At 44.3% G+C, this 144,179-nt stretch overlaps 2 protein-coding genes and 1 non-coding gene across 3 annotated transcripts in view; 1 reads left to right on the top strand and 2 right to left on the bottom strand.

Annotated features, from left to right (window-relative positions):
* Positions 1-24,438, bottom strand: part of SACM1L (SAC1 like phosphatidylinositide phosphatase) — a 48,269-nt gene extending 23,831 nt beyond the window's left edge. Inside the window, 6 exon segments of the mRNA XM_047771883.1 lie at positions 3,799-3,832; positions 4,708-4,767; positions 13,772-13,921; positions 19,673-19,799; positions 21,282-21,356; positions 24,415-24,438. Coding sequence (XP_047627839.1) covers positions 3,799-3,832; positions 4,708-4,767; positions 13,772-13,921; positions 19,673-19,696 — 268 coding nt within the window. The 5' untranslated portion in view covers positions 19,697-19,799; positions 21,282-21,356; positions 24,415-24,438.
* Positions 24,439-55,008: 30,570 nt separating this feature from the next.
* On the top strand, positions 55,009-55,081 carry TRNAR-ACG (transfer RNA arginine (anticodon ACG)). The gene has a single exon. It is a non-coding gene; the product is annotated as a tRNA-Arg (tRNA).
* An 8,791-nt stretch (positions 55,082-63,872) lies between these two features.
* On the bottom strand, positions 63,873-143,573 carry LIMD1 (LIM domain containing 1). The gene is given in 9 exon segments (XM_047771870.1): positions 63,873-65,008; positions 66,234-66,302; positions 67,331-67,382; positions 68,151-68,281; positions 73,301-73,363; positions 75,357-75,424; positions 105,827-105,928; positions 141,424-142,657; positions 142,659-143,573. Coding segments are annotated over 9 exon segments (2,016 nt in total). The 5' UTR covers positions 142,818-143,573; the 3' UTR covers positions 63,873-64,870.
* Between the last annotated feature and the right edge of the window lie 606 nt (positions 143,574-144,179).

Genomic DNA, 144,179 nt, shown 5'->3' with positions numbered 1-144,179 from the left:
TTTAAAAAACATTGAAATATACGCAAATTAGAAATAACAGTTGGTAAGCATATAAAGATTTCACAAACTGTAAATTAAAGATTATCCAGACACAAAACTTCTCTCTCTCATTTGTTTCTCATAGGGTTTGCCCTATGGTTATTTTCTATATGTAACATTTTTCTCAATATAATTTGATTCATCCATCATAAAGCATAACAGCAAAATAAATATCTATAAACCAACTATCTAACTTCAGAACAATATCAAAACCCTGAATCTAATTATCCATTCCTTCTTCATCCCATCCAACTGCCTTCTTGCCCAGAAACCTTGTGAAGACCATTCTCCTCACTTTTTAGTTTCATTATATGCCACCCTGACTTAAAATCACACAGCTTGCTTTTGGTTTTATAAAAATGGCACTATATAACTTAACATAAATGTCAAGTCCTTGTTTATGCCCCCAGTAAGTACCTAGGAGTCATCCTTGTACTGCATGAAGCAGTAGTTCGTTCCTCTTCAGTGTTGTGTGCAATCTATAAGGACCATATCACAAGAGCCCTAATTCTTCTGTTGATGGAACTTGTGGTTAGAGTTTGCTCTAACAGTGGTGCTGTGAATGTTCTTGAAAAACCTCCGGATAGAATGTACCAGAGGGAAATGCCAACTAATTTTCAAAATAGTGCTACTGAATGACACTAACAACATGACTTAATGATTCATCCCTCTCTATTACCTGTTATCATCAGGCATAATAATGACTCATCTTGACCTCCCAACTCATAATCTTTTAAAATCCACCATGCTAGAAAAGACCTCAAAGCTGTATTTATTCATTTATTCACCCGAATTATCTATTTAGAGCCAGGGCACAAAGATGAATCAGACATGAGCCTACCCTGAGAGAACTGAGTATGGCATGAATACGTCTGCTTTATGAATCATTCCCCTCTGACTACAAGATGAGTATCTATCCAGAAAGCATGGAAAGATCAAGAGGAAAATAAAAAATCATGCAGAATCTCGACACCATGGCACAACTTTTAAAATGTCATTGTATTTACATCCAGTCGTTTAGTTACTCCCAGGGCCATTGCACTCCCACTTGGGATGCCCATTCCACACTGTCTCCTCAACTTCCAACTACTACTCACAGCTAGGCACTGCTCCCAATTTTATTGTGCATGAAAATAAAGCCAGCCTCATGCTCCCACCACATCTACCTACCTACCAGCCTCCATGGGCACATACCTGCTTCCCTTCTACCACAGTGGATGAGCTGGACGGTGCATGAGCTGTTTGTGCCAGGCCTTTGACCTGTGCACTAGGTCCCACCCCCTCACACACTCAAGGACGTTGCTGCAGCATGTGACAGCACCCACCTTCAAAATCTTTCTTCCCAGCACCTGGTAACAGCCCCTATTTGGGGAGGAGGGTGGGGGAGCAGGAACAAAACCTCCCTCTGTAATGGTCATTATGTAACCAACTAGCCGCATATAGGCTGATCAGACTCTCTGCTTGGAACCTTATTTTCATTTGCTTCTGGAACATTGCCCTCACTTGATTGGTTCTCCTCGTCCTCACTGGCCTTTGTGGGTCATCTTATTTCTCCAACTTTAAATCTCAGAGTAACTCTATATGATGCATTCTTTCAGTTCACTTACTTTGGTTCCCCCACTTCAGAAGTCCTTTGCCCTCAGTGACGCCAGTGGCTCTAGCACTTACTCTCTGGAGCCCCCTTTAGGTGGTCTTCTCTTTCTCCACACTTTTTCTTCTCTATATACCTCCCCTCCTTTGATGACCCCATCCCACTTCATGGCTTTATTTATTTTATTTTATTTGTTATTTCCCCAATACAATTTTTTCCCCTACTACACAGCAAATTTCATGGCTTTTAAATGGGACCTCAAATTTATGTCTCAATTGTGGGACTTCTCTTAACTCCAGTCCCATTAATCCATTTTCTTGACATCTCTACTTGGATATTTATAGAAATCTCAAGCTTAACATGTCCAAATGGAAGTCTGGGTACCTGGCCTCCTCCCACCTTGATTCTTCCCCACTTCAGCAGATGGCTTCCCTTCCACTTATTCTGGACAAAAATGTTCGGATTCATACTAACCTCTTTTTCATTCCTCATTACAAGTTATGAGGGAAATCCTTCTAGAGGATTTAAAAACCTATCTAGAGCCTGACCATCACCTCCCACCCATATTCCTGAAACTGCTCCTAATTATTCTTTGTATCCTCCCCTGCTCACCTCCGGCTATTCTCCACATTCCTGTCAGTGATCCTGTCCTTACCATGCCAATCCTCTACTCAAATCCCAATGATTTCTCATAACAGTAAAAGACAAAGCTTCTAAGGCCCTGCATGAGGTGGGCCCTGCTTCCACTCTGAACACAGCTCCCACTTCCCCTGTCCACTCTGCTCTATTTCCATTCTCTATTCTTGCTGATCTCTCCGTAAGTATGTGAAACATCTGACAATAGTTCTAGTCAAAAAGATGAACTAGGGAGTTCTTGGAGTGGCTCAGCAGTAACAAACCTGACTAGAGCTGCGGTGTAGTTCGAAGACATGGCTTGGATCCTGTGTTGCTGTGTCTGTAGAGTAGGCTGGCAGCTGCCACTCCAATTGGATCCCTAGCCTGGAATTTCCATATGCCACAGGTACAGCCCAAAAAAGCAAAACAAAAACAAAAAACAACAACAAAAAAAAACCCCACTAGACTAAACGAAAGCCAATGTAAACCCTTAGATTTAAAGCTAAATGGATAAACTGTTTTTAAAATCACCTAGAAAAAGTGTTCTGTAATCTCATGTAATATTATCTGCCCATTCACAATCTCATTTTGGAATTACACACACACACACACACACACACACACAAATTGGCCCAACCCCTTAAGGCACTACCTAAATAGTACATTTGTTATTATTTTATCCTTAGGAGAGTTCCAGAGAGGGGAGGGAAAAACAAAAACTAGAAAAAAAAAGAGCTTTTATCCTGACATCTTCTGATTTTTATTCCCCCACGACTGCGGAAAATATTTCCTGCCTGCTCTCCTCTTCTGCTTTTAAGTATAACAAGCATAATAATTTAAGGAAATCATATTAATATAATGAACATAAATCCCAGACTGTTGTGTTAGTTAATAAAATTCTTTGGGGGTACTGGATAGAAAGACCCCTCAGTTTCTGCACGGCAGAGTCTTGATTACAGGCACTCAGCAGCCCATGATGCTTACCCTTTAACAGCCAGCTCACTTTGTGTCCCTATTTTTATTATGATAGCTAGGATAAAGATAAGTTTTTAAATGAACTAACAATTAGATAACCATTACTCATTTTGCATTTGTACTAATCTCCCCCACCCAACATTATTCTTTGTACATCATCTACTTTCATTTTTATGGGGCTATTTCAAATGGTAACTAATTTTTAATTGTAATTCTTCTCTTCAAGATGCTGGTCACCCTAGCTCCTGAGTCTACAGTCAACAGTCATACTCAAACTACTCTTCTTTATTGATACAAAGTCTAATAAAGCCAAGACATAGTAAATATATTTCTTTTTTTAAACCACAGCTGCAGAACTCATGAACAAAAAGCGTGCGCATTATTCAGTCTAAAGAAACAATGGTCATTTACAACCAGCATTCTAAGATTTTACGTTAATGGGTTTGATATTATTATCAAAAGGAACTTCTACTAATTCTAAAATACTCTCCTCATGTAGTATTTGATTCTGTCTTTAGCCTTATAATAATATTTAAATAAAGAATGCTAGAAAACTAAAAAGTAATATGTAAGGATACAGCCATGTAATACTGGAAGAGCAAACCGATGGACCTGGAATGAAGATATATGTTACATTTAGGAATAATTATACTGTAAAAATAAACAAAAAGAAGCACTATATAAAAATATTTACAGATGGGAATATACAAATACAACAAAGTAGCTTATGGTTAACTTTCAATTTTAAAGAAACTTCTCTAATGCAACATTATCTTTTCAATTAAAAAAAATAAGATGTACTATAATCATGTGGGCTTGAACATTTGCAGACTTTGGAACACTAACAAAACTACGTGAAGTTGCAGAATGTTTCTCTCCCTCTTTTCAGTGTTTGCCTACAACAACTTCACTCCTCCAGGAAAAGATATCCCCATGCTAAGTGTCTGCAGTTCAAACTACTTTTCCCCAAAAAGCAAACTGAATGTCAAGAAATAAAGCCATCAGGCCAATCTACCTAGATTCAATACATGATGTTTCGCAGCTGGGCCTCCTTGTTTACAACTCATTTGTATAACTAGGGACAGAGAAAAGTGACATCTATGCGTGTCTCTCCTGGGTGACTGAAGGGAGTCACATCCCCATAGAAAAACAAATGCAGAGCTTTCCACTTGTCTGGGCAATGAGCTCTGGCCGCTAATTTCTACACTATTCATCCATCAAGACCCATCCTCTCTCTCTTACAGAAAGCAATGTATATTTACTTAGGAATTTTTTTCTTTATTTTAGGATTCTATAGAAGATCAGGGTAAAATAATTAGGCTTCTTCAACCTAGAATGATGTGAGATCAAAGTGCATAAGTTATAAACTGAGTTAGATTAGAAATCTTCACCAAAATCCTTGGTGATTAGGTAGCCATTGTATAACATGTACTCAAATTAAAACTTGGATTGTTAACTAATAAGCTGGTTTATTTAGTGTACATTACCTCTGGCTGAGCAGAAAGTTCTCTTAGAAGATGACCATTCCATACAAACCGTTGGTCTGCCTAAGAGAGAGAATTTAAAATTAATAAAGTATCTCCTGCCAAGTCGAGCCTCTGCAGAAAGAAAACAATCAACGTCTCCACGTGGTGGCTAAAAGCAGGGGTCTTTGACATGCTCCAGAGAGAACTCCACTTCCCTTCCAATGTGTCCCTCCTTCAGGTATTTTTGTCTCGTTGCCTCAAGCCAAAGATGCTGGCCCAGACAGAAACCTGGGAGTCCTCAAAGGCTCCTCTTATGTCTGGTCCGTCATCAAGTCCTCAATTTCCTTCCAGATTCATCTCTTCTACATCTCCATTTCCACCATCCTTGGCCAATACTTGACTTCAACTACTGAAACAGCCTCCCTCTCAAGTCCTGGTCTGGCCCTTCACACCCTTCCTCACATGCTTCAGGCAGTTCTCTAACATGACACATCTCCTGTCTTCTAGAAATTCTTCACTGGTTCGCCATCACCAAAGAACCAAACCTTTACATGGCCTGACCAGGCGTGGAATCTGTGGTAGCCCTGCTTAACTCTCTGATCTCATCTCTGGCCTCCGAGTTTCAAATTATGAATACAGAAGCTCTCTCAATAACTCAGAAGATTAACCAACTCTCTCCATTCTATTCATAAAACAGACCAACAGCTACTCCCTTGACTCCCATCCGCAGCTGAGAGTCACAGGGAATGGCATGTGACTCAGGCATAAGTTGAATGGTACACCTCCCAAGAGATCCAGATGTGTATTTTCAATTGGGTTTGTGTCAGTTGCACCTGTCATTCATTATAACATAATTTAACTAAATACTCTATAAACCAATGAAATATGATTGAAACTGCTATTTCAATAAAGTTGAATGATTTAGAATATAATTTGATAAAAGGCAAGTTGTTAAAAACAAAACTTCTCTTTTTTTAATAGGCAAGAAATAGATTTATTAAGATAAGACACTTGTGAAAGATGCAAGCAGGCAGGCAAGGAGGCTCTCAAAACTTCTCTTGAATTAAAATAAAAATGGCAACAATGAAAGATAGAGAAACAGTATGGAGTTCCCTGGTGACTCAGTGGGTTAAGGATATGGCATTGTGACTGCTGCGGCTCAGTTACTGCTGTGGTGCAGCTTTGATTCCTGGCCCAGGAACTTCCACATGCTGCCAGCACAACCAAAAAATTCAAAAAAAAATTTTAAACAGAAGATATAACAATTGTAAATATATATGCACCCAACATAGAAGCACCACAATATATAAGGCAAATGTTAACAGTCATAAAAGGAGAAACCAACAGTAACATAATAATGTGGGGGACTTTAACACCCCACTGAACATTCCATCTGAGAGCAGCAGAATATACACTCTTCTCAAGTGCACATCGAACATTCTTCAGCATAGGGAATATCTTGGGCCACAGTTCAAGCCTCAGTAAAGTTAAGAAAACTGGAATTATCAAGCATCTTTTCCAACCAAACACTATGAGACTAGAAATCAACTCTAAGAAAAAAGCAGCTAAAAAAACACAACACCTGGAAACTGAAAAATATGCTATTAAACTACTAATGGACCACTGAGGAAATTAAAGAGGAAATCAAAAAATAACTAGAGATAAATGACAACGAAAGCATGATGATCCAAAACCTACGGAACACAGCAAAAGCATTTCTAAGATGGAATTTTATAGCAATACAATCTCACCTCAGGAAACAAACAAAAAAAATCTCAAATAAACAACCTAACCCTACACCTAAAGCAACTAATCCAGAAGAACAAACAAAACCACAAGTTAGTAGGAGGAAAGAAATCATACAGACAAGAGCAGAGGTAAATGAAAAGGAGACAAAATAGAGAAGATCAATGAGACCAAAAGTTGATTCTTTGAAAAGATCAACATAATTGATAAACCTTAAGCCAGACTCATCAAGAAAAAAAGGGAGAGGATTCATTCACATCAATAAAATTAGAAATGAAAAAGGAGAAGTTATAACAGAAAGCATAAAAATACAAATGATCATAAGAACCTACTATAAGCAACTATATGCCAATAAAATGAATAACTTAGAAGAAATAAACAAATTCTTACAAAAGTATAACCTTCTAAGACTGAACCAAGAAGAAATAGAAAAGATGAATGGACCAATCACAAGTACTGAAATTGAAACTGTGATTTAAAAACTTCCAACAAAAAAAAGTCCAGGACTGGATGGCTTCACAGGCAAATTCTATCAAACATTTAGAGAAGAGTTAACACCTAACTTCTCTTCTGAAATGCTTCCAAAAAATTGCAGGGGAAGGAATACTCCCAAGCTCATTTTATGAGGCCACCATCATCCTGATACCAAAACCAGACAAAGATACCACAAAAAGAGAAAATTACAGGCCAATATCACTGATGAACACAGATGAAAAAATCCTCAACAAAATACTAGCAAACCCAATCCAACAATATATTAAAAGGATCATACACCATGGAGAAGTGGGATTTATCGAAGGGTTCTTCAATATCCACAAGTTAATCGGTATAATACACATTAACAAACTGAGGAATAAAAAACATGATCATATCAATAGATGCAGACAAGGGGGAGGGGGAGGGAATGGGAAGGATTGGGAATTGGGGGTTAATAGATGCAAACTATTGCTTTGGAATGGATAAGCAATGAGATTCTGCTGTAGAGCACTGGGAACTATATCTAGTCACTTATGATGGAGTATGATAATGTGAGAAAAAAGAATGTATACATGTATGTGTAACTGGGTCACTTTGCTGTACAGTAGAAAATTGACAGAACATTGTAAACCAGCTATAATGGAAAAAATAAAAATCACTATAAAAATTTAAAAAATAGATGCAGAAAAAGCTTGTGACAAAATTCAACACCAACTTTTGATAAAAACTCTCCAGAAATTAGGCAAAGAAGGAACCTACTATAACATAATAAAAGATATATATGACAAACCCATAGCTGACATCATTTTCAATGGTGAAAACCTGGAAGCATTTCTGCTAAGATGAGGAAAAAGACAAGGATGTCCACTTTCACCACTGTTATTCAACATACTTTTAGAAGTCCTAGCCACGACAATTAGAGGAGAAAAAGAAAAGCATTCTAAATTGGAAAAGTAAAACTGTCACTGTTTGCAGAAGTCATGATATTACATACACAGAAAATCATAACAATGCTACAAGTAAACTATCAGAACTCATCAATGTATTCGGTAGAGTTGCAGGATACAAACTTAAAACACAGCAATCTCCTGCACTCCTACACACTAACAAAAAAAAAACATCAGAAAGAGAATTTATGGAAACATTCCCAATTACCACTGCATCAAAAAGAATGAAGTGGAGTTCCTGTTGTGACAAAGTAGGTTACGAACCCGACTGGTATCCATGAGGATACAGGTTTGATTCCTGGCCCTGCTCAGTGGGTTAAAGATCCAGTGTTGCTATAAGCTGTGGTGTAGGTCTCAGATGCGGTTTGTATCCCAAGTTGCTGTGGCTGTGGCTGGCAACCGCAGCTCTAAGTCAACCCCGAGCCTGGGAACTTACATGTGCTGCAGGTGTGGCCCTCAAAAAAGAGAATGCAATACCTAGGAATAAACCTACCTAAAGAGCCAAAAGACCTGTATGCTGAAAACTATAAGACACTGATGAAAGAAATCAAAGAAGACACAACAGACGGAAAGATACACACTATGCTTCTGGACTGGAAGAATCAATACTGTCAAAATGACTATACTACCAAAGGCAATCTACAGATTCAATGCAACCCCTATCAAATTACCAATGGCATTTTTCACAGAACTAGATCAAAATATTTTTGAATTTGTATGGAAACACACAAATAGTCAAAGAAATCTTAAAGAAAAATGGAACTGTAATAATCAGTCCAAACTGCACTACAAAGCCACAATCATCAAACAGTATGGTCCTGGCACAAAAGAGAAATACAGATCAGTGGAACAGGATAGAAAGGTCAGAGATAAACCCACCTAGCTATGGTCAACTAACCTATGACAAAAGAGGCAAGAATGTACAAATGGAGGAAAGATAGTCTCTTCAATAAGTGGTGCTGGGAAAACTGGACAGCTACATATAAAAGAATGAAATTAGAACATTCTCTAAAACCATACACAAAAATAAACTCAAAATGGATTAAAGGAGTTCTCTTGTGGTGCAGTGGATCTGGTATTGTCACTGCAGTGGCCCAGATCACTACTATGACACAGGTTTGAACCCTGGCCTGGGAATTACTACGTGCTGTGGGTGCAATCGAAAAAAAAAAAAAATGGATTAAGTACCTAAACATAAGACTGGATATTATAAAACTAGAGGAAAACATAGGGAGAACACTCTCTGACATAAATCACAGCAGTATCCTTTTAGATCCAAGTCCTAGAGTACTAAAAATAAAAACAAAAATAAAAAATAAACAAAGTAAATCTAAAAGCTTTTGCAAAGCAAGGAAACCATTAAAAAAAAAAAAAAAAGAAGACAACCCTCGGAATGGAAGAAAATCTCTGCAAATGAAGCAACTGACAAGGGATTAATCTCCAAAATACAGAAACATCTCACACAGATTTACATCAAAAAAATAAAAAACCCAATCAAAAAATGACCAGAGATCTAAATAGGCATTTCTCCAAAGACAGATGGCCAAAAAACACATGAAAAGAAGCTCAAAATAAAAACAAAAATAATCCAATGGGACCTAATCAAACTGACAAGCTTTTGCACAGCAAAGGAAACCATTACAAAACCCAAAAAAGACAACCTACTGAATAGGAGAAAATAGTTTCAAATGATGCAACAGACAAGGGCTTAATCTCCAAAATATACAAACAACTTATACAACTCAACAGCAAAAAAACCCAGATGAAAAATGGGCAAAGACTCGAACAGACATTTCTCCAAAGAAGATACACAGATGGCCAACAAGCACATGAAAAAATGCTCAGCATCACTAATCACTAGAGAAATGCAAATCAAAACTACAAGGAGCTACTACCTCACACCAATCAGGATGGCCATCATTAACAAGTCAACAAATAACAAATGCTAGAGAAGGTGTGGAGAAAAGGGTACCCTCCTAAACTGTTGGTAGGAATGTAAATTGGTATAACCCACCATGGAAAACAGTATGGAGGTACCTCAGAAAACTAAATACGGAACTACCATATGACCCAGTAATACCACTCCTGGGCATATAACCAGACAAAACTTTCACTGAAAAAGATACATGCACCCCTATGTTCACTGTAGCACTATTCACCATAGCCAATGCACGGAAACAACCTAAATGTCCATCGGCAGATGAATAGATTAAGAAGATGTGGTACTATACACAATGGAATACTACTCAGCCATAAAAAAAGAACAAGATAATGCCATTTGCAGCAACATGGATGGAACCAGAGACTCTGATACTAAATGAATTAAGCCAGAAAGAGAAAGACAAATACCATGATATCACTTATATCTGGATTCTAACAAAGGCACTAATGAACCTATCTACAGAAAAGAAACAAACTCATGGACTTGGAGAGCAGATTTGCGGTTGCCAAGGGGAAGGGAGAAAAAAGTAAGATAGAATGGGAGTTTTGGGTTAGTATATGAAAACTATTGCATTTGGAGTGGATAGCAATGAGATCCTGCTGTACAGCACAGAGAACTGTATCTAGTCACTTGTGATGACACATGATGGAGGATAATGTGAAAAAAAGAATGTGTATATGTATATGTATATGTATATGTATGACTGGGTCACTTTGCTGTACAGCAGAAAAATTGACAGAACATTGTAAATCAACTATAACAGAAAAAATAAAAATCTTACAAAAAATAAAGTAGCTCAGCATCACTAATTGTTAGAGAAATGCAATACAAAATTATAAATGAGGTATCACCTCACACCAGTCAGAATGGCCACCATCAAAAAGTCCTCAATAAATGCTGGAGAGGGTGTAGAGAAAAGGGAACCCTCTTACACTGCTGGTGGGAATGGAAACTGGTGCAACCATGATAGCGGACAGTAAGGAGATTCCTCAAAAAACCAAAAATAGAACTAACATATGACCCAGCAATCCCATGCCTGGGCATATATACAGAGAAAACATAACTAGAAAAGGTACATGCACCCCTATGTTTACTGCAGCAGTATTACAATGGCCAAGACATGGAAACATCCTAAATGTCCATCAATAGAGGAATGAATAAAGAAAATGTAGTACATATATACACAATAGAATATTACTCAGCCATAAAAAAGAATGAAATTAATGCCATTTGCTGCAGCATGGATGGACCTAGAGATTATCACAGCAAGTAAAGTTTATCAGACAGAGAAAGATGAATACCATATAATAACACTTACGTGTAGAATCTAAGAAAAAATGATACAAGGGAACGTCTTTATAGAACAGAAACAAACTCACAGATTTCAAAACCAATCTTACAGTTACCATGGGCTAAACTTATGGGGAGGGAGGAAATGGGAGGATGGGCGTTAGCATACAGACACTACTGTACAGAACAGATAATTAACAAGAACCTACTCCATGGCACGGGGAAATCTACTCAATGGTTTGTAATAACCTATATGAAAAAAGAACAGATATATACATTATGTACGTGTGTATACAAGTGATTAACTTTGCTATATGCCTGAAACTAATACAACATTATAAGTCAACTATACTCCAAAAAAAATTTTTTTACAAAAGTCAGTGGGTTGATAAAGACACTCTAAAATCTTTAAATTTTTTTTTTTTCTTTTTTAGGGCCACACTTGCAGCACATGAAAGTTCCCAGGCTAGGGGTCGAATTAGAGCTGCAGCTGCCAGCCTACGCCACAGCCTGCAGCAACACTAGATCCCTAACACACTGACTGAGGCCAGGGATCGAACCCACATCCTCATGTATACTAGCAGTTGGGTTCTCAACCTGCTGAACCACAATGGGAACTCTCTAAAATTTTTTTTAAAAAAAGATAGAGAAGCAGTAAAAACCTACAGGATTCTGCAAATTAATTGCTTTGTCAAGTCTTTAAAGAGAATCAAACTGGAAAGCATTTATGGATATACTTTATACAGGAAAGACAACTAGGAATCAAGGAACCGAAAACAAAGCAAAGCTTATGATCCTACATCAAAAAATTGACCAATGTAAAATTTTATGTTTTGAGATAAAATGTTTACATTTTTATTTAAAATGTAACCAAAGGAGTTCCCGTTGTGGTGCAGTGGTTCATGAATCTGACTAAGAACCATGAGGTTGCAGGTTCGATCCCTGGCCTTGCTCAGTGGGTTAAGGATCCGGCGTTGCTGTGAGCTGTGGTGTAGGTTGCAGACGCGGCTCGGATCCCACGTTGCTGTGGCTCTGGTGTAGGCTGGCAGCCGCAGCTCCGACTGGACCCCTAGCCTGGGAACCTCCATATGTCATGGGTGCAGCTCTAGAAAAGACAAAAAAAACAAAAAACAAAAAAAATGTACCCGAAAAATTCTCTCCCATCCCAATAGATGAGATGGCTTCTTCCTTTTACCCTATCACCGCCACTGCCTCGGTCTGGAACCCTCGCTCTCCCATTACCCCCCTGACCAATTCACTGTTAAGTCTCAGCTCAAAAATCACCTTCCTCTGTAAAGCTGTCCGTGACTCCCCCAGACAGAGTGAGTCCCACCTTCCTTCAGGATCCCCACCACACTTTGGTACATATCTCTGTGACAGCAAGTGTTCCTTGTTCTGTGGTTGCTTGAACTCCTACTTTCCTAGTAGACTAAATATCTCCACAAGGCCCCTAGGGGCATGTCTTTTCATTCTGTGTTTCTGTGGCTAATACAGTGCCTGGTACATAGGCATTTGAGAGACATTTCACAGCAAATAGAGACTGTAGCAACTGCTTTTAAAAGAGTCTCCAGGAGTTCCCGTTGTGGCGCAGTGGTTAACGAATCCGACTAGGAACCATGAGGTTGCGGGTTCGGTCCCTGCCCTTGCTCAGTGGGTTAACGATCCGGTGTTGCCGTGAGCTGTTGTGTAGGTTGCAGACGCGGCTCAGATCCCGCGTTGCTGTGGCTCTGGCATAGGCTGGTGGCTACAGCTCCGATTAGACCCCTAGCCTGGGAACCTCCATATGCCACGGAAGTGGCCCAAAGAAATAGCAAAAAAAAAAAAAAAAAAAAAAGAGTCTCCATAGTTAAAAGCCAAATTTCTTTGATTTACTTAGCTGACATCTAAACTTACATCTAAGCCTACATATAATTTTATAAAATTAGACTATAAAACCCTTTAAAAAAACCCGGTCAATTAAAATATTAATTTAGGTTGAATTATATGAAATTTTCACTTTTATGGTCAAATGGTCAATTAGTGGCAATTTCATATGGTCCAACCTAAAAGATAACCGACACCAACTTTTAAAATTCTGTCTGCTCCCTAAATATATCTACTTTTGTTAATAAAAAAAAAAAAAATCAAGGCAGCAATTATCTAGGTTCCTGAACAGCAATTTTAAACTGAAATCATTTGAGGTCTAGTTTTAAGGATACAATTACCTTAATTTAAAAAAGCAAAAAATAACCCAAACCCCCACCTTAAAAAAAGCATATTTTTCAAGTTCTTAATAAGCTGTTACTTTTCTAGTTGTAAAAACTATAAATACTACCACTGCATAAAGAATATTACACGTTAGAACATTAATTTTACAAGCATAATTATGTAGCTAATGCTAATAACTACAGAACACCAAGAGCTAGGAAATTACAAACGTGTGTTTAGGCCAGATTTCTAAAAATAGACACACAGCGTTCTTAATCCTGTTTGTGTAACATGCACAGATCCTAGGGTCCTGAATTTGGAATTGTGATGTATATTTGAAACATGATATGTTTTCAAAGCCCCATACATGATCCTAACAAAGCCAGGACTGAGAAAAATCAATATATATTTTCATAGATGAACAGAGACACGTTCCTTAAAATTAAACACACACACACAAAATCAGTAAGTAATAATAACCAAAGGTAAAGCTTACCCTTTCCAAGAGACTCATTTCCTGGAATTCTGGACTAGTGTTGGACAGCCGCTGCAAAGTATGGGTCAAATCATACGTCGTTGAAAAGTAAAACCCGTCCACACTCAAGACATGGTTTATCATTGCTAGGAAAGTTTTATTATCTTGTAACTGTAAACAAAGGAGAGAAAACAATCAGTCCACCTCATACTTGAAAAGGAATCTATCAGCATGACAAAAGAATGAAAAATAAAAACGTGTAACTGCAGCCCTGTTAAATGCCACTGGCACAAAGACTGGTAAAGAGGATGCTCACCATTTCCCCAGGTCCTAGGACAGTTCCTGGCACGTGGCCATTGCTAGACAGCATAGGGGATTATAATCATTGATTAGGTAGAACTCCTTCCTGTTGGTGTCCTTCATAATTTTTACTCTAAAGGGCAGAAGAGTGATTTTAACAAAACACCACCACCTTAGGTTATGACCTACTGTGTACCTCAAGTTGTAAAAACATGGGGGGGGGCATAATGTTGGTAAAGTCAAACTATTCCTTTACTTTGTCCAAAGCATCCAAACTCTATGTGTGTCTGTGTGTGTAGCTACAAAACTGTGCTAGTACTTCTCTACTAGAAACCTGAATATCCACAAGGCTTTACATAGATTCTTTTTCATCTTCACAGAAGCACTTTGCTGGTTTAGCATAATTATCCTCATTTGATGAAGGAAAAACATAAACTCCATGAGAGGCCCAGTAGTACAGATAGTCAATAACAAGAGATTAATACCATCTTCATTCCTAAGAAAGTTTACTGGCTTAGCCAAGTTGGGAAGTAAAATGGAATTCTTTATTTTTCTTTTCAAGCAAAGATTGAAAAGAAACATCGAGGAGAGAGAGAAGGGGCCAAGATGGTAAAAGAGGAAAACCGTGAGCTCACCTCTCACAGGCACACCAAATTTACAATTATTATAAGCTATCTATGAAAACAACCTGAAGACTAGTAGATGAGATTTTCTACAACTAAAGATATAAAGAAGGAACTACAATGAGATGGTTAGGAGGACTAGACCCACACTGCCAGGCAGACAACCCACAAATAAAAAATATAAACAGATTTATTACCAGTAATGAAATTGAATCAGTGATCAAAAAACTATCCACAAAAGTCCAGGACCAAATGGCTTCACAGGTGAGTTCTACCAAATATTTAAAGAAGTGTTAAAAATATAATAGAAATCAATAAGAATAATAAGTAGGAGTTCCTGTCGTGGCGCAGTGATTAACGAATCCGACTAGGAACCATGAGGTTGCGGGTTCGATCCCTGCCCTTGCTCAGTGGGTTAACGATCCGGCGTTGCCGTGAGCTGTGGTGTAGGTTGCAGACGCGGCTCGGATCCCACGTTGCTGTGGCTCTGGCATAGGCTGGCAGCTACAGCTCCGATTAGACCCCTAGCCTGGGAACCTCCACATGCCGTGGGAGCGGCCCAAGAAATGGCAAAAAAAAGACCAAAAAAAAAAGAATAATAAGTAAACCCCTACCCTCAAGCTATTCGAAAAAATTGAAGAGCAAGAAATATTTCCCAACTCCATGAGGCCAGCATCACCCTGATAGCAAAACCAGATAAAGTCACCACAAAGAAAGAAAACTGTAGGCCAATAACACTATCGAACACAGATGCAAAAATCTCCAACAAAGTATTAGCAAATCAAATTCAACAATATATTTAAAAGATAGTTCCCACTGTGGCTTATGGGTTAAGAACTCAACTAGTATCCATGAGGATGTAGGTTCAATCCCTGGCCTCACTCAGTGGGTTAAGGATCTGACATTGCTGCAAGCTGTGGCAGAGGTCACAGATGTGGCTCAGACCGGTGTTGCAGTGGCTGTGGTTCAGGCCAGCAGCTGCAGCTCCAATTCGACCCCTTGTCTGAGAACTTCCATATGCTGTAGGTGTGACCCAAAAGAGGAAAAAAAAAAAAGATCATACACCATGATCAAGTGTTACTGATTCCAGGGATGGAAGGATGGTTTACTATCCACAAATCCCAATCAATATGATATACTACATTAACAAACTGAAGAATAAAATCATATGATCATCTCAGCAGATGCAGAAAAAGCTTTTTACAAAATTCAATATCCATTTCTGATAAAAGCTCTCAGCAAAGTAGGTATGGGGGAACACACCTTAACGTAATAAAGACCATATATGACAACATCAAACTCAATAGCAAAAAGCTGAAAGCATTTCCTCTAAGATCAGGAATAAGTCAAGGATGCCCATTCTCAACATTTAGATGTCCTAGCCATAGCAATTAGGCATGAAAAAGAAATAAAAGGAATCCAAACTGAAAAGGAAGTAAAACTATCACTGTCTGGAGATGACATGACACTATGTATAGCAAATACTAATGATGCCACCGAAAACCTAGTAGAATAAATGAATTTAGTAAAATGGCAGCATATAAAAATAATATATAGAAATCTGTTGCATTTCTACAAACTAATGGTGAGCTAACAGTAAGAGAAAATATGAAGACAATCCCATTTACAACTGCATAAAAAAGAATACCTAAGACTAAATCTAACCAGGGTGGTAAAAGACCTGTACCTGTAAGAAACACATTGACAAAAGAAATTAAAAATGACAGAAAGAGACTCAGAGAGAACAAATTCAAGGTTGCCAGTGGGGTTAGGGGTAGGAAGGATAAATTAAATAGGCACGGGAGATTAAGAGATAGAAGCCTCCAGGAGTTGGGAGTTCCCATTGTGGCTCAGTGGGTTAAGAACCCAACTAGTACCGATGAAGATGCAGGTGCGATCTCTGGCCTTGCTCAGTGAGTTAAGGATCCAGTATTGCTGTGAGCTGTGGTGTAGGTTGCAGATATGGCTCGAATCTGGCATAGCTATAGCTTTGGCTGTGGCAATGTCCAACACTGCAGCTCCAATTCAACCCTTAGCCTGGGAACTTCCATTTGCCACAGATGCAGAGAAAAAAAGAAAAAAAAGATACAAACTTTCAGTTATAGAATAAATAAGTCATAGAAATATAATGTACAGTCTAGGGAATACTGTCAATAGCAGTATAGTAAATCTGTATGGTCACAAACTGTAACTAGATTTATCCTGGTGATCAAATTCTAATGTATATTAATACTGAATTACTATGTTGTACACCTGAAACTAATATAATACTGTAAGTTAATTATACTTCAATGAGAAAGGAAGATCCAACAAGAGTAATACTTATATTTATTTTTCTTTTTTTAAAAGATAAAATTTATTTATTTATTTATTATTTGGCCCCATGTGTATCTGCTTGATGTGGGATCTCAGCTCCGAGACCAGGAATTGAACCTGGGCTGCAGCAGTGAAAGCACCAAGTCCTAACTACTAGACTACCAGGGAACTCTTCGTATTTATTTTCTGATAATCATATTCTTTTTGCCTTTTTTTTTAAGGCCACACCTGCAGCCTGAAGTTCCTGGGCTAGGAGTTATATCAGAGCTACAGGCCTACTCCACAGCCACGACAACAATGGATCTGAGCCACATTTGCAATTTACACCACAGCTTGTGGCAATGCTGGACCCTTAACCCACCAAGCAAGGCCAGGCACTGAACCCGCATCCTCACAGACCCTATGTCAGGTTCTTGACCAGTTGACCCACAACAGGAACTCTTCTGATAATCATTTTAGCTGGCTTTCCCCAATGAACACTAAGATTGCTATTTGTTTTTATCCCTGTTTTTAAAAGTAATTTTTTTTTTTTTTGCTTTGTAGGGCTGCACCCATGGCATATGGAAGTTCCCAGGCTAGGGGTCAAATCGGAGCTCCAGCTGAGGCCTAAATATACATGTTACAAAATTTTTAATTTGGCCTCAGACATTAAAAAAAAAAAGTATAAGCAAAGCATATACAATGAGGAGTGCTAAAATTAGTTATGCACCCTGAAGACAAATTAAAGCAATCAAGAAGAAATTGTCCATGTAAATATTACTGGGCTAGTAAATGAATACAAACCATTTTTATTGCCTTAAATTACCATGTCTCATAGAGAATGAATATATTAATATATTGATATATAAAGTAAAAAAAGAAATTTTAAATTTAAACTGAAATATAAAAACCATAGCCTAGGAGTTCCCGTTGTGGCTCAGCAGAAGTGAATCTGACTAGTATCCATGAGGATGCAATTTCGATCCCTGGCCTCACTCAGTGGGTTAAGGATCTGACATTGCCCTGAGCTGTGGTATAGGTCGCAGACGCAGCTCGGATCTGGCATTGCTGTGGCTGTGGCATAGGACAGCAGCTACAGCTCCGATTCATAGATTGAGAACTTCCATGCACTGAGGGCGTGACCCTAAAAAAGACAAAAAATAAAAACCATAGCCTACAGTTTTACTTGGTCAATAAGACAACAGTGGTAAAACTAATTTTTTAAATATGTATCATAGGTTAAGTCACATGTTTTAAAATAAACTTTCTTTCAAAAACAAACTTTTTGTAATCTTGGGAGTAAAAATACAACTTAAAATTTTTAGAAAGCAAACCCTATAAATAAAATTACATTTAAGTACAAATACTCAATAAGTATAAATCTCTAAACATAATGCTGATTTAGAAAAGGTAATTTCTGGAGTTTCTGCTGTGCTGCAGTGGACTAAGGATCTGGTGTTGTCACAGTGGTGGCATTAAGTCCCAGCTTAGGCTCAGATTCCATCCCTGGTCCAGGAACTTCTGCATTCCATGGGCACAGCCAAAAAAAAAAAAAAAGTACATATATGTATATGTGTGAGTGTGTGTATTATTTCTTGTCAAAAATTTATCAAAAGTAGCCTGAACAGTGCTTGCATTCTTTTCATTATGTAACTTATGATACCATCTTTCTACACCCTGGTGAACTATCATACATCTAAGCTTGAACCAGCTTCTAACACTTTATTCTTTGCGCTGTTAGAGTCATAATACTTCTGTGAGTTACTTTAATGTGAAGTTTGTTGCCAACATCACTTTCTCCCAGGACACCTTCAGCCTCTTCACGATTACTGAGAACCACTGCGCCATTATTGTCAATGAAGTCACCCTCACTGGGACCTCTGGCTGCATATCTAGAGCCTCATGAACAGTAGCAGTGTCGGCATTCCCACCACCAGCTATTTCTTCTACACTCCATTCATGTTCACTTTGAATTTCACTTTTAGTGTCGTCACTTTTTGGGTTTTTTTTTTTGCACCCTGAGCTAATTCTATAGTCAATATACTATGGTAATTGAAATTTAAACTATGTTGTTGGGGACTGGTGTGAACTAAACTGTGGTAACTGAAATCTGTGCATAGAGAAACTGTGAAAAAGGAATACTGTTTGAACATGTGCACATGCGCACAGACTCATATTCACACATGGCAAAAGAAAAATGTATTTTTCCCCTGGGGAAAGAGGGAATGAAATGGGATGAGCAGAACTTCAAAGACATTTTATTTCTTTAAAAAAAGGATATAAAGTTAAATCTGCATGTTGAGTATACATGAATTTTGTTTGTCCTTTTCCTCTGTATGAAATTTCATATTTTTTCAGACTTGAGCCAGTTTAAAAAAAAAAAAAACAATACCACCAAAACCAAGAGCATTAAGATACATGAAGGTCATTGTTAAAATTACATTTTTGGCCCAGGGAGGCAGCTGCAGCTCCGATTCAACCCCTAGCCTGGGACCTTCCACATGCCACAGGTGGGCCGCGCCCCCCCAAAAAAAGAAAAATTGCATTTTATAGCTAGGTATGTAGTGTGACTTTGTTCTTCATGTTGCTTAAGTAATTAGGCTTAAAAGAAATCCATCAAATATCCTGTGTTCTACCTCCCTTTCCCACCCACTCCATGGTACTTCTTTGGGTTGTGCAATTAGTAAGTGCTTCTAGTTCTTACCTGAATATCAGTTAAATGCAACATTGTCTTCTTATAAGAAAGGACATCAAAATCTGTCGCTTTCCAGATTACATGATTGAAAAATTCACCTATTTTTTCTTTTTGGTAATGACAATCAGATAATTACCTGCAAAAGCAAAGCCAAAACCACATAAATAAAAATAAGGCAACTGTAAAGACAAAAGCAGCAGTCTTTATTGTTTAAACACTTAAGGCTAGCAGAATTATGTTACATAGATGAAAGACCTATACTTATTTTTTAAGCAATCTCACAATTTATGAACAGAAGGACCAGCACAGGGTATTCCCTGATGGTGCAGCAGGTTAAGGATCTGGCATTGTCACTGCAGCAGTTCGGGTCAAACTTCCACATGCCAAGGGGGTGGGGAAAGGGAGGGAGGGAGGAAGGAAGGAAAGACCAGAGAATCACTTAGAAAAATTTTTACTCAAAGGTCAAACTATAGCATGCTCTTGATCTCTTTCCCTCCCTCCTTCCCCTTCTCTCTCTATCCCCAAAGCATATGAACTTCTGCTAAATTTATTTCCCAATGTGTGGCTTAAAGTATCAAAGGTCATGAGATTTGGCCACTGCAGGACAATGCCCCATCTATACCTCTCATGTCCTTAGTGTCATTCTAAATTGTAGAGAAATGTGCTGAGGCAGTATAACCAACCGGTTATTGCAGCGTTACAAAGATGAGTGGTCAGGAATCAAGAAGCCATCACAACACCATGCATAACACACTAACCTTGATCCTGGCCATTTATTCCTCCCACCAATAAAGCAGGGTAAGCCTTTACCACTAGATGAATTCTTCAGATCTGTTCAGGGCTCTCACCACAAGTGACCTACCTTAAAGTTTTCCTATGTACATCTCTCTCCTAGAACTTGTCACACTGTACTGCAGTAACTTACTACTTAAATGCTTCTCACTGGACTGTAAAATGCAGGACAAAAAGGACTCGCATCTTTTATAAACAACATCCATCACAATACCTGATATAAGAGAAACTTTATTTTAAAGTTCAATGAAATAAAAAGTAAACAAAATCACTTTCCTAATAACTCAGAACCAGGTAACATTCTCTAACATGCTCTGCCATATTCAACCCCAGTATCAAAACTTTTTAAAAAAAAAAAAATTTAGGTGTTAGAGTTCCCTTCATGGCTCAGTGGTTAACGAATCCGACTAGGAACCATGAGGTTGCAGGTTCAATCCCTGGCCTCGCTCAGTGTGTTAAGGATCCAGCATTGCCGTGAGCTGTGGTGTAGGTTGAAGATGCGGCTCGGATTCCCTGTTGCTGTGGCTCTGGCGTAGGCCGGCGGCTACAGCTCCAATTAGATCCCTAGCCTGGGAACCTCCATATGCCACAGGAGCGGCCCTAGAAAAGGCAAAAAGACAAAAAAATTTAAATAAAGTAAAATAAAATTTAGGTGTTATAAATTTAACCACTTGCTATTTGGAGTACATTACTTTTAGAAATTAATGCCCAATACCTACCCTACAGATTCACTGCCTAAAGCAAGATGTAAAGTGTGCCTTTATCTTATACTCTAATAGTGTCAATTTAGTTACCTTCTTTGTCCACCTTAGCTCATTTTTCTTACCTGCCACCAGATGGATTGTGCCCAGTATACCAAATATTGGTCTTGTGACGGCCGAAGGAGGAATATCTTTCTTGACTTTAAAGAAAAAAAGAAAAATCCTTAGAAAAGGCTCACCAACAGGAAGAGAAATTTAGTTTCACTTCAGTGGTTATTTTGACTAAATCAGTGAGCAAGCTTTGTTCTAAGAAAGCAATATTCTGTCATTACTGTTAGACCTCCATGTTGGCAGAATATAAAATAAAGATGTTCATGTACATACAAAGGTCTCTGCCTATCCAGAATATGGTGCCAAAAGTAACATGCTTCAGCAACCTCACTAGGTAAATTAAGGGTTATTTTTAATGCCAATTCTCAACCAAATTTATTTAACCTCTTGTCAGAAACCAAGTACCCATCCCTCTAATAAAATAAGAAAGTAAGTGGAAGTTGAGACATGAATTTTGATTTCAACATGCAACAAATGAAATACAAAAAAGGACTTGCCTATTCCATCTAAAAGTGTGGGAAATGGAGGTAAAGATCCAAGAGTGGAAGGAGGAAGGAAAAGCCGCCTGCTCATGTTTAACAAATTTATGTGGTACGCAGAGAGGCTTCATTATTAATTGTCGTTTTATCAATAATAAAGGCTCTTATTAATAAGAGTGCCTCGGATTATAAGGTTCATTTCACAATTGTTAAACTTTAAGCCAATATGTTTCACAAAACATTTTGTAGACTTCTAGTTTAGGGAATACGCCAAAAAAGCAGGGAACGAAGGTTTCCCAGTCAAAGCAGCTTATTTTGCCACATCCATACTAACTCTGCTTCCTCTCTGCATCATAATGCATCATAGGAGATTAAAGGCTCTGAGAAGGCCTACAGTATAAGCAAGCTATTTCACTGTTTAATTCAAAGTTTTCCAAACTTATGTGGCCATAAAGTATTTCTTTCGGTCATAGTTTAATTATCTTCCTAGAATCCATTTTGAAATACTGCTGTAAACTCAAGTCCTGTCTCTTAAGGCAGACTTGTTATTCTGAATAAATAATTCTAAATAAGGTATAAAATTCACTTGTTTCTCTCAATAATTCAATTTACTTAGTAATGTTATGCCACAATTAACCACTATGAAAAATGGAAATAAGAGTGCAGTGAAAAGCTGAGAGAAAATTCTGAATATATTGAGATCACTGATAAACATAAATGTATTATTGGTAGAGCTGTAAGTTACATTAAGTGGAGTGTAACAGCAACAAAACTATGATTCCTAAGACTATGTTAGTTTTTCATGGAAGAAAAAAAAAATCCTCTTTCAGTGGTAATGGTCTGCTTGCTCAATGGTAAAAGGAAACTGGCAGAGAAACTGTGAGCCCTTCATCATCACTGACTTCAGGTCAAAGTATCTCTTCACGTGTCTGATGACTATCTGGGACCATTTCTGCAGCCAAATTATTCATGACCTTTAGTTCTGTCCACTCAACATGGGTCTGCAATCTCTACTTACAAATATAATTGTCACTGAAAGGTCAACAATCACTGAAAATACATCCACACCAATGTTTTTATAAAACACTACATTATATCGACATGATATATGTGATTAAAGTTTAGGAGAAGTACATTAACAGTGGTTAAAACCAGTCAGCTATTCTGAGACACCAGCCACCAAGCAACAGTCACAGGAAATGCAAAACTATCAAACTAAAACAGGAGTTACCGACGTGGCTCAGCGGTTAATGAACCCGACTAGTATCCATGAGGATGCGGGTTCGACCCCAGCCTTGCTCAGTGGGTTAAGGATCTGATGTTGCCGTGAGCTGTGGTATAGGTCACCGACAAGGCTCACATCTGGCATTGCTGTGGCTGAAGCAGAGGCCAGCAGCTACGGCTCCGACTGGACCCTAGCCTGGGAACTTCCATATGCCAAGGTATGCCCCCCCCCCCCAAAAAAAAAAAAAAAACCACAAAAAAACCCAAAAGTAAAACAGCTCTCACTACATTTCATCAAAGAAAAAGCTATATAGGGTACTTACCAGAATAAGCAAATAATCAAGGAAATGTGGATTTATAGTCCTACCTTTCTTATACTTCAGTATCCTAGGCAAAATATTTTCATGTTTCATTTTATCCCTTCACAGGATATTTACTATTTACTGAATGTCTACTCTATGGTTACTCCAATACTGTACTTAAGAAAATAATAGTATAGAACTTTGTCTAAAGGTGAATTTTAAACAAATGAAATATGAAATTCAAATGTGATAACATGGTACAGTAATTTGTCACCAAAATTATTCCATATTAATCTAGTCAGAAATCAGTGTTTCACATAACTGAAAAACAAGTTGTTTTTCACAACCCAGAGAAGCAAAACCAAAATGTAATTGGAAGGCAGCTATGCTCACCACTATACCACCAACGCTGCTTAAAATATAATTGGACAGAAAAATAAGATAGAGCTTAGGAAAACTAATCTGTCTAAAATACAAGTTTTAGTCAGTGATGTCTATATTATTTTTCATTTATTATTTTCATAGTCATGAGTATTTTCAAAGGCAAAGCTGCTGTTAAAATTCCACACACTTAATGCTAAAACAACTCTCTCACACTCAAATACTTTAAATCTCACAGCTAGAAAGGACCTTACACATCAACAAAACCAATCCTGTTATAGTACCAATAAGGGAACAAAGAAAAAATAATTGTTTTAAAATCCTGATGAACAGTAAAATGCTACCTAAAATTTTCTAGATCATTTCTCCTGTTCACGAAAAGAAGCACACAAAGTATAAAAATCAAATGAGGGTAGCAAGAATTAAAATTTTCTGGAGTTCCTATCATGGCGAAGCGGAAACAAATCCGACTAAGAACCATGAGGTTGTGGGTTTGATCCCTGGCCTCACTCAGTGGGCTAATGATCCTGCATTGCTGTGGCGTAGGCCAGCAGCTGTAGCTCTGATTGTACCCCTAGCCTAGGAACCTCCACGTGTCGTGAGCGTGGCCCTAAAAAAAAAAAAAAAAAAAAAAAAGAGGAATTAAAATTTTCTAAGAAGACACTCAGAGATCCACACACTGACATGGCTTTCATTAATTTAACTATTGCAACTCAAGTGTAAAGTCTTTTTAGACACTGCTAAATTTGGCTATGAAATACCTGACAGGGTAACTTCTGTGGACACACGGTCGATGATAAGTACATCATCTGCTCCATCATCGCAAGCTTCCACATAAAATTTTTCAGGTGTGGTATGCCTAAGAAGAAATTTAAAACCATAAATACCTAAACCAAATGAAATGAAGACTTCCAAAAAAACTATTACAACAACTTTAGCAGTGTTTAAATTTGACATTATTTTCCCAGCTTCTGAATAAATAAAGCTGTTATGCTTGCCTGATGTGTTACTGTAACTCTTTTCACTTAATTTAATGCTTATAGGGTTTTAATTTGCTGTAAAACCACCAATTTGACTCATACAAGAAAATCATACTAAAACCTAATTTATATTCGATATGGTGTGGAAGGCAATGAAGCACAACAAGCAGAATCACAGTCTATGAAACCAGACTACCTGTGCTGTATCATCTTGGGCATGTTGCTCATCCTCTCTGTTCTTCAGTTCCCTTATCCATAAAATAAGGATAATACCAGACTCATTAAATAGCGCTGCTATGAGGATAAAATGAGCTAATCTTGACAAGCACTTAGAACATCTGACACATAGTAACCAAGATTTAAGTATTAGCTAAAAATATTAAGAAACACATTTCCAGGAAATTGTTTAAAATAAACTACTTTGATGTTTCAGGCTTTTTGTTGTTAGACAGCTGCATGTGTTCTTGAAAAAAAAAAAACATTTCATTCTGCAAAATAAAAAATAAAGGAGGTAAAATTAGGGTTGGAACAGAGTGCTCAAAATGTATGCAATTTTGTAACCTGGGTCCAACAAAATTAAAAGCTGGAACTCAGGAGATAACTTGGGTAACACCAGCAAGCAATTCAACACAGTTGGAGACTGCCTAAGGAAATAACAATGAACAAAAACAATAATATAAAAAAATGATTGGCAGGCACTAAAACAATGGAGATTGAGGCTGTTGGTAAGGTGTGAGCATGGGTAAATACAGGTATCCCTCTGGGATTGGTTCTGGATACCAAAGTTCATGAATACCCAAGTCCCTCAGATAAAATGGTGTGGTACATGGGAGTTCCCTGGTAGCCTAGTGATTAAGGATCTGGTGTTGTCAATACTGTGGCCTGGATTGGATCCCTGGCCCGGGAACTTTGGTATGCCTCAGGAACAGACCGAAAAAAAAAAAAAAAATTACATTTACAATGGATAGACAACAAGGCCCTGCTGTATAGCACAGAAAACTACGTCCAATTACTGTGATGGAACATGATGAAAGATAATGTAAGAAAGAGAGTGTATAGAGATGTATGACTGGGTCACTCTGCTGTACAGCAGAAATTGACAGAACAATGTAAATCAGCTATAAAAAAAATTTTTTTTTAAAGGTGCAGTACAGATGGCAACCCACAGGTGTGGAGAACCTACAGGAGCCGACCAGAGTTGGGGTAGGAACTAGCATGTCTATTTTTCTGGGGACTAACCTGTTATTCTTATACCTCATCTGAAAGAACTGTCTGTGCAGCAGTCAATCTCAGGGCCTTTGTCTTTCCTTTTTAATTCTACTCCCTCTATTCCACTCCTCTTGCCTATGAAAAATCTTAATTAAACCCGCACACCATCACTGACATAATTTCTTACTGTCCATGTATAAGCTATATGGTATTACAGAAACAAGTCCTGTAGCAGACAAACTATACTGACCATTTATGACTTTAAGTTTTTGAAGAATAATCAACCCTTAATTATCTAAATATAACTTATATCCTTTTATAGTTCATCTATAACTAAGTTCTTAATACTGGGCTAGTTTCCTCTGGGGCGGGTGTATGCTAAAGGCAATGAAAGTCAATTTTAATACAAATCAAGAAATGCAACAGGTGTTCAGGCTCTGACTCAATGGGATCAATGGAATCTCAGGAGCCCTGGGACGAAGATCTATCCCCAGCACAGGGCAGTGGGTTAAGGATCTGGTGCTGCTGCAGCTCCAGTTTGGGTCGCAACTGCTGCTTAGATCAATCCCTGGCCCAAGAATGCCATATGCCACAGGACAGCCAAAAAAAAGAGGGGTGGGGGTAGGCGAAGAAATGAAATAAAGAAAACAAGTCTACCTCAAATATTGCAGCCTTCAATTCAAACTAAGTATATATTCCTTTTTATTGCTAAATAGTATTCCACGGTATGGATATATCACAATTTGTTTATTCATTCACTTGCTCACAGACATCTGTGCAATTTCCAGTTAGGATACTATGAATAAAGCTTCTATGAACATTCTAATACAGGTCTTAAGGCAGATATATGCATCCCTTTCTCTTGGGTGACTACTTGGAAGCAGAGTGGCTGGATCATATGGTAGTTCTATGTTTAACTCACACAGAGAAAGAAAAAAGGAAGAGATTACAGGCACAAGGAAACTTTTGGGGGTGATGAATGCATTCATTATCTTGATTCTGGTGATGGTTTCACAGGTGTAAAACATGTCTCAAAGTAAACATTTTAAATACACGCAATTTATTGCATGTCAACTATGCATCAATAAAACTATAAAAAGAAAAAGTGAGTCGTCTTGAAACAAACCAAAGAAAATATGAAAAATTCTAGACAATCTAGTCATAGAATAGTTACCTCTAGTCTCGAATCCTTAAAAAAAAAAAAAAAAAACACATTAGTCTGCATCTACAGAAGATGTTTTGAGCAAGGGTAAGTTGCACACTAAGAGTAAGTAAGTCAATAAATTTACTGAAAAGCTACCACGTGGTAAGCATTACACAGCACTAGGGACAATGAGGTAGGTAATAAACAATAAACAAGTAAAAAATAGAGGAGTTCCTGCCTTGGCTCAGAGGTAATGAACTCAACTAGGATCCATCTGGATGTGAGTTCAATCGCCAGCCCTGCTCAGTGGGTTAAGGATCCAGCATGGCCATGAGCTGTGGTGTAGGCTGCAGATGTGGCTCGGATCTTGCATAGCTATGGCTTTGGTATAGGCCAGCAGCAATAGCTCTGATTCAACCCCTACCCTGGGAACTTCCATATGATGTACCTGCGGCCCTAAAAAGCCAAAAAAAAAAAGAAATACAGAAATACAAAAAAACTTTTTGATGAAAAGTAGACATGAAAAAACAAGACTTTAAAAAGCTTTTGGGAGGACTGGAGCTCAACTTCTTGCCTGAAACCAACAAAATTACATATAACCAAATGCTAAGCAATCTTCAACCAAATGGATTGGAAACTTTCAAAAAGATATCCCACTCCAGAAGACAAGGAGGAGGCCACATCAAGAGGTAGAGGGGCGATTATGAGATATAAGCAAACCCCATACCTCCTGGGTGGAAAGCCCCACAGACTGGAAACTAACAGTATCACAGAGACTCACCTACAGGAGTAAGAGTTGTGAGCCCCAAGTCAAGTCCCCACACCTGGGGATCTGGCATTGGGAGAAAGAGGCCCCGGAGCATCTGGCATTGAAGGCCAGCGGGGCTTGTGCACAGGAGCTCCAAGGGATTGGGGGAAACGGAGACCCCATTCTTAAAAGGCACACACAGAATTTCACATGCACTGGGTCCCAGGGCAAAGCAAAATCTCCGTAGGAATCTGGGTCAGACCTGACTGCAGCTCTTGGAGGATCTCCTGGGATAACAAGGGGTGAATGTGGCTTGTTGTGGGGGAAGGGCATTGGAAGCAAAGCTCTTGAGAATATTCCTCAGCATGCATTTCTGTGGAGGTGGCCATTTTGGAAAAATCTGGCCCCAACCATCAGCGCTGAGAAGCCCCAGGGCAAACAACAATCCAGGTGGGATCACAGACCCACCCAGCAGTAACCAGGCTGCCTAAAGACCCCCCCCCAGGCACACAGCTGCCTCTAATCTCACCCAGAGACAAAGCCCCACCCACCAGAGGGATAGGAATCAGCTCCAGTTACTGTGGGTGGGAACCAGTCCCTCCCATCAGGAAGCCTAGAGCAAGCCCCCATACCGACTTCAGCCACGGGAGGGGGGGGGGGAGCCACCAGAAGTAAGAGAGGCTACAACTCCATTATCTGTAAAAAGGTCACCACACCAAAAACCTATAAAAATGAAAGACAGAGAACTATAACTCAGATGAGGGAGAAAGGAAAAACCCCAGAAAATCACCTAAGTGATGAGGAGATTATCAGCCTCCAGGAAAAAGACTTTAGACTGTTTATGCTGAAGATGATGCAAGACATTGGAAATAAACTGGAGGCAAAGATCGATAATTTACAGGAAACACTGAGCAAAGAGATACAAGATAAAAACTTAAGCAAGAAGAGATGCAAAATACAATAACTGAAATAAAAAATTCATTTGAAGCAGCCAACAGAAGAATACAGGAGGCAGAAGAACGAATAAGTGAGGTGGAGGACAGATTAGTGGAACTTAATGGATGAGGAACAGAAAAGAGAAAAAAAGATTGAAAACACATGAAGACAGTCTCAGAGAACTCTGGGACAATGTTAAATGCACCAACATCCGTATTATAGGGGTGCCAGAAGGAGAAGAAAGAAAGGGACAGAAAAAAATATTCAAAGAGATAATGGCTGAAAACTTCCCTAACATGGGAAAGGAACCACTCACTCAAATCCAGAAAGCACAAGTACCATATAAAATAAACCCAAGGAGGAACACCCTGAAACACATATTAATCAAACCAACCAAAATTAAAGACAAAATCTTGAAAGCAGCTAGGGAAAAGAAACAAATGACATACAAGGGCACCCTGATAAGGTTATCCCCGAATTTTTCAGGAGAAACTCTGCAGGCCAGAAGGGAGTGGCATGATATACTTAATGTGATGAAAGGAAAAACCTTTCAACCTAGATTACTTCACCAGCAAGACTCTCATTCAGATTTGAAGGAGAAATCAAAACCTTCTCAGATAAGCAAAAGCTAAGAGAATTCAGCAACATTAAACCACTTTACAACAAATACTAAACGAGATTCTCTAGGCAAAAAAGAAAAGGCCACAACCAGAAACAAAAACACCACAAATGACAAGGCTCACCAGTAAAGGCATATATACAGTAAAGATATGAAATCACCCACACACAATTATGCTACCAAAATCAGAAATTGAGAAGAGGAGGGTATAAATGCAGGACACTGGAGATGCACTTGCAATTAAGAGACCAAAAACTTAAAAGTCATATATATATATATATATATATACTCTCTTATACCAAAACTTCAGAATAACTGCAAACCAAAAATCTACAATTCATACACACAAATAAGAAAAATCAACTCAAATACAACACTAAAGATAGTTATCAAACCACAAGAGGAGAGAACAAGAGAAGAAGGAAAGAAAAAAGAGCAACAAAAACAAATCCAAAGCAAATAATAATATGGCAATAAGAACATACATATCCATTAAGTGTTAATGGACTAAACACCCCAACCAAAAGACATAGACTGGCTGAGTGGATACAAAAACAAGACCCATATATATGCTGTCTTCAAGAGACCCACTTCACTTCTAGGGACACATACAAATTGAAAGTGAGAGGACGGAAGAAAATATTCCATGCAAACAGGAACCAAAAGAACGCTGGAGTAGCAATATTCATATCAGATAAAACAGACTTTAAAATGAAGAATATTTTAAGAGACAAGGAAGGACACTACATAATGATCAAAGGATCAATCCAAGAAGAAGATATAACAATTTTAAATATCTACACACCCAACATAGGTTCACCACAATATATAAGGCAATTGCTAACAACCTTAAAAGGAGAAGTCAACAATAACAGAATAATAGCGGGGGGCTTTAACATCCCACTGACAGTATTGGACAGATGATCCAGACAGAAAATCAATAAGGAAACACAGGCCCCTGAATGAAGCATTAGACTAGATGGACTTAATAGATATTTATAGGACATTCCATCCAAAAGCAGCAGAATACACATTCTTCTCAAGTGCACATGGAACATTCTCTAAGACTGACCACATCCTGGGCTACAAATCAAGCCTCGGTATCTCCAAGAAAAGTGAAATCATATCAAGCATCTTTTCCGACCACAATGCTGTATGACTGGAAATCAACAACAAGATAAAAACTGCAAAAAACACAAACACGTGGAGACCAAACAACATGCTACTAAACAACCAATGGATCACTGAAGAAATCAAAGAGGAAATGAAAAAATATCTAGAAGCAAATGACAACAGAGATATGACACTCCAAAACCTATGAGATGCAGCAAAAGCTGTTCTGAGGAAAGTTTATAGCCATAGAAGCCCACCTAAGGAAACAAGAAAAAGCTCAAATAAACAAGCTAACTTTACATCTAAAGCAGCTTGAGAGAGAAGAACAGAAAAGATCTAATGTTAGTAGAAGGAAAGAAATCATAAAGATCAGAGCAGAAATCAACAAAACAGAGGAGTTCCTGTCATGGCTCAGTGGTTAACGAATCCAACTAGGAACCATGAGGTTTCGGGTTTGATCCCTGGCCTTGCTCAGTGGGTTAAGGATCTGGCATTGCCATGAGCTGTGGTGTAGGTTGCAGACGCAGCTCAGATCCCGAGTTGCTGTGGCTCTGGCATAGGCCGGTGGCTACAGCTCCAATTGGACCCCTAGCCTGGGAACCTCCACGTGCCGCGGGAACGGCCCAAGAAATGGCAAAAAAAAAAAAAAAAGAAAAAGAAATCAACAAAATAGAAATGAAGAAAACCATAGAAAAGATCAATGAAACGAAAAGCTGGTTCTTTGAAAAGATCAACAAAATTGATAAAACCTTAGCCAGCTTTCTCAAGAAAAAAAGAGAGAGGACTCAAATCAATAAAATTAGAAAAATGAAAAAGAAGTAACAACGGACATCACAGAAATACAAAGGATCATAAGAGACTACTATGCGCAACTATACGCCAATAAAACAGAAAACCTACAAGAAATTGACAAATTCTTAGAAAGGTACAATCTTTCAAGACTAAACCAGACAAAATAGAAAAGACGAACAGACCCATCGCAAGTACTGAAATTGAAACTGTGATTTAAAAACTTCCAACAAACAAAAGTCCAGGACCAGATGGCTTCACAGGCAAATTCCATCAAATAGGTGTTAGATCTTCTATCCTAATGAAACTATTCCAAAAAAATCACAGAGGAAGGGACATTCCCAAACTCATTCTATGAGGCCACAATCACCCTCATACAAAAGCAGACAAAGATACCACAAAAAAAGAAAATTACAAGCCAATTTCACTGATGAACACATGCAAAAATCCTCAACAAAATACCATCAAACTGAACCCAACAATACATTAAAAGGATTGTACATCATGATCAAGTGGGATTTATCCCAGGGATGCAAGGATTCTTCAATATCCACAAAACAATCAGTGTGATACACCACATTAACAAACTCAAGGAAAAAAAAAAAACATATGATCCTCTCAAAAGACACAGAAAAAGCCTTTGACAAAATCCAACACCGATTTCTGATAAAAACCCTTCAGAAAGTGGGCATAGAGGGAACCTACCTCAACATAATAAAGGCAATATATGACAAACCCACAGCTAACATCATTCTCCATGGTAAAAAGCTGAAAGTATTCTCGCTGAGATCAGGAACAAGACAAGGATTGTCTGCCCTCACCACTACTATTCAACACAGTTTTGGAAGTCCTAGCCATTGGCAATCAGAAGTAACAGAAATAAAAGGAATCCAAACTGGAAAGGAAGAAGTAAAACTATCGCTATTTGCAGATGACACAATACTATACCTAGAGGATCCTAAAGACTCTACCAGAAAACTGTTAGAGCTCATCAATGAATTTGACAAAGTCACAGGATACAAAATTAATACACAGAAATCGACGGCATTTCTATACACTAACAGTGAAAGAGCAGAAAGAGAAATTAGAGGAGCAATCCTGTTTACCATCACATCCAAAAGAATAAAATACCTAGGAATAAACCTACCTAAAGAGACAAAAGACCTGTACTCTGAAAACTCTAAGATACTGATAAAAAAAAATTAAAGATGACACAAATGGATGGGAAGACAACCACGCTCTTGGATTGAAAGAGTTAATATTATCAAAATGACTACACTCCCCAAGGCAATCTAGATTCAATGCAATCCCTATCAAATTACCAAGAACATTTTTCAAAGAATTCGAACAAAATATTTTAAAGTTTCTTTGGAAGCACAAAAGACCCAGAATAGCCAAAGACATCTTGAAAAAGAAAAACAGAGCTCAGGCTCCTTAACTTCAGACTATACTACAAAGCAAGAGTCATCAAAACTGTATGGTACTGGCACAAAGACAGAAATAGATATCAGTGGAACAGGATAGAAAGCCCAGAATTAAACCCACGCACCTACAGCCAACTAATCTATGACAAAGGAGGCAAGACTATACAATGGAGAAAAGACAGCTTCTTCAATAAGTGGGAAAACTGGACAGCCACATGTAAAAGAATGAAATTAGAATGCTCCCTAACACCATACACAAAAATAAACTCAAAATGGATTAAAGACCTAAATATTAAACCAGATACTATAAAACTCTTAGAGGAAAACATAGGCCAAACACTCTCTGACATAAACAACAGCAACATCTTCTCAGATTCACCTCTTAAGAGTAATGACAGTAAAAACAAAAATAAACAAATGGGACCTAATCAAACTGAAAAGTTTCTGTACAGCAAAGGAAACCCTAAAAAAAATGAAAAGACAACTCACAGAATGGGAGAAAATATTTGCAAATGAATCAACTGACAAGGGATTAATCTCCAAAATTTATAAACATCTCCTACTGCTCCATACCAAAAAAACAAACAACCCCATCAAAAAATGGGTAGAAGGTCTAAACAGACAATTCTCTGAAGAAGACATACAGATGGCCAAAAAACACATGAAAAGATGTTCAACATAATTCATTATTAAAGAAATGCAAATCAAAACCACTATGAGGTACCACCTTACACCAGCCAGAATGGACATCATCCAAAAGTCTACAAACAGTAAGTTCTGGAGAGGGCGTGAAGAAAAAGGAACCCTATTACACTGCTGGTGGGATTGTAAATTGGTGCAACCGCTATGGAAAACAGTATGGAGATGCCTCAGAAAACTAAACATAGAACTACCATTTGATCCAGCAATCCCACTCCTGGGCATTTCTATCCAGAGAAAACCATGACTCAAAAAGACACATGTACTCCAATGTTCACTGCAGCACTATTTGCAACAGCCAAGACATGGAAGCAACCTAAATGTCCGTCGACAGAGGAGTGCATCAAAAAGATGTGGTACATAGACACAATGGACTATTACTCAGCCATTAAAAGGAATGAAATACTGGCATTTTTAGCAACATGTATGGACCTAGAAATTATCATGCTCAGTGAAGTCAGTCAGACAATGAGACACCAGCATCAAATGCTATCACTTACATGTGGAATCTAAAAAAAGGACACAATGGACTTCTTTGCAGAACAGATACTGATTCACAGAAAACTTATGGTTTCCAAATGAGACAGGTTGGGGGGTGGGAGGATGTACTGAGGGTTTGAGATGGAGATGGTATAAAATTTGGTTGTGATGATTTCTATATGCCTATAAATGGAATAAAATTCAATAATAAAAAATTATGAAAATAAAATAAAATGAATGGAATAAAGGAATATTAAAAGGACTAATTTGAGTATGATTATATTATGTTTAACCATTTCATAAAGCAATCAATCATATTATACCTGAATTGCTTCAAGGTTTTCCTTCTTAATAAATTTTGTCCATGATTCCCTTAACCAAACCATATTTAAATTTCATATAACTATTTTCTTTCACTTTAGAGTTTTTGGTTCTGTTTTATATCATATCTGGCAGATTTTTGACTGACAGTTTTCTCAAAAGCCAGGAGCCTGCCTTCACCATGTTTATGTTTTTCATAGCAAGTTACATCACACATTACATGCAGTAAAGCATTCAGGAAATGATTCATAAGTGAATAAAAGAGAGTTTAAATAGCAGAATAATTATTTGACATTGCTTAAAAGTCTAAATTTTACTTTTATATACCTTCAAATTTTTAAAATTTGTGCATTGTGAATCTGAAGATTAAAAATATTAAAATTAAAAAGCTTTTGGAAGAGTTCCTTATGTAGTGCAGTGGGTTAGGGATCCAGCACTGTTGCAGCTGTGGCATAGATTGCAGCTATGCTTGGATTCAATCCCCGGCCTGGGAACTTCCACATGCTGCAGGTGTGGCCCTCCACACACACACACACAGTCTTTTGGAAACAGTGGTATCTCTAAATCAGATGGAATTTTATAAGCCTCACTCTAAAAGCCCTCCATACCCCCACACCCCTCAATCTTTCAGATGCTAGTTAAGTACCTGTGCATCAAGAGATGTTCCACTGCATTCCCAGGTCTTAAACAGGCTCAGGACCTGAGTCATGTGAAATGCTTTCTTACAATGCCTGGTGCTATCATGGAACAGCCTTTCTCACAAGTACTTTTTTTTTTTTTTTTGGCTGTACCTATGGCCTTCAAAAATTCCCCAGCCAGGGATCAAACCTGAGCCACCACAGTGACAACACTGAACCCTTAACTGCTAGGCCACTAGGGAACTCCCTTGAGTTTTATAAAGCTCAAATGAATAACAAAGTATTTCTCTTCTCTTATTCCTTAATGATGATGGCACTGACAAGAAACAGTCCATTACCAATACTATTTTGGTATAAAGTCAACTACTAACGATTTGTCCTAACCCCAGTAGTACCAAAGCAACCATTCAGAATCTTAGTCAATTAAAAAACACATGTAGGCCTTGTTTATCCAGGAAATCAAAATCCAACACTCACATAACTGATCATAAGCCTCTAATCAAAACATTACTTCACAAATTATTACAGTACTGCATTAGGAGGTTACACAGAAAAGGTTTCAATATTTGCAGTCAAAAACAGAGGTTCTAATCCTGACTTTGCTAATTACTAGCTACGTAATGCTGGAGAAGTTATGAGTATCTATCCCACACCAGGCCTTGTAAAGCACTAGTGGTGCGAAGTCCCTGGATCACAGAGCTTACATGCCAATGGGAAAGACAATACACAAAGAAGTGATTCAATGATTTCAGACAGTGGTCAACACTGTGAAGAAAATAAAGGTATGGTAGAGAGACTTGGGGATTGAGGGGAGGCAATTAAAAGAAAAATAAACAAATGGGAATTAAAAGTTTTTGCATAGCAAAGGAAACCATAAACAAAACAAAAAGACCACCTACAAACTGGGAGAAAATATTTTCAAATGATGTGACCAATGTGGGCTTAATTTCCAAAATTTACAAACAGCTCATATAACTCAGCAATAAAACAACAAACAACCCAATCAAAAAATGGGCAGAAGGGGAGTTCCCATCGTGGCGCAGTGGTTAACGAATCCATGAGGTTGAGGGTTCGATCCCTGGCCTTGCTCAGTGGGTTAACAATCCGGCGTTGCCGTGAGCTGTGGTGCAGGTCGCAGACGCGGCTAGGATCCTGCTTTGCTGTGGCTCTAGTGTAGGCTGGCAGCTACAGCTCCGATTAGACCCCTAGCCTGGGAATCTCCATGTGCCTCGGGAGCGGCCCAAGAAATGTCAAAAAGACAAAAAAAAAAAAAAAAAATGGACAGAAGACCTAAATAGACATTTCTGAAAAGAAGACACCCAGATGGCCAGAAAGCACATGAAAAGATATTCAACACCACTAATTTTTATAGAAATGCAAAATAAAACTACAACGAGCTATCACCTCACACCAATCACAATGGCCATCATCAAAAAACCTACAAATAATAAATGCTGGAGAGGGTGTGGAGAAAGGGGAACCCTCCTACATTGTTGGTAGGAATGTAAACTGGTACAGCCATAATGGAAAAACAGTATGGAGGTTCCTTAAAAAACTAAAAAGAGAGATACGATATGATCCAGCAATCCCACCCCTGGGCATATATCCAGAGAAAATTCTAATTCTAAAAGATATATACACCCTAATGTTCATTGCAGCACTATTTACAATAGCCAGGACATGAAAGCAACCTAAACGTCCATCAACAAAAGAAAGAAAATGTGGCATATATACACAATGGAATATTACTCGGCCATAAAGAGGAATGAAATGATGCCATTTTCGGCAGCATAGATGGACTTAGAGATTACCACAGTTAAGTGACATCAGAGAAAGACAAATATATGATATTGATTATATGTGGAATCTTTTAAAATGATGCAAATGAACTTAGTTACAAAACAGAAACTGACTCACAAACACAGAAAACAAACTTATGGTTATCAAAGGGGAAGAGGTGAGTGGATAAACCAGGAGTTTGAGATTAATATATACAAACCACTATATATAAAGCAGATAACCAAAAAGAGCCTACTATATAGCACAGGGAACTATAGCCAACATCTTGTAATAACATATAATGGAAAAGAATTGGAAAAAGAATATATATATTCTTTCATATGCATTAAATGAACTAATGTTTATATGTATTTATAATTTTATATATATAACTGAATCACTTTGTTACACACCTGAAATTAACATACTGTAAATCAACTCTAATTAAAAAAATTATACCTCGATTTAAATATATTCTATTTGAATATATATAACTAGAGTACATGAATAGCAGCGTTAGCTAGATAACTATGCTTTAATTCAACTGTATTAAGCTCAATTGTATTAAGCTAATAACTTATCATATGTCTAATTAGATATAATTATTCCAATAATGCTATTCTAAAAAGTAAAAATATCTACATTTCATATTTTGGCTGCAAATCATAGTGAAAAATCTGCATTTTTCATCATAATTCCAAGTTTCTTAACAAAGAACTAAAATAGGAGTTCCTCTTGTGGCGCAGCAGAAACGAATCCAACTAGGAACCATGAGGTTGTGGGTTTGATCCCTGGCCTTGCTCAGTGGGTTAAGGATCCGGCATTGCCGTGAGCTGTGGTGTAGGTCGAAGACACAGCTTGGATCTGGCATTGCTGTGGCTGTGGTGTAGGCCAGCAGCTGTAGCTCTGATTAGACCCTTAGCCTGGGAACATCCGTATATACTGCGGATGCGGCCCTAAAAAGAAGGGAAAAAAAAAAACAAAAAAACCTAAAATAATTATTTCCCAACATATCTCAATAGAATTCACACCAATGTAAATCTGCATGTTTACAAGAAACATATTCTTCAAACTAGAATAAAAGAAAAACAAATCTGAGAAAGTTACATTCAAAAATAATGAGAGTTGCATATTAGGGGTATATCCTCAATCCAAAATCTGAAGACTAGGGAAAAGAGAACTATGACTTACCAAAGACAAATGTCCCATAACATTAAAAATCTGAATAAGAATTACGAATGAATGTCTTTCTTGGTTTATTTGTAAAGTTTAAGAGTCTCCAACAAGAGAAAAAAAAAGCTTTTAGCACAAAAGACAATGTTAGCTTTTAAAAGACAGCATGAGATGTTGCTTACATCCTGCTGCTACTTTTCCAGAAATCATTTTTATTCTGCATAACTAAAAATCTGAACAATTAGGAGTTCCCATTGTGCCTCAGTGGGAACCCCACTGGTATCCATGAGGATGCAGGTTCAATCCCTGGCCTTGCTCAGTGGATTAAGGATCCTGCATTGCTGTGAGGTGTGGTGTAGATCACAGATGCAGTTTAGATCCTGCATTGCTAAGGCTGTAGTGCAGGCTGGCAGCTTCCAGATTGATTTGACCCTTAGCCTGGCAACTTCTACATGCCATGGATGTGATGATTTAAAAAAAAAAAAAGGAGAAAGAAAAAAATTTGAACAAAACACAGACAGAATGTGTTGGAAATTAAGTTTTATTGCAGAAGTGATAGTGGTAGGCATATTTCTAAAAATTAACCCTTACCCCAAAGATTACTATCTCCTGATTATTCCTTCAATGGAGGTAGTGCCGTGTGGATGAAACTAAGACTACTCATCAACGGAACTTAAAAATAGGGAGATTCTTTTGGATTGTTAGGGTGGGCCCTAATGTAATCACAAGAGCCCTTAAAAACAGACTACAGAAGAGTCTGCCAGAGAGCCATGGCAGAAGGGAGTAGAGGATTTCAATCAAGAGAAGATTTGACAAGCTGTTGATAGTTCCGGCAATGTTGAGGTCACATGCAGAGACAAGGAGAGTGGCTTCTAAAAGCTAAGGAAGGCCTCAGGCTGACAGTAAGAAAACAGGGACCTCAGTCTCAAAACCACAAGAAAGGGGATTTAGTCAACACCCTGAAAGAGCTTGTAAGTAGATTCTTCCCCAGAGCCTCCACTAGGAAACACTGTCCTGTTGACATCTTTATTTTGACCCAGTGAGACTAGTATTGGACTTCTGACCTACTGTAACGAATACATTTGTATTTTCACTTCTCTAAATTTATTTTTTTATTATTATTATTATTGTCTTTTTGTCCTTTGTAGGGCCGCATCTGAGGCATATGGAGGTTCCCAGGCTTGGGGTCTAATCAAAGCTGTAGCCACCGGCCTATGCCACAGCAATGCCAGATCAGAGACACATCTGCGACCTACATCACAGCTCACAACAATGCTGGATCCTTAACCCACTGAGCAAGGCCAGGGATCGAACCCGCAGCCTCATGGTTCCTAGTCGAATTTGTTTCCGCTGTGCCACAACAGGAACTCCAACTTCTCAAAATTTACAGTAATTTTGTACAACAGCAGTAGAAAATTCCTACAGTGATCAAATCCCTCCTAGAATGAAATAATCGCCACATTAACCCCTGGCCAAAACACTCAAAAACTGAAACAAGAGTTCCCGTCGTGGCTCAGTGTTAACGAATCTAATCAGGAACCATGAGGTTGTGGGTTTGATCCCTGGCTTCGCTCAGTGGGTTAAGGATCTGGTATTGCCGTGAGCTGTGGTGTACGTCGCAGACGCGGCTCAGATCCCGAGCTGCTGTGGCTCTGGCTCTAGCCTGGGAGCCTCCATATGCCTCCATATGCCACGGATGCTGCCCTAGAAAAGACAAAAAGACAAAAAACAACCCCCACAAAACAAAACAGAAACACTTTATCTTCCTGGCACTAAGCAAAAAGATGTTTCCTTCAACTGAATTTGATACTTGGTGTCTGAGTTTCTAAATGATAAAACTTTTTAAAAACCATTTTTAATGGAACATCTTTAACTTACATTAAACCAAAGATTTTCCTTATTTCTTAATCCAAGCAATGATGTTTATTGACTGACTAGGATCTTTTTTTTCTTTTTATGGCTGAACCCGAGGCATGTGGAAGTTCCAGGCCAGAGGTGGAATCAGAGCCACAGCTGGGGCCTACACCACAGCCACGGCAACACCAGATCCGAGCTGCATCTGCAACCTACCCCCATAGTTTGTGGTAACGCCAGATCATTAACCCAGTAAGCGAGGCCAGGGACTGAACCCGAATCTTCACAGAGACAACATCGGGTCCTTAACCTGCTGAGCCACAACGGGACTTTGTGACTAGGTTCTATTTTGAACACATCAATTTCTGTGCCATCCTACCAAAAGATGTTACCTTACAAATTCTAGTAAGAGGATGGCGAAAAAATAACCAGTTTTAAACTCTTACAAACTTGGTTTAAATTCCAACTCCATGCTTACTATTATGAGTCCCTAAGCAAACCACTGAAGTTCCTGGCCCAGCTTTCTCTCTGTGAAAAAGAGATAAATGAGGGTAAATGAGAAAATATGTATGACATATGTGACATGCCTGGCACTGAGACTCCACAAAATGTTTGCATTTTTTTTAAACTAAATGACCTCAGAGCACTGAGTTTGTGATTTGTTTACTCTTCTGCTATCTTAGTCTCTTGACAAAGTCATCACACCACTGCTCCTAGTCAGCTGCTTTAGTTTAACATCTGAAATGAAGGCTGAGAAACACAACACAATTTTGACCACAGAGTAAAGTCCATGGGTTTTACTACATGCATTCTCTTCAAACTGCTCAGGGGCCTAAGCTAGAGCTGTATTTGGGGGACAGAGAGCACAATTTACTCTACACACAAATGGTGTGTTACTTCTTTAATAACTAATGTTATTCTTAATTTTAAAAGACTGCCAAGGAGTTCCCGTCGTGGTGCAGTGGTTAACGAATCCGACTAGGAACCATGAGGTTGCAGGTTCAGTCCCTGCCCCTGCTCAGTGGGTTAACAATCCGGCGTTGCCGTGAGCTGTGGTGTAGGTTGCAGACGCGGCTCGGATCCCGCGTTGCTGTGGCTCTGGCGTAGGCCAGTGGCTACAGCTCCGATTCGACCCCTGGCCTGGGAACCTCCATATGCCGCGGGAGCGGCCCAAAGAAATAGCAAAAAGACAAAAAAAAAGTTAAAAAAAATTAAAAAATAAAAGACTGGCAACATACAATTTCAGAAATCAAATTCTTCCACTTTTTAATACAATAAACAAAAACACAAAGTTTGCATCTAAATAAACAGCTAATAAAGAAATGCATATAGCATTCCCTCAACAGCTCCACCCTTATACTTTGACTACTTTATCTATATACAGCTGACCCTCCGCATCTTCAGGTTCCACATCAGTGGAGTCAACCAACTGTGGATTGAAAATATTAAGAAAAAAAATTACAGAAAGTTCCAGAAAGCAAAATTAGAATTTGCCGAGCACCAGCAACTATTTACGTAACATTTACATTGTACTTATAACTATCTATATTTCATTTACACTGTATTAAATATTATAAGTAAACTAGAGATGACTTAAAGTATACAGGAGGATGTGCATAGGCTATGATATGCATAGGCACTGAGCATCTTTCAATCTTGGTATCCAAGGTGGGTCCTAAAACAAATTCCCTTTGGATACCTAGGGACAAATGCAAATGTATTTAAGCTTCTCATGTGCAAAACTGCTATAATAAAATTATCTGTATGAAGTCAATGAGTTGTTTCCATATGCAAGTTCTGGTGTGTTAACTAACAGATACCATTTAGCCACTGCTATTTATTGTAAAGTCAAATGCTTATAATAAGAGCAGAAAAGTCTATTAAATTTTTTATATATAAAATTATATAAATATATGATAAAATATATAAAAAATACACATATGGAATAATAAGTACCCCTAACATAAAAAATTAAAAAGTTTTTCCCAAACTGGGAGTTCCCGCTGTGGCTCAGTGGAAATGAACCCAACTAGTATCCATGAGGATGCGGGTTCAAACCCTGGCTCTGCTCAGTGGGTTAAAGATCCAGCATTGCTGTGAGCTGTGCTATAGGTCACAGATACGGCTCAGATCCTACACTGCTGTGGTTGTGGCACAGGCCAGCAGCTGCAGCTCCAATTCGACTCCCTAGCCTAGGAACTTCCATTTGCTGCAAATGCAGCCCTAAAAAGCAAAAAAAAAAAAAAAGAATCCAACTGCAGTGCTCGGATTTGATCTTCAGACTGATGCAGTGGGTTAAAGGATTTGGCATTGCCACAGCTGCAGCTCAGATTTAATCCCTAGTCCGGGCATTTCCATATGCCATGGGTGCAGCCATAAATAAATAAATAAATAAATAAATAAATAAAGTTTTCACCAAACTGGCATTTAAATTCAAAACTGATCTGGTAGAGAACACTAAAAAAAATATATACATCTTGGATTAAGACTTCTTTTTAGTGTTTTCCAGTTATACCTGGAATCCAAAACAGGAGAGAGGTAAAAGAAATTCTTGTGATGATGGTCATGGGAGGTTCTAAAACAATAGTATGCAACACGCCTAAAGAACAGCCAATCCAGATTAAAGCAGAGGGGACAGTCCCCAAACATAAGCTCAGAGAAGAAAATGAATTGATAGTTACCTGACAGGTATAAGAGGAATTTTATTGCTGTCACGGAGACTGAAGATTAGTTAGCAATAGGTAAATTCAAGTGAAGCAAATAAAAAGAAATAAATAAATTAAGAGGCTCTGTTTATTTATTTATTAACTTATTTAATTTTTTTCACTGTGGAATTTTTTTCACTTGTGGAAATTACCAGGCCAGGGATCTAACCCATGCCACTGCAGTGACAATGCCAGATCCTTAACCCACTGCACCACAAGAGAACTCTGAAAAGGCTCTTTTTAATTCAAGGAAAAACAAAGTGTTTTTATAAGGAGATGTAATCATAATATACCACTGACTTCCTTGGAGTCAAACCTACACAACTAAATAATGTGACCACTGTCTTACTATAACTATATTGAGAGAAGAGGAAAGGAAGAGAAGCATAAAAGCTCAATTCTCATCTTCTAAAATATGTCATCATTTAACTAAAATGGGGGAGGGGGGGGAAATCAGGAAACAGCAGTATATGCATGTTATTTGGAAATGTGGAGTAAAGTACCAGAAAAAAACTGCTTTAAAACATGAAAGTAGGAGTTCCCGTCGTGGCGCAGTGGTTAACGAATCCGACTAGGAACCATGAGGTTGCGGGTTCAGTCCCTGGCCTTGCTCAGTGGGTTAAGGATCCGGCGTTGCCATGAGCTGTGGTGTAGGTTACAGACGCGGCTCGGATCCCGAGTTGCTGTGGCTCTGGTGTAGGCCAGTGGCTACAGCTCCGATTCGACCCCTAGCCTGGGAACCTCCATATGCCAAAGGTGTGGCCCCAGAAAGACAAAAAAAAAAAAAAAAAGTAAATGTCTCTTTGGGGGTGGGGGATGGGCTGGGGGTTTGGGATGAAAATGCTATAAAATTGGGTTGTAATGATCACTGTACAACTATAAGTGTAATAAAATTCATTGAATAATTAAACAAACAAAACAAAGAAGCAATAAAAGAAAGTCCATGTCTCTGAGACAGTGGGAATTGCAAATTCAAGAGTCCTCTTTTTATTATAAGCTTTGTGTACGGTATGCTCCTAAACCATACACTCCTATTAGGTAATAATAAAAATTAAGCTTAAAAATGTGTTAAAAGAACAAAAACAAAATAGGAGTGGAGTTCCAATTGTGGCTCAGGGGTAACGAACCCGATTAGCATCCATGAAGACATGGGTTTGATCCCTGGCTTCACCCTGTGGGTTAAGGAGCCAGAGCTGCTGTGAACTGTGGTATAGGTTGCAGATGTGGCTCACATCTGTGTTGCTGTGGCATAGGCCAGCAGCTGCAACTCCAATTTAACCCCGAGCCTGGAAACTTCCACATGCCGCAGGTGTGGCCCTATAAAAAAAAACAAAAAAGCACAAAATAAAAAGTAAAAAATAAGAGTAGCTGGATCAATGTAGAAAGTTCTATCTAGCCCTTTGCCCCATCTTACCTCTCAGAGAATGTTGCCAGAATCTAAGCTGCTGGTGCTGCTCTAATAAATGCTATTGAAAGTGGCTTAGGACCTGGAGCAATGAAGATACTAAAAGTGACTGCCAGCTAATCAACATTTCTAAGAAGAGCAATCACCAGTAATGGCTCAGAATCCAATGGATCTTAAATAGCAGGTGATACCCAACTCAGCTGTCTATATATGCCTTTGCTGCCTTCCTCTTCTTTCCCTCCTTCCATTTCCCACCACACTTTACTTGGTCTTAATACTGATCTGAAGTGTATTTGTTTTATATAATAAATTTTATTCTTTAAGTTTTATGCTCCCAGTTTTCGTCTCAAAAGAGAGTGAAATTTAACTCTCTAGCACTGACAGTCACAAACACCTGAGTAAATAGTCAGGGTTTAATTTTTGCTGGGGTTATGGTTTTAGTTATTTTTGTCTTTAAATCTTCACCAAATAGTCTAGTCAGCCCTCTGCAGACAAGGACTCTGATATTTCTCACACAAGATAACATAGGCTCAATTTTCTTAGAGACTGGAACATAATCAGTCAGCAAACATCAATATTAAGTTGTTTTTTATACATGGCCCTTATGTTTTCTTTGGCTCAGTGACAGAATAAAATGAATTTTAAAAATTGTTTGCTGGAGTTCCCACTGTGGCACAATGGGGTCAGCAACTCTGCAGCTCCAGGACTCAGGGTCCATCCCAGGCCTGGCACAGTGGGTTAAAGGATTGGGTGTTACCACAGCCGAGGTGTAGGCCACAACTGTGGCTTGGATCTGATCCCTGGCCCAGGAACTCCATATATCCTGTAGCAGCAAAAACTGATTCCCTTCTCTTAGCTAAGGAAAGACCATGACAGATAAAATTTTACCAGGATTTGAAGTTATACTGTGACTTCTAAAAGGAGAAAGAGGAAGCAGATGTTCTCTGATTAGAAAGTGTATGAAGTATCACTAAAGCAAAAGTCTGCCTGAAGTTTTTCCAAAATTGAGGAGGCAACAGGCTATGCTAAATTCTCAGTTAATAAATACATGGAAACCAAGACAGAAGACTCAATGACAAACAAAAATCTAAGCAAAATTCTCTCCCTGTTGCAAAAAGAATGACCCTGAACTGGTGTGATGTTTCTCATTTCAGTAAAACTCTTTCACATCACTTATTTACAAGTTACAGAAATGCCCTCCAAAAAAAATAATGTGGTCATTAACCATTCTAATGTTATATTCAAAGTAATGCTGTATATTAAAATAAGCTGTCTGGTGAGGTTATCAGAACCCAATAGGTATCAATTACTAACTCTAGCTGAACAGGAATACTACCTAGACTCTTTTAAGACAGGGGATTTGATAACAACCCAGAGTTCTAGTTTCTGTTAAGATGATACATATTTTGGAAGTTATATCAAAATAGGCCTGAGCTTGCTCTCTCTTCTTGATCCCAGAGACCACGGGCTTCAAAGACTTTAAAGACCCAGGGAGATGTGTGGCCAAGACAGCAAGAGTAGGAAGACCCTGAGTTCACCTCCTTCCACGGGCACACCACATTACAACTATTTACAGAGCAATTATCGGTAAGGAAATCTGGAGGACTAGCAGAAGAGATCTTCTGGGACAACTAAAGGTATAAAGAAGGAACCACAATAAGATGGGGAGGAGGGGAGGAGATGTACTACAGCCAGGACCTATACCCCAAGGTGGGTGACCCACCAATGGGAGGATAATTACTATTGCTGAGCCTCTTCCCAAGGGGCAAGGGGCCTAAGCCCCATACTGGGCTCTCTAGTTCAAGGGTTCCTGAACTGGGAAGATGAGCCCCTGGAACGTTTGGCTTTGAAGGCCAGTAGCATTTATTTTCAGGAGAGCTAGAGGGCTGTGGGAACTAGAAACTCAACTCTTAAAAGGGCAAACACAAAATCTCACATGCTCTGGGACCCAGGATAGAAGTGGTAATTTGAAAAGAGCCTGGGTCAGACTCACCTGCTGATCCTGGAGAGCCTCCCAGAGAGGCAGGAGGCCACTGGAGCTCACCCTGTGGACACAGGTAGAGGTAGCCATCTTTGGGAGCTCATTCTACCGTGAGGATACTGGTGCTGGCAGGTACCCATTTTGGAATCCTCCTTCTTATTCACTGGTGCCACCCACTGTCTACAATGGCCCCATCAGCTCTGATACTGGGATGCTTCAGGCCAAGCAACTAGCCAGGTACAGGCATTGCTCTGACCACCAGCAGACATGCTGTCTTGAGACCTCCTGAACCACAGTAGCCCAAGGACCCAGCCCCAAATACCAGTATCCCACTATTAGCCCCAGAACCCTCAGGACCCTGCAGCTACAGACCCTCAGACCTGGCTCTGCTCACCAGTGGGGTGGCACTAGCCCCAGGACCAGCCTCAGCCACTAGTGGGGGAGACACCGGCCCTGGGATCCTCTAGGCCCCAGCCTCCCACACCAGAAGGCAGACAACAGTCCCAGGGCCACTGCAGTTCCAAAGCCTACCATATTAGGACCCAGCTTACCCCTGGGCCCCAACCCTGCCTGCCAGCAGGGAGACCATGGGCTCTACAGTCAGTGAGTAGAGCCAGTAAAATCATTTATATCCACAATAAGTAGTTAAGGGATATACAAAGCAAAATGATATTTAAGAAATGACATCAAAAAAGTAAACATGCCAGAGGATAGGAGTAAAAATGCATGGTTGTAAAATGCATTTGACGTAAGGGATCAGCAACTTAAAACAACCACAAACAGACAGACTGCTATATATAAACTTCATGGGGAGTTCCCGTCGTGGCGCAGTGGTTAACGAATCCGACTAGGAACCATGAGGTTGCGGGTTCGGTCCCTGCCCTTGCTCAGTGGGTTAACAATCCAGCGTTGCCGTGAGCTGTGGTGTAGGTCGCAGACGCGGCCCAGATCCCGCGTTGCTGTGGCTCTGGCGTAGGCTGGTGGCTACAGCTCCGATTCAACCCCTAGCCTGGGAACCTCCATATGCCGCCGGAGTGGCCCAAGAAATAGCAACAACAACAACAACAAAAAAGACAAAAGAGACAAAAAAAAAAAAAAACCTCATGGTAACCACAAACCAAAAATATATAATAGGAGTTCCAGTTACAGCTCAACAGATTAAGAACCAACATAGTGTCTATGAGGATACAGGTTTGATCTCTGGCCTTGCTCAGTAGGTTAAGGATCTGGCATTGCCACAAGCTGCAGCACAGGTTGCAGATGCAGCTTGGATTCACATTGCTGTGGCTGTGGTGTAGACCAACAGCTGTAGCTTCAATCTGACCCCTAGCCTGGGAACTTCTACATGCTGCAGATGCAGCAGGAAAAAGAACAACAAAAAGAAAGGAATCCAGATACAGCACTAAAGATAATCATCACATCACAAGGGCAGAGAAAAAGGAAGAAGAAAGGAACAAAAAAGAACTACAAAAACAATCCCAAAAGTCAACAAAATAACAATAAATACATACCCATCAATAATTACTTTAAACGTAAATGGACTAAATGTTCTAGTCAAAAGACATAGGATGGATAAAAACCAAGATCCATATATGCTGCCTACAAGAGACACACTTCAGATTTAGACACATAAACTGAAAATGAAGGAATAGATGGAAAAGGGTTATCCCATGAAAATGGAAAAGAAAAGAAAGCTGGGGTAGCACTATTTATATTATACAAAATAGACTTAAAAACAAAGACTGTAACAAGAGACAAAGAAGAACATTACAAAATGCTTAAGGGATCAATCAAGGAAGAAGAAATAAAAATTTTAAGTATACTGGAGTTCCCATTGTGGCTCAGTGTTAACAAACCTGACTAGTATCCATGAGGATGCTAGTTTGATCCCTGGCCCCACTCAATGGGTTAAGGATCCGGCATTGCCGTGAGCTGTGGTGTAAGTTGCAGAGGTGGCTCGGATCCCGAGTTGCTGTGGCTCTAGCGTAGGCCGGCAGCTACAGCTCCGATTGGACTCCCAGCCTGGGAACCTCCATATGCCAAAGGTGCAGCACTAAAAAGCAGTAAGTAAATAAATTAATTAAAAAATTTTAAGTATATACATACCCAGCAAAGGAGCACCTAAATACATAAAGAAAATATTAACAGACAAAAAGGGAGAAGTTGGAGTTCTTGCTGTGATGCAATGGGATCAGCAGTGTCTCTGCACCTCCAGGATGCAGGTTCTATCCCAACCTGGCATAGAGGGTTAAAGGATCCAGCATTGCCACAGCTGCAGCACCGTGGCTCAGATCTCAGCCCTGGCCTGGGAACTCTGTATGCCAGGGGGCAGCCAAAAAAGAGAAAAAAAAAAGTGAGGGTGGGGCAGGGAGAAGTTGATAGTAACACACCAACAGTAGGGGACTTTAGCACCCCACTTACATCTATGGATAGAGTATCCAGACAGAAAACTCAATAAGGAGACACCAGCCTTAAATGACACATTAAACCAAATGGACTTAATAGATATATATAAAACATTCCATCCAAAAGCAGCAGAATACACATTCTTTTCAAGTGCACATGGAACATTCTCCAGGACAGAGTGTGGGAAAACTGGACCACTACATGCAAAAGAATCAAACTGGACTACTCTCACACCCACATGCACAAAAGCAAATTCAAAATGGATTAAAGACTTAAATGTGGAGTTCCCGTTGTGGCACAGTGGTTAACGAATCCGACTAGGAACCATGAGGTTGAGGGTTCGATCCCTGCCCTTGCTCAGAGGGTTCCGGCGTTGCTGTGAGCTGTGGTATAGGTCGCAGACGCAGCTCGGATCCTACGTTGCTGTGGCTCTGGCGTAGGCTGGCAGCTACAGCTCCAATTCGACCCCTAGCCCGGGAACCTCCATATGCCTCGGGAGCGGCCCAAGAAATGGCAAAAAGACAAAAAAAAAAAGACTTAAATGTAAGACCTGAAACCATAAAACTTCTAGAGAAAGACACAGTCATCAGTCTTGGTAATATTTTTTTGGATATGTCTCCTCAGAAAAGGGAAACAAAAGCAAAAATAAACAAATGTAACTACATCAAACTAAAAAGCATTTGCACAGTGAAGGAAACTATCAACAAAACAAAAAGGCAGCCAACTAAATGGGAGAAGATATCTGCAAATGATATATCTGAGAAGGGGTTAATTATCCAAAATATACCCCAAAACTCAAACAACTCAAGATCAGAAAAATGAACAACCTGATTTTAAAAATGAGGAGTTCCCGTCGTGGCTCAGAGGTTAACGAATCTGACTAGGAACCATGAGGTTTCTGGTTCAATCCCTGGCCTCGCTCAGTGGGTTAAGGATCTGGCATTGCCGTGAGCTGTGGTGTAGGTTGCAGATGTGGCTCAGATCCTGTGTTGCTGTGGCTCTGGCGTAGGCTGGAGGCTACAGCTCCGATTAGACCCCTAGCCTGGGAACCTCCATATGCCGCAGGAGTGGCCCTGGAAAAGGCAAGAAGACAAAATAAAATAAAATAAAAAATAAAAAGATAAAAATGAGAGAGGATCTGAATATACATTTTTCCAAAGACATTCAGGTAGCCAATGAGCACATAAGAAGATGCTAAGCATTTCTAATAATGAGAGCAATTCAACACAAAACTGCAATGAAATACCACCTCTCATCTGTTAGAATGGCTGTCGTCATAAAGACAACAAATGACAAGTGTTGGCAAGGATATGAAGAAAAGGGAACCCTTGTGCCCTGTTGGTAAACTGGTGCAGCCACTATGGAAAACAGTATGGAAGTTCCTCCAAAAATTAAAACTAGAACTACCATATAGCCCAGCAATTCCATTACTGGGTATTTATCTGAAGAAAACAAAAGGACTAATTAGAAAAGATATATGTACCCATATGTTCAATGCAACATTATTATTTTTACAGCTGCACCTGTGGCATATCCAAGTTCCCAGGCTAGGGGTCGAACTGGAGCTGCAGCTGCAGACCCACACCACAGCCACACCAGATCTCAGCTACACCTGCAGTCAGCATCTGCATCTTGTGGCAATGCTGGATCCTTAACCCACTGAGCAAGGCCAGAGTGAACCTGCATCCTCATGGATATTAGTTGGGTCCTTAACCCACTGAGCCACAACGGGAACTCCTCAATGCAACAATATTTTAAAAAGCCAAGAAATGAAAGCAACCCAGTGCCCATCAATAGATGAATGACTAAAAAAGATTATTATATACATATCATATATATATAAATTTATATATATATATTTATTAACACACACAACAGAGTATTAATCACAACAAAAGAATGAATCTTGCCATTTGCAACAACCAATGGACTGAGAGGGTATTAATGCTAAATGAAGTAAGTCAGAGAAAGACAAATACTATATGATCTCACCTACAGGTGGAATATAAAAAACAAATGAACTAACACAACAAAACAGAAGCAGAGTTACAAATACAGAGAACAAACGGAGTTGCCAGAGGGGAGGTAGGTAGGGAAAAGAAACAGGTGAAGGAGATTAAAACCAGGATTTCAAAACTTCCAGTTATAAAATAAATAAGTCATGGGTAGGAAATGTATAGTGTGGCAAATACAGTCAACAACTATGTAAGATCTTCATATGATGACATACCATAACTAGACTTATCATGGTGACCATTTAGAAATAAGCAAAAATACCCAATCATTATGTTGTGTACCAGGAACTAACACAGTGCTGTAGGTTAATTATACTTTGAAAACAAATAAACTCATAGAAAAGATCAGATTTGTGGTTACCAAAGGCGGGGAAAGGGGGGTTGAAAGTGAGGGAACTGGATGAAGGCAGACAAGAAAGATGTGTGAATAATCTGAATGTTCACTGTACTGGATAGACTACACATAACTTCATCATAGAATAGCTTACTTTACATCTCTTCTCAGGGTTCCATCGCCTCTGCCCTGACTGATTTCACAGCTATGACAATCTTTTAAAATGAAAGGCCACTTAACTGAGGAAACCATGTTTCTTCGGATACAAGCTACAGACTGATTCACTTTGTAAAAGATGTCCTGCCTTACATTTATTTCACAGGTCCTTTTAAAAGAAAAAAAAATGCTGTAAATGTTTACAATAATGGATTTATGTCCCAGTTGTCTTATAATTTCACTTTTATTATTGTTTGACATTACCTAGGCTTAAACAAATGATTTTTAAAGAAAAAAGGAGTTGCAGAATATGATATTTAGAACAGCCTGGATGTCTTAAAAAGTATAAATTTTGAATTCTGAACAAATCAACATTGTTTTCTACATTAAAAATCCATACGAACATGTCGATTATTTTCAGCTGTAAGTGACTCAATTCTATACCAGACATGTTCAAGGACTAAAGTGAGAGCAACCTGATAAGAGAGGAAAAAAAAAAAACAAAAAACATAATTAGAACAATACAGTGTAATGGAAAGATCACTGGCCTCTGGGCCAGTTCTGCCATGGTATGGCTGGGTGACCTAACTGCAGGGCCAAGGGCAATTATCTCCCTGTTTTGAAAGTACAGTGTGGCAAATACAGTCAACAACTATGTAAGATATAAGTCAACCCAGATCTCAGAGTGGCACTGGAAAGATAATACATGAAATGACTTAAGTTGCTGCTACTTGAAAAGCATATGTTCCAAATTACTCCAGACTGTGTTCTTTTGAAGTGCTGGTGGGTGTTCTTCACTGGAAAGTTCTTTTCATTTACTTAGGTGATCCACTGAGGACCTTGCACTGGGCTTTGTGCTAGGTAATGAGGAGGACTAGAGAAGAAATTAATGTCAAGGTGTTTCTAATATGTTCTACATATTTGTAACCTTGGTAGAGAAACAAAGTATATATAGTAATATTATTTCTAGGTGGCAAAGTGAGTGGTTCAAACAGTGCTATGGATCAATCATTCTTTCAGTCCTCTTGCCCACTGGTCAGTAAGTACACTGCTAATGTATCCCAAGACACAGACTGTGCAAGCCCACGTGGACATATGCTGCCTAGTCCCTTGACAGTAGACTGTTATGGCAGCTCGGTGAAGGGAAGGCATGAGAAAAAAGACTTCTCAAAGAGGAGTATCTGTTAAGTATGCTGGTTTTGTCTGCCCTCTCTTTCAATCCTTATAATAATAATACTGTGAAGTAGGAATGTTCCTATTTTACAGATGAAAACCCGATTCAGAGAGATTAAGTAACATGGTCAGGATATAAAGCAAGCAGCAGGTTAGGATTTGGTTCTGATGTAAATAAAAAACCTGAGCTCTCTCAGCTCTACCATAGATGGGATCAGTGTGTAAAGAGGCAAGAGAGGAAGAAGACACACTGGATAGAAAGATCAAAATAAGCTTAGGCTGGAATCAAAGAGAGGGTGGCCAAGTCTTGTGGAAGCTTGGTGGGAGGGGGGACAAGGGGACAGGGAAGTTATGGGGAATAAAGGTAGGGAAAGACTGTGAAGCAGCTGGAATCCAGGTCGCTAAGAAACATGGCCTTAATCCTACAGGTTAATAAAACAGAACTGGAGACAACTAGAGCATTAGGAAGGTGAACATCACACACAGGACAGAGATGGACCAGAAAAAAATGTATGGCATAACAGAATAAATTTTTAAAATCCCAAGCACTGCACTATTTAAATAAACCTAGTAACAATACTTTCGTAATGAAATTAACTACCTCTTGTATGGCTCTTTCTTAAAACACATCTCCAGACATTTTTTAAAAATGGCCATTATATACAACTAATTCTTTTTTTTTTTTTTTTTTTTCAGGCTCATGGAAATTCCCAGGCCAGGGATCAAATAAGACCCAGAGTTGCAACCTATGCCACAAGTGCAGCAATGCCAGATCCTTAACCCCGCCACTCCAGGCCAGGGAAGGAACCAGCACCTTCACAGAGACAAGCGGGATCATTAACCCTCTGCACCACAGCGGGAACTCCCCTACTAATTCTTACATGGGTCAGAAACTACTTCCACCTCCAAATTCATATAAAAAAGAATACTGCTTAGGTAAGAGGTCACATTTTAAAATCATGCCTCAGAGCAGCAAAGATCAAAGAGAAGAAGTAAGAGCAGAAATTCCAACTCACGCACTCCTTGGCAAAGAAAATCAAATTGTTTAAAAAAAAAAAAAGTTGTATCTTCACTTACAGGAACACATAAAACTATTTCTTCAGGGGAAAAAAGAACTGTCAAATTAGAGAATGATTTTATGTTACCCCAGTTTGCCTTTTTCACCCAAACAACTTTATAGCTTCCACTTCTCAAAAAAGTCAATACAAAAGCATCAGCCTCACCACTTAAGTGCCAAATTTTCTCTTTTATGGTTTTTTTTTTTTTTAAGGTCTGGACTGGTGCACTTAGTGTCCTCCTTGGCAGCGTATAAACAACCAACATAATCCTCAAGTTCTCCATCCCATTCAATCCTTGCCACAGGAAAATTCAATTACATTTCGTAACCTAACTGCTGAACAGCAATCAAGCCAAGGCTCCATATTGCTTAAACACAACTGACACCTGGTGTAGGATCACATTAAACCCTTTAGTGACTATCAGATAAACAACAATAACCTAATTAGCCAGCAGAGCACGCATGACACTGGCCTGGCCAGTAGTTCAAAGACACTTTGCTAAACTCACTCACCAACAAGGTGATCCCATTGCAAAGGGGAACGGGGAGAGAATAAGTAAGCTTGGCAAGGAAAAGGTGGAGGGAAGTGCGCAGCTGGGCTTTCCAAAGGGAATTACAGTAAACAGAAGTGGCAAGGGGAGGGGGTGAGGATAAAGTTATCATCTTTTCTGCAAGACATCTGATGTGGAGATGACCTCACTTCCAATTCTGCACCCTTAACTTTTAACTGAACCTTCCAGAAAGCTAACTGAGCTTGAGGTTCTGGCGGGCATAGGAAGTGCCCAAACCACATCTTGATGTCCTCATATCCCTGCAAAGGATATGTGATACCTATGCCTAAGTCCCAAGACATTTTAACTTATTTAAGGATGGATATGCTTCTCAGAAAGTACATCTGCTTCTGCTGCCAAAGACATCCTCAGACTATGGCCACTGAATTTTCAGTCTAGAGGTCAAGCATTACATCCAAAGTGAGTAAAAGGAAGTTATTCAAACAAGACAAGTGTAGGGGCTAACAATAATGTTAAAGGAAACATGTTTTTGTTCTATTCTAACCAAGACAAGCCCCAAACCCTACAAATACCTAATTTACAACTCTAACAACCACAGCCTATTTCTCAAAGCCCAGAAGAGCTTATTAGATTTATGGAAAAGTTAATCTGCAGTGCCAAAATTCTGAAGAGTAGCCTCTGGTTGTCAACATAGACTTAAGAATTTGCTTTATGCTTGGGCGGTATAATATTTAAAGCCAAGTAAATCTTTTAGAACCTAACAGTACTGACTGTACTTTAAATTTTTCCGGCGTCCCACAGACTGGTCAGGAAAGCTTCAATGCCCAGAAAAAGGTCTGTCCATTCGTGTGTGGCCTCTAATGTGCTGTTATGGGTCCATGAAATAAAAAACTTCTCTTTTTCCCTCCTAAGCAGTAAGGATAAATTTAACCTCCACCTCACCAAGAAATTAAAAAATTATAATTAAAAATTGGGCTGCATCCAAAGGCCGAGCCCGGCTCGCAGGAAGCTGATCCGCAACTTCGCTCTCCCGCCGTGGGCGTTGAGGCCGAGTCGGGCTGAGGAAGGCTGGCTGGACTACCGCTCTCTAGACTGTGGCGACTCGGGAGGGGCCTGGAGACGGCCGCGCCCGGCAAGGAAGGCGGGGAGCGCGAGCGGCTCCGGAAGCCTCCCCGCGGCTGGCGGCCCACACCTGCCGCTCCACCCGCCTCCCCGCAGGCCCTCTCCCGCATCAACCTCCAGCCCGCGAGACTCACAGCTTCAGCCGCTCGTAGGTCGTTGCCGCCATCCTGCACCACTGCCTCCTTCCTTCTCTTTCCGTCCACCCCTCCCCGCGCCGCCACCTCGGCTACGGCGCTACCCGTCACCCTGGCACCGCGGCCGCAGAGCCCAGCCTCGGTCCCACCCTCTTCTCCCCGCCCCGGCCGGTCTGCGAGCCAACGGGAGTCGACCGTGGACAAACTTAGTGCGCGCCCTTAAGACCGCGAGAGGAACCCGGTCCCGCACGGCGTTTTGGAATGAGCCTCAGAGCGCCGTGACGTCGCCGCTTCAGATTGGCGGAGCGCGTTGGCAGGTTAAAGGCGGAGCCTTGGGAGCCTGGGGCCAGCGCCGAGGCGCCCGGGCGGAAAGGCAGCGCTCGTGTCACAGAGTCTGTTGAAGCTGCGTAAGGCGTGATCTGCGCTACAGCAGAAACTCGGTTAGTACGGGGCCAGTGGCGCAATGGATAACGCGTCTGACTACGGATCAGAAGATTCTAGGTTCGACTCCTGGCTGGCTCGTAGCGTACATTTTGCCCCATCTGGGCTTGATGTTAAAGGGTCTCCTTGGAAAGGACCCTGGTGTGGTTAAATGTCTTGAATTTTAACGCTACTCTGCCCGAATAATCATCTTTTAAGCTGTGTTTGGAACCCGGAGTTGTGTGAGATGGTTTGTAAATTGTAAAGCGCCCTATTCCTGATGCGGACTCTAAATGATTTAAGTTAGGAAAACACCTAAATGGTGCTAGTTTGGAGTAGGGGGCGTCCTGTGGCCTAAGGTTAGCTAACGGATGACACAAGAGCGCATTTAAAGCAGCAGTTCTGGCCCTTTTTCCCGTGGAGCAAAAACCCGCACACTGGTGTGAAAAGCGGCGCAGCCCCAATTTACTCGGAGAGTGGGCTCAAGCTCTAAGCCGCCGCGGAGACGGAAACGCTGCAGTGCGGCTGCGCGCGTTAGAGGGGGTCTGCCAAGCGCTCGGAATCTGCAGCCTTATCCTCTGAGAGCTCCTGGCTTCCAATCTATCGGAAAATGTCAGCACATAGGTGTTTTTATAGTATGAGGACCCCAGATTATCTAGCACAATACCCCTCATCTTACAGGTGCCTAGATGGAAGACCCGCTAAGGACTGAAACGTCTGCGGCGAAAAGGGGAGCCGAACCTGAAAAGTTATTGAAACATCTGACACTGTCCTTTATTCAATAGAGCAATTAATCTCTCCAGGATAACGTTTCTTCCTCCAGAAGACATTATAGGAAATTTGTAAAATACATAAAAGTATTGGGAATCAAAATGATGCGAATTCCTATTCCTAGATCATTACTATTAACATCACAATTCCCCCACTTCCGAAATCATACTATTAACGTCGTAAATTTTTCCTTATAGACTACCCCCCCCACTTTTAATGTAAATGTACTTATATACATAATTGTTCCAGATTGGGGTTGTATGAGAAATGTCTGTGTTCTTAGAGTTCTCGTCGTGGCTCAGTGGTTAACGAATCCGACTAGGAACCACGAGTTTGTAGGTTCGATCCCTGGCCTTGCTGAGCGGATTAAGGATCCGGCGTTGCTGTGAGCTGTGGTGTGGGTCGCAGATGCGGCTGCGATCCGCCTGGCATAGGCCGGCGGCTACAGCTCCGCTTTGACCCTTAGCCTGGGAACCTCCATGTGCCACAGGAACGACCCTAGAAAAGACTAAAAAAAAAAAACGGCTGTGTTCTTATTTTGTCCCCTTAGCTTTTTGACTGAGATTTAAGGTTATTAAATATTCTTTGAAGATAGCCCATCAGAGAACTAGATATTTTAAACATTACTCTTTGTTGGGAATTTGGGTTGTTATTAGTTTAACACTTTTCAAAAAATAATGCTGCGTTGAATTATTTCCGATATGTCTTGTAAATAAACACATAAATTGTTATTAAAGTGTAGTTGATTTACAATGTTGTGCACATATCAACTTTTGGGGTGGGGGGAGGGTGCCCTACAGCATATGGAGTTCCCAGGCCAGAGATCAGATCCAAGCTACAGTTACAACCTATGCCACAGCAGCAACAACTCCAGATCCTTTAACCCACTGTGCCTTCCTCGGGATCAAACCTGCATCCTGACACTGCAGAGACACGGCAGATCAAGTGCTGTTGCACAGTGGAACTCCACCTCTGTTCCATTCTGTCTGTTGTGGGGGCTGCCTTCCCATGGAGTCTATAAATTGAGTGTGTTCTCTTACTTCCCCTGTGTCATGGGCCTGCTTCGTGCCAGGTGCCATGGGCAATGCATGGCCCACAGCTGCCTGTCCCTGAGGACTTGAACTGGTTGGAGGGGTGTATGTAACCGTGCATCCACATAACCAGGGCCTCTCCTAAAAGTGTTGCACAGCTGGGCCCTTGCCCAGGACCCTTTCCAGACCTGACCTCGGGCTTCTTTTTCTTCCACAGAGCATGGCCTACTTTGATTTGTTTTACACCCAGAGTCCAAGATCCTGATCATTTTTATTTATGAAGCACTTCTGTTTTCAATCTAGGGACAATGCCAGCCACACTTTTAGCAAGGCTTAAAGAAAATGCACCTAGTATCCCAGAGATATTCTTTCATTCCCAACCCGCAAGTTTGTTGGACTCAGTAGTAGGCTGAATAGTGCCCCAACTGCTACCACCACCACTGAAGATGTCCACGTCCTAATCCCCAGATCCTGTGAATATCATATCCTACAAAGTAAGAGAGACTTAAGGGGCATGAGACAAGGGGATTGTTCTCAATTATATGGGCAGGCCCAATGTAATCATAAGGGTCCTTGTGAGAAAGATGCAGAAGGGTTAGAGAGGAGGCATGATGATGGAAGGGAAGGTCAGAGTGATGCAGCCTTAATAAGCCAAGGCATGTGGGCAGCCTCTAGAAGCTGAAAAAGGACAAAGAATAGACTCTCCCATAGCACTTCAAGAAAGAACAGGCCCTGCAGACACTGTGATTTTAGGCCACAAGGCCCAGTTCCTTGGAACTGTAGAATGATAAGTGTGTGATTTTAAGCCACTTATTTTGGTTGTTACAGAAGCGGTGGGAAGCCAATACAGACTCCGGCAGAGAGCAGTGACAATGACACTTTAAAAACTGCAAAACTCTTAAATTAAAACCTTTGAAGTATACCTGCCAAATATTGCGAATTTTTATACGAAGGTGAGCAATGTATGTCTCATTAGAATGAGCAAGGTATATATTTTCCCCAAATAAGCACCAGAGTCCTGAAAGACAGCTTCCTAGGCCCCAACACTTGAGCTTTTTAGGCAAAGTAGCTTTAATGAACAAATATACCGAAGAACAATGTATTGCTCCCAGCAGCCAGAGTCATGGCACAGCTGCCTCCGGGTGAGGCTGCCTTGGGTAGAATCTCAGCTCTATTTACTGGGTACTTAGTGTTTGGAGAGTTACTTCACCCTTTGTGTCATGGTTGCCTTGTCTATAAAGTAATGGATGACAAAGTATGTGGTCTTTAGAACAATATCTACTACAGTAAATGTCAGCTCTTACTGCTGCTCCTACTTTAATTATGAAACTTAACACCAAACCAGATTTCCCTACTGCTTCAGCCCCAAATGGCCCAAATGCCTCAGTCAGCTAGTACTGGCTCATGACTGTCCCGCATCTTCCCAACTCCAAGTAGTTCAGGATGTCATGTGGATAGCCTGAAATCGGCCACTGTGGAAGTATTTACTTTATTGAAGTCAGCAAACACTCCAAATCAGGGCTTTATCTTGGGGAACAGGGCATACCGGTGGCAAGTGGAAGTTCCTAGGCCCAGGGATTGAACTCCCACCACAGCAGTGGCAATGAGCTGGAGCAGTGACATGCTGGATCCATAACCCGCTGAGCCAGAAGGGAATTCCAAATCAGGGCTTTTAAAAAATTTCCCCTCAATCCAGGAGTTTCCATTGTGGCGCAGTGGTTAATGAATCCGACTAGGAACCATGAGGTTGTGGGTTCGATCCCTGGCCTCGCTCAGTGAGTTAAGGATCTAGCGTTGCCATGAGCCGTGGTGTAGGTCACAGACATGGCTCGGATCCCACATTGCTGTGGCTCTGGTGTAGGCCGGCGGCTATAGCTCCAATTAGACCCCTAGCCTGGGAACCTCCATATGTCCCTCAATCTGGTTTGCTAGCACATTCTGGCCCAGATGACATTTTCCCTGAACATCTATTGCGTCCCTCCTGTAGCATCAGAGTCAGAGGAAAACAGCAGCCTACATTTATAAAAACCAGAATAGTCACTCTCTCCTTGCTTAAAAAAACAAACAAACAAACAAAAAAAACTCTTTATTTGCAAGTAAGGCACCCCTGCAATCAGTGCCCTTGCTTTCAACATTCCCATGTCCTTAGCACATCAGAACCAGCGCCACAAGAACTAAACTGAGGCCTAAAACAAGCTCAGGGGAAGTGCATGAGAAACAGCCGGTACACCACTCGCGCCTCGAGGATTCTAGCCACACACTCTACCCCTTCCCTCCGCAAGCCCTGCCTTCCTGCATGTGGTTGCCTTAAATCTAGAGGGTCACTCTCCTCTGGGAACCTTTGGTCAGAACCTCATTAGAAAAAATAAGACAGTAACATAACAAAAGGGAAGGAGACAAAACTATCACCACTATAGCATGACCTAAAAAGTCTCAAAAATAAGATCCCAGCTGAAGAAACTTCTGATTCTTGGAAGACAATTTTCCAAGGGCCTCTCACATTTCTACACATCTTGAGAGGGAGGCACCGCCTTAGTTCCAGACTACTTTTTCAAGGATATCTGTGTAGGGATGGATAAATAAATAAATAAATAAATAGGATGTCTGTGTAGCAAACTGGCTTGAATGGAAGAGAGAGCAGAAGTCAGACAGGCTTACTTTTCATTATAAAAGATTATGATTCCCTAAGCTTGGCTTTCCTCTTGTAAGAAAAGGAAAGACATCCCACTGCTGTGCAAGTGTCACCTGGCCCTAGCCATGGGATTCTGGAAGAACTGGAGCTCAGAAAACCAGGGCATAGGCTGATAGGGTGAAATGCTACTGCTGTTGCTGTCAGTAATAAAGTGTCCTTTGTCTCGACGTAGGAATCGCAGAACTTCTGCCAGGATCCACAAAACCAAGGTATGCTAGCTTATTAGCCTGCAAGTAGGATAAAATCAGTCAGAGACCCTTCACATTTTTGACACTCATGTGTTCCTTTAAGAATCCAGAGTTCTGGAGTTCCCATCGTGGCACAGTGGTTACTGAATTTGACTAGGAACCATGAGGCTGAGGGTTCGATCTCTGGCCTTGCTCAGTGGGTTAAGGATCCAACGTTGCCATGAGCTGTGGTGTAGGTTGCAGACATGGCTTGGATCCCACATTGCTGTGGCTCTGGTGTAGGCCAGCGGCTACAGCTCTGATTAGACCCCTAGACTGGGTACCTCCATATACTGCAGGAGCAGCCCTAGAAAAGGCAAAAAGCCAAAAAAAAAAAAAAAAAAGAATCCAGAGTTCTAGTCAACTACACTGCAATAAATTTAAAAAAAAAAATTTTTTTAAATCCAAAGCTCTAAAAGGTAGCCAAATCCCATTAAGCAAAAAGTACCATCTACTTACTCCACACACACACATAAAAGAAGACCCAGGAAAGATCATTATGTTGGAGATCACTTTAATAGTCTACAAATTAAGGCAGTTTCATTGTCATGATATTTTGAATTTTATAGCAACAGTAAAATTTTGAATAATTTTATAGTAACAATATTTTGAATAATTTTATAGTAACATATTCTGAATAATTTTATAGTTAACAGTAAAATTTTGAATAATTTTACAGTAATGCTATTTTCAATCAATTAAGGTCAAAGAAGAGACACGGAGGAAAACAACTTCCCTGCAGAGTGAAATTTTTATACACTATATGGAAATTTCCCACATCTGCCCAGTTCTGGCTCAGAACAACTGACAACTAACATATCTTTCTCATTTTCTTTCCTATTGCTTTTAAATGTTACTTCAGGAGATCCCGTGGTGGCGCAGTGGTTAACGAATCCGACTAGGAACCATGAGGTTGCGGGTTTGGTCCCTGCCTTTGCTCAGTGGGTTAACGATCCGGCGTTGCCGTGAGCTGTGGTGTAGGTTGCAGATGCAGCAGCTCGGATCCCGCGTTGCTGTGGCTCTGGCGTAGGCCGGTGGCTACAGCTCCAATTCGACCCCTAGCCTAGGAACCTCCATATGCCGCTGGAGCGGCCCAAGAAATAACTAAAGAAAAAAAAAAAAAAAGAAAAAAATGTTACTTCAAACAGTAACTGGGAAATAAGGACCTATTCCTGGCACAAAGGAGGATACAAAGGATTTGGTTTCTGGCCGACAGTTTTAACAAGTGCCTTAGGCAACAAAGGCTTGGAGTCAAGTCTTGCACACGTTCTCTGCAAGGACACCAGCCACCAGCACAGCTCTCCTACTTTCACACACAGGAAATGGTACATGAAAACAGCCTGCGAAGGAGGGTGAATTCCAAATCACCTTCTCCAATTCTAACACTTCTCATTTTCATCTTGTGTGACAGAAGCCCACGGAAACAAAGTGATGGCAGTGCTTGAAAGTGATCAGAACACCAAGATTATACCACCAGCCACCCGGGACTCAGTGGCACAACCTCAGTGGACTCAGCCAAAATAAGTTTTCATTCAAGCACTAACCTCGGAGAAATGGAAAGTCCTGCTGCCACATGCAGGTAATGGCCCAACAGGACTCAATGCCCTTCTGTGTGAAAAATGAACGAATCACTCTTTCCTCAACCACAGATGGGGGGGATAGCATCGGAGAGAGAAGATCCTATTAAAACAGGCCAAACTGGATTACTGGCTTTTCTCAGATCACCCAGGCAGTTTTTGAATGACCCTAGCTGGGGGTAGAAATGACAAGAAAAAATAATAAAAGGACAAAGAGAGGCAAGGGAGAAGGGTGGAGGCTGGCTCTGGGGTCTGGAATCAGGCCATAATTCTCAATTATCTCAAGTCTAGGAGTTGTCCAGGGAACTCAAGATAGGGCTGTCTGCTCTTCCTTTTAAAACAAACTTAATCATCCTGGTCTATGAGGTGCTCGTGTGTTCTTTCTACATGCCCATAAATACAACCCCCTCACAGCTCTATTTGGCTAATAATTTACAGAGAGTTTAAAATACCAGGTAAGTGGACATCTATTCATGGCTTTGGTGCATGGGCCTGAGGAGGAGACAAAACCAATATGAAATTCCTACCTAGGACCCTCTCCAGGGACCCTGACAATAGAGAAGTTGCTGCTCGGATTGCTAGGGTGTCTATAAATTCCCTTACTGTTCTTCTTCAGTGGTTTAAAATATCCACTGAGATATTGGAATTGCCTCAGTCAAGGCCACTTTAAAATTTGCATTTAAAAAATGAATTACACCAGGGGAGGGGTAAGAGAGTGGGATGGACTGGGAGTTTGGGGTTAATAGATGCAAACTATTACATTTAGAATGGATAGACAGTAAGGTCCTACCATATAGCACACGAAACTATATTCAATCTCCTGGGATAGACCCTGATGGAAAATATTTCCAAAAGAATGTGTGTGTGTATATATATATACACACACATACATACATACATATATATATATGAATGATTTGGTCACTTTGCTGTACTGCAGAAATTGGCATAACATTGTAAATCAACTATACTTTAATAAAAAGAAAATTAGAGATGTTTAAACTACACCTGACCCTTGAACAACTTGAGGGTTAATCCTCATATAACCTATAGTCAGCTGTCTGGAACCATGGTTCCTTTGCATCGTGGATTCGACCACAGGGTAGGTCTGCTGTATTTACCATCGGAAAATATCTACATAGAAGTGGACCCATGCAGCTCAAACCTGTGTTGTTCAAGGGTCAGCTGTTACCCAATTTGCAAACAAATTCTTGCTACTTCTGACATGGCTCCAAGGCAGTTGGCTATGTTCTACTTGATTTGAAACTGGAGCAAAGGTGTGCCATTAAGGCCAGAAATGATGCTAGGTGGGCAGAGACAGGTTAAGACACACTGGCTGGCTCCACCTGCCCAGCAGCCTCACCAGGGCTGAGCTGGACAACTTGCTGGGAAGGTAGGGTGCGACCCCAGGGTTCACTTCGCCAGCCCCATGCACTCATGGGTTCCTAGGAGGCTCAGCCTGTGAAAAGGCATCAATGAAAGCACACAGTCTGGGCTGAAGTGACAGCTGGCCAAAGGATTCCAACAGAGTGACTTTAACAAAAGTGGAAAAAGACAATCCATGGTGCCAATTCTGTGCTTCGTACAGGCAATTGCTACCAAATGAGTCCAAACATGGCCTAGAAGTGGAGCTGGGTCCAGTGAAGAATCTGCAGCTTTTTTGTGCCTTTGGGGTCCACTGACCACCCTCCAAGGCCCCAAGCCTCTGAGAGTGAGGTCAGAAGGTGGGGAGCAGACACCAGCCACCACACTCTCAGCTTGGGTGGGGGTGGTGAGATGACCCCTGCCGTCCTGCAACAAGGCTTGGGGCCCCTCCCCCATGGGCTGAATGAAAGGGCAAAGGCCAGTCAGCCTTTTTTTTTATACTTTCTTCTCATTGAAATGCCGAGGGGCCTCAGGAATGTGACACACAGGGCAAATTCTCCCTCTTCAGTGCCAAGGTGGCCTTGAAATCTTGTCAGTGCGTGGCCCTCCCTTAGCCCTTGCCACTGTGGGACCTAGCCTGATGATACAGAAGGCAGTAGCACCCAATTTCAATGGGATCAATTCCCAGCTGACCTTTAGTTGAGATTATAGTGCCCAGACACACTGGTCTGACCTGGGTGAAGCCAGAGATTCCGAACGCACAATGGGTGAGTCCAACATGATGACCAAATTCCTCCCTAATCTGAAGCTCCTATCTGTGAGGTATTTTTTGTGTGTGTGGAAGACCGAAAGTAGAGGGAAACAATTTTTAAAAAAGGAAAGAGGGAGTTCCCAGTATGCTGCACAGGATTGGCAGCATCTCTGGAGTGCTGTGATGCAGGTTCGATCCCTGGCCCAGCACAGTGGGTTAAGGATCTGGCGTTGCCACAGTTGTGGCATAGGTTGGATGTGATCCCTGGCCTGGGAACTCCATATGCCACGGGGTGGCCAAAAGAGGAAAAAAAGAAAGAAAGGAAGAAAGAAAAGAGAGAAAAACAAAACAAAACAAAACGCAGTGTACCTTATACTGGTTTCTTCAGACTTAATGCCTGTGCCAAGAACTGGGCAAGACAGAAACCTGTGAAATGAACATAATAACTTACCCTGAGGCACACCCTCCCAGGCCACCTGTGAGATCTCACACACAAAAACTCTCCTCATTTATTAGGAGCTAGGTCTCAGTACATGGACAAGCTTCCCAAAAGCCCATCATTAAATAAGCAAAAACAGACACAAGAGGATCCGCACAGAAGATCCCAGACCCACTTTTGCAGGAGCAACTCCCAAGTCCCAGACTCACGAGAGCTCCAAAGGAAAAAAGCGCAAACAGATGGGCAAAGAGGCCTGGTGCCGGCACCAAGTTCTCGTCCCAGAGCACACTTTACTAGAAGAGGACCAACCTCTGTCAGGCCCCCAGCTGCCCTTTTAAGGCGTGAAGATTTGCAGGGGCACAGAGAACGTGGTCAGGGCACAAGGAGGAAACCCTATCTCACTTATTTCAAATCATGGCTCTGGTTTACCAAGTGAATTCCACCTAAGATCCAAAGCACATGTTAGAGCTTCCTTCTTGCAATGGTGCAGTTAAAATGTGCAGCCATTCTACAGAAGAACTGAAGCTCTGGAGTGGAAGTCTTAAATTACTGTGTGTGTGTATGTGTGTGTGTGCGTCTGGTGTGGTTGGGAGGGGGCATTTGGGTCCAAGTATTTTCCAAAGGGGAGGGAGAGGATTGAATGTACGGGCAGCTGAAATCTCTCTTCAGAGTAAGATCTGCTCAGTGCAAACCTTTCCCTCTGAAGCATGAACTATTCCCGGAGGGGACAGGAGGGTTCATTCGGTCACACTAATGAGATCTCCTGTCACATGCCACGCACTTGCTGGGGTGTTTTCCTGAGTAATCTAATAAGGGTGTGGCAGCAAAGAAAGGCACTTAGAAAATATACAATACCAGCCAGGCAGGGATCCTCTCCCTGGTTAAAGGAAAGGCACCCCTGACACACACTAAGGAAATGCCCCCCCCCACTGTCCCAACCCTAATTCCATTCCAGGGGCCACTGGAATTAACAGGTGGACTCCTCATGGTGCAATCTTGGCTCCTTGTCCCTGATGTGAGGTCTGCAGGAGGCTCTGGCTAGAAGTGGTGCTGGTGAAGGGCTGCGGAGGAGGGGCCCTTCTCCAGCCTCTTGACGTGGCAGGAGTGACAGAACAGGTGATCCTCCAGGGGGTAGCAGCGGTGACCATCTTCATCATTGAGCTCTAGACCGCAGTCCTGGAGTGAGGCAAAAATGTTCAGTGGTGGCAAAACAAAACAGACTGCAAGCCACACACACAGGCCCAAGCACCAGCAGAGGGCGCTGTGTGATTCTATTTGGGCAGAAAACGCAGTTGCCCAGACACGCAGCCCCCACCTGCCCTGGGAGGGTCTGGACCGCACTGTCCAACACCCCAACCACTGGCCACATGAAGCTCTGCAGCACTTGAAAAGGGGGCTGGTCAGAAATGAGATGTGATGTCAGTGTAAACACACATCAGATTTCCAAAACTTAGGACAGAAAAAGGATATACAATATCTCATGAAAATTTTTTTTTTGTCTCAACTAAATGTTGAAATGATAACATTCTGGATCTATTGGGTTGAATAAAATAGTATCACAAAAAATAATCCTGCCTGTTTCTTTTTACTTTTTTTAATGCAGCCACTGGAAAACAAAATTACACACATGACTTGAGTGTGTGACTCTCAAATTTCTATCGGGTGGCACTGGTCTGGAATGTGGAGAGAGCATGGTTGAACAAGTGTCTTTACCTTTTTCTCCAGCACCTGGTGTACCTCTTTCTTCAGTGCTAGCTGTGGGATCAAGCTATATGTCACCCACACCCACTGTTCTCCTCAGTGACAGCATCACAAAATAACTCCTTTCGTGGGTGGATCCACTTAAATCTGGCTCAGATTGTACGGGCACTTAAAGCATTTGCAGCCTCCACAAACCCTGGCTGTTCTGACAGACATGGGGCACCAGTGGCTCTTTCAGCCTGGGGTGTGACAGGGGCAGATGGGCTCACCAGTGACATGCCTGTTTCCGGGGGGTGGGGGGGAATTCTTCGTGATTTCCACGGCCCAGCTGAGAAAGGGGCCCCTGGCCGACAGAACAGCCCAGAAGCTGGAGGGGAGGGAGTCTATTCCCCAAATCCCTACCTGACAATCTGGGCCCCAAACAAGACCCGAAACTCATGCTCCCCGTGACCCTCCCACTCTGTAGCTTCAGGGAGGGCAGCTGCAACCGATTTGGGACTTGGGGGTTATAAATGCAGAGAAAATAGTAAAGACATATTTTTTATACCCAAACGTCTTCATCCTCTCCCACCTCCACCAACCCTACCACCAAACCGGGCTTCACCCCACATCCTCCATCATCTCTGGAGAGCAGCCTCTTGCCTGCACCCTGTCCCCCTCAACCTGGATGCCTTCCTCCTGGACTTGTACAGGGGCCTACCTCACAGTGGTAGCACTCCACGTGGTAATCTCTGTCCATAGACACGACACGGATAGTCTCATCTGAGCCCTGGACCAAAAGAAAGCGAGAACCAGAGGCTGGGGGTGGGGGGGGAGGGAAACTGCCGGGCGGGGGCGGGGAGCTGCTTTCTGAGGTAGCAAGTAGACAGCCTTCAGAGAAAAGCAGGAATCAGTAGTGGATACTAACACCAGCAGGGAAAAGGACCCATTTAGTGGGTGAGTGGGAGGGATGTAGTTCTACCTTCTGGAATGTCAGAGTCAACACTGAAAAGAACCACCTACTTGGTTGGTTTACATGCTCATCTTCTAATTGAGGAGTTGGTATCAAGTCAGAGAGTTTGACCTGATTACAAGGACAAGTAGGGAGTTCCCACTGTGGCTCAGCAGGTTAAGAACCTAACTAGTATCTGGAGTTCCTGTCGTGGCATAGTGGAAACGAATCCGACTGGGAATCATGAGGTTGTGGGTCTGATCCCTGGCCTCACTCAGTGGGTTAAGGATCCGGTGTTGCCGTGAGCTGTGGTGTAGGTCACAAATGCAGCTTGAATCTAGCATTGCTGTGGCTGTGGTGTAGGCCAGCAGCTGTAGCTCCAATTGGACGCCTAGCCTGGGAACCTCCATATGCCACAGGTGCAACCCTAAAATGCAAAAACAAAACAAAACAAAAAAACCCCAACTAGTATCCATGAGGATGTGGGGTCAATCCCTGGCCTCACTCGGGTGGGTTAAGAATCTGAAGGTGCGGCAAGCTGCCACACAGATTTGGTGTTGCCGTGGCTGTGGCATAGGCTTCAGTTGCAGCTCCAATTCGAACCCTGGCTGAAGAACTTCTATATGCCATGGTGTGGCTGTAAAAAGAAAAAAAGAAAGCAGGGACAAATAGGGTTCAAGAAGGGCCTTGGGGTGGGAAAGGCAGCTAATGAGAAGAGGCCTCTTGGCGAGGATGCACTTATCCCAGAGTTTAGATATTGGAAGGATTTCTTAAAAGGCAGAAGGGCAGTGCAGATCTGGCAAATGACCCAGGTAGATATTCACGTCTTGGAAAACCCTAGGAGCAGAGCTGAAAAAGTATCTTACCTCGGGTGGAAGAATGGGAAGGCCACAGGCTGCGCACTTGGGGGCCAGCACCCTGGGGGGAGAAGAAAGGAAGCAGGGATGCGCATTTGTGGTGTTTCTGGGAGATGAGCCTAGAGCCTTCCTTGCTGGCCCAACCTCACCCCCATCACTCTTCATGTGAATCCTTCTGCTGTGAAGATGGGCCTGGCTCACTCCTGGGAGTATTGCTTCTTGACTGTTCCCCAGAGGAAACAAGTGCATTGGGCTCCTCTGCCCCTACCAGGGACAGAGGCTGATCTGTGTGTTTACTGCCTCAGGGTGCCTCATACAGGCCCAGGCAAACCAAGGGTGGTGAAGACCAGCCCTGAATTGGTGCTTTTTGAAGTCTGGTAAAGTTGGAGCCACAGGGCTTGGGAGATTCCTCCAGAGGCCTAGCCAGATATCTGATTATAGGGTTTTTGGTCTGATTATAGGATTTTCCAGCAAACATAACTCATTTTTTTGCGGTGGGGCGAAGGGGAGGCAGAGTGCAGTGGCTTGATATGGCATCTCAGTTCCCAGACCAGGGGCTAAGCCCAGGCTGCAATGATGAAAGCACTGAGTCCTCACCACTAGACCACCAGAGAAATCCCAAGCAGAATTCTTTAACCAGTTCCTTTCTGCCTTGGCATCCGCTGACCCCCGAGGCCCCAGCTGCACCCCTCAAAACCACTGCACGCTCTCAAGCAGCCTGCAGACACGCCTCCGCAGACACCCCTTGGCAGGTTTCCATCCTTCCCTCTGCTGAGCTTCAGCTGTTATGGCCTATCCCTGTGGCTCCTCTCACTCCATTCTTCCTTACTTGTGATAATCCCGGACACAGTAGATCTTGTTCTCTGAGTCCACAGTGAAGGGCACCCCATCCAAGCACTCGTTACAGATGACACAGCGGAAACAACCGGGGTGGTATGACTTCCCTAGGGCCTGCAGGATCTGAGGGTGCAAAGGAAGAGGCCAGGGTTCAGCACAAATTACAGGGAAAAAGGGCCAGTGGGAGGGAGAGACATATCAGGCCAAAGGACCGTGTGAACGACGGCCTCCTGAAACACCCTCATCCCAGTTTACTTGGACCAAGAGATGATGGGGCAGGAAAGGCTAACCTAGTTACATGTATCAACAGGAGGAAACCTGGGAGTTTGGGGTTCGTAGATGCAAACGACTGCATTTGGAGTGGATAAGCAATGAGATCCTGCTGTATAGCACAGGGAACTATATCTAGTCACCTGTGATGGAACATGGTGGAGGATAATATGAGAAAAAGAAGGTGTATATATATATATATATATATATATGTGTGTGTGTGTGTGTGTGTGTGTGTGTGTGTGTGTGTGTGTGTATAAATAACTGGGTTACTTTGCTGTACAGCAGAAATTAAACAGAATGTTGTAAATCAACTATATTTTTTTAATCTGAAAAAAAAAAAAACCCAAAAACCTAAAACAGGAGGAAACCAAACAGGATCCTTCTCCTGTACTTCATAAACTTCTCGGAGGGAGGCTTCTCTATCAAAAAAACTTCCATCATTCTCTGCAGGAAATGCTGCAAAGCAGGGCCATGAAGGGATCCACCTCAGACTTGGGAAGTAGCAAAGACATGGAAAGATGAAATGAAACTCCACCAGGAAATGGCAAAGCTCAGAAAAAACCTCTTAACTTCTCCCTTCTGGGGGCCCTTCTAAGCAGCTTTTACTCCGAAGTGTGATAATCCGGCAGCTGTAACTCGGCCCCTGATTATCTCAAATCCAAGTGTAAGCAAGGCCTCTTTGTTGTTGCTGCTTTTAAACCCAGTGATGAGAAAGCCCTGTGCACCTTCTTCCTCTCAGTGTCATTTAATCTGGATGTGACTGATACCTGGAATTGTCCTGAAACCAGGACAGAGCCTAGATGCAGAGGGTGGGAGAGAGAGGAGATGGAAGAGAATGTCCTTGGTGGCGTCAGTGAGTTGGCAGATTAACTCCCTCCAAGCCTCTTAAGTGAAAAAAAGCCATTTTTCCTATTATGTGAGTGGTTCTGCAAGCATGGTCCCTGGACCTGCAGTATCTGCATCTGCTGGAAACTTGTTAAAAATGTATATTCTCAGGCTCTACCTCAGCAATGGGCTTTTTGTTTTGTTTTGTTTTTTTGTTTTTTTTTTTTTTGCCATTTCTTGGGCCGCTCCCGCGGCATATGGAGGTTCCCAGGCTAGGGGTCAAATTGGAGCTGTAGCTGCCAGCCTATGCCAGAGCCACAGCAATGGGAGATCCAAGCCGTGTCTGCAACCTACACCACAGCTCACGGCAACGCCGGATCCTTAACCCACTGAGCAAGGGGCAGGGATCAAACCCGCAATCTCATGGTTCCTAGTCGGATTCGTTAACCACTACACCACGACGGGAACTCCAAGCCTGGGCTTTCTATGATTTGCAGTTGAAAGCACTTTGATGTCTCAGTAGGAGACTCATTTATGTAATTACCTACGCTGTGAAACTTTGCCCAAACAGACCCACGGAATCAACTGCACCAGCAAGGTGGCACCAAAAGGCCCACCGTCAAGGAATGTACAGAATGGTGATCAGCATCTGGGTGGGGACATAAAAAGGCTTCCAGCAGGCAGGTGAAGGGGACCTGGAACCAAGGAGAACCTTTGGCAGAGAGTCGTGAGGCCCGTGGGAAAGCACGCTGTGTCCTGGCTCCTTCCTGCACCCACCTGCTGCCTGTAGAGGCCAATGCCACACCTCACACGCTGCTGCCCAGGGCACCGAGAGGACTTCTTGCTAGTCCAGTCCTCTGAAAGCCCAGCTTTCAAGCTTCCTCATTCCCTCTGGGATTTCACTAACCTCCCAGGCTCCCCAAGCTGCCAACGTGGGAAGAACAACCGGCCGGGCTTTAAAATCCACTTGGCCATCTGGACCTTGGGATGGACTTTACCCTCAGCTTAAGGCTGTCTTGGCAGAAAGAGACCCTTCAATTAATTTAACCCACACTGTGGGGCATTCTGACTAGCTGTCATCATCTGCTGTTGGGTTTTTTTTAATGTGGGAAAAGGCCAGTTCCCCCCTCCAAGCCCAGAGGATCCACCTCTATGTATAAAGAGGGGCAGAGACAATTTACACCAAGACTGGACAACTGGGGTTCTACTGGAGACCCAAGAAGGGGAGCTGAAGGACTCTTTCTCTGTATTATTCTCATTCTTGGTGGCAATTAAGGGTGCTATATATACATATATATATATATATATATATATATTTTTTTTTTTTTTTTTGGTCTTTTTAGGGCCACACTCCAGGCATATGGAGGTTCCCAGGCCAGGGGTTGAATCAGAGCTATAGCCGCTGGCCTACACCACAGCCACAGCAACGTGGGATCCGAGCCATGTCTGCAACCTATACCACAGCTCACAGCAATGCCAGATCTTTAACCCACTGAGTGAGGCTGGGGACTGAACCTGCGTCCTCATAGATACTAGTCAGGTTCAGTAACTGCTGAACCACTATGGGAACTCCAAGGGTTCTATTTTTAAAACTAAGTGTCACTAGCAGACAGACAGTCACTAAAAGTTTTCAAGTCCAAGAGCGGATCGGCAAGAATCCAGGGGCAACTTAGTGTTAGCCCATGGGGTAGAGATGGTCACCAAAACTCAGTTCCCTCTCGCCTGTGTGCCCAGGCTGACCCGCATCACGACAAGGTGACTCTGTCCCCCTGCCTCTGAATCGGGGACTGGCTTTGTGACTTTATGATCAACAGAATGAGGAAGAAAGGCTGTACTGGAAGTTTTAAGTCAAGGATGCAAGAAAACTAGCAGCTTCCACTTCTTCTCTCTTGCTGAAAGGACGTCTAAGCTAAACTACTGAATAAGATTAGCAGCCCCAGGGAGAGGGGCCTGGAGGGTGAGAGGTCATCTTGTGCCACCAGCTGAACACAGCTGAGTAAATGACCCCAGGCAATGCCATGTGGAGCAGAAGAATCACCCGGTGCAGCCTTGACCTAATTCCTGACCCATGGAATCATGGCAAATGATAAATCACCACTGTTTTAAACCACTAAGTTTTGGGTGGCTTGTCATGTAGCAATAGATAAATAAGATACCCCAAGGAACAAGAGGGCAGGATATCCAGAAATAAGAACAGGGTAGAGTCATGTTCCTAAACGGGGACACTGTTGGCCTCATATGTACTGGGTTTGTCAGAAGGGCTCTAAAATCAAGGACAAAATGTGCTAAAGAAATGGAGCCCATGGGAGTTCCCTGGTGGTTCAGTGGGTTAAGGATCTGGCATTGTCACTGCTGTGGCTTGGGTCACTGCTGTGGTACATGTTCAATCTCTGGCCTAGGAATTTCTGCATGCTGCAGGAGCAGCCAAAAAAATAAATATATATATAAAAGTAACAGAGCCCTGTGGACTCAAGCAAGCGCTTGGGGAAGGTAGGGATGAGGGTGTGTGGCTCCGTGGCTCCTGCCTGGCCCTCCAGCCATGTCCCTAGGAAGGCCTTCGTGGCCAATGGCATGCTCACAGGGCCAAGCTGTGCTGTGCTGTGTCAGAGCCTGGATGGTAGCAGGTTCTATTCACAAACAGAGATGGTTTTGGTTCACTGTTTTATACCTGTCAGCATAAAGCCAGCAGAAATGAGTGCCCATCAAAGACACACAGAAGGGAATTCTCTTACGGTGCAGTGGGTTAAGGATCCAGTGTTGTCGCTGCTGTGGCTCAGGTTGGATCCCTGGCCTAGGAACTTGGACATGCTACGGTCATGGCCAAAAAAAAAGAAAGAGAGAAGCATAAGAGTGTTCATGGCAGCTTATTCATAAATTGCCAAAAACTTCCAAACTGCCATCTGCAGGAGAACGGATTAAAAAAAGGGTGCTATATCCATAAATGGAATTCTACTTAGCAATGAGAATAAATGAGCTCCAACATGCCAACAACGTGGGTGAATCTCCAAAACACTTTTCTGAGTGAGAACAGGCAGGCGCAAAGGCATCTCTATAGGATCAGTCCCTCTGTATGAAGTTCCAGGACCAGTGAAACAAATCTGGGGCAATAGAGGTCAGCATGGTGGGTCTTTTTGTGGAAGTGGGTCTTTCTGGATGTGGGGAATGTTCTAGACCCTGATTTGCATGGTGTTCACACATCAGTTTATACATATATTAAAATTCATTCAGCTGTACACTTAAGAGGCGCACTCGCTGCAGGGTTTCTCAATCAAAAAGGTAAAAGAAAAAGAAATACCAATGACTAGCAACTCCTTTCTCCAGAGTGGAATTAATCAGCTTAGAGAGGGATTTAAGTCTTTCAGCTAAAAGAACATTATCTAATGCTTTTCTTGGACCAATATATTAGTGAAATTTGGTGAACCACTGGATCTCTGAGACAGACTGTGATCTCTGTCTTTATTAACCTCACAACCTCTCCCTATGAGGAGCCCAGGAAGGAAGAACTGTCCCCGCTAAAGAGATAAAGGCCCTGAGGCCCAGGACAAGCTCAGAACAGAGTGTCTAAAACCTGCTCCCTCTTCCACCATCTCAAAGCTAACGATGGGCCCCAAAACCTCACCTGAGGAAATGATTAAGCTGGAACGGACATGGGGATAAAACAACGGTGATGATCTGGTTTTCTGCATCTGATTCCGGTAGCTGCGATGTCTGCAGTTAAACCCCACCCATTTGGCATCTTGCCTGGGATGCCACAAGGACCCCAGAAAATCAGAGGGAGGCTGGTGTGATGTGAGCAGCCCAGAGGACAGTGTGTCACCAGAAACCCGACACTGTGTGGACCGGATGGCACAGGATGCTAATACGGAAAAAAGCCCAAGGTGGGCTCTACCAGGGCAGGCAAGCAAGCTGCCTAGGGTCTTCTTTGAATAAAACCAGCTGTAACCACAAACAAGGTAGGAAACAGTGTTCTCAATTATTCATTGTTTTCTGTGACTGCCTCCCCCTCCCACCATGCCATCACCTTGTTTGGCCGGCCCTACTCACCATGTCCATAATCAGATGTCCACAAAGAAAACACCTGTCAGCAGACTGCTGGAAACCAGAGTACTGCAGAGGAAAGAGAAAAGAAAGTTAACCACAGGCAGGGCAGAGGAATCTAGCTACTGCCCTGCCAGTCACGAGGACCCCAAAGTTCTCAGAAAGCGGTGTCGCCTTACACAGGAACCTGTCATTTTCCCGTGGACAATCGGGTGATGAGTCACGAATATCCCCTGCCACAAAAGTCATTACATAAGCTAATGCTGCTGCCCTCTTACCAGCTGAGTGCTGGCAGCCATGACATGCCAGGCTCCCCGTCAGAGGCTGTGCAGAGAGCATCGTTAGTTTCTCACCCAGTGCTTCTCAAAACGGAGTTCCCTGACATCAACTGGGAACTTGTCAGAAGTGCAAATTTTCGGCCTCCACCCCAGACCAACTGAGTTGGAAACTCAGGGGGTAGGGTCCAGCCATATGGGTTTCACAAGCCCTTCAGAGGATTCTGATACATGCTCAAGTCTCAGACTATCACGCTGTTTCCAAATAGTTCTGCAAGGTTTCTGTTATGCCATTTCTCAAATGGAAGCAAAGGGAAGCTCAGAGAGGTTAAGGGACATTCTCAAGGTCACACAGCCTATTCAGGGTAAGGGCAGGATTCAAAATCAAGTCTGGGACTGGTAAAAAGCCAGCTCTGATTTGACCCCTAGCCTGGGAATCTCCATATGCTGCGTGTGTAGCCCTAAAAAGACAAAAAAAGAAAAAAAGGAGGAAAAACTGGGAGACAGTCAATTCTGGTGTGCCGCCACCATCAGACAATCACATACACAGTGCCTGAGAATGATGCAAAGATGTGGGAGGAAATGACCCCTGAGGGTATGCAAGAATGAATTTCCTTTCACTTAAGCCATTTTGGGTTTGTTTGTCTGTGACTGGCAAGCAAGAGTCCTAATGAGTCAACCCACATAGCCACAAAGAAGCTGGCCCTGAGCCACCTCTGGGTCTCACATCGGTCATCTTACTGACTGGGCATCACTCTATGCTCAGCAGTGTGTTAGGATCTGAAGGTGTCAAGGTGAGTGAAGCAGTGTGTTCTTCCCTCCCTAGGAACTTACTGTAAAGTCAGGGAAAGACTTGTAGATGGACAGGCATGTCCTAACCGCTGGCCAGGGCAAGCCCAGGGCAGCACAGAGGAGGGGCGATCCACAGTAGGACAGGGGATGCAAAGGCTGTCTGGTGATCCAGGCAAAGTAAGGGTGAAGACACTCAAGCAAGGGACACAGGGCTGGCTAAGGCGCAAAGGACGGGGCTGAAGGCTTGCAGAGAACCACAGGCCCCAGAGTGAGCCAGATGTGAGGCTGCAGGGAAGGCTGCCCAGACTGCAGCTTCTATGCATGCTTTGGACCCTGGAGACTGAGGCTTGGGCATTGATACCATGCAGCCATGTGGGGGCCCAGCCAAGCAGGCCAGGGAGGACGTGGTGGCACCAGGCTTGATGCTTGGCCACCCTCTGGATGAGACAGGAAGGAAGAAGGGTCGAGGAGGAATCCAGGACACTGTTCTCAGAGATAAGGTCCCAGGAGACTTCTGAGCAGAGTGGGAGGGGTGGTGGGGGAGGACTGGGGGGCCAACTCTAGGGACTGTCCAGTGGGCAGGGAGATGTCAGCGGTTGGCCTCTGAGGGGCCGACAGGGTAGGAGTTCAGATCTGGTTGTTACTGGCACATGGATGGCCCTTCAGTGTGTGGCAGAGGCAGGCAGGATGAGAATAAGGAGGGCCCGGCTCCCAGAGTGAGATTTAAGAGCTGGGGGTAGTTGGCAGAAAGGGACAGAGCAACAAGAGGGCAGGCCCAGTGACCTAAAAATCCCTGAGAAGATCAAAGCTCTGCTATTTGCCATCTGCCCAGGAACGTGGGCCACCCCATGCATCTGCAGAAGGAAGGTCAGACCCCCTTCTCCAACAGTGCACTGGGGACTATGGACAGGAAGCACCTTCTCCTGGTGAGCTGGCCTCTCTGCACACTCCCCGCCTGGACCTTGAGGCGGGGACACTTGGATGAACAAACTCACCAGGAAGTCTTCCTCACAAAACACTTTGCCGTTGACAAAATAGAAGGCTTTTCCTCTCAGCTTCCGGCCTAAGGAAAAAACACATAGGCAGGGTAGAAAGAAAATGTTAATCGGCAGTGAAAGAAGAGAAAAGAAAGGCAAAATCTTTTTTTTAAATGATTATTATTTTTTAATAGTTATTTCCCAATATAATTTCTTTCCTACTGTACAGCATGGTGACCCAGTTACCCATACATGTACACATTCTATTTTCTCACATTATCAGGCTCCATCATAAATGACTAGACATAGCTCCCAGGGCTACACAGCAGGATCTCATTGCTAATCCATTCCAAAGGCAATAGTTTGCATCTATTAACCCCAAGCTCCCCAACCACCCCCTTCCTCCCCGTCCCCCTTGGCAACCACAGGTCTATTCTGCACAAAATCTTTTTAAGCAAAAATAAACATGCAGAATATGCCAACTATCCACAATAGTTTCTGGCTCCTGCAAGCTGCTGTGGTCCTTGGCAATGGACGGTAAGGACAGAAGACAGGGTTCCCTTAGGTGCGGGGGATGCTGCCTGGCAGGAAGATTACAGCCAGCTTGGCAACCACGCTATACAGTCCTCGCACCTCCTCTCAACTGTGAAAGAAGCCAGTGAGATATCTGGTGACAGATCAGAGGCATCCACATGTGGGAGGTACCGGGTCTCCTGTGAAGCTGCTGTCCCCCCCTCCCCCCACCGGCACTGGGGACTGTCACATGTTCTCCAGGGAACACTGAGGACATCCTATCAGGAAAGTCCTATAAATTGGCCAGCCCTTATTTTCATAACATTTTTCATCTGAAAACACATACTATTGGAAAGATAATGGATTGCTCTCATTTTCTCTTGATCTAAAGGGGTGGGAAGGAATGTGAAAAATTTAGAACACCCTGACTCCTTAGGTGTAACTTCAGTTTCCATAGAGCCAGGACACTGGCAAGAACAGCACACTTCATCCAGTGCCTGGCTCCCTTACGAAAAAACATAGCAGGCCACCTGTTCAAGGTACGTGGGAGCCATCTTTACAGGAGGCCCTGGATCTGTACACAGCAGCCACCCCAGATCTGAGAGTATTTCCAGGGGCAATGTACAAAACATACTCAAACAGACTACATGGGAGGTTCAAGAACTGAATGAAATTCTGGGAGTTCCTGTTGTGGCTCAGCAGTAACGAACCCGACTAGTATCCATGAGGATGTGGGTTCGATCCTTGGCCTCACTCAGTGGATGGAGGATCCGGTGTTGCTGTGAGCTGTGGTGTAGGTTGTAGACGGATCTCACATTGCTGTGGTTGTGATGTAGGCCAGAGACTACAGCTCCAATTACACTCCTCGCCTAGGAACTTCCATATGTTGCAGGTGCAGCTCTAAAACGACTGAAAAAAACAAAACAAAACAAAACAAAAAACAGAATAAGTTCTAAACACTAGTAGAAACAAGCCCCTGAGGGCTAATGTCCACCTGAAACCCAAACCACAAATGTCACAAACATTAACAGTGCTTGAGAAGGAGAAATCCCATCCATACACAATGGGTGTCTTTGCCTGTGACACCCCAGAGCAGGAAAAGAGCACCAGGTAACAGGAGAGACTGCCCGTGAAAACTCGTTGGATGGAACTCAGAGAGGACTTTGAAGCATCAGTGAAAGGGGAAAGCCACAAAAATGGAAATAAATTCAACGATGAAAGCAAAATCCTCCAGATGGACTAAAGGCCTCGGTGTGAAAAACAAAAGCTATTATGAGAATATACAGGCAGCTGGCTTTGACTTTGGCATGGTAAGGATTTCCATCCATGGATGGTCCCTTTTCCTGCCTCTATACCAAGCTTATTAGGAAGGCCCTGTCCTTCTCCCAGCCTGGTCAGACCCTCTGCATGGTGTCAATTGCTGCCAGATTCACTGTTACCTCAATATTTCCCCAATCCTCTGACTGGTTCCTTTAGAATATTCTCATGCTCTGGGATGTGCTACGTTCCTTGAGGATGAAACGGTAATTTCAATTCAGCCTCAGAGTAAAAGGGCTTGGGAACAGTTTAATCAAGGGTAATAAATGAACTAAAAGGAAAGGCAAGTCAGCGGTGAGAAGATGGTGACAACACACAGCAAGGGAGGAGCATCCACAGCCTATAAAGAAGTGTGACAATCCTGAGAAAAAGAAAGGAAGCCCAATGGGAAAAAGGAGCAAAGGAAGGTACAGAGAAAAGAAAACTGTTCCAAGTTCAAGCTCATGCTGCTTGCCACACAAGAGGCCCATAAATTGAGAGATGAGTTGTTGCGGCAAGGAATAGTGACTTTATTCGGAAAGTTGGCAGACCAAGAAGATGGTGGACTCATATCCCAAAGAATCATCTTGCCCAAGTTAGAATTCAGGCTGCTTCTTCTTTTATTTTTTTGGCCGCTCTGCGGCATATGGAGTTCCCAGGCCAGGGATCAGATCCGAGTCACAGCTGTAACCTAAGCCTCAGCTGCAGCAACGCCAGATCCTTACCCACTGTGCTGAGGATCGAACATGCGTCCCAGTGCTTCCAAGACACGCAGCAATCCCAGGCCACAGCAGGAACTCCCAGGCTTCTTTTATACCCAAAGGGGAAGGAGTAAAGTCAAACACTTCCTGGTTCCATCAGGAATGTGTTCATTTCTTCCTACCTGCAGCCATAGACAGGTGGGCCTGGTCAGGAGGTTTCCTATGAGCTAAACATGCTCATTACCTGGGTGGCAGGGTTCCCAGAAATGGGCCATGATGTCTAATTTAAGATTAAAGGCAACATCCCCCTAGTAATTAATTTGTAAAAAGAATACAAAGGGGAGTTCCCATCGTGGCACTGAGGAAATGAATCCGACTAGGAACCACGAAGTTGTGGGTTGGATCCCTGGCCTTGCTCAGTGGGTTAAGGATCTGGCGTTGCTGTGAGCTGTGGTGTAGGTCACAGATGCAGTGGCTCAGATCCCACGTTGCTGTGCCTGTGGAGTAGGCCAGCAGCTACAGTTCCGATTAGACTCCTAGCCTGGGAAGCTCCATATGCCACCAGTGCGGCCCTAAAAAGACAAAAAAGACCGAAACAAAAACAAAAACCACAAAGGTTCTTCCCTATTACAAAACCTTTTAAACTCTAGGCAATAGCCATTTAAAAAGATGTTCAATCCCACCAGCGATCAGCACAAGCAAATTACAACCACCATCAGAAGACGACACATCCCAGATGGGCAAAATTACCAAGTCTGATGACTGACTCCCTGTCTTGATGAAGGTGTGAGATGAGAGGGTCTCTTCCATACTGCTGGTGAGAATGTCGAATGGCTTGACCACTTGGGGAAAAATAGGTGAGAGCCAGCTGAGCTGAAAATTGACTTTACCCACAACACACTGATAGGGACACCCCTTGAGAAGACCCCCCCCCCCCCCCCCCCCGCCGTGTGCAGGATGCAGTGTTCAGTGTATGGATGGTCACTGCAGTCCTGAAATGAAAACTAAGAAAACCAGAACACGGGGTTCCTGCTGTGGCACAATGGGATCCATGGCGTCTTGGGAGCAGTGGGACACAGGTTCAATCCCTGGCCCGGCACAGTGGGTTAAGGATCTGGTATTGCTGTATCTGCAGCTCGAATCTGATCCCTGGCCCAGGAACTCCATATGCCACCATATGGATGGCCAAAAAAGAAAAAAAAAAAAGGAAAAAAACAAAGCAAAACATCACTCAGAGCATCTTCGGTGTTCTCCAATATGGAAAGGTTGATAAGCACATTGAGGAAGAATTTGGAGTTACCGTCAATGGATATGATACTACACAGCAATCAAAATAAAAGGACTAGATATGTAGTATCATTATGAATTGAACTGAACATACTCATGTGCAAATGAGGAAAACTGCTTAACAATGCATTCATATGAGAGAGAACGAATATGTCAGTTAAAGCAAGCTCACATGCATACACACACAAACTCTTCCTACCTATTGTTTATTAATTCGTGTATATGTGGTAACAGTATAAAAGTTGGGACCAGAAGGATCCATACCTCAGTTCATAATAGCAGCTGCCTTGGAGAAGGGTGCAATGGGACGGGATGGGGGACCAAGACGATGCCAACTTATCTCTAATATTTTATTTCCTTTATAAAAAATAAGCCAAAATGGCAAGGAGTTCCCACTAAGGCATAGAGGGTTAAGGATCCAACTGCAATGGCTTAGGTTGCTGGAGGGGCACCAGTTTGATCCCCAGCCTGGTGTTGCCGCAGCTGCAGCCTCGGTCACAGTTGCTCAGATTCAATCTCTGGGCCAGGAATTTCCATATGCTGCAGTTGTGGCCATATAAAAAAAAGAGCCAAAATGGTAACATATAAATGTTTATGCCTTCTGGTTGGTATGTAAATTAAGTTATTACCTATGGTACTTTCTAACAGTTTTTTGTTTATTTGTTTGTTTGTTTTTTGTCTTTTTGCCTTTTCTAGACTGCTCCTGAGGCATATGGAGGTTCCCAGGCTGGGGGTCCAATTGGAGCTGTTGCCGCTGGCCTACGCCACAGCCACAGCAATGTCAGATCCAAGCTGCGTTTGTAACCTACACCACACCTCACGGCAACGCCGGATCCTTAACCCACTGAGCAAGGCCAGGGATTGAACCTGCAACCTCATGGTTCCTAGTCGGACTCGTTAACCACTGAGCCATGACGGGAACTCTATTTTCTAATAGTTTTTAAACTGCACCTGCACAATTTCTTTGAGTGAAACACATAAGGCAAATGACAAACTAGGAAGAACATCTGTCCCATATGACAAAAGGAACTTACCCCCAATATGCAAAGAACTCAATTCACAGTCCAATATTTTAAAACTGGGCAAAGATAACTGACAAAAGTAGTATGAATGACCAATGTATATAAAAGAGTTTTTTTTTTTTTTTTTTGTCCTTTTGCTATTTCTTGGGCCGCTCCCGCGGCATATGGAGGTTCCCAGGCTAGGGGTTGAATCGGAGCTGTGGTCACTGGCCTACACCAGAGCCACAGCAACACAGGATCCAAGCCGCATCTGCAACCTATACCACAGCTCTCGGCAACGCCGGATCCTTAACCCACTGAGCAAGGGCAGGGATCGAACCCGCAACCTCATGGTTCCTAGTCGGATACGTTAACCACTGTGCCACGACAGGAACTCCAAATATATAAAAGAGTTTTGCACTTTTCTCATGCTTTTTAAAAACTGCAAGTTAAAATAATATCCCAAGTTTTATCTATCTGACTGGCAAAGGTTACACTCAGTGTAAGTAATAACACTGCAGACAGACTCGTTCCACTCTGTTGGGAATATCACAGGGGTGAAAGCACCAGATCCTTAACCTCTAGACCACCAGGGCTTCCCAAACAGACTTTTTAAATTCTGTTTTTCTTTTTCTGTCTTTTTAAGGCTGCACCCAGGGCACACAGAGCTTCCCAGGCTAGGGGGTGAACTGGAGCTGTAGCGAGGCCAGGGATCAAACCTGCATCCCATGGATACTAGTCAGGTTCATGAACTCCTGAGCCAAGATGGAAACTTCCCCAAACAAGCTTTTTAAGATAAACTTAATATTGAATTTCAACAGAATTTAGAAAGTTTGGATTATTTTGACCCAAAAATTCTACCACAGGAATTTATGCTAAGAAAATAATGAGTCAGATTGTTTAAAGGACCTTCATCTTGGCAATCATTTTAATAGCTTCCAAAAATAACTGTCACCAAATGTCTAATTCTTATCAGATACATTATAGCATGTGTACATGCTATAATTTACAAAGCCATATTAAAGACTGTGTTTTCTAAAAATGTTTAATGGCATGGAGAGATATTTCAAATACTTTAAAATGGAAGTTCCCATTTTGGCTCAGTGGGTTACGAACCCGACCAGTATCCATGAGGATGTGGGTTTGATCCCTGGCCTCGCTGAGTTGGTTAAGAATCCAGTGTTGCTGCGCAGGTTGAAGATGCAGCTCGGGTTCCTCCTTGCTGTGGCTGTGGCACAGGCCAGCAGCTACAGCTCCAATTTGACCCCAAGTCTGGGAACTTCCATATGCCTCAGGTACAGCCCTAAGAAGCAAAAATAAAATAAAATACTTAAAAATGGGGTTAAAACATCTGTGTGTGTGTATGTACACAGACATGGATATACACATATGATCACAAAATTACGTGGACGCACATACACAGATATACACCAAATGTGAACAGTTGTTATCTCTGAGTATTGGACATGGCAATCTTTATTAGTTTTTTTTCTGCAATGACTAGGTATTATTTTTACTTCCTGAAGCAAACTTTAGTGGCATGAGACAGTGTAAAGGGCAATGGGGCATATGTTAGAAATCTTCAGCTCTCCAAAGTTTCCCTCCTGCCCCCGTCCCAAAGTTGTTCAAGGACATTCGGAGTCTAGAACTTTCACAGCGTTTTCCAGTTAACAAGAATGTATGTCTAGGGAATTCCCGTTGTGGTGCAGTGGAAACGAATCGGACTAGGAACCATGAGGTTTCGGGTTCGATCCCTGGCCTTGCTCAGTGGGTTAAGGATCCGCGTTGCTGTGGCTGTGGTATAGGCTGCCAGCTATAGCTCCGATTAGACCCCAGCCTGGGAACCTCCAAATGTTGGGGGTGTGGCTCTAAAAAGCAAAAAAACCAAACCAAACCAAACAAAAAACACATTTTCCCTCTATATAAATAGTCTAGAGGACTCAAAGTTTTAGAAAGGAAAATGAGAACTACCTAGAGCATCCTTTCCATCTTGTGCCCCAGGCGGAGTGAGAGCTGACCGGCTGCCTCCAGTTCCTCCCTGGCAGCAAAGGAAACAAGACTACAAACAGCCCACACTAAGAGGAGCTGCCCAGCCATCCAGGAAAATAGTCCACACACTCTCTGGCTGCCAGTCTGCAGAGTGCCGTTGCTCTGCTGTTCCCTTCTGGGATGTCCCAGTGGGATGAATTGGTTCTAATGAGCAAAGGAAGTGAGGCTGCAGCTACTGGAGAGTCCACTAGAGGGAGCGAGGAGGCCACCTGGAAACGCACAGGCCTTCCTAGAGAGACCAGGCTTTGGAGCCAAGGCATGGAGAACACGCAACTCTGCTCCCTGGAATGGGATCCAGGAAGTTCCGAGGAATCTGAGTGGAAATGAGCTTTTTGATTTAACCATCTCTGTTTGAGAAATCATAGAGGAAAATCACTACACCTGCAAAAGTATTGAACCCTCTAGCACTGTAAGAAACACAAATTAAACAAGAGCGTTTTCACTTATGATTAACAATGAAGATTTTTTTTAAACAATCACATTCATGTGTGAGGGCAGTCACTGCATATTTCTGCAAGCTACAGAGGAGAGTGTAAAGTGATAAACTCTCCCTGGAGAGGAACCTCTAAAATGTTTATCTCTGATTCAGCAGGGCTGTCTGGGACATAGTTTAAGGAAAGAATCAGAAATGAACAAATGTTTCCTTAGATCCAAACTGGCAGCCTCAGAGAAATGATCACATAAAACATCTGAATGGAATATGTAACCATTAAAAATACCATTCAAGTAAGTGTTTCAGTGGTATTAAAAAATGCTTATAGTATAGGATAGTCAGATTACATTAGTAAGTGAAAAAAGCAAGCTAGAAACTGTATTTATAGTACAATTCCATTTCAGTAACTTATACACATAGACCCACAGAGCATTTATATGAAAAAAACTGAAAGACTGCACACAAAAACTAATAGGAGTTAGCACTGGTTGATTGTATTACAGGGAAATTTCACTTACCCTTTTGTACCTTTCAACATTTCTAGATTAACTTTTTCTAGGGTCTTTTTTTTTTTTTTTTTTTTTTGCTTTTTAAGGCTGCACCTGCAGCATATGGAGGTTCCCAGGCTAGGGGTCAAATCGGAGCTACAGCCGCTATCCTACGCCACAGCCACAGCAATGCAGGATCTGAGCTGCGTCTGTGACCCACACCACAGCTCACAGAAACACCAGATCCTTAACCCACTGAGCTAGGCCAGGGATCAAACCTGCAACCTCATGGTTCCTAGTCGGATTCATTTCAGCTGCGCCACAACAGGAACTCCTTTTTCTAGAATTATGTTTTCATAATCTGAGAAACAATATTTTCTTCTTAATTTTTTAAAAGAAAACACTTATGTAATAATGTGAAAAGTAAAAGAAATATAAGTTTCAACTAAGTAAAGAAGAAATTAAAGGGAAAACACTGGAGGGAGTTCCCATTGTGGCTCAACAGCTGAGGACCCGATGTTGTCTCTGTGAGGATTTGGGTTCAATCCTTGGTCTTGCTCAGTGGGTTAAGGATCCAGCATTGCCAGAAGCTGCAGTGTAGGTCACTGCTGCAGGTCAGATCCAGTGTTGCTGTGGCTGTGGTGTAGGCCAGCAGCTGCAGCTCCAATTTGACCCCTAGCCTGGGAACTTCCATATGCTGCAGGTGCGGCCCTAAAAACAAAAAAGGCTGGAAAGGAAATTTGTCCAAGAATGACAGTGCCTCTGAGTGGACATACATGGTATCTGCCTGATTGGGGTGGGGGCAGGTGAAGGGGTGTTTGCTAGTTATTAGCTTCTTTACACTCTCCTACACTTTCCCCTACTTTTAATAATAAGCAGATATCACCCTGATCACCAATTTTTTCCCCTTGGCCTCAACCACGGCATGTGGAAGTCCCCAGGCCAGACACTGAATTTGCCACAGCAGCAACCTGAGCTGCTGCAGTGACAATGCCAGATCCTTAGTCGCCAGGCCACCAGGAAACTCCAGATCATCATTTTTTTAAATGCCCGACTCTCAGGAGTTCCTGCTATAGCTCAGTGGAAATGAATCCGACTGGTATCCATGAGGATATGGGTTCAATCCCTTGCCTTGCTCAGTGTCTCAGGGATCTAGCATTGCCATGAGCTGTGGTGTAGGTCACAGACGTGGCTCAGATCCCGAGTTGCTGTGGCTGTGGTATAGGCCGGCAGGTATAGCTCCAATTCCACCCCTACCCTGGGAACTTCCATATACCTCAGGTGCAGCCCTAAAGAGCAAAAAAAAAAAAAGGGGGCCCAACTCACTAGGCAAATTCTCTTGCTGTCAAGCCCTAGAGCTGAGGAGTCACATGTTCAGACCTAGAGGCCAGGGAAGAGGTCAGAGGTTGCATCTGCATTTATTTTATTACCAAAAAAAGAAGAAAAACATGAGGACTTCCCCACAGACTTATGAGGGTGGGGTCTTCCTCTGCTCTGAAGGACTCAAATTCCAGTTTTCACTAAAGTCTGAAAACAAAACCTGAGTTTAGACACTGGATCCCATATCTATATTTATTAGTTTGTGCTTTGTCAGAGTAAGAGAAAAAAAAACCTAACATCTGCTGACTGCCTTCTATGTTTCAAGGACTGTATTTAGAACTTTCATATACTAAAAAAGGCTTTACAGATGTCTAAGAACGCTGCCACATGTTACTGCATCATTTGCCTCCTTTCTGTCCCCACCTGCCACACGCCTTTCACAGAGACATACTTGAGGTTTCAGCCTCGAGCGGTTCAGCATTGAATGGGGCAGAAATCAAACCCGTCACATGTCAATACCATGGAGCATGACAAGGATGCAGAGACTGCTTACTTTCAGGAATCACTGGAACTAACAGCCAGGATTGCTCCCAGCTCTCTGGGTTTCTTCATCTCTTCATTAAAACACCACAATTATATACATTACCATTTCCATTTCAGGGATTCCAAAGCTCAGCCAGGCTCACCCAGGTAGAAAGTGGGCAGGTAGAAGCCAGGTTGTCTGACGCCTGATCCACATGTTTGTGCCATTATGCCATGACCCGCCCCCACTATTTAATGTTGGCTGAGTGCACACCTACTTGTGGCATCCAGTTTCTCTCCTCCTATAGGGAACAGAGAAGGGCATTTTCTTTTTTCTTTCTTTTTTTTCCTGCTTTTTTTAGGGCTGCACTTGCAACATATGGAAGTTCCCAGGCTAGGGGTCACATATTGGAGCTGTGGGTACCGGGCTACGCCACAGCCACAGCAATACCAGATCTGAGTCACGACCTACACTGCAGCTCATGGCAATGTGGATCCTTAACCCACTGAGTGAGGCCAGGAATCGAACCCATATCCTCATGGATACTAGTCAGGTTCCTAATTGGCTGAGCCACAAGGGGAACTCCCAGCATTTTCAATTTTTTTAAATTATTTATTATTATTTTTTTCCCACTGTACAGCAAGGGGGTCAGGTTATCCTTACATGTATACATTACAATTACATTTTTCCCCCAGCCTTTCTTCTGTTGCAACATGAGTATCTAAACAAAGTTCTCAATGCTATTCAGCAGGATCTCCTTGTAAATCTATTCTAAGTTGTGTCTGATAAGCCCAAGCTCCCGATCCCTCCCACTCCCTCCCCTCCCATCAAGCATTTTCAATTTTAAAGCGCTTTCTATGTACTAGGCATTTTACCTCCATTGTATCTCTTTAATTTTTTGACAATTCTGTAAAAACCCCTTGCACTGGCACGCATGTGGATATAATTTGACTGCTAATTTACACCACAGGTCCTTTGAAGGAAGGTGAGGCCAGGCAGGAAAAAGCAAGCAACCTCATCTTTAGAAGCAGGGAAGGAAAGAGAAGGTATTTGCCAGGCTGAATCACTCCATTTCTAACCCATGAAACATACACCACCGAATCTGGAAACTCCTGGAATCCCAGCCACTGTCCTGAAAGCTCCAATCAGGTAGGTGCAGGGCCAGAAGTGCCCTCTTTGACAAATAAGCTAGAGCAGGAAACCACCACTAGGTGGCGCCAGACCACAGCCGGCACAGCGACAGGTGGGAGCCACACAACCCGCTGAGAATTTCCGGCTGGCAGGTGTTGGAGGTTGGCTGGGATCACTAATCCTGCACCTTAGGCAGTTTAATTCCACTTATTGCATTAGATGCAGTTTTATTGAGTCTTTGTTTTGCAGGCTATAGTATCACTTTGCTCCAGAAGGGGTATCTCTTAGATGGGTCAGATCAGAAGGTGGATTTCTTTCTTTCTTCTTCTTCTTCTTCTTTTTTTTTTTTTTTTTTGGCTGCCCCATGGCATATGGAAGTTCCTAGGCCAGGGATCAGATCCAAGCCATAGTTGAGCTCTACACTGCAGCTTCAGCAACCAGATACTTTAACCCACAGTGCTGGGCTGGGGATCAAACTTGCGTGCAGTTGCAGGTTATGCCACAGCAGGAACTCCAGAAGGTGGATTTCCTTTTTTTTTTTTTGTCTTTTTGCCATTTCTACGGCCGATCCCATGGCATATGGAGGTTCCTAGGCTAGGGGTTTAATCTGAGCTGTAGCTACCGGCCTATGCCAGAGCCGCAGCAACACCCACAGCCGCAGCAACACAGGATCCAAGCTGCATCTGCAACCCACACCACAGCTCATGGCAATGCCGGATCCTTAACCCACTGAGCAAGTCCAGGGATCGAACCCGCAACTTCATGGTTCATTAACCACTGAGCCACGACGGGAACTCCCCAGAAGGTGAATTTCTTGACCTTCCCAATCACACCCACGAGGCAAGTGGTGACAAGGTTTCTATCCTCACATTTCCCATGCTGGGACATAGCTTGGAGATAGCAGGGCTGGGCCAGAGATGATACGGACCAGAAGATAAAGTGGAATAGTCAAGGCGTGAACACCAGAAAATTAGGCCAGCAGATTTTCAATTTTAGCAGAATCACCAAGTGGGTTGGCTGACACACAACTGCTGGCTCCCTTCCCAGAGATTCTGATTTAGTAAGTCTGGGCAGGGCTGGAGGATGTGCCTTTCTAATGAGTTTCCATATGATGCTGACTGTGCTGATCCAGGGACCACACTGGGAAAACCACTGAGTTACACTCTGCCTCAGGCCTGTCTCTGAACCAGCATCTCCACGTGATGAGATTCATCCTGGTTAAACAAAAGTGCCAACAGAAGACCTGGAACATCCCTGAACAATTAGCTTCAAACAAAGTTCTTGAAAGGGAGATTGTGTCTGTGTTACATGTTTAGAACTCTAGTTTCAGAATCCCCCAGCTTCTGGCAGAGGAATGCCCTGTACTAAGAAACAGCTAAGGATATGCACAAGAAAAACATACTAAATAAAGAGCTTTTCCAGGAAGTTCATGTGTGACACAGTGGATTAAGGATCTGGCGCTGCTGTAGCTGTGGCGCAGGTTAAAGCTGTGGTGTGTGTGCTCGCTTCGGCAGCACATATACTAAAACTGTGGTGTGGATTTAATCCCTGGCCTGGGAACTTCCACATGCCATGCGTGCAGCCTAAAAAAAAAAAAAAAAAAAAAAAGAGAGAGAGAAGAGAGAGCTTTTCCAGAGTTTAGAATACAGTAGTCAAATTGGCTCTTTATTTTCCAATCACAATATTTTATAAAATATTGACTAATAAATGTACAGACTCATCAAGAATCTACTCCAAAAACCACTTTCCATAGAAACAGTGGATGAATATTTTATATATGCCTTTGGGGGAGCGCCTTCAGATGAAAAGAGAAAAATGTGGATAAGATCAGTGTAGCCTGATGAAGGACACAGCAGCTGAGGATGACACAAAGACAGGTCAGACATTTAATGTGACAAAAAAAACTAAGCTTGCAATACTTAATTTTCTCCTTTGTTTCTAGAAATAGAAACAAATCATCTATTCCATAAAAGTGACTGGCTATAAGACTTTACCATGTGCCCTAAAAAGCAAAAAATAAAAATAAATGAAAAGGGGGGAGTTCCCTTCGTGGCTCAGCAGTTAACAAACCCAACTAGTATCCATGAGGATGCTGGTTTGACCCCTGGCCTCGCTCAGTGTGTTAAGGATCTGGCGCTGCCATGAGCTGTGGGGTAGGTCGCAGATGCAGTTTGAATCCCGAGTTGCTGTGGCTGTGGCTGTGGCTGTGGCTGTGGCGTAGCCCTGTAGCTACAGCTCCAATTCTACTCCTAGTCTGGAAACTTGCATATGAGGCAAAAAAAAAAAAAGAAAGAAAAGAAAAGAAACTTACTGCAAGTTTGTTTCCCAAATGCCTCCCTAAAAAGTAGAAATGCAAGGTTTTCCTGACCATGAGAACAGTTCCAGAGAAAAGTAAAAACTAGCAGTCATTTGGCTTGTGTTTTAATTGCACTGTTCTAATTTATAACTCCTACCTGTTGTTGTCCACAGTGGCTACAGGCCATAAGTGGTTACTATATGTAAATTTGAATTAATTCAAATAAAATAACATTACAAATTCAGTTCAAGTACTTGAAGCGTTCCCTGATGGCACAGCAGGGTATCTGGTATCACTGCTGTGGCTCGAGTTACTGCTGTGGTGTGGGTTTGATCCCTGGCCCGGGAACTTCTGTTTGCCAAGGGTATGGCAAAAAAACCCAGTATTTGAACAAGTACATTTCAAGTCCCCGAAGGCCACTTGTGACCAGGGCAGCTGTAGAAACACCTGCATCATCCACAAAGATCTATCTGAGCTACTTTTTCAAACAGCTTTTACCAGAATAGGCAACTCTTAAAAGGTATCGCTGGGGAGCGGAGAAGGGAAGTATTGGGAGTTCGGGATCAACAGGTGCAAACTAGTATATATAGGATAGATAAACAACAAGGTCCTATGGTATCAGGGAACTATATTCCATATCCTGTGATAAACCATAACAGAAAAGAATAGGAAAAAGAAGAAATATATGTATAACTGAATCACTTTGCTATACAGAAGAAATTAAACAACGCTGTAAATCAACTATACTTTAATAATTTTTAAAGGTATACCTAAATAATGAAGCCAAAGAGAGAAACCAACCACAATGGTTCGGCTCCAGTGAACAGATCAACCTGGATTCTGCAGGCTGATCCGTCCCAGTGGGACAAGGAAGAAGGCAGGAGGAGCAAAGTGGGGAAGCTCTCGGGCTGGGGTCCTTGGCTTTGCCACTTCCTGTGGGAGGCTGGCCGGTCCCCTAAACCCCCGGGGCTCCTCCACAGAGGGAGTTGGGAAGCCGATCACAGTGGGGAAATGGCACAGTGCTGATCATACAAAGGATATGGCATAGTCACTGCTGCCAGGATCCCGTCAATAACCTTCCATTACTGAAGCTACAAATCATATCCACCTCTGGCTGCCTCTTGGTCCAAATCCTCCAGGTCACTTCTTCCTTCTCAGTAAAGGGCCAGGTTTTGTTTTTATTCTGTTGGACTTATTTTCTCGTAAAACACAATAATGTGGGGAAATGAACCATAGGAAATCCAAGCCCCAATATCCTCTGTCAAATTGTTACGAATGGTTCCAATTTCTGTTGAAGTTGTTAGGAAAAGCCTCCATTTCTAGCCTCACTGGCCGGCACTGGTCGAGGACCACACTCTGGGTTGCCTGCTCTACACTCCAATTCTGTTCTCACCGGACACTCCTGAGCCTGTTTCCTTACAGTTTTAGGAATCCACTCTCTTTTTGTTTTCCAAGCCCACTCTTCCAGATCATCATCATCTGGGTCAGAGAAGAGAATACTGCACCCAGAAAAAAATCCTAGAGGGTCTCTTCTGAGTATTTGGCAGAGCACCGTTCAGCACATGCATGTGAGGAAACCTACCACGGCGGGTAGTAAAAATCCTCCAAAAGGATGAGAGAAAATAGTGCCTGGTGTTCACAAGGGCCAGAAACAGTCTGGGAAAACATAATAATCCACGGGATGCTGAGTAAAACGCTCAGAAAGGTTTTGCCCCAGGAGGGGGAAATGATGAGCCCTAGACTGGGCTCTGCTCTAAACCCACTTAGCAAATCATAAAATCCACACTGGAAGGGACCCTTTCCAAATAATGTGTCTACAACCCCCAGAAGATATAATGCTCAAGATTTCACAGAATATAAAAATATCCAGGACTCAAACAAGGTACAGTTCACAATGTGCAGCAACCAATCAAAGATTATTAGGCTTGCAAAGAGGCAAGAAAACACCACCCATAGTGACCAAAGTAATCAGTCTCTGGAAATCAACCCAGATCTGACACAGACATTAGAATTACTAGTAAAGAAGGGCATTATAAGTTATTGTTACTCTATGCCATATGCCCCCAAAGTTAAAAGAGAGACACAGAAGATATTTTTTAAAGGCCCCAACTGAACTGCTAGAGGTAAAAAGCAAAATGACTGAGATGAAAGATATACTGAATGGGATTAAAAGCAAATTACATGATGCAGGAGAAAATAGCTGTGAAATTAAAAGCAAAACACCAGCAACTGTACAAAATGCAACAGAGAGGAAAAGAATGAATAAAATGAAAAGACCATTAAGTGAGCTGTGAGAAAACTTCAAGACACTTCATCAAGAAGCCACCAGAGTCCCCGAAGGAGAGAGGAGAGAGAGTGTGGCAGAAAATTGGAAGAAATGATTGCCAAAAATATTCTAGATTTGATGAAGACCATCAACTCACAGATCCAAAAAGCTCAACAAACCCAAGCACAAGTGTGTCAAGGGAGAGCATCACCAAATGTCTCAAAATCCAAGTTCCCATTGTGGCTCAGTGAGTTAAGAACCCAACATAGTGTCGGTGAGGATGTGGGTTCAATTCCTGGCCTCTGTAGGTTAAGGACCCTGCGTTGCCACAAGCTATGGCATAGGTCACAGATGCAGTTCAGATCTGCTGTGGCTGTGGCTGTGGCATAGGCTGGCAGCTGCACCTCCGATTCGATCTCCGACCTGGGAACTTCAGTATCATAAAAAGAAAAATTTAAAAAAAAACTTCTCAAAATCAATAATAAGGAAAATCTTAATCAGAGGAAAAAGACATGTTACATACAGAGAGACAAAGATAAAGATGGCATTGAATTTTTTTTTTTTTTGGCCACGCCCATGGCATGCGAAAGTTCCCGGGTCAGGGATTGGACCCACACCACAGCAGCAACCGCAGCCACTGCAGTGATGATGCTGAACCCCCAACCACTAAGCCACTGGGGAACTCCTGGCATTGGATTTCTTATTGAACACAATACAAGCAAGCAAACAGCAAGACACATCTCTAAAAATCAAAGACCTAGAATTCTGTACCCAGCAAAAAATATCTTTTTAAACCAAAGTGAAATAAAGATGAATTCAGACAATCAAAAGCTAAAAGAGGAGTTCCTGTCGTGGCTCAGTGGTTAATGAATCCGACTAGGAACCATGAGGTTGCCGGTTCAATCCCTGGCCTTGCTCAGTGGGCTAAGGATCCGATGTTGCCGTGAGCTGTGGTGTAGATTGCAGATGCGGCTCAGATCCAGCATTGCTGTGGCTCTGGCGTAGGCCAGCAGCTACAGCTCCAATTCGACCCCTAGCCTGGGAACCTCCATATGCCATGGGAGCGGCTCAAGAAATGGCAAAAAGACCAAAAATAAATAAATAAATAAAATTTAAAAAAGTAAAATCTAAAGGAATTCATCATAGGCAGAGCTGTACTATATATATATTTATATAAAAAAATTAGGTGAACTCTTACAAGGAGAAAGAAAATGGTACCAGATGAAAATCTGTATCTCTACAAGGGAATGAAGAGGACCAGAAATAGTAACTGCATGGATAAATAAGATTTTTTTCTTCTTAGTTAAATCTCTTTAAAAGATAATTCACCAGAGCAACGGAACAAAATTGAGAGACCAGAAATAAACCCTTACATTTAGGGTTAATTAATTTTTGATGAATTTGCCAAGATAATCCAATTGGGAACGAATAGTCTTTTCAACAGCTGGTGCTAGGAAAACTGGCTATCTACTTGCAAAAGAATAAAGTCAGGTCACTGCCTCACAGCACGTACACACATCAACTCAAAATGGATCAAAGAGCTCAACCTAAGAGCTAAAATTATAAAATTCTTAAAAGAAAACATGGGCATGAATCTTCATGAACTTTGGTAGGGCAATGTTTTCTTAGATAAAGCACCAAGACCAAAAGAAACAAAAGAAAAAACTGATAAATTAGACTACATCAAAATTAAAAACTTTTGTGCTGCTAATAATAACATCAAGAAAGTGAAGCAGGGCACAAATGAGGGAAATTATCAGTAAATTATACATCTAATAGGAAACATATGTAGAACATATAAAGAACAATTAGAACTCAATAATACAAAACCCAATAACCCAAATGGGTAAAGGATCTAAATAGACATTTCTCCAAATAAGACATCCAAATAGGCCCATGAAAAGATGCTCCACATCATCAGTCATGGAGGAAATGCAAAACAAAACCACCTTGAGATTCAACTCCACAGTCCCTAGGATGGTTAGAATCAAAAAGTTGGACCAAAAAAAAGTTGGACAATCACAAGTGTTGGCAAGAATGTGGTGCTATTAGAATCCTCATACAGCTCAGTGGGTTAAGGATCTGGTGTTGCCGTGAGCTGTGGTGTAGGTTGCAGATATGACTCAGATCCCGAGTTGCTATGGTTGTGGCATAGGCTGGCAACTATAGCTCCGATTTGACCCTTAGCCTGGGAACTTCCATATGCCATCAGTTTGGCCCTAAAAAGACACACACACACACACACACACACACACACACACACACACACACAGGCTTGCCTTATGTCTTTCACAAGAGAAGCCACAGAATGCCTGCTGTGCCCAGAGCCCCTAGGAAGCCCTCATGAGTCCACCCCATGATCCACCTGATAGGCAGTCCCAGGTCTGTCAAACCACCTGTGAAACAACCTGGCTCAAAAGGATGACCTCCACCCATCAGAGTCACCCTCCTGAATCTACACTGGAAAGAGAAGCAGGGGGGTGTGAGTAAGTGGTAGGAGATCAGGCAGAAAATAGATGCACAGAGAGTACAGAGGGGCCATTAAGAGTCTTGTGCAGGCTGGAAATCAGAGGCAGCAGGGAGTGTGGGTAAAAGGATACATAACACGGAGGAGAAATGGCCCATCAGCAGTGGGCAAACAGCAGATTCACTTAAGACAAGCACATGGAGGGACAGAGAGCCTCCCACCTCCAGAACTGACCCACTCCACGAAAGGGCTCCAGCTGCTGCTGGACCACCAGCATTCTTTCAGCAAAGACTTTGTTCTTAAGGTGACCTAGGCACATCTTTGTTCCAGAAAACCCAAAGAACCCGTCCAAATTATTTATATGTTAATCAGGAGTCTTTCAATTGCAAGTGACTAAAACCCAGTGCAAATGGAATCTTTTCTTTAACAAAGAAAATAATTAGTTCCAGTAATTAGGATGCCAGTGAGTGGTTGGCTTCAGAATTGTCCAGATCCCCGCAGGCTTAAGTGGTGTCACAAGTATGTCTCCTCCTATTTCTCAACTGTGTTTGCCTCTGGGCTGGTTTCAATCCCAAGAAGAATCTCCCTTTAGGTTGCCAGATAGCCACTGCAGTCAGCATCTTCTAAGATGGCCTCAGTGATCCTGCTATTTACGGTCTTATGTAATCCCTTCCCCTTGAGTAACTTGATTCTGATAAAAAAAATGGGCAATGTTTAAAAAAAAAAAAACCATACATTGCTGATGAGAAAGTAAAATGGTACAGCCACTTTGTAGAACATTCCCCAAACTCAAACATCATTACCATATGACCCAGCAATTCCACACCTAAGTATCTATCCAAGAGAAGTGAAAAAATATGTCCACACAAAAATATGCACAGGAGGAGTCCTCTGGTGGCCTAGTGGTTAGGGGCTTGGCATTGTCACTGCTATGGCTCAAGGTGCTTTTGTGCTTCACGTTTGGTCCCTGGCCCAGGAGCTTCTGCAAACCCCAAGCATGGGGGGAAAAAAATGCCATGCACAGGAATCTTCATAGCATCATTATTTATAATACCCAAGAAGTGAATGGATAAATGAAATGTGGTCTATGCATACAATGAATTATTTATTCAGCCATAAAAAAATTAGGTTCTGATACAGGCTATAACACAGATGATGTGGATCATATTATGCTAAGTGAAAGAAGCCAGTTACAAAAGACCACATATTATATGATTCTTTTTATATGAAACAGCCAGAATAGGCAAGTCTATAGATGAGTGGTTGCTTAGGGCTAGAAAAGAGGGGTGGGGAATTGGAAGTGATAGCTTATGGGTACAGGGCAATGGGTAAGCGCCACCTTTATGCCCTCCAACATTTATTTGGTATTAATCATGTGCTCAGTATTATACCAAAAGTGTCAGATCAAGGGTAAATCAAGAATAATTAGACACTGTCCCCATTCTTTCTTGCCACTGTCTCTAGCCTGAGTGCCCTGGAGCCCACAGTCACACCAAACATCCCCTACTCTGGTGTCTTGTCACCCTCGTGCTTCTTCCCACCTAGGTACATACCACTCTCCTTGATTGCAGCTATGCAACCACTCTGGGGCTCTACTTCCTCTTATGGAAATGAGTGTGGTTGGGACACACGAAGGGCATGAGACAATGGAGCAAATATTCCACAGTGGCGCATAGCAGCACCCATGTCAGAGGCATGGCAGCACTGATGGAAACTGTCAGTATACATATGGGGAAGGCAGGGAAGGGAGATGGAGGGAGGGAGAGAGATTTATTGGTTATAAGGAGTTGGCTCACATGATTATGAGTGTTGACAAGCCCCAGATCTACAGTCAGCAGGCTGGAGGCCCAGGACAGCAACGGTGCAGTTCCAGTCCAAACGCAGCTGTTCAAGGCAGACAGGCAGGAGGAAACCCCCTTACTCCAGGAGGGTCTGCTTTTGGATTCAGTTCAGTCCTTCAACTGATTGGGTGAGGACCACCCACATGAGGGGGAGCTTTACCCAGTCTACCGATTGCTGCTTCCATCTAGAAACACCCTCAGAAACACACCCAGAAAAATGTTTGACCAAACATAGGCACCCTGTGGCCCAGTCAAGCTGACACAAGATTAATCATCAGAGGGCCAGACCAGAGTTAGGGATAGAAGTCTAAGAGAACATTTGAGCCAGAGAACTTTTGAGAAGAGATGCTCTTAGCAAAACGAGGGCGCCACAGAGACCTGAGCAGTGAATACGATGCCAGAATAAAGCTCCGCAGATCTCACTCCCTAAATCCAGGATTCTGGCTCTGAGATGAGACATCCAGTGCGACATCTTCATGCTAATTAGGGCAAAGTGCCCCCCACCCCATGTCAGAGCACTGCACTCTGCTCTCAGAGTCCAGGAAACACTGCATACCACCAGGTCTCACCTTGGTCTGGGATTACTGGAGGAAAGGGTGCAGATCTCCCCCCAGACCATGCCTGTGCAAAGATCAGGCACCTGAAATGCAGATGTGGCAACTAAGGATGCAGGTCACATTGGAGTTACCCTCACGACACAGCTCAAAAATCCCATCCTCCTTTAACGTCACAGGCACAAAGAAGCTGATATTCCCCCACTGTCAGGACTTCACAGCCTCTGATTTGCATCAACGACTGATCTGGGAAACCAAGTCTGGTTCCAGTTCCGGTGCACCCAGCAGAACTGGGTTTGCTGGAGAGGAACACACGACCCTCTGACCACAGGCCAAGTAAAAGCCTACCTCTCCTCCACCTCCACTCTCCGACTCGCACAGCCCTTTGCCCAGCTTTGTCTATTTTGGTCGTTTCCTGATCTCACCCCTCGCCCACTGATGTCCTCTGTGTGGACCCGCTCTCCTTTTCTCACATTCTTCCTCTTCAGCTTTTTCCCTAAATCCAGCTGACTCATCCCCTAAATGCTGAATATGATGAGAAATATTGGGATGACTCAACAGCTCAGAAATTCAGAGATCAAAAGCCTTAAAAAGGAACAGACTTCTGGATTTTTGGTTTTTTCTTTTTTTTCTGGCTGTGCCTGTGGCATACAAAAGTTCCTAGACCAGGGATCAAACTGTGCCCCAGCAGTGACAATTCCAGATCTTTATCCCACTGCACCACCAGGGAACTCCAGAAACAGACTTCCAATCAAAGTTCTGAATCCATTTCTCCCCTATGGGTGCATCCGACTCCCTACTGAATTCTAGCTCCCCCCTTCCAAGTCTCAGGGCACTCTTATGAATTCGCAACTCAAAAGCATCTGAAAACCCAACCTTTGCTGTCACACAGCCCCCAGGCTGCAGCTGAGACATCATGGTAAGATCCCAGCTGCCTTTCCTTAGTGCACAGTTTCTCTAAGCAAAGCTAATTTGATACAGCAGCTGCAAGCAAGCAAGGGCCATGGTTCTACTTGGCCCCGGGTTCAAGTATCAAGCAGGCTATTTAACACTGAGGTAACCAATCACAAGCAAACTAAACTCTCCCAGCCTCTGGTCACCTGTAACACGGGGGTGATAATAACGCTGAAGAGTTACAAGGATTTCATGAGCTACTGTGGGTAGAGGGCTCAGGGCAGGGTCAGGCCAACTATAAGGTAGGAAGCTCGCCTGTGAATTGCTTATAAACACTGAGATGACTCTTACCAAAGCAGGCCTGCTGCAAATTTAAGGAAGACCACTCTAGGAGTTCCCATCATGGCGCAGTGGTTAACGAATCCGACTAGGAACCATGAAGTTGCAGGTTCGACCCCTGGCCTTGCTCAGTGTGTTAAGGATCCGGCGTTGCCGTGAGCTGTGGTGTGAGTTGCAGATGCAGCTTGGATCTGGTATTGCTGTGGCTCTGGCGTAGGCCGGTGGCTACAGCTCTGATTAGACCCCTAGCCTGGGAATCTCCATATGCCGCAGGGCTCAGGAAAAGGCAAAAAGACAAAAAAAAAGAAGACCACTCTAGATTTTTTTTTTCTTCCGCTTTTTAGGGCTGAGCTCTCGGCATATGGAGGTTCCCAGGCTAGGAGTCTAATCGGAGCTACAACTGCTGGCCTACGTCAAAGTCACAGCAACACCAGATCCAAGCCCTGTCTGTGACCTACTCCACAGCTCACGGCAACGTTGGATCCTTTAACCCACTGAGCCAAGTCAGGGATGGAACCCACAACCTCATGATTCCTAGTCTGATTCGTTTCCGCTGTGCCACGACAGGAACTCCAAGGAAGACCGCTCTAAATCAACCTCCACTATTTCAGAACTACGGCATTTCCAAAGGCTGGGTTGATAAGACAGCATACACAAAGTCAACGAAAAAGGCTAACATGATTTCAGAGGCAGCACTTGGACTTGGTAAGAGAAACAAAACAACCTCTAAGGCTCCTCCTGTGCCTCCAATGTGAACTTACTGGTTGATGAATCATGAGTCACTGATTTATTCACTAAGATTTATTCACTCTGTCCCACACACTGGGCTTAGTTCTAGGCTTTTTTTTTTTTTTTTTTGGTCTTTTTAGGGCCACACCTGCAGCATATGGAAGTTCCCAGGCTAGGTGTCGAATTGGAGCTTCAGCTGCTGGCCTACACCACAGTCATAGCAACACTGATTCTGAGCCACGCCTGTGACCTACACAACAACTTATGGCAAAGCCAGATCCTCAACCCACTGAGCAAGACCAGGAGTTGAACCTGCGTCCTCATGGTTACTAGTCAGATTCGTTTCCACTGAGCCATGACAGGAACTCTGCTTCTACTTGTTTTACTTACCTGAAGGAAAGAAATGGCACTTTCTAGTGTTCTAGATACTTTCACACCAATGAACTTTCCCCTTGGGATCTAAATCAGAGGTTTCACTATAAAATCCCTGTACAATCTTTACCAGACCTGGATGTTTGGATTTGGGAAGGTGACAGGGACAATGGCATATATTCTATATTCGTAGTTATGTTGTTTTTTTTCCCTGAAGGATGGCTGGTCGACCACCGTGCATTCCCTACTCAGGAATGTAAGCACTAGGGCACAACACTCAGAGTCACCTGTTTTGGCCATGACCTGCACTTCCCAGCCCTGTCCCATGAGTGGACCTCATCTGGCCTTGGGTTGCCTTCCTCTGAGCTCAGGACTGTCCTGGGCATAATCCCCATTGGCCTTGGAACTACCCACTTCCCCCCAACCCCCACCCCTAAGACCAAGGTACCTCAAGTCCATGGGCTTCTGGCGGGAGTATCTCTTATCTAGTCCATCATTTTCCAACTCATAATGGCTGAGAAATAAGAGAGGCCACAAACACGGCAAAATGGTTTCACCGAGACTCCAGGACAGAATTTATTTAGCCTTTACAAAATGAACAAAATCTTACTTTTTGGACCTAAAACAGCCTGAGGTGAGGACACAGAGCCTGACCTTCTCTCTCCCTCATAGTCTATTCTAGAAGGTGCCAAAGTAACTCCACTTGACCCCACAAGTCCAGCACACTTTGTCTTCCTTCTCGTTCTGCCTCTCTCAGGCCATAGACAGGTGCCAGCTTCTCCTCAGACAGGCCACTTGACACACCGTGTCCAGACACATAACAAGTGGCTGGCAGCCAAGGCCACGCCTGCCCTCTCTACTGACCCCCTCCTGTCCCATGCTGTGCCAGCAGCTCCTGAGAGTGTCCAGTTGGGAGCATGGCCAACCTGGGTGGGCAGAGCCCGTGGGGGAGAGGGAGACCCACAATACACATCTCCATGACAACCAACACACCCACTGCCACTGAGGAGCACATCAAGAAAGAACTTCAACAGACCACAGAAACGCCCACACACCTCACCCTGAATGCTTACCCCTGCGAACAAACACCAAGGAAACAATTCAGCAGAGGGAGAAAAACATGCAGGCACAAAGACATTCACTGGCTCAACATGTAATAACCAACAAATCTGGGACCGCTACGGGCCATCAAACCATGGGACAGCTCAGTTGACGACTGTGTAACTGTTAAAATGATTATTATGAGGATTACAGAGACATGGGTGAATTTATGACATGAATATTCAATCAAAAAGGATACAGCATGAGGAGGTCCCATCGTGGCTCAGTGGTTAACGAACCCAACTAGCATCCACGAGGGTGCGGGTTCGATCCCTGGCCTTGCTCAGTGGGTTAAGGATCCGGCATTGCCATGAGCTGTGGTCGAAGACGCGGCTCAGATCCCAAATTGTGGCTGTGGCGTAGGCCAGCGGCTACAGCTCTGATTCGACCCCTAGCCTGGGAACCTCCATATGCCACGGGTATGATCCTAAAAAGCAAAAAAAAAAGGATATAGCACTGTTAACACACTATGATCACAGCTCTAAAAAAACCTACAAATTGGGATAAAATCTAGAAGGAAAAGTGGGAAAGTATTAGTGAAAATAACTGTTCTACGACGAAAACTAAACAGGTTTCTGTCTTTAAAATTTTCTTTGTGGCTGTTATGTTGTTCTCAGAACTGAAAATGAACTAAATATTGTTGCTCATTCCAGGTGGAACCAGAGAACTTGCACCATCCAGATTCTGAGGTTGTCTAGGCGCGGGAGACCTTGGGAATCATCCCAGGACACAGGATGGGAGGCTTGGAAGGGGCTGCTGTCAGAGAGTCTCCAGGAGATGAGACAGTCTCGTCAGTGATGAGGTGGGGCTCTTGGCCACCCCTCAGAACGGAGCTACAGGTAAGCACACTTGGCCATGCCCACAACTGGCTGCTCAGCATCCTACAACCTGCACTGCAGTCACTGGCCCTTCTGCTTCAGCATCATTCCTTTTGGAGTATGGGCCAGGGATATAGGCACCGCTGGCATGTCTTTCTTCCCTCCTTCCTCCATTCCTCCCTCCCTTTCTTCCTTTTCTTTATTTTGTTTTTTAGGGCCACATCTGTGGCATATGTAAGTTTCCAGGCTAGGTGTCAAATCAGAGCTACAGCTACCAACCTACGCCATGGCCACAGCAATGCCAGATCTGAGCCGTGCCTGTAACCTCTCGACAACACCAGATCCTTAACCGACTGAGTGAGGCAACAGATCGAACTCACATCCTCATAGCTACTAGTTGGGTTCATTACCGCTGAGCTATAAAAGGAACTCCTGGAGTTCCCATCGTGGCTCAGTGGTTAACGATTCCAAGTAAGAACCATGAGGTTGCTGGTTCGCTCCCTGGCCTCGCTCAGTGGGTTAAGGATCCAGCGTTGCCGTGAGCTGTGGTGTAGGTCGCAGGCGCAGCTCAGATCTGGCATGGCTGTGGCTGTAGCATAGGCCAGTAGCTACAGCTCCGATTGGACCCCTAGCCTGGGAACCTCCATATACCGCAGGTGCAGCCCTGGAAAGAAAAAAAATAAAAATAAAAAAAAAATAAAAGGAACTCCACTGTGAGTCAACCTTGAGAAATTCTCTTCCCCTTTCTGGCCCCATTTTCTCTTCTACCATCGAAGCAGCAGCCTTCCTCCAGCTGTGCACGTCCACGTGCTCAGGCTCACAGAGACACAGTTGAGGACCCATGGAGCTAGGATGTGCAATACCCTGGGCTTCCCTCTGCTGAAAGCAGCTACAGGGCAGCAGTAAGTGAAATGAACAGAGGCAAATGATTTCTGGCATCCACAAGAAGCCACTCAGACACGTTCCTGGGTCTCCAACTGCTCCCTGTGCGTGGGGAGGAAGCCTACCCCACAGCAGGAATGTTACCACCCTCACTTTCTGATGGGGAACTCAGAGTTTCCTTCAGCAACTCTGTTCTAGTGCCTGGTTTGCTGGCACCAGAGTCACAGAGAGGGTGGTTCATGCTTATATGTGAGAAGGAAGGGCATGCCCAGTTCAGGAGAAAGATTCCTTCCAACTCAGGGAACAAGGAAGGCTTCCTGGAAGAGGAGGCATTGGAGCTGGGTCCTAAAGGCTGGACAGAATTTCAATGCATGAAGGGAGTGGGAAGAGGCAGTTCTAGTGAGCGGATGTGGAAGAGTGGAATTCAGTGTGCTTGTGATGAGCAAGTAGGAAGCAATAAGCCAGAGACTAGACCACAAGGGCCTTAAATGCTGGAGCAAGCAGACATCCCGAAGCAGCTGGCTTCCTAAGTGTTCGTCCTAATTTGAAGATAAACTCAACCCATTAAAGAACTGACAGCTCGTCAAGCAATCACAGGTGGAACCAAGAGACTCACCCCAGGTTTCCCTCCCACAACAACTTTCTTAGTTCAAATGGCAATCGCTTGAGGTAAAAAAAACAGCCTCTGCTCAATATTTATTTTCTTTTTTCCTGAAAGACAGAGCAAGTGCTGAGAAACATTTGCAGGAGCCAAATGTCAAAGATAATTTGTAAAAGAAGGCAAGATCACAACTCTTGCACAGATAAAACACAAAGCCAGGTCCAAGATTTTATCTAACTCCACAGTTAATAAAGAACGAATAAGATGTTACAACTGGGAGCCTGCAAAGAACCATCCATATGCAGACCACCAGAAATGTCAAGGTAAATCTGCTTAAACGATGCAAAACTGGTCGCTCTCCACAAGCGAACAATCAATAGCATCCCAGCCAGACACAGTTTGCATGGCTGTGGACAAGAGGCATGGGCCTTGGGAGTTCCCATTTAGCTCAGTGGTTAACCAATCTGACTAGGAACCATGAGGTGGCAGGTTCGATCCCTGGCCTTGTTCAGTGGGTTAAGGATCCAGTGTTGCCGTGAGCTGTGGTATAGGTCACAGATGCAGCTCACATCCTGCGTTGCTGTGGCTCTGGCGTAGGCCAGCGGCTACAGCTTCGATTAGGCCCCTAGCCTGGGAACCTCCATATGCTGCAGGAGCGGCCCAAGAAATGGTAAAAAAGACCAAAAAAAGAGGCGCAGGCCTTGCCAACACAATTCTACACCTTACAGGGTGTAACATGGCTCAAGGGCAAGGAAAGGCCCAGAGACGCAGGGAATCCCATAACCAGACAACTCCTACAGTTCCACTGCAGACACTCAGGAAACTGTGATCCATTTCAAAGTCTTTCACAATTTTTCCTACGAAGGTAAGCACCGATCAAGGCATAAACTAAACTCTCAGGCCTGTGTTTCGTGGGAAACTGCAGGGAGGATGCAGCCTGAGGTTTGGAACCGGGCATTTGTCTCTGCCATCAAGGAGTGTCAGGACAGTGTCCACTTGGTGAACTTCAGACCAGGAATGAAGAGGCTCTGGAGGGCTGTGCCACAAACCAGCCAAGAAAGTCCCTCCCCTTCTCATAGGCGGAAGCTTCTAAAAGGAGAAGCCTGGCACCAATCCCAGGTTCCCAGCCCTGGCCACACCTGGGAGTCACCCAAGGAGCTGAGAAACAATACATGTGCCCTACTCTAGAAATTCCACCCCTAGAGAAAAACTTACATGCTGAGAACTACAAAACATTGATAAAGGAAACTGAAGATGATTCAAAGAAATGGAACGATATCCCATGCTCCTGGATAGGAAGAATTAACATTGTTAAGATGGCTATACTAACCCAAAGCAATCTACAGATTTAATGCAATCCCTATCAAATTATCATGACATTTTTTGTGGAACTAGAACAAATAAGCCAAAAATTTACATGGAACCATAAAAGACTCAGAATTCCCAAAGCAATCCTGAGGAAAAAAGAATAAAGCTGGAGGCATAACCCTTCCAGATTTCAGACAGTACTACAAAGCTACAATAATCAAAACAGTATGGTACTGGCATAAATATAGTGGTATGGATCAAATGAACAGAATAGAGAGCCCAGATATAAACCCACACGTCTGGTCAATTAATCTTCAACAAAGGAGACAAGAATGTACAATGTAGAGGAGTTCCTGTCATGGCTCAGCAGTAACAACCCAACTAGTATCCATGAGGATGCAGGTTCGATCCCTGGCCTCACTCAGTGGGTTAAGGATCAGGCGTTGCCATGAGCTCTGGTGTAGGTCACAGACACAGCTCAGATCCTATATTGCTGTGGCTGTGGCACAGGCTGGCAGCTGTAGCTCTGATTTGACCCTTAGCCTGGGAACTTCCATATGCGGTGGGTGTAGCCCTAAAAAGACAAAAAAAAAAAAAAAAAAGGGAATATACGATGTAGAAAGAGATAGTCTCTTCAGTAAGTGGTATGGCAAAGTTGGACAGCTGCATGTAAATCAGTGAAGTTAGAAAACTCCCTTACACCGTACACAAAAATAAACTCAAAATGGCTTAAAGACTTAAATAGAAGACATAAAACTCCTAGAAGAGAACACAGGCAAAACATTCTCTGACACATATTGTACCAATGTTTTCTTAGGTCAGTCCACCAGGGCAACAGAAATAAAAGCAAAATTAAATAAATGGGACCTAATCAAACCTAAAAGCTTTTGTACAGCAAAGGAAACAATAATAATAATTTTTAAAAGACAAATAACAGACCAGGAAAAAATATTTACAAATGATGCAACAGACAAGGGCTTAATTCCAAAATATACAAACAGCCCAGACAATTCAATAACAAGAAAACCAACCCAATCAAAAAAATGGGCAGAAGACCTAAACAGACATTTCTCCAAAGAAGACATAGGAATGGCCAGTAGGCACATAAAAAGATACTCAATATCACTAATTATGAGAGAAATATAAATCAAAACTACAATGAAATACCACCTCACACTGGTCAGAATGGCCATCATTAAAAAGCCTATACATAAATGCTGGAGGCAGTGTGGGGAAAAGGGAACCCTTTTTCCCCACTGCTGCTGGGAATGTAACTGGTACAGCCATAATGGAAAACAGTATGGAGGTTCCACAAAAAATGAAAAATAAAGTTGCCATGTGATCCAGCAATACCATTCCTGAGCATACATCCAGACAAAACTATAATTCAGAAAGATACATGCACCCCAATGTTCACTGCAATATTATTCACAATAGTCAAGACAGAGGAATAGATAAAGATGTGGTACATATATACAATGGAATACTACTCAGCCATACAAAGAACAAAATAATGTCATTTGCAGCAACATGGATGCAACTAGAGATTATCATACTAAGTACAGTAAATCAGAAAGAAAAAGACAAATACCATATGATTATCATTTATATATGGAATCTAAAATACAACACATGACACAATGAACTTATCTATGAAACAGACTCAGACATAAAAAGGGAGTTGCCAAAGAAGAAAGAGGGTGGAGGAGGGATAAATTAGGAGTTTTGGATTAGCAGACGCAAACTACTATATAACTATATATAAAATAGATAAACAGGAGTTCCCGTCGTGGCGCAGTGGTTAACGAATCCGACTGGGAACCATGAGGTTGCGGGTTCGGTCCCTGCCCTTGCTCAGTGGGTTAACGATCCGGCGTTGCCGTGAGCTGTGGTGTAGGTTGCAGACGCGGCTCGGATCCTGCGTTGCTGTGCCTCTGGCGTAGGCCGGTGGCTACAGCTCCGATTCAGCCCCTAGCCTGGGAACCTCCATATGCCGCGGGAGCGGCCCAAGAAATAGCAGTAACAACAACAACAACAACAACAACAAAAACAAAAGACAAAAAATAAATAAATAAATAAATAAAATAAAATAAAATAGATAAACAACTATGTGTACTGTTAGCACAGGGAACTACATTCTATATCCTCTGATAAACCATAATGGAAAGGAATATGAAAAAGAACATATATATTCTGTTATATATAGATAGATAGATATTCAGTTTTATATATATATATATATATATATATATATTTGAATCACTGTGCTGTACACCAGAAACCAACACAATACTGTAAATCAACTATACTTCAATTTTACAAAAAGAAAGAAATTTCACCCCTCAAGCTTCTGATTCTGCTGGTCAGGGTGGGGCTGAGGCATTACTGGCTTTTAAAATCTCCCCGCCCAGGGATTCTAGTGAACAGCCAGGCAAGAGGATAAGACTCCTACCTCCCAGATATTCTGTGCCTTTGTTATAACGTTTCCTTTTAACTGACAGCTGCTGGCCTGGGTAGGGAATTAGAGAACATCAGTGGGACATTTCTCAAAAAGGCTTCTCAAAATTAACCTTTGGTAGAGACCATGAAACAAGCACAGTTCATGACTCAGTCAGCCTTGGCCAAAAGCCTACAATGTTAGAATCTTCCCCTGTGGTTGCCATCAATTCAGTGTTTGCTGAATTAAGCACAGGCCTGGTCTCCTGATTTGCTGCTTTCGGCTTAACACCCGTAATGCAGTACATTGATGCCCACAGGTGTTTGCTTAGAGGCACCAGTATGCGTGTGATGGAACACACACAGGCGTTCATGCACACACTCACACTCAGCTTCCGAATGAAAGATCACATGGGGGTAAGTGATTGGTTCATCACCTTCTTGTTGGCTGGTGCCCACGGTGGGAGAGAGAACTAGCAATGGGGGAGACAACATGAATTCCGGTGCTTTTTTCCCCACTCTTCTGAGACTTCCGATATGCGCGACAGACCTGCTGTCATCAGGGGACTGCTCAGGATCGCCAGGGTTGCCCCAGGTCATTCCTGGTACTCTGTGATAAGTCAGATTACCCTGCTGGGCTTTGTGCTGGTGATACAAAACCCTGTTCTAGAGGACGATGTCCAGCCTTCCTGTAAGACCATGGAGGGACGAGGGACAAGTGTCTCCAGGAAGGATGCTCATCTGTCTCCTTGCTTCCCTGGTCCCTGTGTTCCTCACCATGCCCGCTAACACAGAGAGAGAGAGAGACAGAGAGAGACAGAGACAGAGACACAGACACTTACTGCAGGCTGCACAGGTGAAGCATGCATCATGGTAGAGGTTCCCCATGGCCTGGCAGGCCTGGCCAGCCCCAAACACCCCCTTGCTGCATTTCACACAGGCTCCTGCAAGAGAAAGAATACGGTAGTGAGTCAAGAAGGAAACAGTGTAAAGTGAGTCATAAAAAGCCAAGGGACAAAGTGAGATACCCACCCTTCCCCACAACCAGCCCATCACCAAATCCAGGAGATTACTCTTCTGGATGCCTTTCTCTGGCTCTTTCCCTCCCTCAGCCTTCCAACTCTCAGTCCTCTCAACCATAGGAAGGCCCTCTCAAGTGCAGGCCCTCCCGCCTGGCATGCTACTGTTCAGAATACCTCTGCTTCTTCCACCTACTCTCTTGCCCCAAAGCTTCCAAAGGCTCCCACTGTTGATAAGACAAGGCCAAAATGCTGCACCAAGATTACAATGGGGCAAATCCAAAGGTCAGGCAATTTTAACTAAATTATTTCCTTTAACTCTCAATGGAGACTACCTCACTTTTTACAAAGAATGATCACAGCTCAAGCCCCAGGTCCATCAGATTGCAAGGCTGGTGCCCCCATACTGGCCACTGGATCTCAACTCCTCACCTTTTCTCGGGGGTCCTGCCTGTGCCTTTCGCCCACCCTCCCGTCCCTTCGAGTCCTTTGGCCCTCCTCTGGACCTCCTCCACTGGGGCTTCCCCTCACTCTCTGGCGCTGAAGGCAACAGGATGAGGCCAAAATTAAAAAGTCAAGTTCTGGAGTTCCCATTCCTGAAGCACAGTGAGTTAAGAATCCAACTGTGGAGTTCCCGTCGTGGCGCAGTGCTTAACCAATTCGACTAGGAACCATGAGGTTGCGGGTTCGACTCCTGGCCTTGCTCAGTGGGTTAAGGATCCGGCGTTGCCGTGAGGTGTGGTGTAGGTTGCAGATGCGGCTTGGATCTGGCATTGCTGTGGCTGTGGCGTAGGCCGGCGGCTACAGCTCTGATTGGACCCCTAGACTGGGAACCTCCATATGCCATGGGAGCGGCCCTAGAAAAGACAAAAAGACAAAAAAAAAAAAAAAAAAAAAAAAGAATCCAACTGCAAGATGTTCCCCTTGTGGATGAGGGTTAAAGAACCCGACTGGTATTTGTAAGGATAGGGGTTCAATCCCTGGCCTCGCTCAGTGGATCAAGGATCCGGTGTTGCTGTGAGCTGTGGTATAGGTCACAGTTGTGGGTCAGATCTGGGGTGCTGTGAGCTGTGGTATAGGCCAGCAGCTGCAGCTTCAATTCGACCCCTAGCCTGGGAAGCCCCACATACTGCAGGTGCGGCCCTAAAAAGACAAAAATAAAAATGAGAGGAAAAAAAAGAATCCGACTGCAGTAGCTTGGGTTGCTGCAGAGGCACAGGTTCGATCCCCAGGCCAGCAAAGTGGGTTAAAGAATCCAGCATTGCCGCAGCTGTGGGTCAGATGCATTCCCTGGCCCAGGAACATCCATATGCTGTGGGTGTGGCCATAAAATTTAAAAAAATAAAAAAAAGTCAGGTTCTAACCAGAGCCTCCCACCCACTCACTTCCCTCAGAGTTTGAGTTAACCCAGTAATTTCTCTGAGTATCTGCTTGTTAATTAGAAAAAGGAGGTTAGTTCTATCTGCCCTGCATATTCCCAGGAGCAGCAGGAAAAGCTGCTTGTAAACCAAAGTTCTCAAGAGTTATCTGCCTCACTTCCAAAGTGCCCATGGGAAGACCTGGTCTTGAACTGTAAGTCCGCAATTTACTAGCTATGTGATCAGGGCAGATTATTTCAGCTCCCCGATGTCCTGTTTTTTATCTGTAAAACGAAGACAGTGGTAGCTCCTTACAGGGTTACTGTGAGAGAACACACGAGGAGCGCTTAGCAGAGGGCCCTTCTTTTGTAAAGACTCAATACACAGGCATATGAATCCTAAGGATGATAGTAATGTTTTCCTGCATTCAGCAAGAAGCTGCTTCAACCTAACATGAGCACTCCAAGAAGCTCCAGGCTCCCAGGATCTCACCCTCTGAAAAAGCCAGAAGTCTCTCAGTCTAGACTAGCCCAGAATCTCTGCTGCAGGAGCCCAGGCTCTGGGTCAATCTATGTAAAAGGAAGCCTCGGAGTCTCCCTTCCAAAGAATTCCCCAATTATAGTCAGATGAAAAAAGTCATAATTATGAAAATAACATAGGAAAACTTTTTAAAGGCTTGGGAAGGAAAGAGAGCAAAACTGTTAAATTATAGCTGATCTTTGCATCTTCTGTGTTTAAAACCTTAACAAGAGCAGGCGCTGCTTGATAGCAGAAAAAAGTCCAGTCTTAAAAAGTGTTTGGATATGTTTATAATATAACTAACTGAAAAATCAATTATTTATATATACTATTTACATATAATAGAAATATTATAAATATATATATATAATTGATTTTTTCAAAAAATTTTGTATGTACAAAGAGGTCCCCCAGCATACAGCTGGGTAATTAGCTCACATCCTTGATCAGGGGCTCAAACAACCTTGTCTAACTCTGGTTCCAGTCTCTAAGGCTGCAAATCCCCAGCTATATTCTGCCTGCAGGTTAGAAAGCCTTGTGTTTCAGAGTTCTGATCATTTCAAGGGATAAACTGCATTGTCTTCAAAGAAAATCCAAGCTAACACATCTTTCAAGAAATGCGCCCCCCCACCCAGCCACACCAACCACACCAGGTTCACAGAGAACCCACTAAGCCCAGGGCCCTCACGTGGCTTCACCAACACTCCATTAGGAAGCAGGTGAGGCTGTCTGTAGGAATAGTACTGTGTCAGCTGAGAAAACTGGCTCTTAGGGAACTTCATTTATGGAAACTCTGGGATCACAGTGGTGATTATTTGTACTTCTGTTTCAACACACTTTCAAACACGCAGAAAAGTGGAAAGAATCTTACAGGGCACAGCCATATACCCACCACCCCAATTCAACTCTACAATTGTCAGCATTTTGCTGCCCAGCCCTCAAGCAACCCAACAATCTATCTTACTTGTGGTGCATCTCACGGAAAGATGCAGACAGCAGTCCACTTCAGCCTGCCTATCATTAATGAGAGTTCATTGTTTGCTTACGGTTACCTTTTCAAGGTAAACTTCAGATGGTGAAATGCACAAATTATAAATCCATCATTTAATGAATTTTGACAAACGACCTGTGGTAATGTAAACCCAGATCAAGATAGAGAATATTTCTGACACCCCCAGCAAGTTCCCCAAGGCCCTTCCCTTCCATTGTCTCTTACTGGCTATAAAATTACTTGTGTTTGTGTGTGTGTATGTGTGTATGTGTGTGTGTGTGTGTGTGTATGCACACACATGCAGGATGAGGCTACTGGATAGCTCGTATTTCTATACTTGGCAAGAAGTACTAGGAAATTGAAAACACCTAGGAATTCAGAGGCATCAGCATTTCCTTTTGTCGGATTACTTCATATACAACTCAGGCTGCTTTTAAATCAAGAATTATATCCAGGGAGTTCCCGTTGTAGCTCAGTGGTTAACGAATCCAACTAGGAACCATGAGGTTGCGGGTTCGATCTCTGGCCTTGCTCAGTGGGTTGAGGATCCGGCATTGCCGTGAGCTGTGGCTTAGGTCGCAGATGCGGCTCAGATCTGGTGTTGCTATGGCTCTGGTGTAGGCTGGCGGCTACAGCTCCGATTCAACCCCTAGCCTGGGAACCTCCATATGCCGTGGGAGCAGCCCAAGAAGTGGCAAAAGACAAAAAAAAAAAAAAAAAGAATTATATCCAGGAATTCCCGATGTGGCTCAGGGGAAACAAATCTGACTAGCATCCATGAGGACACAGGTTTGATCCCCGGCCTCACTCAGTGGGTTAAGGATGCGGCATTGCTGTGAGCTGCGGTGTCCTCGCAAGCGTCTTTTACAGAGGTCCAGCGTCTTATCCATCTCTCAACACCAGCAGCCCCTAACAAAGGGCACTCATGAGCCCTCAACAAACACACACAAAAACAGAGAAATGGATGACATGGGCCTCTGCTGAGCACTGGGCGATGGCATAATTCAAACCTGGGGATGGGGAAGAATTTTCTCTTGAAAAATGACAACTATCAGATGATGACATAGTATTAATTATAGTCTTTGGTGATTCTGGGGTTGATTTTCAGACTGCCCATCCCAAGTGCCCTGATTGACTGAACTCTAAACCTTTACAAAGGGCAGCAAAGCCTGATTTGTCCAGCAGTGACAAAAGCACACTCAAAGCAGCCTGGATGGAACATCAAAGCAACGTGAATATAATTCTGCTCACAGGAAGTTCCCATTGTGGCTCAGCGGGAACCAGCCTAACTAGTATCCATGAGGATGCAGGTTTGATCCCTGGCCTCGCTCAGTGGGTTAAGGATCCAGGGTTGCTGTGAGCTGTGGTGTAGGTCGCAGACGTGGCTTGAATCTCACGTTGCTGTAGCTGTGGCATAGGCTAGGAGCTGCAGCTCCAATTTGATCCCTAGCCTGGGAACCTCCATATGCCATGGAAGCAGCCCTAAAATCAATAATAATAATAATAATAATTCTGCTCACAATATGGACCCAAACCACCCCAAATGCAACATCACTTCCTCCCTCTCCATCACTGTGGTCTCTTCACTTAAGCCCTGTAGAAATGTCAGCCATCAAGCACAGAGGAGCAGTGAGACTCGGAGGCGTGGTCAGCCCTTCCACCTGCTGATCCATGCAGTGCCCTCGGGAGGAGGACCCCCTTGAGGACAGCTCGTCAGAGAGGAATGGCGGAACACATCTCCTGAGTCAGCGGGATGCTGTTGACTCGTGATGACATGAACTCTTCTGGTCTGGGTTTGGGGAATAAAATGAGACCTTCTCTCACTCTTGCTTGCCAAGTGAGTGGCAGGATGGGCAGCATCTTCCAGTGGACAGTGACCACTGGCTGGGCCTCCCTGGGCTTCCTCCTGTCTTATCTCTCCCCATCAGGCCTTCCGCCACTCTGGCAGCCAGCGGAGCGACACTCTCTCTGGCTTCCTCTTTATCCGAGGGCTGTGACCCACTGGCTTCAGCCTGCCCCTCACTCTCTCCCATTTCTTGGGGCTGCTGACATCCTTTCTCACCCCTCCGAGCATCCAGCACAGATCCAAAGCAAGGAAGGAAGCAACTTGTGCTCTAAACCATCGGTCAGGGATGAGGGAGCTCCCATAAGAAGCCAAGTTAGTAGGAAAACACCGCATCCTTGTGGCTTGTGGTAAATGGATAGAAAGGGGCTTCAAGGGCAAGAAATAGACCTAGTCTTCCTTTGGCAGGAAAAATAAATAAATTTCATATTCTAGGAAATAACGCACCTACCATACCCTGAGCTGACAGTATTATCCAGTGGAGCCACCTCCAGACCCTTTCTCAAACCCAAGTTCTAGAAAGGGGCTATAAACTTGCAAAGGTCACAGTGCCAGGAAGTTTAAGAGGTGGATCTGAGCCCAAGTTCTAAGTCAAAGGTCCCCTTTTTCCCCTACAGTTGGCAGCTATGGGGCTATTCCTGCCACACACACAGGGTGCCCCCAAAAGAGAAGGGGCTCCTTTCTCACCCACCCAACATACAACTGTTCAAGGATGCAGACCCAAGACCAGGACCCAGATGTCCTGCTGATCATCCGGCCCACCTCCCATCCTGTCCTCTCCCAAGCACACCTCCCAGATAGAGGTTTCTGTCTGAACCTCTATCATCCCACAGCCTCTCCCGGCCAGATCCTCTACTCCACCTGCCCTTCTTTCAGGGACACTGCAGCTGAAGGGTTCACCCCACTGGTGCTTCTCCACCTCTCACTCAGAGCCAGGCTCTCTGCAGATGCCAGCAGTAGGATGGTGAGCAGGGTGACTGCACTCTGGCCCTGCCCTCCTGGAAGGGTCACCCAAGGAGCCAGGAGACCAGACTCTGCCACTGCTGATAGGTGAGCTGGCCAATCTCACCCAAAGTCCTATGCTGTACATCCACTAAATGGCCAGTGCTCAAGCTTGTGAAATTATAAGACACACATACACTGCTGGTCTCTGCCCACAGTTCCTGACACAGAGCTCCTAAATCCCTTGGAAGGTTCTGGGTGAAATGAGCAGGACAGTCACCAGAAAGACCAGACCATGATTATAAGTTTGGAACTTTCAGCCTCACCCTCATCCTCCGGGGAGGGGACAGGGGCTAAAAAATGAGTTAAGCAGCGATCATGTCTACAGGATGAAGCCTCCATAAAAAACCTCAAGGTACGGGGTTCGGAGAGCTTCCAGGTTGGTGAACACATTCACGTACAGAAGGGTAACACATCCCACCTCCGTGGGGTAGAAGCTCCCGGGCTCAGGACCCTTTTGGATCTCATTCTATGTATCTCATCATCTAGCTGCTCAAATGTATCCTTTACCACAGCCTTCATCATAAACTGATAAATGTGTTCCCCTGAGTTCTGAGAGCCATTAAAGCAAATCATCAAACCCAAGGAGGGGGCTGGTGGGACTCTGATTTACAGAGGGTCAATGAGAAGCACAGGTGACAAAGTGGGAGGGTGCTGTCTTACAGGAGTGAGCCCTTAACCTGTGGGATCTGTGCTAACTCCAATTAGGGTCAGACAGAACTGGACTGTAGGACACCCTGGCTGGTGTCGGAGAATTGGTCTGTGTGGGGAAAACTATACATCTGGTGTCAGAAGTGTGAGCACTAGTACAGAGAAGAAACAAAAGTGAGTTTTTCTGAGACAGGGCTCAACCAGAAGAAAAGACTCCTAGACACTCTACGCTTTCACTTGGCCTCTTCCCTAGAGGATTTTAAAGGAAATCCTTATTTTTCCTAACACAGGAAAGTGAGAAAATGTCATGATATATTACTATAAAAACCAAGAGGAAAGTTAGGGGAAAAAGGGGTTAAACTTTTTGGAGAAGGGAAGAAGGGATATCCATCTATTTCCCTGCAGTTATTTGGACTTTCTGCCTTTTAGTCAAGTCTTCAAACTCTAGCCAGAGGGATCTTTTTTTAAATAGCGTTAATCATGCATAAGAGACACAATAAACCTGCATATATTTAAAGGGTACGACTGGCTAAGTTTTGACATTTGAATAAACCCATGAAATCATCATCACAATCAGGGCAGGTGAACACACCCACTATCCCCAAAGATTCCACATGGAGTCATGCCTTTTCTAAGGCCTCCTCCCCTTTCCTCCCCTCCCTGGGGAACACTGCTCTGCTTTCTGTCCACAGAGATCAGTTGTACACTAAAAGTTAAATAAATGGATGCTAGAGTTTGTACTTTTTTTTCCTCTGCTTTCTTTCATTCAGCCTCATAATTTTGAGACTTACCCAGTTGCTGTATGTACCGAGTTTGTTTCTTTTTGCTGCTAAGTAGCATTCCATCGTGTCACAAGACCACCATTCGTTTATCCACTCACCTGGGGACAGACATCTGAGCTGTTTCCAGTTTGGGGCTGTTTACAAACCAAACTGCTCATGTAAAGACCTGGAAGTGGAATGGCTTATCTTATGTTGAGTATATGTTTAACTTTTTAAGAAGCCATCAAACTGCTTCCCAAAAATCTATCATCTTATATTCCTACAAGCAGTTTATTAGAATTCCACTTTCTCCACATCCTTGCCAGTACTTGGAATGGCAGTCATTTTGATTTTGCCCATTCAAAATCAAAATAGATTGGTAGTAGTATCTCACTGTAGCTTTAATTTGCATTTCTCCAGTGACTAATGAAGTTGCACCAGAGCATGCTTTTTTTTTTTTTGGCTACACCCATGGCATGTGGAAGTTCCCAGGCCAGTGACTGAACCCGAACCACTGTTGCAACCTCCATGACAGCTGTGGCAATGCTGCACCCTTAACCCATTGTGCCACAGGGGAACTTCCAAGGGTATCTTTTCATGTGCTTATTTGTCACCCTGTATCTCCTTTGGTGAGGCGCCTGTTCAAATCTTTTGCCCATTTTTTTCTTTTTGTTGCATTATGAGAATTTCTTACCTATGTGGGAGACAAACCTTTTAATAGACATATGGTCTGTAAAGATTTTGCTACAGTCCTATAAATTCTAGCTGCCTTAGCCTCCCCAGACCCTCAGCTGTATTTCAACTCAAGGACGCCCCCCAGGCTCTGCCTCCCTTCTCCTCCCAGGCAGTAAGCCGGGGCAATCAGAAGTCTCGCTTCGTTTGCTTCCCACCATTCAAGGATCACCGTCCTTCCTTGCCTGATGTCCAGTGTCTTGAAAACCGGATATATATACAAATTCAAGCTGGCTTAACTCCCTTAGTGCACAACAGTGGTTTCCAAATGGCTTAGAGGGGGAGAAACTTTTCTCAAAAAAGTATCAGTGGGGGGGAGTTCCCGTCGTGGCTCAGTGCTTAACGAATCCAGCTAGGAACCATGAGGTTGTGGGTTCGATCCCTAGCCTTGCTTAGTGGGTTGAGGATCCGGCGTTGCCGTGAGCTGTGGTGTAGGTTGCAGATGCGGCTCAGATCCCGCGTCGCTGTGACTCTGGCGTAGGCCAGTGGCTACAGCTCTGATTGGATCCCTAGCCTGGGAACCTCCATATGCCGTGAGAGCAGCCCAAGAAATGGCAAAAAAAAAAAAAAAAAAAGAAAAAGAAAGAAAGAAAGAAAAAGTATCAGTGGAACCTCAAACTATAACAGACATAAGGGGAACGACAAGGGTTGAGATAGGACAGAACCCTCTCAGCCTCCTGGGGTGTCCCGGCCCCTGCAGCAGTTTCTAAGAAGATTATTTGAGACTCAGCAAGACAATATAATGGATTGAAGGCAGACAGCATCCAGCCAGCCTGGCCCAGGCAGCGTTCCACATGAAATACGAGATCTGGATTTGGCATTAAATGAGCTACACACCCAAAGCCAAAAAAGAAATTGGGTTTAGGGCTATGGCATCCTCCCCAGTGGCTTGCAAAGGTAGGATTTACAAACAAGGAGGCCAGCAAAGCAGCCTCAGTGTGAGGCTTTGGCTACAGCAGAGTCTCTCCTCTCTTTCCTGCAGGCAGCCAGGTAGCCGGGCTGAGGACCCTACAGGGCTCCTTTCACTAAACCACAGCCAGCCTGGGAGATGACCAAGTTGGCATCTTCTGTTGTTAGGATAAGGTCTGAAACAAAAATTCTATCAGGCCAGCCCTTGGGAATGGCCCTGCACCCCCAGCTCACACCTGGCCTCATCCAGGTGACCCCTCCTCTCCCAGGGAGAAAGGGAGGCCTCTTGGAACTGCGGGCATCCTCTTCTGCTCTGACCAGATGCTGCACATGACACAGCATCACATAGCCAGGGACTATGTGAAAGGTGGCTGTGGCCAGGGGCAGGGCTTGCAGTCAGGTTTGAGGGCAGCTGAGAGGGCAGATAGGAATGAATTATTCTGCATACAAGTTGAGCAAGGATTTTTTCTCAGCAGAAGTTTGCAGCCTATGGCCTACGTGGCTCTGGGCAGCTCTGGGAGTCAAGAGGTTCTGGAAAAGGGGCCAAGCATTTGGGGCAAAGCTGGACCAATGGCCCCAGGCCACAGCAACAGACTTCCTCCTGACCATGATATAAGCTCATAGAAAAACCCTGGAGGCAGTGGGTATGGGGCGCCTGCCTCCTGGTCAAATGGCGGTGATGCCCACCGCTACCTCCAGGGACTCGGCTTCCAGTTTAAAGGAGGGGTCCCTGTGCCTCCACTGACTCTGAGATGCAGCCAAGGTTGAGAACCATGGATGTAGACAACGCAACAAACCGTGTTCTCCCTGCACCTGGGCCTCCCCTGCTTGCCCTCTTTCCCATGTACTCCGTAGTTCCCAGGTCAAGGGGTGAAAGTCTCACCAAGCCACAAAGGAAGTATTTAAGGCCACTCTGGATGACAGGGTCATTGCACCAGGCTACTTTTTTCACTCTGAAAGCTTCTCAAAACCAACGATGGCTTCACTTCATTGCAGTGGGAAAGGAAGTCTTTCTCTCAGTTTCCTAATCACCAGAAGCTTGAGTTGGCCTTGCCTAACTGCCCAGGTGTACCTCTGTCCCACAGCACCCCATTCTCTACCCTGATTCATTCCTTGCCCTCCACTCTCCAAAGAGTTCAGGGTATCCCCGAGCCAACCCTGCATCCCCACTGCCTCCCCATAACTGCTAGAGCACCCTGCACTGCGGCTTCTGGGCTCTGGCACCTGCGCCCACACCCTCCCTTCCAGTGCCTCCGCACAAAGCCCAGTTCTTTCTCTCAACTCTCATCTGAAATAAGAATGGCCAATCAGCATAGGAAAAGCTGTCCCACCCTGCCAGGAGCTAAATGCAAAGACAGATGCTAGTCCTCACTGTCCCACCAGCAAAGACGAGGGACAATGATAATTATTACGGTGTCACGGTAAGTGCAGAGAAAACAGCATTCTCCTGGACAGTGAGTATGGGACAACCTTTCTGGAGGGCAATGTGGCACCCAGGCATCAAAAGCCTTAAAAAATCTTCGCAAGTTTTGATCCAATATTTTTTTTTCTTTTTTGGCCACTCCTTGACCTAGCATATGGAAATTCCCTGGCTAGGGACCGATTTCAAGCTGGAGCTGCAACCTATGATAGCTACAGCAATGCTGGATCCTAAACCCACTATGCCAGGCTGGGGATCAAACTGGAGCCTCTACAGAGACAAGCCGGATCATTAACCGACTGTGGTACAACAGGAACTCCTAGTCCAATGATTTAATAGAACTTGTCCCAAGGAAAAAAATCAAACCCGCTGCCCAAAATGGATACGCACAGAGACAGTAAGTAGATTAAGTGGTTCCCTGGGATTGGAGGAGAGGGAGCAGGGACCAGGTGCTACTGGGAGCGGGCTTTCTTTTTGGGGGTGATGAAGACGTTCTAAATTAAGTAGTGGTGATGGTTGGACAACTCGGTGACTATACAAAAAGCTTCTGCATTGTACACTATCAAAGGATGGATTTATGGTATGTGAATTATATACCAGTAAAGCGGCTATAAGAAAAAAAAAGTAGTCAACAAACTATGATTAAAACACTTAAGCATGGATAATGGGAAACAATATAAATACCCAAATAAAGAGATAAAGCTAAATAAATACTACGCACTTTAAAAAAATCATATGCTACAGCAGCACCATCGAATAGAACTTTTTCTGCAATCATGGAAATGTTCTATTCTGCACGGTCCAACACGACAGCTCAAGGGGTCCTTGAGCACTAGGCATGAGGCTAGTACACCTAAGTAATTGAATTCTTCAACTTTAAAGTTAAATCGTCCCATGTATTGGACAAGACAGCTCTGGAGTATTCTTTTAGGACATAAATTGGTCTTAATACGATGTTAAATGAAAAAAGGGGAGGGCACCACCAGGCATACAGACCACACTGTTCTCTAATTTTTTTTTTTTTTTTTGCTTTTTTGACATATATTTATATGGAAAGATGTGACCACAAGGATGAACACTAACTACTGTCCATGGTTATTGCTAAGAAGCAGGGGTTATAGAGGATTTTTATTTTACTCTTTAACCTCTACTGATTTTTTTCATATATTCTAAAATGAAGATATATTATCTTCATATTCAAAAATAAGTTTTTAGAGTTGCACTATATTAAAAACTTTTTTTTTGTCTTTTTGCCTTTTCTAGGGCCGCTCCCGTGGCTCAGTGGTTAATGAATCCGACTAGGAACCAAGAGGTTGTGGGTTCGACCCCTGGCCTTGCTTAGTGGGTTGAGGATCTGGCGTTGCCGTGAGCTGTGGTGTAGGTCGCAGACGTGGCTCGGATCCTGAGTTGCTGTGGCTGTGGTGTAGGCCGGTGGCTAGAGCTCCGATTAAACCTCTAGCCTGGGAACCTCCATGTGCCACGGGAGCGGCCCTGGAAAAGGCAAAAAGACAAAAAAAAAAAAAAAGGTTTTTAATATAGTGCAACTCTACCACCTCACACCCCTGCTCAAAAATCCCCTCTGTCTCTGATACCTTCAGGAAAAGTGTTCCTTGGAGCATCCTGCAGCCCCCAAGCTAGCCCCTCCTCAGGCACAGAGTTGCTACCCTCCCCCAACCTCATTCACTTTTTAGGTTCTTCTCATGTGAGCTCATACTCAGAAATAAGTTGTAAACGTTAACACAAAGACTTTCTACACACCCTTCATCCAGATTTCCCAAATGTTAACTCCTATATGACCACAGAACAATTAGCAAAAATAAGGAAATTCACACTGATATAGTTATACACACACAGACACACTCATCTATGGAGCTTATTCAAAGGTCACCAATTGTCCTCCTAAGGTTCTTTTTTCTGGACCAGAAACCAGTGCCAGAACTAAACCCACTTCATTTGGTTGGTTGTCTTGTTCCCTTGGGGAAGAGCTCCTTAGTCTGTCTTTGTCTTTCATGATCTGGACCCTTTCTCTTTTGGCTCTGCCTGAGGCATGCAGAAGTTCCTGGGATAAGAACTGAACCCAAGTCATAGCAACGACCAGAGCCGTGGCCGTGACAATGGATACTTAACCTGCTGCACCACAAAGGAACTCCTGACCTTGACATTTTTGAAGAGTAGTGGTCAATTATTTTGTACACTGTCTCGCACTTTGGTTTCGTATAGTGTCTTCTCATGATGAAGCTGAGGTTATGCATATTTGGCAGGGATGCCCCAGAAGTAATGATGTGCCCTTTTCTGCACATGATATCAGGATATACATGATTCAATATGACTTTTTTTTTTTTTTTGTCTTTTTAGGGTGGCACCCGTGACATACGTAGGTTCCCAGGTCGGGGGTCGAATCAGAGCTGTAAACCACCAGCCTACACCAGAGCCACAACAACCCAGGATCCAAGCCATGTCTGTGACCCACACCATAGCTCACAGCAATGTCAGATCCTTAACTCACTGAACAAGACCAGGGAGGGACTGAACCCTTGTCCTCATGGATACTAGTTGGGTTTGTTACCACTGAGCCACAATAGGAATTTCTTTCCTGATTCAATATGTCTTAACTACTGGTGAGATTAACGTTGATCTCTCTCTCTCTCTCTTCCTTTTTTTTTTTTTTTTGGCTGTGCAGAAGTTACTGGGCCAGTGCTTGAACCCTTACCACAGCACTGTTCCGAGCCACAATAGTGACAATGCTGAGTCCTTCACCACTAGGCCACCAGGGAATTCCCTGATCTCTTCTGAAGGCAGAGACTACCAGGTTTCCCCACTGCAAAGTTACACATTCTCTTTGCAATTTATTTAATAAGACATTTATGAGGAAATATTTGAGGTTAAGTAAATATCCTTCTCATCACGCATTTTTGCCCACCCTTTAGCATTCATTGATGATTCTTGGCTGAAACAATCATTACAATGGACTTTCCAAATGATGACCTTTCTATCCTCATCATTCTTTCTACATTTATTTTACAGATAGAATCTTCTGTTCAAGAGGTTTTCCCCCCCTTCTCCCTCTTTATGTGTTTATTTCAGCAAGGACTCATGGGCATTTATTTGATTCTCTGGATTATAATCCATTGATATCATTATTTGTTTTGCTGCTCAAATTGTCACAGATTTGAAGCCAGTTTCTCAAGTTAACTTTAAAATCACTCTTTGGGAGTTCTTGTTAGGGCATAGCAGAAAAGAATCTGACTAGTAACCATGATGTTGCAGGTTCGATCCCTGGCCTCCCTCAGTGGGTTAAGGATCCAGCGTTGCCGTGACCTCTGTGGTATAGGTTGCAGATGTGGCTCGGATCCTGTCTTGCTGTGGCTGTGGTGTAGACCGGCAGCTGTAGCTCTGATTTGACTCCTAGCCCATATGCCGTAAATAAAATAAAATAAAATAAAATAAAATAAAATAAAATAAAATAAAATCACTCTTCGCTGTGAGAAGGCTCAAAATTGTGCATGTTTCCCAGGATCTTTGCAAAAACAAACTACGAGAACAAACATCAACTTCCAGCAAAATCCATTTTGAAGGTTGAATGGTTCAGCATTTATTTCACTGCTTGCTCCCTTTCCTGAAAAATTACTCTGCATAACCCTCTCTTGACATTGGTTCAGTTTCCCTCCAGCACCTTAGAATCCTCCAGCCAACGTCCTGTCCCCAGTCTGCTTTTCTCTGGATTATTTTCTTCCCCTTGGCCTCAGAGTCCTCTGTTTTCTCAAATGAGGCTCAACTGCATTTCTCACCCTCTTTAGTGTTCAGCTCAAACTAGGGTGGTCGGATAAAATACTGGTTGCCCAGTTAACTGCGAATTTTAGATAAACAGTGAGTAAAGTTTTAGTGTAAGTACATTACTTGCAAATCTGAAATGCAGGCAAATGAATAACTGTGCAGTACAAGTATGCCCCAAACCCTGCATGGTACACACTGACACACTAAAAAAATTACTCATTGTTTATCTGAAATTCACATTCAACTGGGTATCCTGTACTTTTTATTTGTTAAATGGGACAACCCAAGTTCAAGCATAAAGAAAAGGAGGCATTTACTGTCCACAAAATTGGTGACAAATTTAGGCAAGAAGGTCAGCAGCTGAATGACTTTACAGAGTTCATTATTTTTTATTTATACATTTACTTCTTTTGTGGCTGAACCCTTGGCATGCAGAAGTTCTCCAGCAGGGGATCAATCCCACGCCATAGCAATGACAACACAGGATCTTTAATCCACTGAGCCACCAGGGAACTCCACTATTCTTTTCTAAAAATATTTTTACTGAAATATAACATGCCAAAGAAAACCCCACAAAGCGTTAAGACTTAATGATTTTTCACAAAATAAGCACTTCTGTGTAAACACCCAGCAGATGAGGAAATGGAGCACCGCCAAGCCCAGGGTTCACTTCTGCCCCGCCTGAGGATGGCCCAACCCCTCTCCTGTGGTGGATCTGGAAAGAGTGGGTTTGTGCATAAACAATGGGCTCAAATCCCACTCGGGCACAAGTGTAGTTTCCTCATCCGCCAAATGAGTTTTAATAATATAGACATTTCATGGGGTAACTTTGAGGATTAACTGAGATCATGCAAGTGCCTGAAACTGCTCCTGGCACATGGCAGATACCCAATAAAAATCCATTTCCTTCCCTCCCTTTCCAGGAAAGGGTTTTCCTCCCTAGTTTCCTACCAGGCTTGAGACTGAGAATGAAAAACATCTCAGCCACTCTTCTGACAGTCGCCCCCACCCCAGATACCTTGCAACCCCCTCCCCCCTCCAGTCCTTCTCTAGGGACTCCCAAGCACTCAGATCTGAGCTCTCCCCACCCTCTACTGCATTCTAACTGTACTGTGGGGCTCCTGGCCAGCACATGTGGGCGCTCAATGGACATTTGCTAGCTGAATGAATGCATGAATGAACGGACAAACCCACATACCCCTCCCTGGGTTTTCTGCCCACACAGCTCCATGCATTTCCCCATCCAGCACCTTCCCAACCCTCCCTGCTCTCCATCCTCCCCACAATGGAAAACATAGCAGCCAGGCTGTCTGGTCCTCATCTGGGTCAGAGGGAATGGCTGTAGCACAGAGAGGCTCTGAGATTAGTGACTCCAGAGCAGCAAGAAGCCTGAGATGACAGTCGGATGCCATGGGCATGGCTAACCATGTGGAACGAGCAAACAGCAGGAATGAAAATCCTTTAAGGAAAAAAATGAAGTCCTAAATTTCCTCAGAAGTCACACGAAGCTGATTTCAGAGATGCTTTAAATCCACACTCATCCAAGAAGAGAAAAGGGTGATGGAGAAGGACAAAAAGACAAAGCGAAAGGTACTTGCAGAAACCTGAAGCTGAGGGGCCATGTCTGCTTGTTCCAGTTTCCAAACAGAAGCCTTCCTCCTGCCCTTCCTCCCCCTCCCCCTCCTTGGGGAGTCAGGAGCAGAGACCCCAAGCTGCGGCGAGTCTCCAGCTTCAGCAACAGTGGGAAGGTCACACCACCAAGGATCTTCCCTTGGGACAAAGGGAAAGTCTGGAAGCACACTTTGCTGGGTTCGGCAGCTTACCCTGTGAGCCACCTTCTGTGTTCTTAGTTTCCCCATTTTCAAAACGGGGAAGCTGCAAGGGCTTCATAAATGGTCCTAAACTGTGCCTAGGAATGATGGTTTTAAAACAGAGGTTTTGACATTACTTTTAGGCTTGGCTGAGAGGGTACCCGGGGTAAATCATTCATTCTCCTTTCTGGGAAAATACGAAACATTGCTTTTTAAGACTATTCCATTTAGAATTTGCAGAGTGGATGAGCTACCTGCAAGGCACACACAGACAGGAGCTTCCTGGGGGTCCCCTGAGAAATGAGGGGCCTGAACAACTAATCCACCCAGAGACAGGAGCGTGAGCATAGTAACATGCACCATTCTTGGACCATGGACCAGGACAGCGAAGGAAGTGGAGACAAGAAGGCAAGTTGAATGATGGCTCCAATTCTAGCAGTGAGGATGGGGAAGCAGGGGATGGATGAAGGGCTCTTTATGAGCCCAGGAGTGACAGGTTTGGGTTTCGCTTTAAGGCTCAAGCTGGAGGTCACATTGTGGCTCAGTGGTAACGAATCTGACTAGTATCCATGAGGATGCAGGTTCAATCCATGGCCTCACTCAGTGGGTTAAGGATCAGGCGTTGCTGTGAGCTGTGGTGTATGTTGCAGACCTGGCTCGGATATGACACTGCCTGGTTGTGGTATAGGCAGGCAGCTCCGATTTGCCCCTTAGCCTGAGAACCTCCACATGCCACAGGTATGCCCTCCCCCCCCAAAAAAAGACAAGTAAATAAATAAATAAATAGATTAAAAGGCTCAAGCTGCCTGCTGATTAGGTCAGATCTTCAGGAAGACGGCTGGCTGAGAGAGGTGGCCGAGCCTTCTCTGGCTGCCTTGACGCTAAGATCCCTGGACCGCTGAGGTTCCACGGGAGGGAGAGTGGCTCAGGGAGGTCGGAGCTGGGATTCCTGCTACATGGAGGGGCAGGAGACCCCAGCTCTCAAATCTAATTCTATAATTACTTGTATAAAATTAGGCTGGCTACTGGCCCTGCAAAAAAAGTCAAGACAGCAGCTGGGTGACACGAAGTCCCCCAGAAAGTTCTAGAAACCAAACAGAAGTGCCGTGTCTAACAAGCAACAGAAATAGAAAGTGCCTCATTCAGAAGCCCTCTGTCAGTACAATCCTCACTAAAGTCTCAATTCACTTGGATGCTTACAAATTAAATCTTTATGTGTTTAAATTAGTCTTTTTGTAATTTTTTAGCCATGTCCATGGCCTATGAAAGTTCCTGGGCGAGGGACCAAAGCCAAGCCACGGCAGCCACAGGAGCCACTTCAGTGACAAAGCTGGATCCTTAACCTGCTGTGCCAAAAGGGAACTCCTAAACTAGTCTTTCTTAACGATGATTATTCCTAGGTAGAATGATGGGTGCCTTTTTTTAATTATTATTTTGTCTATATATTCTAATTTTTCCACAGTTAGTTGTGTTTAAGTGTTTTAAAGATGACAAAAACCACAGGACAAAGCTGATGGAAAAAAAAAAAAAACCTTAAGAGAGCATAGCAACTATCAAAAAGGAATGAAAATCTCTTGTGAAGATATTTCGACAGAAGAAATTGGAAGGGTGTCGGCCAAGCAACACCAGCTTGGAGAGCAGGTGGTTTAGAAAGCGACAAACAGAGGAGAACCCAAAGAAACTCCTGAGACAGCCTGAGTCAAGAACCATAAAACTGGTGCACCCACAATGGAAAACGGTATGGAAGCTCTGGAAAAAAACCCAAAAATAGAGCTAGTATATGATCCAACAATACAACTTCAGGGTATATCTATGAAGAAAAATGAAAGCTAATTTGAAAAGATACATGCACCCCAATATTCACAGCAGCACTGTTTATAATAGTCAAGATATGGAAGCAACCTAAGCGTCCATTGACAAATGAATGGATAAAGATGCACCCCCTACACATACACAACGGAATAATACTCAGCCATAAAATTAATGAAATTCTGCCATTTGCAGCAACATGGATAGACCTAAAGAATATTATACTTAGTGAAACAAGTCAAAGACAAATATTGTATGATATCACTTATATAATACAGTACCAATGAATGTATATGCAAAACAGCAAGACTCACAGATATAAAAAATAAACATATGGTCAGAGTTCTAGTTGTGGCTCAGTGGTAATGAACCCAACTAGTATCCATGAAGATGGGGGCTCAGCCCCTGGCCTCACTCAGTGGGTTAAGGATCTGGCGTTGCCGTGAGCGGTGGTGTAGGTGGCAGATGTGGCTCGGATCCCATGTTGCTGTGGCTGTGGCTCAGGCCAGCAGCTACAGCTCCAATCTGACCCCTAGTCTGGGAATTTCCACATGCTGTGAGTGTGGCCCTAAAATAAACAAACATATGGTTACCAAAGGGAAGAGGGGAGGGACATACTAGGAGTCTATTATTAACAGACACAAACCACTATGTATAACATAGATAAACAACAAGGATATATTGTAGAGCACAGGGATTATAGCCATTACTTTGTCATAATGTGTAATGGAGTTTGATCACTGTGCTGTATAAATCAATATAATATTGTAAATCAACTATACTTCAAGTAAATACATATAAAAGAACCACAGGGAGTTCCCGTCGTGGCGCAGTGGTTAACGAATCTGACTAGGAACCATGAGGTTGCAGGTTCGATCCCTGGCCTTGCTCAGTGGGTTAAGGATCCAGTGTTGCCATGAGCTGTGGTGTAATTTGCAGACTCGGCTTGGATCCCGCGTTGCTGCGGCTGTGGTGTAGGCCGGCGGCTACAGCTCCGATTCGACCCCTAGCCTGGGAACCTCCATATGCCCCTCAAGAAAAAGGAAAAAGACAAAAATAAATAAATTAATTAAATAAATAAAATAAACCATGTTCTAATGGAAATGTTAAAAAAAAAAAAAAAAGAACAACAGGAGGGCTCTCACACTGCCAGTAGGAATGCTGTATGGCACAGCCATGTTGGGAAACTTTCTGGCAATTGCTGAAAAAGTTAAACATACTCCTACCACCAGATCCAGCAATTCCACTCCCCGATATGCACCCTGGAGAAGGAAGCACATATGTTCACACAAATGATCATAGCAAACTTATTCATAATGGCCCCATCCCGAAAGGACCCAAGGTTTTCTCCACAGGGAAATCAAAACACAAACTGTGGGAGTTCCCATCATGGCAGAGTGGAAACAAATCCGACCAGGAACCATGAGGTTGTGGGTTTGATCCATGGTCTCGCTCAGTGGGTGAAGGATCTGGCATTGCCATGAGCTGTGCTGTAGGTCGCAGACACAGCTTGGATCTGGCGTTGCTATGGCTGTGGTGTAGGTCAGCAGCTGTAGCTCTGATTCGACTCAGCCTGGGAACCTCCATATGCCGAGGGTGTGGCCCTAAAAAAGACAAACAAACAAACAAACAAACAAAATCCCCCAAACTGTGGTGTATTCATACCATGGACTACTACTGAGTACAAGAGGACCAACCACTTTCAAGACGACAACTGAGATGAATTTCACAGACACTGTCTGGGAGAACTAAGTCAGACATAAGAGCCCTACAGTAGAGTCTCACAACTCGACGTAGTTCCGTAAAGTCACCGCAAATAGCAGATAGTGAACCACTGCTCCCAGAGGAAACACAGGGTTAGGTTCCTGTAAGCCTCTGGTCATAAGGTTTCCATCAATCAAACAATACACTCACTTGTTTTACCTGTTTCTGTTTAAAGAATCTTAGTATACACTGTTGCTTAATTCGCATTGAACGCACAGGCCAACAGCTCTGTAACTCGTGCCTAAAGGAAGCTGATCTAACACGTGCATTTTCTCTGGGAGGCACATCCCAGCCTCCTCGAGTCTGGACCACTAGACAGCACTTCAGCACTTGGGCCATTTTAAACACAGAAATCAGCAAAGAGCATAAAAGTGCAAAAAACATGACACTAAAGAGACCATGAAAAGACCTTTGTTTGCAGTGTGGGAGCAGACACAGGGAAGCAAAGCCTCTCCCAGATCAACCTCAGCTGAGAATGCGTGTGGGGCCACTGAGATTTTTCACCACTCTGTGCATGTCCCTAAATGATCACCAAGGTGCCATGACTACTGACAGAGGGTTACAAGCAAGGTTGAGCAAGGAGACAAGTTCACAAATACAGAATCCATGAATGATGCAGATCAACTGTCTATGAAGACCATGTGGATCCATTTATATGATGTTTGGGGACAGGCAAAGCTAACAAATGATGACAAAAGTCAGAACAGCCGTCACCTGGGGGCAGTCACTGACTGGAAGAGGCATGAAGGAACTTTCTGGGGTTGGAACTGCTTTTTTTTTTTTTTTTTTTTGGCCACACCACAGCAGTGACCTGAGTCACAGCAGTGACGCCTGATCCTTTAACATCTAGGCCACCAGGGAGCTCCAGAACTGTTTGTCTTCATAGGAGCATAGGTTACAGAGGTGGGCACGTTTGTCAAAACTCACGTTTGTCAAAACTCACGTTATTTCATTGTGTTCATTTCCTTCTCTTGGCTTCCTCTGCTCTCTGGCTGTAAACTTGGGCACAGCTGCCCTCTCCACAGCCATATATCCACTGGCGGGCAGGGGTAAGCCAGTGGGGGCAGGGGGTGGCAGCCACAGGTGGGCCATGTGCAGATGAGGGGCTGCCAGCTCCCGTCCACTCAGCTGACCAACAAAGGGCCTCTCTCTGAGCTCCGCCACCTAAGAGGGAAGCCTCAACTTCTTCAGCACAAGCCCCAGGCAACCAGGCCTTTGGAAGCTGCCTGGAAAGCTGCCCTGACCCGGCTACCATCCTCCATGCCCAGGCAAGGACTCCAGAGCCTGGCTGGAGGCTCAGGGGGTGGCGGCCTGTCAGCCAGGCCCCAGGAGGAGCCAAATTCCAAAGGGCCCGCTTCCCACCTCCTGAAAGGAAACACCTCTCTAACTACTAGGGACGGGTGGGTCATCTCTTTGGATGTTCTGCCTGTACTTGCTCAACTGAGAGTGTGTTTTTAAGGTCCTGGAAAATTGGCTCAGCTGCAGATAGCATCTGCTCCATCACGCCCCATGCAGACACGAGCTTCAGACCCCAGAGTATCTCCTTCCTCCATCAGAACACACACGAGCCTCTGTGGGCTTGTTGCAGGGGTGGGGGGTGGGATGGAGGCAATCATGAAATCACAATCCTTTTGTTTAAGCATTCATGGGTCTGAATGAATCAATCAAACTTGGCTTTCAGATGGGACAAGGTAAAGGTGCTCTGCTACTTTTTGAGAAAATAATAACTGTAAGTGCTCATCCAGTAAGACATTACCACGTGCCACAGTCTGTTCTAAGTGCTTCGTCTAGCAGAGCCTCGTCTAATAGAAAAATAATGCAAGCCGGCTGTGAGCTTACATTGTCAAGTAGCTACACTTAAAAAGTAAAAAAAGAGGAGTTCCCATCATGGCTCAGTGGTTAACAAATCTGATTAGCATCCATGAGGTTGTGGGTTCGATCCCTGGCCTCGCTCAGTGGGTTAAGGATCCAGCGTTGACATGAGCTGTGGTGTAGGTCGCAGATGCGGCTTGGATTTGGTGTTGCTATGGCTCTGGCGAAGGCTGGCAGCTACAGCTCTGATTAGACCCCTAGCCTGGGAACCTCCATGTGCCACAGGAGTGGCCCTAGAAAAAGACAAAAAAAGTAAAAAAAGACAAACCTAATTATTTTGGTTGTTTGGCCATGTCCATGGCATGTAGAAGTTCCCAGGCCAGGGGTCAAACCCGCACCACAGCAACGACCTGCACCAATGCAGTGAAAGCACCAGATCCTCAAACCAGTGCACCACAACAGAATTTCCAAGACTGATTTTAGTGATATATTTTACTTAGCTCAATGTATCCAAAGTATTCTCTTCAAGACATATAATCAATATAAAAATATTAATGAGCTATTTTACTTTTTCCCCCATGCCAAGACTTTAAAATCAGAGTGTATGTCACACATAGCCTATCTCAAATCAAACCGCCACCTCATGAAGTGTTTAGTAGCCTCCTGTGGCTGTGACTCCCGTGCTGGGCGGGACAGATATATACTAATTACTTTAGTCCTCATAACAACTATAGCCACATATTCCTGGCGGGGAAACTGAGGCACAGGATGTTGAGGAGTCTGCCCAGGGCGGATCCAGTGTCTACAGTCTTATAAGGCTTTTCATTCCCACAAACAGCTCCTCACATTCTGATTCTTCAGTATAATATGAATGTCTTCTCTGACAAGAAAACTCCAGGTTTACAGCCCAGCTTCACCTGCCACCAGCCATGTCACCCAAGTTTCCACTCAGACAAACCAGGCATCCCAACCTCTTCAGGCCCCCTACCCCTCAGCTACCCAAGACACCTTCCGCCCACTGGGGAAGCTCATCCAAATACCTGGTCAGCATACCTGCCTCCCCAGCACGTGAGTGTGGGCTGTGACCACAGGAGGAACATCCCCCTCACAGAGCTGCCGCTCAGGAGGGGGTCAGGGATTATCCCCTTCCCTCCACTGACCAGAACGTCCACCACTGTTCAAGTACTTACAAAGTATCTGCTGTGTACCAGGCACTGCCCTGGGCCCTGGTGAATCCCTAGAACAGACCCCTCACATTCTAGCTGGGGGCTCCGCAATCAGTGTGGCACAAAGGAGAGCCCGTGAATCCTAATCCAGTTCCTTATAGACAGTAGGCGCTTCATAATGGCTGTTGAGGGAATATACTATTTGGGCTTGGACCTGAGAGTGGGGAGGGACAGAGGTGGGGGGAGAGTCTGGCTAGGACTAGGGAGGGGTAAGTGAGGGTTCACATCCACAACCCCGGCTTCAGGACTGCAGAGCTCCACCCGGCCAAGCAACACAGGAAACCACCCAGAGACGCACGCAGGTTCCACGCTGCTCAACTAAAATCCCCTTCTCAGCAAAATGTGGCCTCGTCTCACGTATGCCCTGGGGAACAGGACCTCTCCAGGCTCACAGACTAGCACACCTGCCACCAGCCATGTCACCCAAGGCCTTGCCCAATAAGCTCATCCTTCAACTCAGATGGGTTGTCATGGTCTGACAGATAACAGCACAGGGCATCATAGCTACCACTGGGCAAAAGTGACAGAGAAACTGTGTCTGCAGCATCCACTGCATCTCAGCCCGCTGGCACCATAACCAAAACATTTCGATTTTTTTACTCTGATTGCATAACATTACAAATACACACTGTGATTCATTCATTCAACAAATACTTCACGAGTAATGTCCATAGACCAGGTCCTGTGTTTTGTATTTTGAATTTTATCACTAATTCACTGTTTGGTTTTATTTCCTCACTTATTTCTTTTCGGTTGTTTGTTTTGTTTTGTTTTGGCAGAACCCTCAGCATATGGAAGCTCCAGGCCAGAGATTGAATCTGAGCCACAGCTGTAGCAACACTAGATCCTTAACCCACTGGGGCAGGCTGGGATTGAACCTACACCCCTGCAGAGACAATACTGGATCCTTAACCTGATGCACCACAGCAGGAACTCCTTACTTTCCTTATTTCTTAAGAGCTGCTTTGGAGCTTCAATTTTTTCCCCCCAAAGAATGTAGTTCTGGTGTTATGAGTGAGGCTGATGATGACCAAGAACTTTTGGTGGGAGAAGGGCATTTCGGAGTCACCTTTGCTGGACATGATCTCACAAATGGACCTGACAGGCCAACTGGGAGAAATGCCCGCCACCAACACCCGCTGGCCTGCTGCCCAGGGTGTGTCCCTTAACACACGTGTTTTTCATGCCCTCCCCACCCCAGGCTTCTTCATTTGGTTGCTGGCTCCTCTGCAAGCCAAGAAGGGACCAGCTCCCATTCAAATGATGCACACATGCCCCGCACTCCCACGGTGTCTGAAGCAGGTCCTGCCTTTGAACACCGTCACCCTCAAAGCCAGGAGTGTCCTCCCAGGCAAAAGCCCTGAATCCAAAAGGGCCTCTAGAGGCTCAGAGCACAGGAAATTCAAAAACAGAATTACAAGGAGTACAGGACTTCCAGTCCCTGTGGAGCGAGGAGACGGAGGGCAGCAAAGTGAAGCAGGGCGTCCAAATCAGAACAGTCCACAGGCACCCCAGGCAGGCTGGTGTCTTGCTGTGCCTGCTGCCAGCGTGTTCCATGGGACATGACTCTGTCAGCAAACGCCCTGGAGCCCAGCTCTGAAATCCATCTCTCTCTAAATCCATGCCCTTACTGCACCGTCAGGGAGCAATGCGAACCAAGGAGGGGGACAGAGGAACAGAACAGGTGCTGTTTCAGCAGATGGGAAGCCTCTCCCCGCTCCATGGGGCCAGCCCTGAGTGTCATGTGAACAACTCAGTTCCACCCTGTGGAAAGGAAACCGTAAGCTCAGCTGACAGGGAGGTTCAGGAGAACAGGGAAGCCACCAGTACGGCTCTCAACAGCAAAAGGCAAACCTGCTGCCATCTCATCAAGCTGAGGTGACCATCACCTGCAGGCGGGCCCAGAGCCTGCTGGGATGTGCATTCGTCCCGACTCAGGGCCTACATTATAAGCTGGGCACCTTGTCCACAAGGTCCTGAATACCCGGGTCCCTACAACTCCCAGGATCAGCTGCAGGGCAGACCCACACTAAAGACCCCTTCTCTTGAATGGCAGACAGCATCATGACAGGCTTCTAGAACTTTTTATAATGTTACAAATACACGCATGGGGGAAGGGAGGTAGAGGCCCTAATATGCTCCTGACCAACCTCCAGTAACCGGGAGTAACCAGATCATACTCTCCTGGGACATGTGGAGACAAATCACAGAACAAAACAGATGAGGGAAGAGCTTGGCCATGTCTAAACCCGTGGCTCTTGAAATTTAAAAATAACCTGGCTGTGGATCCTAAAGTATTCCCTTGGAAACGCTCAGGCAACAAGTCTCCAGCCTTCCAGTGTGACCCTGAGATTCTGTGTCCAGCTGGTTTCCCTGGGAGGGGACAGATGAAAAACAAAACCTGAAGTAGATATAAATATTTGCTGGCAAGTACTACCCTGCAGTTGCCACGCCTTGGAAATTTTGGAGGCCTGTTTTGTTTGAGGGTAAGGTTTCTATTCAGTTTGCCAGATGGACTCTGAGCATAGTTGCATCCAATATTTGGTTTTAAGCATCTCCGTGCACAGCCTGGGGTTGATACTGACCCTGAGACCAAGGCATCCTGGCTGTCCCCAAGGAAAGTGTAGGCTGGCACATCCCTGTCCTTGCCCATAACACTCGGGGGTGTCCTCGGGCACCCCCGGGGGCATGGCCCGCTCGTCCTAACTCATGCCCTTCAGGGGAACAGGGAGAGTCAAGGGCCTGAGGGGTAGTGGAAAGTCAAGGCCATGTATGTGCCTCTGAGCCTCATGGCTTCATCTCTGCTGGGCAGGGAGAGGCTGGGAGGAGCACGGGCTTCCAGCCCAAGGAGGAACCTGGGTGCACTGTGGCTGCAGGAGTGGGATCCGGCCCTCCAGCCAGCTCAGCCTGCCTTCCTCACTGCTCCACCAGTGCAGGGGGAGACCTCAAGCCTGACCTGCTCCTGGCTACAACACCCGCCAAAGTCCCTCTGTCACAAAGCCACTGTGCCCCCAGGCACTGAGACACAGTACAGTACAGCAGTCAGGATCCTGGACTCAGCAAAGATCCTCGGTAAATGTATTGGGCAGTTTACTTAACTTCTGTGTACCTCGGTTTCCCCATCTGTAAAATGGGAATAATACATTAGGGATGTTGGAAGGATTAAAGAAGTTAATACAAGTGAGATGAGAAAGCAAAGCATCTGGCACAGAGCAACACGCTCAACAAGTTTTAGCAAAACTATCTCAGAGCCATAACCCTAGCTAAAAATCCCTTTCTCTTCCCCTCCACACCCTAACTGAAGCACATCTATTTCTTCTACAGATATTCACCAAACCCCCACTTTGTAGGGCCCTGTACTGTCAAGGCCACTGTCTCATGTCCAGTGACTAAGCCTGAGACCTAGAACAGCCAAGGCCACCACAGGAGCCATCACAGGTGTCCTGGGACTTGTCAGCAAAAACAAGGTCACTGAGCCCCAGGGCCAGTGCTTGGACCCCAAGTTTAATTAGAATGAGAGCCTCAAAAGGCTCTAGGGTGGGTGACCCCTGTAACACCAGGGGCTCCCCATGCATGGTTGTTTCCTAGAGGAGATCTTCTGTGCTTCCTGATGGCACTTTCATCGGACACACGCCACAAAGCAAACTGGACTCTAGCTTAGTAAACGCTTCCCCATCTGGCCAAAGAGCCTAGAACCACACACACTATGCATCCTGCATCAGCACAGGCTCTGGCCACTACCCCAGACTGGACACTTACTGCAGAAAATATTTTTTTTTTTTTTTTGTCTTTTTGCCATTTCTTGGGCAGCTCCCGTGGCATATGGAGGTTCCCAGGCTAGGGGTCGAATCGGAGCTGTAGCTGCTAGCCTATGCCAGAGCCACAGCAACGCAGGATCCGAGCTGCATCTGCGACCTACAGCACAGCTCACAGCAACACCAGATCGTTAACCCACTGAGCAAGGGCATGGATCGAACCCGCAACCTCATTGTTCCTAGTTGGATTCCTTAATCACTGCGCCACGATGGGAACTCCTTCTGCAGAAAATCTTAACTCTGATTATTCTAAGGATGGCAGCCATGTCCATGACACCCAGTTCTTGTTTTGAAGACTGTCTAAGGTACAAATGATTACCACTTACCACTGAAAATGTAACTGTAACTAAACAAAGAAACAAAGAAGTTGGGTTTTAATTCTGTGGAGGCCTGGAAGGGTAAAGGGATGCTAGGCCGCTCAGCCCTCAGCCTCTCTGGGCCCTCGCCACTGTGGACGGTGCTGCCGTCCAGTGCTCTGTCACTTGGTCAGCTAAAATCCAAGCATCTGATGACACCCAAAGCCACAGCCTCAGAACTTCAGGCTGGGAAGAGTCCCCAGAGATGGCCCTGGCTCATCAGAGAGGAAGAGCGGGGACCCCATATCACATTAGGGTTGCTGGCAGGCTCCAGCCCAGAACATCTGGTGGCCTCACTCCCAAAGACATGCCTTCCTTCCACAGTCCTTCTCCTAGGCGGGAGCCATGGACCAACAGACATAAAGGAACATAGCTTTTTTAAAAAATCCCTGGCGAAAACAGTCCTGTCAAAAGGTCAGTTTGATACTCTAGATTAGGAACCGAAAAAGCAGGAGGATTAGATGGAAAAAAGAAGACATTTTTTCCTGGTCACAAAGGAACAGAGCAGAAACATCCTGAGGAGGGAGGACCTTAGAAAGACAGCCTGATGGGATGAGGCAGCTGCTGTGAGAAAGTGATGTCAGGACTGCCTAGGGCTATGGCTGGAGACCCGCCACCTGAGTGGGCAGGCAGGGGGCAGCATGGCACTGGCCAGGGGAAGTGGGCTGGGGAACAGCAAGGGTCCTGTGACAGGAAGGAACTCCATAAGCTCAGGGACCAGCAAAGAGGCTGGTGTGACAGGAGCTGGTGATCATGGTGGGGTTGGGGTGCATGGCCCGAGGGCAGCCTGAGACCAGGGTGAAAGGTATCCTCTAAGTGCAAGGACTGAGTTGGACCCTCTAGCATCCTCCCAACTCCAGTGCTAAGAACACAGCGGAGACTGGACACGTGCATGCACCTTGCTGACCTGCAGACCCAGTTAACAGATAAACCACTCTGGATGACCTTGGAAGCCTGGATCCAGTAGGTCCAAATTATGGGACCCTGTCTCCACAGGGCATGTGGGCCAAAGTTCCCATACTTGGTCATGCCAGCTCCTCAGAGCCAGAGGGTTAATGATCTTCGGCCACCTTCACTACTTCAGCGCTTTGCTGCAATGCCTGATATTTGGGGGAAAGCAAGACCTCTGGGGTGCACAGAGGCCTGTGTCTGAAATTCTGGAGGGGCCACCCTTCTACAGAATTGACCCACATTGTTTCCTTTTATATGCAAAAATGCTCTGAAAAATCACCCTCAATTTTTCATTCAAGACTGGATTTAAGGAGTTCCCATCCTGGCTCAGTGGTAACAAACCTGACTAGTATTCATGAGGATGTGGGCTCAATCCCTTGCCTCGCTCAGCGGGTTAAGGATCTGGCATTGCCTTGAGCTGTGGTGTAGGTTTTAGATGTGGCTCCGATTCGAACCCTAGCCTGGGAATGTTCATATGCCGAAGGTGTAGTCCTAAAAAGACCAAAAAAAAAAAAAAAGAAAAAAAAAGACTGAATATAAGTTCCTTTTCTTTCTTTCTTTTTCTTTTTTCTTTCTTTCTTTTCTTTTCTTTTTTTTTTGGCTGCGCCTGTGGCATGTGAACGTTCCCAGGCCAGGGATCAAACCCATGCCATGATGGTAACCTGAGCCACAGCAGTGATCCTAAGGCCCAGGTCCTTAACCTGCTAAGCCACCAGGGAACTCCCTTAGGTCCCATATTTCAAGCATCTGTTGCTAATAAAGTCAGGTAAGAGGTGTTTAAAAGCGCATTAAGACAACGTGCAGCTCAATGTTTAAGAGACTGTCAGATGGGAAGGAGCAGATAAGACATTTATGGGTTCCTTGTTTGGACTGCTTACTTAACCTCCTGTATTGCTAGTAAAATGAAATCAGGTGTGACAGGCTCCCTGTCAGGGCCATTCCCAGGAGGAGTCACACCTGTTCTCAGGCTCCCAGGCTAAGGCAGGTCTGCCATGGCAGTTTTCTGGATTCAGAAAAAATGTCCACCCAAGACAGTAGAGCGAAAGGTAGAGCCAGGGACCTCTCTCTTCATGCAGGTGGGGCAGGGCCCCTCCATCCACTTGCTGGGTGTCAGACCCTGGAACTAGCTTCTTCTTGCTTCCCCACCCCGCTCGTGTTTAAAGAGTGTTGTTCTCTTCTTGGTGGCACCAGCAGTGACTGGTCCCCCAGACCTACCCATATCAGGGAGGGAAGGCACCAGGGACTTTGGGTCGAGTCCTGAACACAAGGAGGAAGGTATGGAAAGGGCAGGGAGCCCAAGGATGCCCTTGCAGCTAGGTGAGGGTGATGCTGGAAAGGGGAACAGAGATCCATTTCAGCCCCAAAAGACCACCTTGTTCTATGTCATGAGCAGCCAGAGGCCCCGCCGGAGAGGCAGCAGCACCACTCACACCTGCGTGGTCCTGAGCACTTCACAGCCTTGGTCTCTCAAGTGGAAACAGAATAATGGAGTCTGGCTGTGAAGGTTAAATGCAGGCACTCAACACACGTCACTATGATTAAAATCATGGCCAAGGTCACATTGAACGGGATCTTATCTGCCTGGGAAGGGGAGATGCGGTGGACACTGCAATGCACGGCCTGGATCTCGCTTCCCTGAGCAGCCGTGGCCCAGCTGCTGGGGGCGCAGCCGAGGGGTCCTCACCTTCAGCGCCTTTGGGCACTGCCCCAACTATACACAGTCGCTTCGCCGACTCACCCCCAGCCTAAGACCGCCCACAGGGGGAGTGTGAGGCCAGGCTGTCTCACCCCAACTTGGGACAGGTCTGAAGGGCTTTTCCAGCTTCTGAGCTCCCTCGGGGTTGGCCCAGACTTGTCAGGCCCGCATTGCCACTTGGGCTTCTCCTCTGCCCACTCCTGCTTCCTCCCTCTCCCTCTGCAGGTACAGCCCCTACAGCATCCCCTAATAAGTCCTCTGCACACTAGACAGTCTGGGAGTCAGCTTCCCAGGAAACCCAGCCTGTGAGATAGGTGGTTTATTTGTGTCCTTCTTCCTCAGAAAGGGAGGAGATGACCAGTGTGAGAAGGACAGATAGCAACCGTGGAGGAAAAGGTAGGAAGGATTAAACAAGAGGCAGGGCCTCCTCACCTCCCCTGCAGTGAAAACCATAGGATAGAAACAACCACACAGCAACAGGCGGTATCTTCCAAGAGCAAGGTCCAGGGAGGTGGAAACCCAACACCGTTCTCTGAGCAGCATCAAGAGTTTTGTCCTGAATTCTATCCTCAAGGACAGAAAGATACAAAGAGGCCACAGAGGAACAAGAGAGGAGGATGAGGGGGAAGAAATACCTGCATGGGACCAAAATGTCTCAAACCCACAAAGACCTGGCCATGGAAATTGCCAGAAGAGTTCTCAGTGATGAGCTGATCAATAACTGCCCATTGAGGTATCTTCAGACCCAAGCATCCTTCCAGGTGGCAGCAGGGATTCATGAGCTCTTCCCACAAGGCCAAATACCCACTATTTGGGGCCTAAGTGACACCAACCCAGCATCGACTTCGCTTTGCTTCTGGCTGCAACTACCCTGACTCTGATGTGACTATTACATCGCCTGGATTCTCTCTGGCAAGCACCCTGATAATAGATATTCTTCTATCTGGAAGTAAAATGTTATCATTACTTAAAAAATATAGTGTGTCAGACAGACAAAATCTTTCACATAGCACCAGATCTAGAGAAGAGAAAGGCACCTGCCTATGTGAGCCCCTCAGCTGGCCCGGCCATCTCGTACCATGGATGAAGGAGGAAGCCTGAAGGGACCTGCAGCAGGGCTGGGCCACAAACTGATGGCCTCAGAGGAGAGATGTCCCGGGCAGGCCCTCTCCTATATGGTGGGCAGTGGGTCCTCATCACAAACTCCATGGAGGGCATCTAGGCAACATTTCAAGGGCTCAAAGCCCCCAGCCATGTAATCCACCCCCAACCCCAGGAGTTTGTCACTCGGCTAGGCTTGCACCTTGTAGCTGGCCCCTTCTGAAGTCCACCACAAGGCTGCTTACGTGACCCAGGACACATCCACACAGGGTGACACGGAGCCAACTCAACGGGTGCTGATGTAGAACAGCTGCCAAGACACACTGCTCAGGGGGAAAGGCAAAACTCAGGGGGAAAGGCAAAGAGCAGCAGACAGCAGGCCACTGCTGAGGCGGACAGAGAGACACATCACACCTGGATGCTTGGCTATGAACAGGGGTGGGAAGGAGAGCAATTTTTCACTCTATGGGTTTTTGTATCTTTTTCTTCTTTCTCTTTTTAGGGCCGTACCTGCAGCATATGGAAGTTCCCAGGCTAGGAGCTGAATTGGAGCTACAGCTGCCAGCCTAGGCCACAGTCATGGCAATGCCAAATCTGAGCCCCATCTGCAACTTATGCTGCAGCTTGTGGCACCACCAGATCCTTAACTCACTGAGCAAGGCCAGGGATTGAACCTGCATCCTCATGGACACTGTCAGGTTCTTAACCCACTGAGCCACAGTGGGAACTCCTGTTTTTGTCTTTTGAATTTTCTTCCTATGACTGTAATGCTAAGTTAAAAAAAAAAAAAAAAAAGAGTTCCCTGGTGGCTAAGCAGGTTAAGAATCTGACATCATCACTACCGTGGCACAGGCTCAATTCCTGGTCTGGGAACTTGCACATGCTACAAGTGTGGCCAAAATTAAAAAAAAAAATTAAATAAGAGTCCCTCTATATGAAATTTCTGGAGTAGGTTAAAGGCAGAAGAAAGCAGATCAGTGACTACCAGGGGCTGGGAGAGAAGAGATGGGTTAATGCGGAGCAAGTGCTTTATGGGTATGGGCTTCCTTTGAGGGTGATGAAAATGTTTTGGAATACGACAGAGGTGGTGTTCACACAACATGGTGAATGCACTAAATGCCACTATTACTTTTTAAATAATTATTTATATGAAATTCACTTAAGAAAAAAAAGAACCCTAAAAATAAATAAGTCAAAAAAGCGAGGTTTTCACATTTGTGCTTGGGAGGCCGTTGGGCAGTGCTGGTGAGAAACAAGGCTGAATTGGGGGGCTCAGAGCCTAGCTACACCAGTCCCCGCTGTGAGACCAGTGATAAGTCATCTAACCTCTCTCAGCTTAAGTTTCCTCGATGGTGAGATGGGCCTCCTAGGGTTAAAGGAGTAAATTAAATAGTGTCCAGCACAGTGCCTGGCACAGCTCAGGCCCCCAGGCCTCTGCTCCCGCTGTCTGCCCTGCTAAGAATGCCCTTTCCTGGGGCAAACCCTGGCTTCACACCTTTACCTCCTTAAAGCCTGACTCACTTTCTCCATGGGATCTTCCGATGACCACCTGATTTGCAACCAGAAACTTCCAGAGTTCCCTTGTGGTGCAGTGGTTAAGGAGCTGGCATGACTGCTGTGGCTCAGGTCACTGTTATGGTTATAGGTTCAATACCCAATACCCGGCCTGGGAACTTCCACATGCTGCAGGCAAGGCTGAAACAAAACAAAGCAAGACAGGGGAGTTCTCTTCGTGGCTCAGCAGTTAATGAACCTGACTAGGATCCAAGAGGATGCAGGTTCGATCCTTAGCCTCGCTCAGTGGGTTAAGGCTGGCACTGCCACGAGCTGAGGTGTAGGTCGAAGACACAGTTCGGATCTGTCGTTGCTATGGCTGTGGTGTAGGCCAGCAGCTGTAGCTCCAATTCGACCCCTTGGGAACTTCCATATGCTGCGGGTCCATCCCTTAAAAAAAAAAAAAAAAAAAAAAAAGGCCAACAGAAACTTCCCTGCCACTCCCTGCCCCGTGGCTCCACCTTCTCCTCTATTGCTCTTCCTTTTACTCGCTTATTTATTTGGTTCATCTCCTGTCTTCCTCTACTGCACTGTCTGATTTGGGGAAGCAGGAGTTTCTGTCTCATTCATTATGTACCATAAGGCCCATGATAGGTAGGTGCTCGATAAATCCAGGTTGAATGAATGGGCAGTGTTAGCTAATATCTCTGCTCTGATCTGGGAGGGAGGGGAGAAAAGAAATAGGTGAGAGGAAATAAGAGGTACAAACATTCCAGGTGCAAAATAAATGACTCATGGGTATGAAATGTACAGTGTGGGGAATATAGTCAGTAACTACGTAACATCTTTGTATGGTGATATATTGTAACTGGACTTACCGTGGTGACCAGTTTGAAATGTACAGAAATATTCAATCACTATGTTGTGTAATAGGAACTAACATAGTGTTGTAGGTGAATTAGACTTCAAAAACAGACTCATAGAAAAAGAGATCAGGCGTTTCTGTCGTGGCTCAGCAGAAACGAAGCTGACTAGCATCCATGAGGACACAGGTTTGATCCCTGGTGTCACTCAGTGGGTTAAGGATGCAGTGTTGCCATGAGCTGTGGTGTAAGTCACAGATGTGGCTCGGGCTCAGATCCCACGTTGCTGTGGCTGTGGTGCAGGCCGGCAGCTACAGCTCCAATTAGACCCCTAGCCTGGGAACCTCCATATGCCTCGGGTGCAGCCCTAAAAAAAGAAAAGACAAAGAGATCAGATTTGTGGCTTCTGGAGGCAGGGAGCAGGGAGTAGGACAAGGGTAACTGGAAGAAAGCAATGAAAGTTATAAACTTCCTTTTTTTTTTTTTTTGGTCCTTTTGCCATTTCTTGGGCAGCTCCCACGGCATATGGAGGTTCCCAGGCTAGAGGTCGAATCGGAGCTGTAGTAGCCACCGGCCTATGCCAGAGCCACAGCAACACAGGATCCAAGCCGTGTCTGCCATCCACAGCACAGCTCACGGCAACGCCAGATCCTTAACCCACTGAGCAAGGCCAGGGATTAAACCCGCAACCTCATAGTTCCTAGTCGGATTCGTTAACCACAGAGCCACGATGGGAACTACTAAACTTCTTTAATAGATGCAAATTATAGCCTTTGGAATGGATAAGCAATGGGATCCTGCTGTACAGCACTGGGAAGTACATCTAATCACTTACGATGGAGCATGATAATGTGAGAAAAAAGAATGTATACATGTATGTGTGACTGGGTCACCATGCTGTACAGTAGAAAATTGACAGAACACTGTAAACCAGTTATAATGGAAAAAAATAAAAATCATTATTAAAAAAAAGGCATAAACTTCCAGTTTTAAGACAAATAAGTACTAAGGAGTAATGTACAAAATCATATAAATAACACTGCTGCACGTTGCATATGAAAGTTAAGAGAGTACATCCTAAGAGTTCTCATTACCAGAAGTTTTTTTTTTCTCTTTCTCTAATTTGTATCTATATGAGATGATGAGATGTTCACTAAATTTATTATGATCATCACTTCATGACGGATGGAAGTCAAATCATTACACTGTACACCTTAAACTTAAACTTATAGAATGCTGTAGGTCAATTATATCTCAATAAAAGTGGAAGAAAGAAAATTCAACAAACGTTTAAAACTAAAAACCCCACGGTATTTCTAGCTAAGTATCATTCCCAAAGTAGGGGATTTGCAAAGGAGAAGAGTTAAGATGGTGCTACATGCTCTAAAACATAAAGCAGTAAACAGTCACCCTGACCTCTGGCTGCCCTGAGTGGGGTGAGAGCTGTTCCCACGAGACTCTCATGAGAAGCAAGAACACAGCAAAAGCACGAGTGCCTGGGATCTCATCCCTCCAGGCATCTTGGAACAGCATCATTCATTCCCACAAAATGGGCAGGAAAGCACATGCCAGTCACCGGTCCAGGGCCTTCCCTGCCCTGACCCCCTCCACTGGGCAGAGCTGCCATCCCAATGGGACACAGCATCCCGGCCTCCCATGGGGAAATCAGGACCCTAATTATGCACATTTCAAAAATGCAAAATCAAAGAAAATAAAACCCACCCTCGGACTTCTAAAAATATACCATCTTTCTAGTTAGCTCTCCTATGAGCTGGCTGCATCATTACTCAACAAAAGAACAGAGCTGCTTTCTTGCTGCCTCCAAACTCTGTGTGGAGAAAAAAACTGAAGCCTGCAGTCTCCAAGAGTTTGTGGCTTTAAGAAGAGAATAAAGCAAAACCTGCAAGTTGGAGTAAAGCTAGCAAGGAGCATCTTCCATTCTCTTGGAAGCCACGACTATGGGTATAACCTTTCTGCCAGCTGGAACCCAGAAATGTGGGGGCCGAGTTAAAAGGTACCTAGTCCACAGATCCTAAAATTCCCTGAATATCAGGATCCCCAGGCTGGCTTGTGAAAACGATGATTGCTGGGCCCTACCCCCAAATTTCTGCTGCAATAGGTCTGGGGCGGGGTCTGAGAATTTGCATTTCTAACTAGTTCCCAGGCTAAGGGATGCTTCTGGTCTGGACTACACTTTCAAGAACTACTACTCTTGAACAAAGTCTTCCACATCAGTGTTTCATCTCCCTCAGCTGCCCACAGCACCTGTAGACAGACACACGGTGCGTGCACACACGCACACACACAGCTGCGGAAGGCCCCTGCCCGACCCCTGCTCCTCAAATAGCCAGCCCTGCCTGGCCTAGCCAACAAAGGATGGAATCCAGGGGGTACCTGGACCTAAGAGGCCCATTCAAGTCCTGCCTGAGCTAGTCACCGTGAGAGGCTCGAAGTCACCCCCAAAACCCTTGAAATCCAAAGTCACCACATTTCCCCCTCTTCGAGATCAGTCATGAGCAATCCTGCCCTTCACACATGGGTAACCCGCAGCTGCACGATCTGCTTTCTGCCTAGGGATGCTTTCAAGTTTCTCTTCAAGTTTCACAAGAAACAGCTGAAAGAGGAAGCCTCCTCCACCCCCACCACAAGAAAAATGGCAGGCCACCCAAGGAGACCTACAGAATCCCTGGTGGGGAGCACCTCCTCCCAAATGCAGGGTCCCTGTCACCCACCATGAGCAACCTCACCAGCCGCTCACTCACCAAAGTAATCGGCCTTCGGATGAGCATCCATCTCACGTTCCAGACGTTGGGTGAGGGCTTCTAATTTCAATTCGGCAGCCGTGGGCCCAAGCTCAGGGCCCGGCACGAGGGTCTGGCAGGGCAGCCTCACCCTGGGGGAACTGGGGCTCTCTGGGAGCACAGGCCCCAGGCTGCCATCAGGAGACCAGGCAGGGGGACCTTCTTTACAAGATAACTCAGGCAGGGTGGACATCACTGGGTGGACAAGGCTGGTGGGGCTGAGCTTAGGACCCACGCCAGGGTCTGTGCAGGCAGGCTTGGGACCCAGCCCAGGGACGGCACCCGGCTGCATATTGTCCATGCTGGCTGTCGAGGATGATGGAGCAGAACTAGAAAGGTAAGATTTGGGCCCATCCTGGAACCAGGGTTGAGGGTCCACGGTGGGTTTGGGCATCATGCCTGAAAGCTCACTTGCCACTCCCGAGTTTGTTCTTGGAAGAGCTCCTTGACTGGGGCGGCTGGGGGCCAGGGACGCAGAGAAAGAAGGGGTCCTGGGCTGAGCAGACCTCAGTAGGGCTCCGTTCTCTGGGCCTGGGGAAGGGAGTCCAGGGCTCACTCGCTGGGAAGAGGCGGTGGTCCAAAGACCTGCTGGCTTCTCGCTGCTGCGGCCACCAACACCACCATCAGGGCCGCTCTGCAATGACCTGCTGGAGCTTGGGGAAAGCTGCTGCTGGTACAGATGATCCCTGGAGGGTTTGGACAGGGCTGGCTCGCTCCCTGGAGTGCCAGACCACCCACTTCCTACACTCAGCCTGATGCTGGGGGACACTCCTGGTTCGTCACCCCACTTGGGGCTTGCCAAGGAGAGGTTGTCATAATAGTCTCCGTGGGTGAGGCAGGAAGGATCCTCACAGGGGCCCTGCCGATGGAAAGCAGACATCTCGGAACTCGCCATGCTCTCCTTGGACCCACAGTCCTGGCTACCTTGCCTCACGCCACGGACAGGCAGCCTGGCCTTCTGCTCCTGAGGTGGGTACAAGGGCTGCCCAGCTGTGATGGTGGTGGCTGTCCCAGGAGTCACTGTTGAGACAGCGAGAGGGGGCTTGGCAGCACCATCCGCAGTCAGCTTGCTGCCCACACCAGCTTCCCGGTAGGCCTGTGCGCCCAGGCGGCCCCCACCATTAACAGGACCTCGGCTCCCCCTGGGCAGGGTCTCCTCCTGCAGGAGCTGTTGCTGCTGCTGGAGGTGGATTTTTGGCCATCTTGGTGGCAAACACCCTGCGTGTTTCCTCAAACTCCGGGTTGTTGCCTGCACCCTTGTCCACTCGGAAGAGTCCATCCTTGGAGGCCTCATACATGTTCAGGTCCTCAATGAACTTACTGGCTTCCAGGCCCAGGTCGTCGTACTTATCCATGTTGCAGACCAGTGTCTGGGCCTAGCCCAGGTGCTGGGTATGGAGAGTGTGGAGGGCGGTGGGGTGGGGGTGCTGGCAAAGAACAGAGGCTCAAGTCCAGCCCAAGACAGGTAAAGCCTTCCACCTGCCCAGCAGGAGAGTCATGACCCCAGGCCAGTGAGTAGAGCCGATGCGAGGCCTCAAAGCCACTTGGACCAAGATTGCTTCCAATTCCTTTTCCCCTCGTTGGTGTCCACGTGGGGGCAGCTGGCGGCGCTTCCCTGTCCAAGCTGGCTGTGATTCTCTTCTCTGTTTCAAATCAGAAAAGGAGAAAGAAATAGGGAGGGGGAAAAAAAATCACATCCTCCTTAAGCAATCAAACTCAAAAACCCACAACACGGCAGCAACCGCTGGACGGAGCCGGGCTAAAGCCGCTCAGGCGGAGAGTGCAGAAGCCACCAACCAGCCAGGCAGGAGCAAAGACGCGGCGGGCGGGAGGCGCGGGCACGTCCCGGGCGCTCGGTCCTCCGCTGCTTCCCCAGGTGGCGCGGGGCTGAAATCCTGGCCCACGCGGAGAGGGATCGATGTCTGGGGCACACGGGCCGGCCGGGCCCCGTCAGGAAGTTCTCGGCAGCGGGGCTGGCGGCCTATTGTCCGATGGTGACGGTGGCTAGGCGCGCGCGGGCCGGAGGGCGGCGGGACGCGGAAGTGAGTACGCCGGACGCCGTCCCCGCCGCTCGGTCGCCGGCCGGGCACGTCGCGGGCCTGCGAGGAGGCGGAGGCGGAGGAGGAGGCCGAGGGGCGGGGGCGCCGGCGAGGGGCGGGGTCGGCGCTGGTTGCTCCGGGCGCCGGAGGGCAGGCCCGCGCCTGCCAGGCTGGGGAGCCGGGAGGTGTGTCCCGCAGCCCTCCTTCCAGCGCTAGGGCAAGGGGATGGCGGGGTTTCCAGCTGCTACTGCCGCCCCTCTGCGAGGCCGGGGTCCCATCATCTGGCACCACTTTGCGGAAACCGCTGGTGGGAGGCCTGGAAGGCTCGCGGGGCCCCGAGACGCACCGCTTGTTAAAAGGTCTGCGGAAGTCTGGTGGGCGCGCGCTTCTTGCCCAGCTGTGCCTCAGTTTCCCGGGTGGGAAGCTAACCCCTTGAGCTGCCTCCGCCCGGGCCGCATCCGGGGTGCACGATTAGCGACCAGGAGTGTCAGCCATGGGCTGGCCCAAGGTGCCCTTCGACAGGTAGTGAGACTAAGGCACAGAGGGGGAAGTGTCCAAGATGCCACTGTGACTAGCAAAGCCTGAGTGGGAGCCCAAGTCCTCTGAAAGGGGGTTATAAATCATGACGTGGCCCGGAGCGCGCCTAGCTGAGGTCCTCAGTGAGGCAGTGAAAACACA

Source organism: Phacochoerus africanus, chromosome 1 (genome assembly GCF_016906955.1).
Source record: "Phacochoerus africanus isolate WHEZ1 chromosome 1, ROS_Pafr_v1, whole genome shotgun sequence".
NCBI lineage: Eukaryota > Metazoa > Chordata > Mammalia > Artiodactyla > Suidae > Phacochoerus > Phacochoerus africanus.
The sequence above is the reverse complement of the archived record's forward strand: the minus strand, read 5'-3'. Positions and strand labels throughout refer to the sequence as shown.